Genomic DNA, 144,179 nt, shown 5'->3' with positions numbered 1-144,179 from the left:
ACAGCCAGAGCCCAGAAAAAGTCCAGATGTCCCACAACAGAAGAATGGATTCAGAAAATGTGGTTTAGTTACATGGAATACTATTCAGCTATTAAGAACAAGGACATGTGAGTTTTGCAGGCAAATGGATGGAACTGGAAAATATCATCCTGCGTGAGGTAACTCAGACCCAAAAGGAATACATGGTATGTACTCAGTAATAAATGGACATTAGCTAAAAAAAAAAAAAAATACAGATACAGTCCACAGAACTCAAGAAGGTTAACAAGCCAAAGGGCCCAAGTGAGGATGCCTCAATCCCACTTGGGAGGAGGAAGAAAGTAGATGGGAGGGGGAGGGACAGGGGAAGGGGGACATGATCAGGTATTGGGGTAGAGACCAGGAGTGGAGCCCCAAGGGCCAGAGGAATAAATGAAGATACACAACCTGGGGATGTTGGGTGACCCTCCAGAGTGCACCAGAGACCTGGGAAGGGAGAGGAACTCAAGACTCAAAGGGAGGGACCTTGGATGAAATGCCCAACAATGGGGAGAGAGAACTTGTAGAGTCCACCTCCAGTAGAAAGACAAGCATCGGGTGGAGGGATGGGGTTGCCATTTCAGTCAGGAATTCTGACCCAGTGCTGTTCCTGTCTGAGACAACTGCAGGAACAAAAATGGAGAATAGACTGGGGAAAGGAGGTCCAGTGACCAGCTCAAATTGGGACCCATCTCAGAGGAAGGCTCCAGGGCCTGACACTATTACCAATGCTATGGTGTGCTTACAGACAGGAGCCTAGCACGGCTGCCCTCCAAGAGGCCCAATAAGCAGCTGACTGAAAGGGAGGCAGATATTTGCACCCAACTAATGGTCTGAAGTGGGGAGCCCCTGTAGTTGAATTGGGGGAAGTCTGGAAGAGGTTGAGGAGGAAAACCAGCCTTCTTAACTAACCTGGACCCCTGAGATCTCTAGGACACTGAGCCACCAACCAGGCTGCACACACTGGCTGGTCCAAGCCCCCCCCCCAACATATATACAGCAAAGGACTGCCTTGTCTGGCCTCAGTGAGAGAAGACACACTTAGTCCTTGAGAGACTTGCAGCCCCAGGGAGAGGGGAGGTCTAGTGGGGTGTGGGGAGGAAGAGGAATGGTTTGGGGAACTGTGAGTGAGCAGAACAGGAGAGGGGGTTAGCAACTGGACTGTGAGGAAAGATTAAAGATAATAGTTTTTTTTTTTGAAAACTGATGCCAATTGAGCACATTAAATTCTATGTTTACTGTCCTAAAAAAAAAACATTCCTTTGAAAGTGAAAAAAACAAAACAAAACAAAAGTGCCACCTATGCTGAAATAGAAGATATGATGTGGGGAGCTAGAAGGAAACTGAGAAGGCCATGGCCGCTCACAACTCTCCAAACTTCCAGAAGACAACTTCCTAAACAGACCTAAGATGGGACGCTTCAGGCAATACCACAGTCAGATGGTCCCCTCCCAAGCATGTCATAGCATCTCCTCTAGAGATGAGCTGGAGACAACCTCCAGATTCCTGTCTGCTGGCAGAACAGCTGGAGTGTCAGAGCCTCACATGAATCAGACTCATTGGATTTAAAAAAAAAAAAAAAAAAAAAGCCCAAGGCATACAGATGACATGCCAACCGCTTATAACTTGTTATTTCCAGCCAGTGGCAGGCACCATGCTCATCCACAGATTACCAGAGTTACTTTCTCCTTACGCTCTAACACTCCTAAAATTATAGCCACTGACATTTGGACAGTCTCTTGTCATTCAGAGGGTTCAGTATCCCCAGACACATCCTCCACTCCCAACCACCCCTCTGCCAACGCAGGCCCTCGGTTCACTCAGCTCAGAGATAACAGGCAGGAAAGAGCTCCAGATGTCCTAAAAGCCTCTGAAAACCGTTGTCTGGCATCAGAGATATAGGAGGGTTCTTTTCTCACAGGGAAAACATGGCTTTTTTTTCCCTCAAAGGCAGTGCATTAGCCCTCAGTAAGACACTGGGTCATGCCCAAGCTTCCTGCAAATGTCATCTGTCACCGCAGTGGAAAGGTAAATCTAATGAAATTCCCCAGGACAGTACATGATCAAGGGATCTCAAAGAGGGTTAAACCAAAGGCATCCTGGACAGCCATTAGTACACAACCTGGTTCTTTTCTTTTTCTTGTCGTATTCAAACAACATGCCTCCCCATCTTTCATGTAGGTTCCCCATCCTACTACGCCACCCTGCTCCTCCAACATGCCAGGAACAATGATGGACATGTGGGATATTTTCTTCCAGACGTAAAGAAACACGTGAAGAAATAAGTGCAGGAGGAAAGTAAAGAAATGGCTAATGAAGAGGGGAGACGCACTTTCTGGCCAATCAGTATTTATTCTACGACTACAACTTTTACGATTATTTTGTGTATAGTCACATCTTGCATCTAAAAATGAACCTATGAAATTTGACTCTGTGCATTGACAGTGCCCTGGTACTCAGATGAATTTAAAAAGCTTCCATGCATATTAAAATATCTCTAAAAGGAAGGAAATGAAATGGCATGCTACTCCATCAGCAGGCTCCATACTTTTTGAATAGGGTTAGACCTAAACCAAACCAGGGGGACTACTGGAACATGTGTGTAGCTTCTTAATGTGCCCCTTTACCCTTACTCCCCAATTCAGCCTCTACTCTGCAGGAGTTAGACCCATAAGAAGCAGTTGTGAAACCATGAAAGAGGAGCATGGTGCCTGACACTGGCTGGAAATAACCGTGTCCCTTGCCCTGTTCAAGACTATGAATCATGCTTGTACCTGAGTGTACTAGGAAAATCTGAAGCAGAAGCTACAGAATCCATCTGCCAATAGAGACCAGGCTTTTAATTTCTCTTTGCTGTCACCCAGCTTTTCAGTAGTGAGGGACTGATAACTTCATTGTTGGCCTTTCCTTGTATTTCAGGATAACTTGATCATTATTGGCCCATAGTAGGGCAAGCAGATCCTTGACTTTCTCATGAATCTTGTACATTCATATTAATAAAAGAATAACTTACAATGTTTCTCAGAAAAAGAATTTCTAAGTTGTTCAAGATTTTTAAAAAGACATCAGGTTTTCAACTAAGAAATGTTGATAATGGGAAAATAGTCTTCCCCAGGGAAGGGCACACTCATTATCCGATAGCCAATTATTGGTTATGTAATACCACATGGTCAGCCCTGAAAACATACATACAAGTAATATTAATCAGGCTTAGCAGTTGTATTTATATATTTTGGAATTTATATGTACACATATATATGCATATATGTACACAAAGCGATGAATAAAAAAGATGAATTTGAGAAAGAGCAAGGAAAGGAGGCTTTGAAAGACAGAAAGGGGAAGGGGTAAATGATATAATTAATTATATTATAATCTGAAAAATATAAGAGCTAATTTTCCAATATTAGGTTTGTAGGAGGCACAAACAACTCATAATGAAAGACGAGAGATACTTTTGAAATGTTAAGAAAGAAGAGAGTTCCTGGGAAGTTAAAACACATATTAAAAAGTGCATAAATGAGCAAGAGAAAAAGCAAGGGTGGGGCTGGGGATTTAGCTCAGTGGTAGAGCGCTTACCTAGGAAGCGCAAGGCCCTGGGTTCGGTCCCCAGCTCCGGGGGAAAAAAAAAAAAAAAGCAAGGGTAGGTGAGGCTGGTATAAACTGCTGGGGCTGAACTAGAAAAGAGAAGTAAGGGGTCCGAACGATGAAGAACTCAATTAGTACTAGGAATGGTCGGAATGAGGGGCCTGAGCTGAAATGGCCTGCTCTTGATTGCAAGCGCTGAAAATAATGTAGCAATCAATCGGCACGTGTGCAGGAAGACAGGCACAGAGCAAAGAAAAAGAAAAGCCTTGAGGGGCCAGCAAAGCCAGCTGGGGATAACCCACAAAAGTAAGGGCAGTAGAGTAGGAAGGCAAATGCATGGAGACAGCCTGCACACAGAAAGCTGGCGCTGTGCGTCTGAAGCCTGGAAGGCCATTTGCGCTAAGCCATTCTAACAAATGTGTTAATCATTTCCTTATTTTCCCCTGCTTGGTTTTACCACCTCCTTGCATGCTGCTTGCTCACAGCAGGTAGCTGATTGAAAGAGGCGGGATGATAGAAACATTGACTGAGATATTTTGAGCAGCTTAGGTGAGAGATAACTCAGCCCCAGGACCCTAGGACGAGTCTTCTTTAAAGATCCCAGACCTGTGTATTGCTTTGAGCTCATTTTGCAGTAGCCCAAGCAAAGAGACTCAGTAAGAATGGCCTCCCAACCAGGACAAAGCTCACTGCTTATCTTTCTCTGCAACTACAGCTGGCTTAGAAGCAGATTGCCCTTTGCTGTGCTTCACGGTCTGCTGCACCGCAGAAGAAATGTCTAAGATTGCATTTCTGTTGTGACTCATCTCGACAGGGAACGGTGCAAGACACGGAAGGCAGACACCTCAAAATCCTCAGAAAAATAAACAAGGAGCCCATCAGCCCATGATACAGAGTCCCATCATGCAGGGCTGGCCATCATTCACAACGTGGCTGGCTTTTTAAAAAATTACTAAATGCGAAGGAAAGAGAAGGGAGAGAGAGAAGAGAGGAGGAGAAACATATTTCGCAATGTAGGAGAGGGGATGGTAAATGACAGGACAATGTGGGTCCATTTCACAGAACTTTTCACTTAAAAGACTGTTTATAATGGCAATGTATACAAATTCTTTTTATTTATTTGTTTTATTATTATTTTTCTTTTTGCTTTTTCCTGGAGCAAGTTAGAAAGGGGAGGTTCCAAACTCATCGTCCACCTGATGGCATGTTGATTGCCTCAAATTGAATTGAAAATGAATTACTCATTTATGTGGTGGCAGAAACATTCAGTTATTTATTGCTCAAACAAAAAGCTGCCTACTTTCCCCTCCCTCAAGCTCTGATGGGCTACGTCATAGGATGTCTGTAAACATTAAACAAGATTAGACAAGATTAATTTGATCAGAATCAGGACAGTATTCTTGCTACCTAAAGAAATGGAGATGTCCAGAGAAGGTCATCAAAAAAGAGAAGCTTTGTAGTGTGATTTTTTTCTATTGAAGATGAATGTGTATCTGAGAAGGCAGGAAAGTCAGGGAAATTCTCAGAGGCCAGAAGTGATGAGAAGTCAAATAACCACAGAGCCAAGCAAGGACCTGAGTCAGCATTTGCCTTGTGGGTCTTTGTGACTCAGGAGGACCAAGGACTCAGTGCTAATAAGTTGAAAAACAACATGAAAGCTGGGATTTCCAAAAGACAACGGTGTCAAGGCACACTGAGAAACTCTCCATACCACTCTTACAGTCAACGCGTGAGAAATTAAATCTGTATCAGAAACCTACAGGCAAAATTCTTTCAGCCAGAGAAATCAAAGGGCCCCTGATCACCAACCCTGTGAAAATCTAATAATGAAAATAAAGCCAGAGACACAGACTGAGAGATCCCCAGGTTTCTGATGCCGTCAAGCCCCTGACAGAAGTAAAATGACCAACTCAAAGCAGGTTCTTGCGTGGACTCCACAGCCCCTACACTTCATAGGATCTATATAACTGGGTAGGGAAATGTTATGTATGTTTTTATAACTGGTGTTTCATAACCTAGTATTTCTTACTACTACAAGCATAAAAAGCAGAAATCATGGTCTTGATAATAATAACTAGCATTTTCTCTAACATGTCAGGTATTTTCATGTCATGACAACTGTTCTAATGACCACTAAACACCATTTGTGCTTATTGGGATTCTATTACTCAATTTAATCAGCTTAGAGCCTCTTGTTATTTAATGTGTTTATTTTTGAATGGTTTTTTAAGTGTACATAGTCACCAGTCTTGATATCAGAGGCCTGATAGAGGCATAGAAGTGGAGGCAGGAACGGCAGGTTTGAGACTAACCTGAGCTACAGAATAAATTCAAGGCCAACCTGGGCATCTTAGTGAGACACTGTCTTAAAAAACAAAAGTAAAAACAGGCTTGAAGGTCTAGCTCAGTGGTGGAGTGCATAGCCAGTGTGAGGCTATAGGCTCAATGCCAAGTAATATAAAATATGTATATGCTAGTCTACCACAACAGGTTTTTACACACGTGTGTGTGCTTATGCCTATATTCCACCAGGATTGGCTTCTATCATTATTTATTATTATTTGAAGCATTCTTAGGGTATATCTAACAAAATCATGTGTTAAAAGCAATATTACAAAAGCAAATTCAGAAATATGTACCTGACCAAAATGTCACTCTGGACTCCAAAAGGACATACAATTATCAGTCCAGTAGAAGTTTATAGAACTAGGAAAGAAATGCAGGAGAAGGGAATGGAGGGATGGGTGGCTTCTTGAAAACATCAGTCAAATTTAACTTCTTCCCAGTTTTAAACGCTAAAGAAATTTAATTAAAATGTTTTTGTTGGGCGTTAATGTTCTATTACAGATATCGGTCACCAATTCAAAAAACGAAAGAAGAGTGGAAAGGGAAGAAGTTGGAGAGGGACTTTGCAGGTCATCCAGCTGTAGTCCCCGGGGGTGATTTAAACTGCCTTTAGATGCTCCTAGTTAATTCCATGTCACTGATGGAAGAATTTATGCTGCAAATTATTTTCACTCTCCTGAGAAAATAAACTGTTTACATTTATCACTTGGCATTTAAAGCATTTAAACTTAGTTTTCAGATGTTCCTAGGCAAGAGCCTGAGTTCAGGTGTTCCTCTGCAATTTGTAAAATGAGACTGAGTGGTCGCACTGGGTCTTCAGTCTCTTGGCCGAATCTAAGAGCAAAGTATCTACATGTTTGTGTTTGTGTTCAGGCTCCATGGACTCAGCTGACCCACCGAGTGCACTCTCTACCAGAACTTCAAAGGACACTCTGAGAGGAGGGGCTTGTTGCAGCTGGAGGATCTTCCCCTGTCCCTCGATGTTTACTCCTGCCGTGTTTGAAGCCCCTTTCATCTCCAGTTCTCAGACTCCAGAACAATAGCCCCACTCTGACATTTGCATCTAACCCTCTGGGTCTTATCTGTCACAGGAGCTTCACGCTTTGATGATTCTGTGGCTGCCCTCCGTTGGATAATTGCAGTGTACACTACCTGGCATGAGTAATGTCTAAAGTCAACGTTGCAGTCTCCAGAGAGCAGGTATTGAGACATTCACAGGCCTTCTTCTTGTGGAAGGGCAGACTTGGAAGGACTCTCTTCGGGTAGCCACACTTCAAAGCCGATTTCGCTAGGACTCATGCATGGTTTGAGATCTCCGATGCTGTCCTGTGACGCTGGTGAATCCAAATGTCTTGTTCTACTTTCAATCTCGTACTTCAGCAAGGAGGGCCGGCATGTCCAGTGAGACTGAAAAGCGGTGTTTTCTGAATGTTTCCTAAAAGGATACAATAAATTATACCTTACAAGCCAGAGAAAAATCTCCCTGAATATGTGGTTCACCAGCCTCCTCCTCTACATCCTCTCACTTTCCAGCAGAGACTCCCCTCTTTCTTGGTATTGTTAAATGACAAAAGGCCGGAGCAGAAGAACCGGCTGTCTATCACTTTTTGTATAAAATGGAGGGGGAGTGGAAAATTCACACCTACTCCTACATACTTTTGTAAAAGGGACACGCAAGTAGAAATCTGAACACTGTGCAGCTGGTTACCAAGAAGAGAGGAAGGGAAAGAAGTTAAAAGGGGGTTACAAGTTTATACTGAGTGTCAAGGTGTGCCATGACACTACCTCGGTATCAAATTACTGAAAAGATAGATCAAGCCGATAAGACAAAAACAAAGAGAAAAACTACAACAATGAAAAAAAAAGCCTACAACAATGAAGCCAATATTTATGGGAAAGAATATTTCCAACAGAACGGGTAAGGTGGGAATGATGTTATGAGTCCAGAGAACTCAGGGCCGGATAGTTCACTTGGCTTTGGCAAAGGGTGGGGGGGCAGATTGAAAGCAGCAAACAGGACCTGTCATCTTAATGGGTCTGCTGTTTAAGGGTACACGTAAAGCACTTCTGAAATAACTTAGACCTACCATAAGATGAGCAAACGAACGCATACAGAGGCATTCGCTTTACTATTATTGTCTATGTGTATAAATATATACACAGCCAGAACATGTGGGTGTCTGTCTGTATTATGCCTACCTATAATATTGTAGTGATGGCCACAGAAAGGCTAAACACAAGGTGCCCCAGCAGCAGTGAAGACACAAACTTTAGCTTCTAATGTCATGTCTCCTTCATGAGAACAAGGAACCCTAATTTCCATAGTCCTGGTCTTCACTCAACAGCTTTCAAACTAAGTTTTGAGTGACCTATAAGAACTGGATATTGTTAAGGGCTGGGTATAGCTGAGGGCTGGAAAGGTATCTTAGAGGTGATGAGCCTCAGGGGCCGTACCAAAGGACATAAGGTACATTCTCACCATCCACATGGGAGACAGCAACTGTGTGAAGTCAAATTCCAGGGGATGCAACACCCTCCTCTGGCTTCCATAGACACCAGACATACAAAAGTTGCACAGACATCCATCCAGGCAAAATATCCACACACATCCAATAGATCTTTTAACTTGAATAATGTTGTTATTCAGAAATCTCTGCTTCCTAACCTCTTTCCCTCACCTTGACATTTTTAGTCAAATCAAGTTCTTCAGGGGGTTTATCAAAAAACTTGTTAAAATCTTTAAAGAATCCTATTTATATCAAAACAAAAGTGAGCCATTGATAAGGGTTCACTGGGTTTTAGAATGTTTTCGAAAGAGATGAACACATTCAGATACACATAGCCCTACTTATGCTGATGTCACAAGAGGTAATATTTAGAAACTATCCTGTAGGCAATGGCCGTGTTACTGTGGAAAACCCATTTCTCTTTTTGCTTAATTGAACAGGCTTATAGGGAAGACTACAAGGAGTGGGCTGAACCAAACTTATGTCACTAGTCCTCTTTATGACCCCTTTGAAAATAACTCAATGGACTCCTTTTTAATAATGTATTTACTTTTATTCCATGTGCATTAGTGTTTTTCCTAAATGCATGTCTGTGTGAAGGTGTCAGATACCCTGGAACCAGGGTTACAGACAGTTTTGAGCTGCCATGTGGTTGCTGGGATTGGAACCTGGGTCCTCTGGAAGAGCAGCCAGTGCTTTTAACCCCTGACTCATCTCTCCAGCCCCTGAAATCCTTTTTTAATCACAAAAAAAGTTGATGGGTTCTCAGGCATACACTTTTTTGTTCTCTCTCTCTCTCTCTCTCTCTCTCTCTCTCTCTCTCTCTCACACACACACACACACACACACACACACACACACACACACACACACACACACACACCACACTTGGCATTGAGCTTATAGTTTCTTTACCAATGACAGCCAGCAACTTTCATAAAAGTAGACACTGTAAATAGCAGCTTAGTTATAAACAGAGATAAGTACATGGTTTAGTGTGCTTTTCTTACAATAGAACTGTCAGTGGCTTCCTCCTGGGACAGGCTTGGATGGGATCAGAAGGGAACCCTGTAAAATTCCTACACCACCAGTAAGGAGCTCAGCCTATTCACTACAAATAAGGCCAATGAAAAGAGGCTTGGCCAAAGCATAGGGGGAACTAATTGGTTAAGCCAATGCCGGAGCTAGGATCATACTGTACCAGTCTGTCAGTCAATAGGCACTGGTGTCATGAAACCTCAGAACAGAAAAAAAAAAAAAGACCTGGATTATTTGACTCTATTATTCCCTCTTCAAAAATAAAAGGGAAGATTAAAACAATGTTCAATGTAGAGTGTGACACACCTGGAGCTAAATTCATAATTTTTATCTCTATTCTAGAATCTCCAGAAGTGAATCTGTGTTGTGTCTATTTCTTATGTCAACTGACTCGATCACTAGTGGGTATAATGAAGTCAATATACAAAAAGCTTATTTTTGCCTCAGAGTCTCATTAATGACCAGCCTACTTGCACTGTATTCAACAAACCTGTCTTCTTAAAAACAAAATGGTAGGTTTATACTTAAAATATTGAAGTTCATTTCCTGGGTGGTGAATTATCTATATAGGTGAAAACTTACAGAATAGATCATTTCTATACATTGTGGACTGTTAGAAAACAGTAAATGGGGGTTGGGCAGGCATGGTGTATTAGTGTTGAAAGAACATTCAAAGATTATCAGCTTCGGTTCGTAAAACTAGAGGCTGGCCTAAGTAGTATTGCTTATTGTTTAAATTGCTTTTCTTTTCATTACTAAAGACTTGATCCCAGTTAGTGTGATGGTTAATTCAGATAGTGTGAAAATCACCCTATGCTCTGGACTCCCTGTTCCTTATTTAAACTTTTAAAGTTATATTATTTTACTACAAATATGTATAAGGACGAATATTAGAATATAATTTGAGAGTTTGCTGATTTATTAAAGTGGTGACTATAGGGTTTCCTTCAAGATCCGAAACTCATTAACCCTGGGTAGCTGGCTAGGTTCCAGTACCACGCATGGCTTCCTTCTTGCTGAGCAGGTCTGAAGGTCAATTAGAGAGCTATTGGTTTCAAACACTGTATGTGTGCCACTACTGCACCTCTAGGGTTATTTTGCCATGCTGGTAAACATTGTGATTCACAGGTATCATGGCTGGGTAGGACTATGGGTTGCTTACCTTCTCTTTAGAAGCTTGCACAGCACTGTCTGGTACCATGAAAGCTAGTCCTCAGGAAGGAGACTTTCCAGCACAAGCTCCTCTGAATTCTGTCTGAAGTGCCCCGTGTCTTCGGGAACAGGGTGTTAACTTCCACCTCTTGAGGGCAACTGAGGGCAATGGTCATACTCTGTAGTGTTTTGGGAATCTCTTGGACAATCAATTCAATTCAATGACAATTGAAAAGTAAGGACTTTTCATGCCTCATGGTGCAGATGTTGTTAGATGGTCTTTGACTCTTGAAGGAAGCATGTGGATTCCAGATGAGGACATTCCTTCTATCTAAACTCTCAGAAGCAAAGGGGAGAGGGAAGGGGCAGGAGGTGAAGAACTCTGGGAAGGAAGGACCAGGAAGGGAGGCAACATTCGGAATGTAAACAAATAAATAAAATAATTTTTAAAAAGACAATTACAAAGTTATAATAATAAGTGAGCTTCTTCTAATGATACACGATTTAACCAATTAAGAAAACAGGAAACACTCATACAATGATTGCAAGCAGAATATACGTATATTTATTTATACATCAGTATGTTTCATTGAATTTCAAATCCTACTAGTCTCTTATAAGTTTGAAGTCACACAGTAAACATGTAGAGGATCATACGTGTTTTGATGAAATTTAATCTTAATGAGTTTTAAAATAACAATTTCAATGAGACTAAGAAAGGAGGATTATTAGAATGTTTATGATTCTTCTTACTTCAAATCATCATAAGGAGGCCTTTAATGTTCTGATGTTAAGTAATGAGCCTTTTCTCCTAAGAGACTGGATTACCTGCTTGTCACTCTCACCTGACCATAACAGTTCTTGGATCGCTTCTGCTGCCGTGTGGATCACTGTTTCACTTTTTTGTTGCTTTGTTTTTCTGATATAGGGTTTCTACAGTAGCCCTGACTGTCCTTGGCAGACCACACTGGCCTTGAACTCAGAAATCTACCTCCATTTACCTCCTGAGAGCTGGGATTAAAGGCATGCCCCACCTCCTGGCTTCAGATACATTTTTTTGAAGTAGAAAATAGAAAAAAAAGAAAAAATGTTTTCTTCATTGCTAGCCACCTTACACCACACTGTCATGATTTAAGGCTTTAAACACAGCCATTAGAATTCTATAAATATCTCCTAAGAAAAAAGTTCACTCACTAGCAAAAAGGCATTCACTTTTGAAAAGTGACAAATTTTAGTGAATAAACAAGTCAGCAATTAGTAGGTTTTTCTATAGTGTAAATAAGGAAGTTAAAGAGGCATTAGTTCTTATCATGAAGTTGTCAATAAAGCGCTATGTGATGACAGTTGGGGTGGGGGTGGGGGTTCCAAGAAGGGTGTTTTCTTTATCAGGATGGATTTCCGCAGAGCTATAAAATGTCCTAGCAGCCTTGGGTCTCATTTTACAGTGTGAACCAGATAAGGACAGGAGACTTTTTCATTGATCATATCCATAAAGCAAAAAAAAGGGGGGGGGGGACAAAAAACCCAAAAACCAGGCTCTGAATTCTGAAGGCTAACAAAATCAACTCTGACAATGATAAGATCACAGGAACTTTATCCTCTACAGTGGTAGTGTGATGTGCCCATTTGGCTAAACTGCAGGGCAAAGCATTTGGTGAGACATCAGTCAAAATGTTGCCTTGAAGCTCTTTTATATGTAATTAATTTAATCAATACACTTTGAGCAGGAAAGACTTCCCAGAATGTGGGCAGGCCTCACCCAATCACATGAAGGCCACTGCTGCAAAGACAGGTTTCCTGAGTAGACAGAATTCTCCTCTAGACTACTACAGAAACATTGAAAATGAGTTTGTCAGCTGCTGCCCCAGGGGCACAATATATGTACCTTAGAGCTCTTGTTCTCTCCCTCCATTTGAATGTGAAATGTTTCCTGGAGAAAGCATCATATTCCTTAAATATTTGGCCATGTGGGTTATTTAATCTATCTAAACCCATCCAAAAATCCTTCAACTGTCAGTATCATTTCAAAAGTTTAGGTCATCTGTTCTTATTCTTCCCCAAGCAATACTTACCGGCTGAACCGGAGCAGTGACCTATCAAATTACAGAAGCAAATAACAGAAAGGTAAGAAGACGGAGGCCCAAAAAAAAAAAAAAAAAAAAAAAAAAAGAAGACGGAGGCCCTGGAAATGACAACCATCAAGTATACACACACACACACACACACACACACACAGAGAGAGAGAGAGAGAGAGAGAGAATATATATATACATATATATGTATATATAATTTAAAAATAAGAATAACTAAAAATTAACATATTTTTAAAAGACAGACAAATCCAGGAGAAGATCTAAAGTTCCAAAAGAAGTCAAAGCCAGTGTCTAAGTCGACAACTATAAGTCCTTCAGGTATAACTTGACCATAGACCGCTCTTTTAAACAAACATATATTGTTTTTACTTATAAAACCACTGTCATTTATGCAATGATCTATAAAAATAAAGATTAAAAATTGAAAGACACTTTCGCTGAATTATGAAAAGCATGACCATATCTATGCTGAGAGAATATTTTGCAATCCCTGTATTTTAGTTAATTTTCAGGCCACAATATGTATACATTTTTATTTGTTCCACCACTTGATATTTATTCATGAATATTTTTATTAAGTATTTGTCAAAGTCTAGAGGCTGTACAATATTTACAGTATAGATCTGCAGTACACATCTATCAAAACATATCTTCTATTGTTGGATATCAGTGTTGCTAACCAGTTTTCACAATTACAACTCAGTATAGAGATGGTGAAGGAGCACCCACGCCTTGCCATGAAAGGGAATACTGTTCAACTACTAAGAATAAGGGCATCATGAGTTTCACAGGCAAATGGATGGCACTAGAAAATACCTTCCTGAGTGAGGACATGCACGGTACGTACTCACTAATGAGTAGGATATTAGCCAAAGTACACAATACCATCCACAGAACTCAAGAAGGTTAACAAGCCAAGCCAAGCATCACAAGTGAGGATGCCTCAATTCCACTTGAGAGGGAGAAGAAAGTAATCATGGGAGAGGAAGCAGAAGGAGGGGGGCCTGAGTGGGAGAGGGGTCCGGGAGGGGAAAGAGGAGCATGATGAGGTATTAGGGGGTAACAGGAGTGAACCCCTGAGGGTCAACAGAATGAAGGGAAACAGGCAACCTTGGGAGGTGAGAGGTGAGGCGACCCTCTAGAATATACCAGAGACCTAGGTGATGAGAGACTCAGGACTCAGAGGGAGGGAGCTTAGATGAAATGCCTAATAGTGGGGAGAGGGAACTTATAAAGTCCACTTCCAGTAGAAGGATAGGGAATCAAGTAGAGGGATGGAATTGCCATCCTATGGTTAAAAACTCTGACCCATAATTGTTCCTGTCTAAAAGAACTGTGGGGACAAAAAGGGAGAAGAGACTGAGGGAAAGGTGGTCCAGTGACAGGGCCAACTTGGGACCCATCTCAATGGGAGGCTCCAAAGCCTGACATTATTACTGATACTATGGTGTGCTTACAGACAGGAGCCTAGCATAGTCATCTGAGAGGACCAACAAGCAGCTGACTGAGACAGAGGCAGATACAACCAACCAATGGACTGAAGTCATGGATCCCTGTGGTTGAATTAGGGAAAGGCTGGAAGAAGTTAAGGAGGAGGGAGACCCCATAGGAAGACCAGCAGTCTCAACTAACCTGGACCACCAAGAACTCTCAGACACTGAACCACCAACCAGGCAGCATACATCAGCTGATATGAGGCCCCTGACAGATATACAGCAGAGGACTGCCTGGTCTGGCCTCAGTGAGAGAAGATGCAACTAACCCTTGAGAGATGTGAAGCCCCAGGGACTGGGAAGACCTACTGAGGTGGCATGGGATGGGGGTTGGGGAGTGTGGGGATTAGGAGGGATATCCTCTTGGAGACAGGGGAGAAAGAATGGGATGAGGAACTGTCAGGGCACCAGGAGGGGGATAAAGACTGGACTATAAAAAAAATGATTAAAGATAATTTAAAAAAAACTGACAAATACACAGAAGCAAGTATGATGTGTAGCTACATTTCCAGCATGTGCAGTTTTAAAGTAATCGGATTATTAGAAACAATAAATTTAAATTTTCACTAGAAACCTATTTAATAAATTCTAATATATAGCAGATCAAAGCTATGATAAATATATTAACCTTTTAGTTTTATTTTATGTGTGTGTGCCTGAATGCATGTGTACCACATCTGTATATGAACTGGCAGACATTAGAAGACAGCATCAGATCCTTTGGAACTGGTAGTTTGGAGTTGCCATGTGGGTGATGGGAATTGAACCCATGACCTCTGCAAGAGCAGTAAGAGCATCTAGTTACTAAAGTAAGCCACCTCTCCAGTCTCACTAGCAAATGTATTAACTGACATGCCAAATGGCAATGAGGAAGTTGATTATGGAGGAGTGCTCATACACTATTAGCCAACTTCAGCACCATTAAAACTCAGGCAACCAGAAATAACATCATTCTGGTGTGTTGCAACGAGAACACATTACAAATACAGTCTTGCCAAGAGCAAGTCAAACCTCTCGTTTTAAGTACAGGAAATTAGTGGGAGAAAAAACTCTCTTGACATTACAAATCAATTATCAGCTAGACGTAGAATGTGATTCATCGAGGCAATGAACACTACTTATCAAACACAGAACAGGACAATGAGCAAAGCAAAGAATCTGGCAAGCTTCCCCTGGACTCTGATATGAAAAGAATATATAAAAATAAATTCTTTTTTTTGCTTTCTTTTTTTTCCCCATCTTTATTAAATTGGGTATTTCTTATTTACATTTCAATTGTTATTACCTTCCTGGTTTCCAGGCCAACATCCCCCTAACACCTCCCCCTCTCCTTCTATATGGGTGTTCCCCTCCCCATCCTCCCACCCATCATTGCCCTCCCCACAACAATCTAGTTCACTGGGGATTCAGTCTTAGCAGGACCCAGGGCTTCCCCTTCCACTGGTGCTCTTACTAGGATATTCATTGCTACCTATGAGGTCAGAGTCCAGGGTCAGTCCATGTATAGTCTTTAGGCAGTGGCTTAGTCCCTGGAAGCTCTGGTTGCTTGGCATTGTTGTACATATGGGGTCTCGAGCCCCTTCAAGCTCTTCCAGTTCTGTCTCTGATTCCTTCAACAGGGGTCCTATTTCAGTTCAGTGGTTTGCTGCTGGCATTCGCCTCTGTATTTGCTGTATTCTGACTGTGTCTCTCAGGAGAGATCTACATCCGGTTCCTGTCGGCCTGCACTTCTTTGCTTCATCCATCTTGTCTAATTGGGAGGCTGTATATGTATGGGCCACGTGTGGGGCAGGCTCTGAATGGGTGTTCCTTCAGTCTCTGTTCTAACTTTTCCTCCCTATTCCCTCCCAAGGGTATTCTTGTTCTCCTTTTAAAGAAGGAGTGAAGTCATTGTTATCTGGGCATGATGGGGCACACCCATACATGTCCACTAATGTACAGTTTCTTTTATGCCTTAGCTAACCAGTTTGCCATACCATCACCAAAACTAAATGTGCTTAGAAACATTTATTTCATTTCAACACATTTTTCTTGTTTAATATTCTTATACTTAATGATTTGAAATGTTTCTGAAATATTAGGGCATTTATATCTTTTCATGCTTGGACTGTCCAGCTGCAGTTTTAATCCTCTTAACAGGGCCAAGCATTTTGGTCTGAATTATAGGAGCTTCCATATATGTTGTAGGACAAAACTTTTCCTAGGGAGTCACTAGCAACTCTCCTTTATCTGATACCAAATACTTGCCATTTGTTATTTGATTTTTATTTTACTCCTATACTGAATATTTTATTGTGAATATTCTTTCATTATTCTGTTTATGCTTAGAAGTCGGTGCTCAGCAGGAGAGGAGGATGTAGACCCATAGGCCCAGGACTTGATTCTGAGGCAAAACAGTTGCCACAACTTCGAGACCAGCCTGTGCTACACAGCAAGACCTCAGATGAGCTCTAGGTGCACGCTGTTGACACTTCATGAAAAACTTCCATTTTATTTTGAAATCGTCTGAAATCTACTCTGTGACCTGGCTTGTGGTGACAGCTAGGATCTTCATTGCAAACAGTAAAATAATCATTCTAGTTTATTTTACTGAGATACCGCCTGGACAGAATCTCCATAAACTCAGTGTGTTTCTGACCTTTTCTCTTTCCCATTCCTTTGCTATTTGTAGGAGGAGAGTGAGCCTGCCACTGCATGTTTGTGGAGAGTAGAGGCCAGACATGGAATCATCTGCATGATGAGAACTTGCGAGTGACAGAAGCAAAACTGTCATCACGGTCAGAAGGATGTAGCAAGCACAGCGCTCAGTCAGGAGATTAGCACACATTCTTCTCTGTTCATCCCAACAAGTCTCAAGGAGCCAAACATGACGTATCAGAAGCTGTGATCTATGCCTTCTAAAAGATTAAATGAGCACACAGTAGGACAGCAAAGAACTATAAAGCACACAAGGGCCTAGGGTGGAAGCTGAATGGAGTTCCTCCTCTTGCTTTCACTATTTCTCCAACTTCTGACAACCCATAGTGCAGTATCTTTCCGTGGTAATTATCTATCTTTAATTTTGCCGCTGGTACTGGTTTCTCTGCTCTCCTATCTGCCCAAGCCCTGATGGTTTGCCAGTCAGTCCCAAACATTTGTGACCCTACTTTTTTTTATGTCAACAGGGATGCATGGAAATGACTAAAGGCAGACATATGCTCTGTGGATCTGCTTGAAAGGCAGATCTACATTTTGGATGGGTAACAGAAGGTGCTAGGGGAGAGTGGACTGCACCAGGCTCAGGTTGGGCTCGTGAAGCCACACTGTCCACTAGGTTCACATTTGCATTTTTCTCAGGTGGGAGAAATTGGCCCATGCTAAAATGTAGCACCCATAAATAACCTCTTGACCTACCGTGGCTTCTGTAGCTTTTAATAGTAGAGTTTTCTCATTGTTTCCAGGCTATTGTTCAGGTGTGAACTATGAAAGGAAAACTAAGTCTACATATCACCCCACACTTAACTTTAGTCCATTCAATGTACTCTCTTTATCGACACCCGCATTATGTTCACAAGACTGGACCATATATCAATAAAATGCAGTCATGATTGCCCCTCCTAAAATGACCAAGTACAAACCAGGGCCCCAAACTGACTACAGTCCAACAAAGTAAATAAGTCTAGATGTCCTTTTCTTCTCCAGTACTCAAGTGTTACAATTAAACCATGTAACCCTGGAAAGTCAGCTTTGTATTTAAAATTATGGAGCCTGGGCTGAGAGAGGTCAAGCAGCTACAATCAACATAACTGAAATTTTAACGGAGGCCTTCTAATATCATTGCATGGTATGGTCTTTCCCAGATTCCTTACAAATTTCAAGGGAGGGAGGGAGGAAAGGAAGGAGAGGGACAGGGAGGGAGGGAGGGAGGGGAAGGGAGGGAGGGAAGGAGAGATAGAGGGAGAGAGAGAATGAGAGAGAGAGAGAATGAGAGAGAGAGAGAATGAGAGAGAGAGAGTGAGAGAGGATAACAAAATACGCATAAGGCCAAACTATCCTTATATGACATGCTTTGACACAAGGTGCTGGGGGTTTTCACAATTCAAATGGAATCACTGATTTCAAACACGGAAGAGTCAAATCTAGCCAAGTCAAATCTAGCCATTCTCTATGCTAGCCATTCTGAGTCAATGCTGCTTCCTGCACTATGTACAAACTAAGTTAAAAAGAGGCACATGTGTTGATCTATTATGTGCTTGCTATGATGTTTGAGTTCACTTCCTTAATTTTCAGATAAATAACCAAGGCCAGGAGAAGTTAACTTGTATTCATCACAAAACCTTATCCTGGCCGTGCTTGGATTTTAATGCACTCAGTCTGATTGCAGACTTCTGAGTCCTTCCCATAGTCCTAAGTGGTCTCAGAAAAAGAAAGGAAAAAAAAAAGCTTTGTCCTAGTTAGCTTTCTGTTGCAGTGAAAAAGACCATGACGAAAAGCAACTCGGGAAAGAACAGGTTTATTTGGTTTAATGTCCCCATCATGAACCAGCGCTGAGGGACACCAAGGCAGTAACTAAAGCAAGGCAGGAACGTGGAAACAGAAACTGAAGGAGAGAAGCAGACGCTCTGGAGAGTATGTATGGTGTATGCATGCATGATGGGAAGTGACACGTGGACCCCATCACTTACAGAGGAAAACTGTCGGTTCGGGTCTGGGAATCGAATTCAAGTTGCCAGCTTGCTTGGCAAAGGCTTTACCCACGGACCCATCTCACTACCCGTCCCCCACACTTTTAAGTTTTAATAGCTATGACCACTAACACTACACAATCTTTTTGCCAATTACCTCTCTAGAAAAGTGTGGCTGTAGTATAAAGATCTTACAATGTAGCAAATGGAAATTCAACTAAATTGTTCAAAAATGCAAAAGTCTTGTTCCACTCTCCCTCCCTACATCTCCAAACTAAAACCTCCCAGTAATGAGGCAAACGGATAAAGACGCCCACGTCTGGGGCCTTGTGGTCATTCTTGCATATTTACTCTGGTTTCTTTCCATGCCAGCAATCTATATACCACAATCTATACCCGACATTTCTTTTATTTTGCAAAAACAACGCTATCTTCTGCAGATGATTCAGCAAGCCTCGTAATTCAGCAGCAGCTGTAAAACAGAGGGGAAAAAGTGAACGATTACGACACCTTTAAAAGTAAGCTTTAGAAAGATCTTTAAATTTAGTGAGCACTGTGTCACCTAATTTTGATGCAAAGGTTTGGTAAAAAGAGAATGTGTTTCTAATATGTACTACTGGACATCTATTTGGGACGCAAGTTATCAGTCCTGCACTGTGCTCCAGAGACAGCTCATAGATAATTTCATAGATGTTTCAAAAGTATCCATTCCCCTTTCTCCAGGCCCAGGAGAAACATGCAACCATCCTCCAAAGCCTTTAGTCTGACCCTTCATAAATCCAGAAAGTTCTTCTAATGGATTATATTGTACCTTTTTTTTTTAAACTAACTCAATGAAGATTTGTGCAAAGTCATATCCAAAGAAGAATAACACATAGACTAGTGGGGAGAGCCTTGAAAGTCAAACAGTTCTGGTCCCTCTCCTTATTCTAATAGTTACTATCAGACTAACTACACCAACAGTTACTATCAGTCTAACTCAGGATACTTTTATAAAAATCCTCTGATCTGACCAGCCTATAAAAGTGCATTAGCTTATATTTACCCATAAAGGCTAGCACAAGAATCAAGGAAAATAATACTGGTAAAACAAAAATCCTTGCCCCAGACTGGACTGTATATAAATGCCAGCTACAATTACAATCAAAACAGGGAGGTCCTGCTGCTGAAAGAGTGTTTATCTGTTTTGAATACATTTCTGTTTCTCCACTGTTGTTTTGTTTTTTACACTCAGCCACCACCTCTGTTTTGACCATCTAGAGACTCATGGGATTTTTCTTCAAGTTAATTATTAATTACTGGCACCTCTAGAGAATACATTGGTCTTCAGTTTGTGAAACATTAGGCTCACTCAGAGGAATATTTAAGGGATGTGGGGTGGCTGCAACCTGATGCGCCCGAGCAGGAGATTGCACAACCCGGTTTCACAGGCTCAAGCACACTCGCCCACACACCCAGGAAGCGCAGGGGTATGTGGAAGTCAGTTCTTTATCTATTATGTACACTCCGGAGCTGTAAACAAGGCCATGTGAGGACTCAGCTAGAATGCTTCCTCTGAGTCAGTATTAAACAAACTTCCGAACTGTTAGGGAAGGAAATAAAGCCACCATGCCCCCCAGTGACACCCACAACCGTGTGCCAGGAATTATAAGAGATGGATTCAACATTTTGTCAGAAGCTGATGCAATATTAAGCTGTGTTTTGTACCTTCTAATGTCGTTCAAGCACTAGTAACTGGCGTGGATTAGAATGGGCCATCACCTCCCTGCTATGAGAATGCTATGAGAAATGGCTTACCATGGGAAACGCCAGAGTATGTTGAAAACTTATGGTGTTTACTTCCTGTGTCTGGGCAACAACAAACACAACCTTCTGTTTAGTGGTAGAGACTTCAGTCCCATTGTATCCAACGTGACTTTGATGAGTAAGCCAAAGATCTCTTCAGTGGTGAACAGCATTACAAGTCACTCGAATATCACAGCATTATACAGTGGGAAAGACCCAGGCTCTGATGTCAAAAATGGTCCCCAGAATCTTGTACTTCCTGGGTACTTTATAGTTTCTAGTCTTGAGACCCTAAGCAAATCACATCCTCTTACAAGATCTCCGTCTTCATACCTACATGTTCATAACATTTACAAGCTTCTCCTTAGAATCATAACCACTTAGACAAGAGGTATGTGACAATGTGCTGTAACCATTAGGTGTCATTGGGTCACCTAAAACAGAGAGAAATCGTGTTTGCAACACACTAGAGCTGTTTGCTTAAAGTAGACAATAAGTTTAACAAGTGCTTCCTCTTTGGCCTGGAGCAAGCCTTGCTGTTTAAGAAGGAAGACAGGTTATATCACTTATAACTAGATGTGTACACTCAACTGAATCCAGAGAATGTAGAAAACTTCTTATGTGTGGAGAATAGAATTTATGAATTTTAGAAGGCTGGGTAAAGATCTCCAAGCTCATTTTTTAATAAGCAGGAAGGAAGCAGCTAAATCATTATAAGGCATTTGCATCCTTACCAATGTCCACAAAGTAGACTACCTCGCTGAGGGCTGTCTGGGTGCTCAGACAGTAAAGGACATTAACATTTCCGGCAACCCAAAGTTTGACCTTATATTTGGACTTTTGGAGGTAAACTTCCTGAGAGGAAATTAAGTACAGAGAACCTGGCCCAGCTTGGAACGCTAATCTTGCCAAAAACACTGTGAGAAAACTCTTGCACTAAATTAATCTTTTAGTTTCCCTTCAAAATATCAAAGCCAATAAAAAGGGCAATAATTTTCAATTTAGGATAGGAAGTGAAATCAAAGTCAAAGAGGTCCAAAATATCCTTTTCTCCTTGCTCATAGACCTATACGAATAAGCTCAAAACTAGTTCTGCCTTCTCTCCCTGTAAGAGTTTTACTTAGACTCTAATCTCCAGACATTAAAAATAAAAGCATTTCACCAAAAGGCATACTATGGCAGTTATAATTTGCATATGTGTCATGTGGAAATCAAATTAAATGTGAAAAATGTTCACAATATTTTCATCATTCCCCAAGATCACTCAGGTTCTCTTTCCTTTGGGAGGTAATCTTCTCCCCCTGGGCCCAGTAGACACTTCGGGGGTCAAATAGAGTCCATCCTTCAAGCAGATGAGATGCTGTCTATTTTTAAAAGGCCTTGAGAGTAGGAAATTCCATAAGCTTCCCCAGTTACACATTCCAGTGTCTATCAAACCTCACTGTCTGAAAATTTTTCCTTTTCGGTTATCTAAATCCCTCATGCTGGAACTTAAGCCTCTTGCCTCCCGTCTGGTCCCTAAGGAAGATCATCATTTTTCTTCCCACATCACGTTCCTGTACTGGCTCTCGGAGAGCTCTGCGAGCCAGGCCCATTGTGGTTTCTAACTCTTTTGGCCTGCTGCCTTTCAGTCATGATTGTGACTCACCGGTAGTTTCCTTTTAATTCTTCTTCATCCACTTTGTATTCAAATAACCTTTAAAATAGTTTTCTTTAAAAAGCAATAAAAAGATTTTCCATTGGGGTCTCCAAGCTCAGTCTGATGGTTGTCTGTGAGTGTCTGCATCTGTATTGGTCAGGTGCTGGTAGAACCTCTCAAGGGACAGCCATACCAGGTTCCTGTCAGCAAGCTCTTCTTGGCATCAGCAATAGTGTGGGGGTTTGGTGTCTGCAGATGGGATGGATCCCCAGGTGGGGCAGTCTCTGGATGGCCTTTCCTTCGGTCTCTGCTCCATTTTTTTGTTCCTGTCTTTCTGTTGGACAGGTACATTTCTGGATTAAAATTTTCGAGATGTGTGGTTGGCCCCATGCCTCAACTAGGGACCTTGCCTATCTATTGGACGTGGTCTCTACAGGTTCTCTCTCCCCTTTGTTGGGTATTTCAGTTGAAGTCATTGCCATTGGCTCCTGGGAGCCTCTCATTTCCCTGGAGTCTGGGGCTTTCTAATGTCTACTGCCAGTTGCCCATCCCTCACTGCTACATATTTCTATTCAATTTCCAGGGAAGGACTGAAGGAGCTGAAGGGGATTGCAACCCTACAGGAAGAACAATATTAGCTAACTGGACTACCCAGAGTTCCCAGGGACTAAACCATCAACCAAAGAGCATACATGGAGGGAGGCATGGCTCCAGATACACATGTGGCAGAGGATGGTCTTATCTGACAACAATGGGAGGGGAGGCCCTTGATCCTGTTAGAGGCTTGATGCCCCAGCATAGGGGAATGCTAGAGCAGTGAGGCAGAATGTGGGTGGAGGAGCACATTTAGAGTGGTAAAGGGGAGGGAGGGAGAGGGAGAAGGGATGGGGAAGTTGTGGAAGGAGGATATTATTTGAAATGTAAACAAATAAAATGATTAATTAAAGAAGCAGTGATAAGGAAAATTATTCCACATTTTTAAATTATCTTTAATCTTTTTTACAGTCTAGTCATTATCCCCCTCCCAGTCTGTCCTCCAACACTTCCTCAGCCCATTCCTCCATCCCCCCACCCCCACCCCCCCACCCTTCACTCCCACCCTGTCTCCAAGAGGATGTCCCCATCCCCTCAACTCCTCCCCACTCTCTGGGGCCTCAAGTCTCTGGGGGTGGGGCAGGTTAGGTGCTTCTTCTCTCACTGAGGCCAGACCATGCAGTCCTCTACTGTAAATGGGTGCGTGGGGGTGGGGGGTGGGGAGGGGCTCATGTCTGCTGCTGTATGCTGCCTGTATGTTGGTGGCTCAGTGTCTGAGAGATCTCAGGAGTCAAGGTTAGTTGAGACTGCTTGTCTTCCTGCGGGGTCACCCTCCTCCTCAGCTTCTTCCAGCCTTTCCCTAATTCAACCACAGGAGACTTCAGTCTATTGATTGGTTGTATCTGCCTCTGTCTCAGTCAGCTGTTTGTTGGATCTCTCAGAGGGCAGCCATGCTACGCTCCTGTCTGTAAACACACTATAGCATCAGTAATAGTGTCAGACCTTGGAGCCTCCCCTTGAGAAGGATCCCAATTTGGGCCAGTCACCGGACCACCTTTCCCTCAGTCTCCTCTCCATTTTTGGCCCTGCAGTTCTCTTAGACAGCTTATTCTGTATTTTTATGATGTTAAAACTACCTATATTCTTTGACACCTGCCCTCCTCCATACATATACATCCATCATTGGAACCAAAATTATAAGCTACTTTGTTGAACTTATTAAGTTTTTAAGATTCCTTTGATCATCATAATGCAAAACACACTCAGAATGTCATACTTTATCATTGAATAGGAATATCCAGTTCATGGTTTGAAGACTTTCTTCTTTTACTCAATAGAGTAAAATTATTAAGGAACACTAAAATAGCTAGATCCTAGGGATTTAATGCATGCAAAAAATAGATCATGGTTAACATATAAGAAAACATATAAAGATTATTTTAAAATACAGATGATGCTGGCATTTGCCTATGCTGTGGAACTTTTCTGGCGATCAGAAGGGCTAAGAAATTCCTACTGCCTCCCTAGAAGCCAGAGCAACTGAGGACAGATCAGTAAAAGACAAAGGTTAAGTAGGCCTCTGTGAAAGGATATTTCATGAAAGAGTGAACTCAGTACAGCTGCCTGAGAGCAACACAAACATTTGGGTATCAATATCAATATTCAGGGAGCACTTTGAGTGCATGACCAGTTAGATGCTTCCCAGAGCCCATGATTTCCCATCATGGGATTTTTATCAGCTCACGGTACCAACTAAGAAATCCCTCCTGTGGACCAGGCCTCACATCGAAACAGAAAGTGTCTAATTATTTTCAGCCATTATTAAAGGTGAAAAAAGAAGGTTTACTACTAGAATGAAACAAGATAATAGCATAAAGAATAAATTTGTGCAAGGAGATGCTGTTTCAGCTACTGCAGCCTTAAAACAAAGCCGCTGTCTCTTTGGACTTTAAAATTGTTCCTATGCAGCTTATTTTATTTTTGTTTAATCAAATAAACAGAGGGTTTTCCCACGGAAAAAAAAGAATAAATTTGTATTAATCACCTTTTTTTACTGTGATAAAATATCTAATACCGTTAATAAGGGGAAAGGTTATTTTATTCTATGGTTTTGATCCATGGACATGTATCCTTACTACAATAAGCCTGTGACAGTATAGTGTATCAGAGAGGGGACTGGGTGGCTATTAACCTGTAACAGTGTAGTATATCAGAGCCTGGCAGACAGATACCTCCCCCTGGTTGTGAATATATGTTAGTGAGCAAAAACTTTCCCAGAATGCCTAAAGCCCTGGAGTTAACCCCCAGCAGGACAAAGAAAGCATTATCCCTGATAGTATTCTCATTCAGGACTTGTATATAAAACCATCTGTAAAGGTAGGGATGGAGGCGGGAGTTATGTCACATACAGATTTCCCAGCACTTGGGAGGATCTGGAGTTCAGGGTCATGTCAGCTATGTGGCAACCTTGATGTCAGCTTTGGCTTCCTAAGACTCTGTCTCAAGAGTAAAATGAAAATAAAAAAGATGAGGACATCAGGACTCCTGGGAGAAGGAACGCAAATGTCAGGTCTTGATGAAGTGAGTTTTTGTGGGTGTGGAAGAAATGTATTTCATAGTCAACAAAAGGCCACTATCATTTTTCAGATGTTACACAACATTTTACATAGGATCTATCTAGTTTATAATCTAGTTTAAGAGCATTCAAAATAGAATGTGGCCTGTAGGTTGACATCTATGGTTTCATCCAGCACTAAACCCTGCATGCTACAATATGGACATGCATGTCAAGACTGCCCACAGAGTCATACTGGCATGGTAGTAATGAGGTGTTCCTGTAACCAACCACTTTCTGATTGAATATGAGGCCTGCCCTAGAAGAGGGATTTCATTCCTCATACTATAAACCTGCTCAAAAGTCCATGACCAGGAGATCATCCGCCATAGGTGAAAACCTATGTTTCCAAACAAAGCAACTGTTGCCACTTTGATAATGGTCACCCTGACAAACTGCCTTATAAACATTCACTTTTACACCCATAGATCTGTTTGGTCTCAGCTTTGGTCAGAGCAGCATTTTCTCCATATATTTCTCCCTGAGTCGGGTGGGCAGAACAGCATTTTTCTTTCATGCACTTCTCCACGAGTCAGCTTCAGGTAAGTGTGGGTGCTCAGCTGCAGGAGAATAATCTACAACAATCTCCCTCATCCTTGGCTAAGGGGACATCAGGAAAGAGGGGACAGAAAGAATGTCAGAGCTGCAGGATGGGAAGGAGATCTGTGACATGTTGACGTCTGATATGACACGGCTGTTCACACATGGATTCATGGTCATTTCGGTTAACTGAGCCAGAAAATGTCAGTCAGAGTTTCAGCATGAATTGGAACTGGAACCCAAAGACTCCATAGCAGAGATGTCTGCTGAGGGAGGGAGAGTCGCTCTCCTTTGGTGATTTAGCCACTGGTAGGTTGGCCATGTATTGCCATGGATGGGGTGTTGCCCATGTTCCATTGGATGGCCCAATATGCATGTGCACATGGACAGTACTAAGTGTTTAGGGGGTTAATGATAACAAAAAAGGATGGGGAGGAGATAGGATAAGGGTTTCAGGAAAAGCTGGAGAAGGGCAGTGGTGGATAAATATGACCAAAATATTTGTATCATATTTTGAATGTGTATGAACGTTTAAATTTTTCAAAACATAAGACATTTTTAAAATAAAATGACAAGACTCTTTCTTTGAAATAATACTCTTTATTCTAGATAATAATGATAATAACCCTGGATAAGTATTTAAAATAAATAAGAGAGGGGTAAGAAACAATGAGGGCAGCAGACAATAGGAGACGTATAAGTACTAAAGTAAAAACTAAAATCAAAATCACTCCTTGTGGCCACTGGTCGGTTTCCCACACTCCAGTATATGGCCCCACATGAAAGAACATGTCCACAGTACTAGTAGGACTTAGTGGGTTTTCAAAGAAAAGGGCATCATGTTAAGTGAGGACCAGGTTGGGGGAATCCATCCAAACAAAGATTATTCTAAAGAATAAAGAAAATTATTTTAAAAAAAATAAGAACAGATGTCCTTTAAAAAAAGAAGATATGAAGTTGAGAGAAAAATGGGTTGGAAGAATCAATTAAAGTATATTGTACTCATGTATAAAATTTTAAGAGATGGGGGAGGGGAGAAGGGAAGGGGGGATCAAGTGTTGAAGGAGACAGGAGAGAAGCCCAGAAGGCCAAGAGAGTGAGTAGAGATATGCAGCAGTGTGGGTTGGGGGACAGGGGTAAGCACCAGAAAATCCCAGATATCAGGGATGTGAGAGGCTCCCAGCACCCAGTGGGGATGACATTAGCCCAAATGCCCAACAGTGGGCAGATGGAACTGGAAGAGACCACGTCCAGTAGATAAACATGGCCCCATCTAAGGCATGGGACAACCCATCCATCTTCAAAATTCTTGACCCAGAATTGCTCCTGTCTAGAGGAGATTCAGGGGAAAATGGAGAAGAAACTGAAGGAAAGGCCATTCAAAGAACAGCCTAACCTGGGATCCATCCAATTGCACAGGGAACCAAACCTCAACACTATTACTGATGCTATGTTGTGCTTGCACACAGTAGCCTAGTATGGCTGTCCTCTGAGAGGCTCTACCAGCACCTGACTAAGACAGATACAGATACTCACAGCCAACCATTGGACTGAGCACAGGAACCCCTATGGAACAGTTAGGGGAAGGACCAAAGGGACATTGCAACACCATAGGAAGAACAACAGGCTCAACTAACCCAGATCCTTAAGAGCTCCCAGAGACTAAGCCACCAACCAAAGAGCATACATGGGCTGATCCATCCCCCTCCCCCCCACTACATATGTAGTAGAGGACTGCCTTGTCTGACCTCAGTGGTAAAGAATGCACTCGATCCTGTAGAGACTTGATTCCCTGGGGATGGGGGATACTACTGGGGTGAGGTGGGAGTGGGTGGTGGGTGGGGGAGCACCCTCTCAGAAGCAAAGGGTGAAGAACTTGTGGAGAAAGAACCAGGAAAGGTGGGAACATTGAATGAAATGATAAAAAAAATTAAGAGAATAAATAAAATGTTATTTTAAAAAGAATATTGGTATAAAATAGTCAGAGGGCTCTATCCAGTGAAAATACATTTAAAGAAAATAGTTTCCCAGATAAATGGAAACTCAGGAAACACACTGCCAGCAAGTCTGTTCTCAGCAAAGTTACTTAGGTTGAAGAAATGACAGAATGATAATGCAGACCTGGGAAAAGAACAAGAGACAATCAGTACAGACAGACCTTCCTGATGTTCTCATCTTATTTAAAATATAGCCAAAAACTGAAAGGTTGCTAAGGATTGATAAACATCTGTGGACATTGTTACATAGTAATCAGGAACCTTAACATCAGATCTTTATCAAAGCACAGAATTTGAAATTTCAGAAAGGTGGGGCTAAAGAACAATGGGTTTTTCCATGGAGGAAAAAAGGTCATATATGCAGGATTGTACAGGATTCTATCAGGGAATCTTTCCACAGCAAGACTAGAAACAAGACGGGATCCTCTTCAGACACGATACGGAAGTCATTGTTGACTTGTAAGTCCACGCTACTTCAGCTGTGAGAAAGGGGCAGAAACTTCTGGCTTTCAAAGTTTAAAGAGAAATTGCGTCTCTACAGCTATGAACCGGGTGCTTCAAAAAAGCAGGCACATAATGCAAAAAACGTCAGGGAACAAAATGGAGAGGCTTCAGGAGTGTAAGATGTTGAAACGAAAGCAGAATGTTTAGGGAGAAAATAGCTACAAGATGAACTACTACCATCAGACTACCTAGTGAGGGGACCCTTTGGCATTGCAAAAGCAGCTTTTAGAAATCCTGTTGGGTTACCTATTGACAATCCTATCTGCCTACTCTCCTTCTTGACACGGGTCAGGGGAACAGCAAGGGTGGTCACAAGATGGAGCAGAATGGAAAATAAAGGCATCGAGCTCTAAGGATTGTTGTTCCAGTTTAAGTTTTCACAAAAGCAGCGCCTGGGCAGGAAGAGGGCATATGAAAGAACCGGGCACGAGAGACTCGGGGAAAACTGAAAGAAAAGAAGCGCAACCGGTTAGGGCTTTATTATCACCATCACTGTGTGAAATGAGTCTGTGTGGAACCTTCTGAGGTATGTGTGGGACACCTTTTGAAACCAATTTCCAGAGGATCCACCATGTTTCATCTGTCAGTTTGCATCCCACATTTGTTGAGTCTTGCCTTGGGATAAAAACCCTGGTATACCTCCCCGCTGAGTGTAATCGCCTGAACAGAGGTCTCCCCAAGGGCAATTATGGCGCTGGAAACGTCTGAGGGCAAAAGTGTAAAATGTCTGGTGCTAGAGAAAAACATCATCATGACATAAGCCAAACTACCCGCTGAAGCTACACTGTAATCAAAGATGAGGCCAAGAGGATATGAGTCAGGGAGCCAGAGGCAGCCCGCACAGGCTAGCCTTTGTACCACTCTGCTACCCCGATGCCTTACAGTTAATTACCTCTTGGGCTTCAAGGCGGCCGGCAGTCAGCCAACCAGCCTCTACATGTGACCCGAGAGAACAAAACAGTCTTCCCTACTGAAGCTGGCCCTGCATGTACTTGATAGCCATCAACTCTTTCCACCACCCATATTAGATTTCTGTCACGATCATTCCGCACTCTTTCTAACCTAATAAGGTGACTCAAACCTTCCGCCCGGAGCAGGGTAAGACCATGGCTACCTTGCTGTCAGACCACATTTGCTGCAATCATTCTTCGTCTTTCTCACTGGATATGGGAATATAAAGAGAGTCTCACGATTATTTTTGTTAATAACGTATATTACTTGTGCAAATTAGTGGAACTCACTGTGATGTTTCTTACACGCATCTCTTACAGCATGTATGGATCTTGTGCATACGACTGCCCTTCTAACTTCAACCCCCTCCCAGCCAGCTCCTAGGAACCACTCTCTTACCTCCAGGTCTAATTCCTGATGTGGCTGATCTTCATTTGCACACTGGAAAGCAAACACAATACTTGCTCTTGCCCTTTGTTTGTGGTCTGTCTTGTTTTGCTTAGCATGACATTCATTTCTATCCACTCTGTTTCAAATAGCCAGTTCTCATTCTTCTTACGGCTGTATGATACTCCACATCTCCTTTTCTGTGTGTCTATGGACAGGAGCCTAGGGGGCATGTGCTTGTCTGTTGTGTTCTCTGCCCTCGTTTCCTTTAAACAGACAGGAGTTTGACAACTTGATCACATGCTAAGTCTACTAGTTCAGGAGGATCCTACCTACTGCTTTCCAAAATGAACCTACTGACTGCAATTCCCCACACAAAAATGTAAGGATACCTTCTCCATATCCTCACCAGCATTTATGTTATGGGTCTTTTTTTTTTTTTTTTTGATAGTAGCCATTCTAACTGTGATCTGATAGTATTTCACATAATTTTGATTATTATTTCTGTGGTGATTGATGATAGTGAATACTTTTTAGATATTCATTGAATAATTTTATTTTTTCTTTTAAAACATCTTTAAATTCCTATGTTTATCAATGTTTCAACTACCACAAATCGCCCAAAGATTAGTTTCTAAAGTCTTCTCATCATCATCTCCAGCAGTGAGAGTCGAACAGGGCTCTACCTGGAAGCCAAGCCTGAAGGAAAGCAACAAGATTATGGAGCACAAAGAGACTACAAAGGAATTCTCATCACCAGCTGACTATGTGTCTCAGGGTTTTACTGCTGTGAACAGACACCAGGATCAAGGCAACTCTTATAAGGACAACATTTAATTGGGGCTGGCTTACAGGTTCAGAGGTTCAGTCTATTACCATCAAGGCGAGAGCATGGCGGCATCCAGACAGACATGGTGCAGGTGGAGCTGAAGGCTGCTAGTGGAAGACTGACTTCCAGGCAGCCAGGACTAGCGGATTAAAGCCCATACCAACAGTGACCCACCTACTTCAACAAGGCCACACCTCCTAATAGTGTCACTCCCTAGGCCAAGCATATGCAAACCATCACAATAAGAATAGCTTCTTCTGTAGAGCCTTTTACTCCTCCAAATACATAACACCATGCCTTTTAGGTTTTCTTTTGGAAGTAATCTTGAATAAACAACTGCTATATAGTATATGTTAATATAGTCATTAGCATAATTAATCGAATGCATGTTCTGTTTACAAACTTGGTCTAGATTTGTGTTTCACTTTAATAAGTAATTAACATTCTAACTTCAAAGAATTCTCTTAACCTCTGGAACTTTCCATTTCATTTTCTTAAAGAGGAGAAAGCTATTAACAGGCGGCAGAACTGCCATAGGTATTTTTCCCATGTGTACTTATTAAGGCAACATTAAGAGTCTTCAATTCCTGTAAGTCCTGATGCCTTGCTCTGTAAAGATTACGTTCCAAAAATATTATCATTCTGTTGTTTGCACAATGGCCACTTGTCATTTGTTAGTTTCCTTTGGTGCATATATATATACATATATATATATATACATATATATATATATATACATATATATATATATATATATGGTGTTTGTTTGTGGTACTGGGGAATAAAATGAAAGTCCTGCACATCCTGAGCTAGCTCTCTTTCCCAGAACTATATCTCTATTTTTTAGATAATTTTTGTGTTTTTGAGACAATCTTTTTTTCTTTCTTGCTTACCTCTGCCTCTTCTTTTTTAAAAATGATTTATTTTTTATTTTATGTACATTGGTGTTTTGCCTGCATACCTATGTTGAAGGGTTGGATCCTTTGGTGCTGGAATCACAGACAGGTGAGACCTGCCATGTGGGTGCTTGAGAATTCCTTTGGAGGAGCAGCTAGTACCTTTAACTGCCAAGCCATCTCTCCAGCCCCCTGCCTCTACTTCTTTTTTTATTAATCATTTTATTCATTTACATTTCAAATGATCCCCCTTGCCGGTTACCCCTCCACAAATCCCCCTTCCCATCTCCCCTCTCCCCCTCCCCTTTGCCTCTAGGAGGGTGAGCCTCCACCCACTCATGACTCACCACTTGAGCATCCCCCTACGTTGGGGCATCAAGCCTTCCTCCCTTCCCATTGATGTCAGATAAGGCTATCCTCTGCTACATATGGATCTGGAGCCATGGCTCCTCCATGTATACTCTTTGGATGGTAGCTTAGTCCCTGGGAGCTCTGGGTGGCCCAGTTTTTTGATAGTGTTCTTCTTAAGGGGTTGCAATCCCCTTCAGCATCTTCAGTCCTTCCCCTAGCTCTTCCACTGGGATCCCCAGGCTCAGTCTGATGGTTGTCTGTGAGTATCTGCATCTGTTTTGGTCAGGTGCCGGTAGAACCTCTCAAAAGACAGCCATACCAGGCTCCTGTCAGCAAGTACTTCTCGGCATCAGCAGTAGCATTGGGGTTTGGTGTCTGCAGATGGGATGGATCCTTAGGTGGGGAGATCTCTGGATGGTCTTTCCTTCAGTCTCTGTTACTTTTTTTGTCCCTGTTCTTACTTTGGACAGGTACATTTCTGGGTTAAAAATTTTGAGATAGGTGGGTGGCCTCATCCCTCAACTGGGGGGGGGCATGCCTATCTACTGGAGGCGGTGTCTACAGGTTGTATCTCCCCTTTGTTGGGTATTTCAACTAAAGTCATTGCCATCGGCTCCGGGGAGCCTCTGTCTTCCCTGGAGTCTGGGACTTTCTAGTGGCTACCCCCAGTTCCCCATCCCCCACTGTTAAATGTTTTTATTCAATTCTCTGACCTCTGTACTTCTCTCCTATCTCTTCCAATCCCTGTTCCTTCCTCCCTCCCCCCACCCAGATCCCTCCCTCCCTCCACTTCCTGTGATTAATTTGTTCCCTATTCTATGTAGGACTGAAGCATACACTTTGGTCTTCCTCCTTCTTAAGCTGCATATGGTTTGTGGGTCTGAGTTTTTGAGCTAAAATCCACTTATTAGTGAGTACATATACCATGCGTGTTCTTTTGTGTCTGGGCTACCTCACTCAGGATGATATTTTCTATTCATTTGCCTGTGAATTTCATGAAGTCATTGTTTTTGATAGCTGAGTAATATTCCATTGTGAAGATGTACCAGATTTTCTGTATCCATTCTTCTGTTGAAGGATATCTGGGTTCTTTCCAGCTCCTGGCTATTATAAATAAGGCTGCTCTGAACATAGTAGAGCATGTGTCCTTGTTACATGTTGGAGCACCTTTTGGGTATATGCCCAGGAATGGTATAGCTGGGTCCTCAGGCAGAATTATTTCCAATTTTCTGAGTAATCTCCAGATTGTTTTCCAAAGGCGTTTTGCCAGCTTGCAGTCCCACCAGCAATAGAGGAGTATTTCTCTTTTTCCACATTCTTGCCAGTATCTGCTGTCGCCTGAGTTTTTGATCTTAGCCATTCTGTTTGGTGTGAGGTGAAATCTCAGGTTTGTTTTGATTTACATTTCCCTGATGATAAGGATGTTAAACATTACTTTTTTTTTATTTTATTGGTTATTTTTCCTCTTTTTTATTGGATAGTTTATGTATTTACATTTCAAATGTTATCCCCTTTCCCAGTTTCCCCTCCAGACCCCCTATCCCATGGCCCTTCCCACCTCCGCACCCTGGCATTCCCCTACACAAGGGCATTGAGCCTTCATAGGACCAAGGGCCTCTCTTCCCATTGGTGCCCAACAAGGCCCATCCTCTGTTATATATGTGGCTGGAGCCATGGGTTCTTCCATGTGTACTCTTTGGTTGGTGGTTTAGTCCCTGGGAGCTCTGGGGGCGGGGGGTCTGGTTAGTTGATATTGTTGTTCTTATGGGGCTGCAAAACCCTTCAGCTCCTTCAGTCCTTTCTCCATTTGAGACCCCTCAGCTGAGAATTCTTTGTTTACCCCCCCCATTTTTAATAGGGTTATTAGGTTCTCAGGAGTCTAATTTCTTGAGTTCTTTGTGTATTTTGGATATTAGACCTCAAGATAACCTTATTAAGTTGCCAAGACTAGCCATGAACTCCCTTTATATTCCAGGCAGGATTTGAACATGTAATCTTCCTGCCTCAGACTCCGAAGTACCTGGGATGGCAAGTCTTCACTGTTGGGCCTGTCCTTTTATTTGTTTTAAAATGTTTTTCGTCATTATATTACATATGGGAAGTCCAGCATCAAAATATTTTTTGAACCTTGGAGACAGCACTCACACATGTATATACATATATGCATACCTACACACACACTTGAACACATAGAAATAAATTCACCTTCAAATACAGCACAGATTTCAATAGCAAAACTCAACAGATAACTTGTGAGCTTGATATAGAAGATTATATTTTACCTCTAAAATTGTAAACAGATACCCATCAAGAAAACTAGAAACTAAACTGAGGAAAGTAATTTATAAAGGAGGCAGAAAGTAAAGCGGGGAATGGTGGAGAAAGAGAGATTACCAGAATCCCCCTTTTATTATTTATTCATTTTTCTACTCCACATTTTTATTCCCCTCCCAGTCCACTCCCTAACTGTTCCACATCCAAACCTCCTCCCCGCACTCCCAGTCTCCAGAAGGATGTCCCCACCCCTCCAGACTTCTAAACTTCCTGGGGCCTCCAGTCTCTTGAGGGTTAGATGCATCTTCTCTGACTGCACCCAGACCTGGGAGTCCTCTGCTGTATATGTGTTGGAGGTCTCATCTCAGCTGGTGTATGCTGCCTGGTTGGTGATCCAGTGTCTGAGAGATCTCAGGGGTCCAGATTAATTGAGATTTCTGGTCCTCCTACAGGGTTGCCCTCCTCCTCAGCTTCCTCCAGCTTTTCCCTAATTCAACCACAGCATCTTCTGTTCATTGCTTGAATGCAAATATCTGCATTTGGCTCTTTCAGCTGCTTGTTGGGTCTTTTGGGAGGGCAGACATGATAGGTCCCTTTTTGTGAATGCCCCATAGCCTCAGTAATGGTGTCAGGTCTTGGGGCCTCCCCTTGAGCTGGATCCCACTTTGGGCCTGTCACTGGACCTCCTTTTCCTCAGGCTTTTCCCCATTTTTGTCCCTGCAGTTCTTTCAGACAGAAAAAATTATGGGTCAGAGCTTTGACTGTGGGATAGCAACCCCATCCCTCACTTGATGCCCTTTCTTTTTGTTAGAGGTGGGTTCAATAAATTTCCTTTCCCCATTGTAGAGCATTTCATCTAGGGTCATCCCCTTTGAGCCTGAGGGTTTCTCACTTCCCAGGTCTCTGGTACATTCTAGAGCATCCTCCCAACCTCCTTCCTCCCAAGGTGGCCTGTTTCCATTCTTTGGGCTGGCTCTCAGGGCTTTAGTCCTTTCCCCCCTCCCTCATCCCCTTTCCCTCCCTCTCCCCTTTCCCTCCCTCTTGTGGTTGAGTCCCTAATGATATAGTTACATATATTCTACCTATACTGTTCCTCTAGAGAAGTCTGCCTAATGCAGCATATTTCATTGGTATCATAAATTTTTATCTAATAAAATGTATTTCATTGGTATTATAAATTTTTATTAAAGTCAATTAACCAATGTTGATTTATAATTATTAAATGAAGCCCCTACTTTATTGGAATTGCCTTAGTTAATATCTAATAATATCATCTTTCTGTTCTGGATCCCATCTAGGGTACCACACTAGGCTTAGTAGCCATGTTTAAGTTCTTCTTGGTAGTGACAGGTTCTTTGGCTTCTTTTGTTTTTGATAAGCTTGACAGTTTACATAGTATTCACAAGCATTCTAAGAAATGCTTATCTGTTAAAACTGGCTTGGTGTTTTTCTCATGGGGTTTTGAGCAACTAAGAGAACGACCACAGAGGTGAAGGGTCATTGCTGTGATCTCAAATCAAGGGTGCATACTATCAGGATGATTTATCACCGCCGATGTTGACCTTGCCCTTTTGTCTGGGCCAGTGTTTACCAGGTTTCTCCATGATAAATCTACTGTTTTCCCCCCTTTGCCTACTGACTATTTGAAGAAGGCTTCTGCAAGAGTTCATATTTGGGGAATGAAGATTTATGTGCCTCCTTCTCAAAGGAGGAGGGCTTATATAAATTATTTGAAAGTTTTCTGCATGAGAGATTTTTCTCCACCTTATACAGAAAGTTGTATCAGAATGTGGCATATTTACTGTGATATATCTCACCATGGAGAGGATAATGTGAATGAAGAGTTGAGAGAGATACAAACACATATACACACACAAATTTTAAATTTAAATTTAAAAAGTTTTGAAGGATACCTCTTTCATCACTGAACAACTGGGAATTTTACTGATGTAGAAACCCACTTTTTAAATTTTTTCATTGTAGGATTCATTTCCTGTTCTCACAAACATTTCATCAACAAGTCCAGAGTGTTGGTTCAACAGCATAATATTATCAATGTAACAGACAAGTGTGAACCATTAGGAAGCAGACATGTGATTAATATTCCTCAGAACTAACTTAGGGCTCAGGGCTAGACAGTTGAAATAGCCTTGGGGTACAAAAGCAATGTTGTTCTTCTGCCCTTGCCAGGGGAAAGCAGACTGCTCCCTGCAGGACTTGTTGACATAGATGGAACAGGGAATTGTTTGCTAAAGTAATAGCTGCATATCAGGCACCAGGAACTGGTTTAATTTGTCAAAAACAAAACAAAACAAAAACAAAAACAAAAAAACTAAACTTTTCCCCTCATCCTGACAAAATGGCTACAACAAAGGAAGTCATGGTCAAAGAACTTACCTGAGCTCACATTTCAGGACTACACCCATCACTTGGAGTACACATGGTGACACTAACTTCCAGCTGTGTCAGATGAGCAAGTGGAAGCTGTTAAATCATACTAGAGGAATGGACCGTCTGTTGCAGTCACAGGCCACAGGGGCTCAGCTCGCCAATACTTGTAGAACCATGATAACCATGATATCTTGGGGGCCAGGAACTAGAGCCTCTCTGTTACTGCAAGGACATCCTGGGAGATGTCACTTGGGGCAGGTGCCCAGCAGGTTCTTAGACAGGTGGAAGCCTTCCTGTGAACCCTGCAGCCTCCTGCTTGTGAGACCTGAAAAGCTGTAGAAAAGATAAACAAATAAAACAACATGGCAGGAAACAGAATCAATGGGCAGAAATCGATACTTGTATATACACTAACAGAGAGAGAGAAAGAGAGAGAGAGAGAGAGAGAGAGAGAGAGAGAGAGAGAGAGAGCGCACTATTATGAACACACTCCTACTCATAATAGCCTCAAAATATTTAGGAATAAATCAAACCAATACAGTGAATCACTTTAAACTTTTCTGAAAGAGATTGAGAAAGAAACTAGAAACTAGAAAGACATCCTAATCAATCATGGATTGTTAGCATTGACATTGTGAAAATGGCCATTTTACCAAAAGTTATTTACAGATTCAATCCAACCCCAAATAAAATGTCCACCTCATTCCTTGCAGAAAAATGTTAAAAACTATCCAAAAATTCATAGAGAAGCATAAAAGATTCAGCTAGCTAAAAGAGCCATAAATAAATAAATATCTAGAGATATTACTATTTCAGATCCTACTATATATTTTAGAGCCACATCAATAAAAAAAATTGTACGGTACTTGTACAAAAATAGACATGCAGACCAAGAGAACAAAATCAAAGATCCAAACATGAATATGCAGAACTTCACCAACTTAATATTTAATAAAGATACCACCAAAATATACTGTAGAAAAGAAAGTATCTTTAATAGATGGTTCTGGGAAAACTGGATATTCACAAGCAAAAGAATGAAATTAGACTTGTATCTATCACCTTGCATTAAAAAAAAAAAACTACAGACAACAAAACAATGCTGAGATTACTAGAAACAATCTTCCCCAGACAGGAGGATACCAACTGGTCATCCAATACCTAATAGTTAGCCCTGAAAACATACATATAAGTGACATTATACAGAGTGAGCACCAATGCATATATAAATATATATATCTATATTAAAAACATGTGTCACAATGACAAGTCATAGGTGTGATTCACTAATACCTATGTGTTTCTTAATCTAGTTAAATTGGTAACCGAATGTAACCATCACAGTTTTACACTTTGTCAACGTGGCATTCAAATACATCAACTGAAGTCACACTGTTTACCCCTGGCCTCACAAAAACCTATGTCTCTCTCACAATGCAATGTGACTTAATTCCATCTGTCAGCCCCCAAAGTCCGCAATAGTTCCAATGTTGTTCTAAAACCCAAAGTGTAAAGTGTCTTAACTGTGAGCTATTATAAAATCAAAATGCAAATTATAAACTTTCAGTGTTCAATGACAAAGAGGAAACCTTTACCAAAAAAAAAAAAAAAAAAAAAAAAAAAAAAAAAAAAAAAGGCATAGCATAGCAAGAACAATAGAATGAAATCAAGACAACCCTCAGCAGAACAAACACCAAATTCTGTTGATAGATGTCTAGTCTTCTGTGGTCCATGGATATATCATGTGGGATCCGAGAGACTTGGATAGCTCCACTTTTCCAGATCTATAGGGAGAGACCATAAAGCCCTTTTCTTGGGCTAGCTCCATTCCGCTTGGTGGAGCTGAAGCTTTCTTTGGTGGGCATAACATTTTGTGACAACTCCAACGGCTTGAGAACACCATCCTGACTTGGGCTTCCTCTTCAGAGTGTCACAGAGAGCCCACCCGAGGCTTTCATGCTGCATATGTGGCCCTGCTCTATGTTATCTAGCCTCTGAAGCTCTCGGGAACGTTGCTGACAACTTTATAAACCCTAATTTGTACATCTTGCATATTTGCAAAGTCAGCAAAATGTGGATGGTGTCAACAAATTCTGCAGGCTTCTTAGGATGAAGCCTAACCCACTTCACCCACAGTTTCGGTGCTTTTTGCATACTTTTGTGCATAGAAGCACTGCTTTAAGTAGTCTTGCTTTGGCAAGATGCCCTGGAGACTGTCTTCTCGGGTGTTTTCTCTGACATGAATTTGAATTCTTAAATGCTGAATAGGGTTAGTGGATGGGATCGTACCTACAAACAACTTTTCCTATTGTACTAGTGCCAAGGCCTACTTTCTCTTGAATGGTGCTAATTTCAGAAATTATAGATACTTTGCCTGTTTTAGCCCTCAGCCCATAATTTTAACTGCATTCACTCTCCTTTCCTCAATACACAGAACACTTTCCTATCTTTCTTCTCCTTTCCTGCTCTGACTCTTGCTATAATGTTTTACTAAATGCACTGATCAATAAGAATATCATGTCTTAAATACTATGCTGTCATAAAATTTCCTCCATCAAATTAGTCTATCTTTCTTTTTAAAGACTTATTTATTTTATGTATATTTGAGAATACTGTAGCTGTCTTCAGTCACACCAGAAGAGGGCACCGGATCCCATTGCAAATGGTTGTGAGCCACTATGTGGTTGCTGGGGGTTGAATTCAGTACCTCTGGAAGAGCAATCAGTGCTGTTAACCACTGAGCCATCTCTCCAGCCCAGTCTATCAACTTTGAATAAAGCCTCACATGGATTTTTACGAACTGGGCTGAATGCAGCCAGAGCCTTTGAGAGAATATAGCATTAATGGCCTCTGTCTCTGTTTGTGATAGAGCCTGTGTTACTCTCTGAAGGCTCATGAACAGTTTTCATTACTCCACTTCAATTGGCATTCCCGTCTTCCAAAACTCACCAGACTTACCAATTAACCTCTAGACTTACAGGAGTAAGTTTCTACACTATCATTCCAAAGCTTTCCCTATTCCCTCTGCAAACCCGCATAGTTCCAAAAGCCTATGAAGTCCTGCTCCTGGTACCAATTCTGGTAGTTACTTTTTGCTGTGACCAGTACATAACAATAAACAGTTTAAGGAAGAAAGGTTTTCCTTTGCTCATGGTTTGAGGGTGGGTAGTCCATCATCGTAGAGTCGATATAGAAGCATATAGGAGCATCTAACTGCTTACACATATCTTGACAGATCTGGATGCACAGGTGGGATGAGAAGTGGGGTAGGCTATAAACTTCAAAGCCTACCCTTACTGCACAAACCTATTTTCTCCAGTTAGGCCCCACTTACCAAATTTTCTACAACCTCCTAAAATGAGGCAGCCATCTGAGGACCAACTGTTCTAACAGAGAGCCTGTCGAGTACATTTTGCATCCAAATAATAACAGATATTAATATAATAATATCTAAGTGTGGGTTTTTTTAGAATTCTATATACTATCTTTTTCAATTTTTTATTTTAGGTTCACACCATTCTTTAAATTTTTTTTCTAGAAGAATCAGGAGATGCCTAAGAGATATTCGGAAAATAACAATTTCTATACATTTTTTTCAAACTAAAAATAGGATATTCTCTAGGCATCTTATTAGGAACTTCCTAAACTTTGAAAAGAATCAAGGCGTTTTGCAGGGTGTTTCCACCGTCATTTGGTTTGTTTTGCTTGGAGCTTGTTTGTTTGTTGAGACAGGAGCTTACCATGCAGCTCTTGATAATTTAGAATTTACTATGTAGACCAGGTTGGCCTTGAATTCATAAAGATCTTCTTGCCTTTACTTTCCAAAATTAAACCTGTGTGCTACCTCCTGCCTTAAAAAAACAAGAAAGTTTTATATAAACTAAACAATGCTAAGTTGTTTGTCTTTAATCTCAAACTAAACTGAAAGGGGGGGGCGTGCTCAACGTAAAGCAATTATGAGTTCATGCTCTTTAGAGAAATAGAAGGTGGGGAGATGTGAGAGACAGAATATAAAGAATGCTGCCTTCTGGAAAAATCATGAATTTAGTGTGACTTTCCTTCCCTACAATATGCCTGAATAAGAGTAGGACTATCAACAGCAAACCGCAGGAGGAGAGAGCACAAGGCCCTTAACTCTCCATGCGGAAGTAGTGGCCACTAGATTCTGGGAACTGAGTGTCACTGTGTGACCACTAGTGAGCTCACCAGGCTCTAATGCCTGTTACTGTAAACCTGCTCAGGAGATGGGGGCTGGGCAGATCATAGACCTCTGGGGGAAACCTGCCACTATTGTTTTGCTAAGTGGACATGTGAACAAACTGTCTTCTAAATACTCCTGTTTAAATCCAAAGATTGGTGTTTATCTTGGTGTTTGTCCGAAATTTGGTATCGCACTAGATGGTGGTTAATCCAGATGCTCTAACCAGTCAAAGTTAGAATAAGAACAGTGGTATGCTCAGTTCTGATTGAATCAGCTATATCAGCCTCTCTAGGGTTTGGGGAGCATCAAAAAAGAAGAGATAGACACCCTCGGATCCCGGCCCGCAGCAGCTCTCTGCTCCCAGACCCCGTGGGAAAGAGACCTCACCGCCTGGTCAGGTGGACACTCCTGAGGCTGCAGAGCGGAAGAGACCACCAACACTGCTCACCCCTGCCCACATCCCTGGCCCAAGAGGAAACTGTATAAGGCCTCTGGGCTCCCGTGGGGGAGGGCCCAGGAGCGGCAGGACCCCTGCCTGAGACACCGCCGGAACCTGAAAAAACAGACCGGATAAACAGTTCTCTGCACCCAAATCCCGTGGGAGGGAGAGCTAAACCTTCAGAGAGGCAGACAAGCCTGGGAAACCAGAAGAGACTGCTCTCTGCACACACATCTCAGATGCCAGAGGAAAACACCATAGGCCATCTAGAACCCTGATGCACTGAGGCTTCTGGAGGGGGCGGCGCAGATCTTCTTGGTTGCTGCCACAGCAGAGAGCCCGTGGGCAGCACCCCGAGAGCGAACTTGAGCCTCGGGACCACAGGTAAGACCAACTTGTCTGCTGCAAGTGAAATGCCTGGTGAACTCAAGACACAGGCCCACAGGAACAGCTGAAGACCTGTACAGAGGAAAAACCACACGCACGAAAGCAGAACACTCTGTCCCCATAACTGGCTGAAAGAAAACAGTAAAACAGGTCTACAGCACTCCTGACACACAGGCTTATAGGACAGTCTAGCCACTGTCAGAAATAGCAGAACAAAGTAGCACTAGAGATAATCTGATGGCGAGAGGCAAGCACAGGAACCCAAGCAACAGAAACCAAGACTACATGCCATCATCGGAGCCCAATTCTCCCACCAAAACAAACATGGAATGTCCAAACACACCAGAAAAGCAAGATCTAGTTTCAAAATCATATTTGATCATGATGCTGGAGGACTTCAAGAAAGACGTGAAGAACTCCCTTAGAGAAACACAGGAAAACATTAATAAACAAGTAGAAGCCTACAGAGAGGAATCACAAAAATGCCTGAAAGAATTCCAGGAAAACATAAATAAACAAGTAGAAGCCCATAGAGAGGAGACGAAAAAATCCCTGAAAGAATATCAGGAAATCATAAATAAACAAGTAGAAGCCCATAGAGAGGAGTCACAAAAATCCCTGAAAGAATTCCAGGAAAACACAATCAAACAGTTGAAGGAATTAAAAATGGAAATAGAAGCAATCAAGAAAGAACACATGGAAACAACCCTGGATATAGAAAACCAAAAGAAGAGACAAGGAGCTGTAGATACAAGCTTCACCAACAGAATACAAGAGATGGAAGAGAGAATCTCAGGAGCAGAAGATTCCATAGAAATCATTGACTCAACTGTCAAAGATAATGTAAAGCTGAAAAAGCTACTGGTCCAAAACATACAGAAAATCCAGGACTCAATGAGAAGATCAAACCTAAGGATAATAGGTATAGAAGAGAGTGAAGACTCCCAGCTCAAAGGACCAGTAAATATCTTCAACAAAATCATAGAAGAAAACTTCCCTAACCTAAAAAAAGAGATACCCATAGGCATACAAGAAGCCTACAGAACTCCAAATAGATTGGACCAGAAAAGAAACACCTCCCGTCACATAATTGTCAAAACACCAAACGCACAAAATAAAGAAAGAATATTAAAAGCAGTAAGGGAAAAAGGTCAAGTAACATATAAAGGCAGACCTATCAGAATCACACCAGACTGCTCACCAGAAACTATGAAGGCCAGAAGATCCTGGACTGATGTCATACAGACCCTAAGAGAACACAAATGCCAGCCCAGGTTACTGTATCCTGCAAAACTCTCAATTAACATAGATGGAGAAACCAAGATATTCCATGACAAAACCAAATTTACACAATATCTTTCTACAAATCCAGCACTACAAAGGATAATAAATGGTAAAGCCCAACATAAGAAGGCGAGCTATACCCTAGAAGAAGCAAGAAACTAATCGTCTTGGCAACAAAACAAAGAGAATGAAAGCACACAAACATAACCTCACATCCAAATATGAATATAACGGGAAGCAATAATCACTATTCCTTAATATCTCTCAACATCAATGGCCTCAACTCCCCAATAAAAAGACATAGATTAACAAACTGCATACGCAACGAGGACCCTGCATTCTGCTGCCTACAGGAAACACACCTCAGAGACAAAGACAGACATTACCTCAGAGTGAAAGGCTGGAAAACAATTTTCCAAGCAAATGGTCAGAAGAAGCAAGCTGGAGTAGCCATTCTAATATCAGATAAAATCAATTTTCAACTAAAAGTCATCAAAAAAGATAAGGAAGGACACTTCATATTCATCAAAGGAAAAATCCACCAAGATGAACTCTCAATCCTAAATATCTATGCCCAAATACAAGGGCACCTACATATGTAAAAGAAACCTTACTAAAGCTCAAAACACACATTGCACCTCACACAATAATAGTAGGAGATTTCAACATCCCACTCTCATCAATGGACAGATCATGGAAACAGAAATTAAACAGAGATGTAGACAGACTAAGAGAAGTCATAAGCCAAATGGACTTAACGGATATTTATAGAACATTCTATCCTAAAGCAAAAGGATATACCTTCTTCTCAGCTCCTCATGGTACTTTCTCCAAAATTGACCATATAATTGGTCAAAAAATGGGCCTCAACAGGTACAGAAAGATAGAAATAATCCCATGCGTACTATTGGACCACCACGGCCTAAAACTGGTCTTCAATAACAATCAAGGAAGAATGTCCACATATACTTGGAAATTGAACAATGCTCTACTCAATGATAACCTGGTCAAGGAAGAAATAAAGAAAGAAATTAAAAACTTTTTAGAATTTAATGAAAATGAAGGTACAACATACCCAAACTTATGGGACACAATGAAAGCTGTGCTAAGAGGAAAACTCATAGCGCTGAGTGCCTGCAGAAAGAAATAGGAAAGAGCATATGTCAGCAGCTTGACAGCACACCTAAAAGCTCTAGAACAAAAAGAAGCAAATACACCCAGGAGGAGTAGAAGGCAGGAAATAATCAAACTCAGAGCTGAAATCAACCAAGTAGAAACAAAAAGGACCATAGAAAGAATCAACAGAACCAAAAGTTGGTTCTTTGAGAAAATCAACAAGATGGATAAACCCTTAGTCAGACTAACGAGAGGACACAGAGAGTGCGTCCAAATTAACAAAATCAGAAATGAAAAGGGAGACATAACTACAGATTCAGAGGAAATTCAAAAAATCATCAGATCTTACTATAAAAACCTATATTCAATAAAACTTGAAAATCTTCAGGAAATGGACAATTTCCTAGACAGATACCAGGTACCGAAGTTAAATCAGGAACAGATAAACCAGTTAAACAACCCCATAACTCCTAAGGAAATAGAAGCAGTCATTAAAGGTCTCCCAACCAAAAAGAGCCCAGGTCCAGACAGGTTTAGAGCAGAATTCTATCAAACCTTCATAGAAGACCTCATACCAATATTATCCAAACTATTCCACAAAATTGAAACAGATGGATCACTACCGAATACCTTCTATGAAGCCACAATTACTCTTATACCTAAACCACACAAAGACACAACAAAGAAAGAGAACTTCAGACCAATTTCTCTTATGAATATCGACGCAAAAATACTCAACAAAATTCTGGCAAACCGAATTCAAGAGCACATCAAAACAATCATCCACCATGATCAAGTAGGCTTCATCCCAGGCATGCAGGGATGGTTTAATATACGGAAAACCATCAACGTGATCCATTATATAAACAAACTGAAAGAACAAAACCACATGATCATTTCATTAGAAGCTGAGAAAGCATTTGACAAAATTCAACACCCCTTCATGATAAAAGTCCTGGAAAGAACTACTAAAGCTGATAAACAACTTCAGCAAAGTGGCTGGGTATAAAATTAACTCAAATAAATCAGTTGCCTTCCTCTATACAAAAGAGAAACAAGCCGAGAAAGAAATTAGGGAAATGACACCCTTCATAATAGACCCAAATAATATAAAGTACCTCGGTGTGACTTTAACCAAGCAAGTAAAAGATCTGTACAATAAGAACTTCAAGACACTGAAGAAAGAAATTGAAGAAGACCTCAGAAGATAGAATGATCTCCCATGCTCATGGATTGGCAGGATTAATATAGTAAAAATGGCCATTTTACCAAAAGCAATCTACAGATTCAATGCAATCCCCATCAAAATACCAATCCAATTCTTCAAAGAGTTAGACAGAACAATTTGCAAATTCATCTGGAATAACAAAAAACCCAGGATAGCTAAAGCTATCCTCAACAATAAAAGAACTTCAGGGGGAATCACTATCCCTGAACTCAAGCAGTATTACAGAGCAATAGTGATAAAAACTGCATGGTATTGGTACAGAGACAGACAGATAGACCAATGGAATAGAATTGAAGACCCAGAAATGAACCCACACACCTATATGGTCACTTGATTTTTGACAAAGGAGCCAAAACCATCCAATGGAAAAAAGATAGCATTTTCAGCAAATGGTGCTGGTTCAACTGGAGGTCAACATGTAGAAGAATGCAGATTGATCCATGCTTATCACCCTGTACAAAGCTTAAGTCCAAGTGGATCAAGGACCTCCACATCAAACCAGACACACTCAAACTAATAGAAGAAAAACTAGGGAAGCATCTGGAACACATGGGCACTGGAAAAAATTTCCTAAACAAAACACCAATGGCTTACGCTCTAAAATCAAGAATCGACAAATGGGATCTCATAAAACTACAAAGCTTCTGTAAGGCAAAGGACACTGTGTTTAGGACAAAACGGCAACCAACAGATTGGGAAAAGATCTTTACCAATCCTACAACAGATAGAGGCCTTATATCCAAAATATACAAAGAACTCAAGAAGTTAGACCGCAGGGAAACAAATAACCCTATTAAAAAATGGGGTTCAGAGCTAAACAAAGAATTCACAGTTGAGGAATGCCGAATGGCTGAGAAACACCTAAAGAAATGTTCAACATCTTTAGTCATAAGGGAAATGCAAATCAAAACAACCCTGAGATTTCACCTCACACCAGTGCGATTGGCTAAGATCAAAAACTCAGGTGACAGCAGATGCTGGCGAGGATGTGGAGAAAGAGGAACACTCCTCCATTGTTGGTGGGATTGCAGACTGGTAAAACCATTCTGGAAATCAGTCTGGAGGTTCCTCAGAAAATTGGACATTGAACTGCCTGAGGATCCAGCTATACCTCTCTTGGGCATATACCCAAAAGATGCCTCAACATATAAAAGAGACACGTGCTCCACTATGTTCATCGCAGCCTTATTTATAATAGCCAGAAAATGGAAAGAACCCAGATGCCCTTCAACAGAGGAATGGATACAGAAAATGTGGTACATCTACACAATGGAATATTACTCAGCTATCAAAAACAACGAGTTTATGAAATTCGTAGGCAAATGGTTGGAACTGGAAAATATCATCCTGAGTGAGGTAACCCAATCACAGAAAGACATACATGGTATGCACTCATTGATAAGTGGCTATTAGCCCAAATGCTTGAGTTACCCTAGATGCCTAGAACAAATGAAACTCAAGACGGATGATCAAAATGTGAATGCTTCACTCCTTTAAATGAGGAAAAAGAATACCCTTGGCAGGGAAGAGAGAGGCAAAGATTAAAACAGAGACTGAAGGAACACCCATTCAGAGCCTGCCCCACATGTGGCCCATACATAGACAGCCACCCAATTAGACAAGATGGATGAAGCAAAGAAGTGCAGACTGACAGGAGCCGGAAGTAGATCGCTCCTGAGAGACACAGCCAGAATACAGCAAATACAGAGGCGAATGCCAGCAGCAAACCACTGAACTGAGAATAGGACCCCCGTTGAAGGAATCAGAGAAAGAACTGGAAGAGCTTGAAGGGGCTCGAGACCCCATATGTACTACAATGCCAAGCAACCAGAGCTTCCAGGGACTAAGCCACTACCTAAAGACTATACATGGACTGACCCTGGACTCTGACCTCATAGGTAGCAATGCATATCCTAGTAAGATCACCAGTGGAAGGGGAAGCCCTGGGTCCTGCTAAGACTGAACCCCCAGTGAACTAGACTGGTGGGGGAGGGCGGCAATGGGGGGAGGGTTGGGAGGGGAACACCCATAAGGAAGGGGAGGGGGGAGGGGGATATTTGCCCGGAAACCGGGAAAGGGAATAACACCCGAAAGGTATATAAGAAATACTCAAGTTAATAAAAATAAATAAATAAATAAATAAATAAATAAATAAATAAATAAAGATGGAAAAAAAGAAAAAAAAAGAAGAGATAGAAAAAAATGGGAAGGCCATTGGGTGGAGAAGCTTATTGTAAAACTACTTATAAACTCACTACAATGTGGCCACCAGCATTAGACCTGCACAAGATTGGGCCTGCCAACATTTCATCATGGATAGGAATAAGGATCCACCCCTCCCTGAGGGGACTAGGGATAGTTATGGTTGCTGAGGGAAGAGGTGTCACTTTTCTCCTGTGCTACACCCACTGGTAAGTTGCCTGTGCTCTAGTAAAATACATCCCATATGTTATGCCAGTAACCAGAACTGAATTTAGTGGGAGACTCACACTGTATATATTTATTTTATGTGAGTACACTATTGCTATCTTCAGACATACTAGAAGAGGATTCCATTACAGATGGTCATGAGCCACCATGTGGATGCAGGGAATGGAACTCAGAACCTCTGGAAGAGCAGTCATATACATGTGATTTATATGTAGATGATCTTACGTGTGTGGTTACTTGATACACATACATATACATCTGGCTCTACTCAATAAAGTACCTAATTAGTTTCAGAAGGCAGTGCTAGTGCGTGACAGATACACAAACATCTAGTGTAAGTATATGAGAGGCTTTAAAGTCCTATTGACAATGGGACTCTAACAGCCTATTATATTGACAAACTTTTTGTGTAAAAGGCCAGAGAATAAATATTTTAATTTGTGAGGCCATGTAGGCTCTGTTGAAACTGCCCGTCCAGCTGAATGTGTGAATACTTAAGGATAGCTGTGTTCCAGCACACAAGCAAGAGGCCGAGTTTAGGCAATGAGCCACCTCGGAATCAATGACCAGCCTCTGAATAAAGTCCCAAAAACCTAAGAGAGTGAATAACACAGAGTTACACATACTGTAAGGTCTTAACTACACAAAAAGTATTGTAAAAATGCTACAGAGAAGAGCTTTAAATAACATTATCTTTTTATTCAGGGTGAGTAAAGACGTTTTAATCGCCATTTTCTTACACTTTCACTTTTGAATGTATTAAAATTGAGGAAATAGTCACAGCTGCCTGGGGAGCTGACTCACCCGGAGGGGAGTTCGGAGTCAGCCTGAACAATGCGAAGAGGGCTGTCAATAACAACAATAACACAGATAATTTAAAAGAAAAAGAGGAAAAAAAAGAGAAGAGGGAGGGTGGGAGTAAGGAGAAGAAATGGAAAAGGAAAAGAAACAACACCTGTGCTGTTGTTAGGAAAGCAGAGATTCCCAGGCCATTAAGGTTTGAAAATCATCTTTTCGCCATATTGATGTCAATTCGGGAGAACGTTTGTTACCTCTGCTTCAATTCTCATTAAAACAAAAAAAACAAAAAAACAAACCTAGGCATGTTTTAAGCTTCAGAAATGACAATTTGGATTATTCTTCTCTCTCTCTCTCTCTCTCTCTCTCTCTCTCTCTCTCTCACACACACACACACACACACACACACACACACACACACACACACACACACACACATCAATTCAGATTGTTGGTGATTAGAGAAATGCTTCCGTTTGTCCAGAGTCTGAGGCGTCATGGAGCTCCCCCAAAGCCACAGTGCTGGAAAATGCTGCCTGCTTTCCTAAAGCTCTTTTTAATGACTCATGTTCTTAATCACCTCTGTTCAAGTGACAAAGGAACCACTGTTGTTAGGCGGGATGTGCAGCGCATTACACAAGTTTACCCTGGCAAGCCACTGGGCCGATCTGCAAGCCTGTGTCAGCACTTTTAGGTCCCACTAATAGGAATACAGATGAACGTGTGAGCAGTTGGGACCTCTCACAGGGCCAATCAAAACATGGAAAACAAAGGCTTTTATCAGATCCATGCTAACCACAGTTCCCTTCGGTATTGCTAAAGCCACATTCCTCTCTTAACTTTTCATATACAAAATGGCTCTCACCTGAGAGAAACCAGATTTCACTGACAGCCTAGGGCCCAAGTTTGTTGTTCTGCCCGGTATGTAATTACCCCCTTAGGAAATGGGAAAATGGAGCCTTTTTGGTCTTTCTCTGGGAACCCAATAGCTTTGAACACACAAGTTGTGAATGAAAGACAGTGGCCACAGTTGGGCTAATACTGAGCAAGTATGGAAAAATGAAGGCATTATCAGAGACTCTTGCAAAGAGAGAAACTTCTTTTCCTAAAGCATCTCATGTTTTGCTGTCCACAAGCAAGCCTTCCTCACTCGCAATAGTCACACTATCTCCCTCATAAGGACACACTCTTCTAAGAGGATGTCATTCCCTCCACGATTTAACTTATTTTGTCGGTAATAGACATAGTCTCCTACTGAGGAAGAGTCCTGTGTGTGTGAGTGGGTGGGTGGGAGGTCTGTGGAATATTTACTAAAAAAAAAAAAAATAACAATTTAGTTGAAAACTGGATGACCAGTCCAACTGTTAATGCTATAGTTCTGACTTTAACGAACTAGTGAGGTTTTTCTTGCCTTAAGTGTGTGTAACAATCACCCCAAGTCTCAACTGATGTGAGGAAGCGGTCATTTTTTCCCACAATCTACAGGCCTATGTTGACTGTAAGTCTTGGCATCAATCAGACTTTAGACTCGGTTCACTGGGTCCTGCATCTACTGGGCACTAACAGTGGAGCATAGAAAGGAGATCAGGTATATGTTGGTGTCAAGGCAATAATACATGATTTGACAGTAGACAGTGGGGTGGGGACAAAGTGTTTGTAAGGCAGGAGAGAGGACGAAGGAGGGAGGTCAAGATGGAGTCTACAGAGAAGGATGGATCAGATTTAGGTGAACTCGATCGACTTTTATCTTGTCTGGGTGGGCAGTTTATATCTTTACCAATTGGCAGTGAATTTTTGTGTGGATGAATTGTGGATTGAGAACTTAACATGTAAATTTAATTGCTAAATTAAAAGTTTCTGGAACTTGACTTTTACGGCGCTAAAGAGGACAGTGTGTGAAAGAAATGGCACATAGGCAGTTGGAGAGAGAGAGAGAGAGAGAGAGAGAGAGAGAGAGTGTGTGTGTGTGTCAGGCGTGGTAACTACCAGCTAAGGGACTGTGCGGAGAGGGCAGCTAAAAGGGAGATGGCCAGCCAGGAGTGGGCAGCTTGTGGACCATGGGGCAAAGTAGCAACTGGATCTGGCTCGTGGGAACTGATAAAAAATGTTCATTTTTTAATTTTTACCACAACAATCAGGGACATGGGAGATTAAAGAGTCAGATGGGAACTAGCATGAATTTGCTTCTGCTGCTTTTCACTGGTCTAAGAAAACCCAAGATCAAGCCCAAGATCAAGAGTACAGGAAAATAGAGTATTAACAATATACCAAGATGAAGAAGAAAGGAAGGTTTGTAGGAAAATGATAATTCCACTATGTTAAATAAGTATAATCATAAAGTTTCAGCTTCTAGAGAGAGAGAAAGATAACCCTAGCTTGTCCAGTATTAAGGCCCTTGGGACAAGTAATGGCTTTAACATTTTCTACTACATGTATTAAGTTAAGGGGTGGGAGGGGTGTTTCACATACCATAGTATGCATATGAAGTTCAGAGGCTGACATACAAGATTTGATGCTCTCCTACCAGGTAGGTCCCAGGGATTGAACTTGGGTCCTTGGACTTGGCAGCCAACATTTTTCCCCACTGAGTCATTTCACTTTGACCAAGGGATCGACATGCATAGGTACCAGACAGAGGCTTAAAATCAAGTCATATTTTTCCTCCTAGATGGAGACTACAGTTAAAGTACAATGTGATCAGTGCCGTGAGATCTGCACAAAGCATCATAGGGGCAGGTAATGAGGTGAGTTATCCTGTTGCTCTGGACACATCTTTACAAACATAAGAATTAGAGAGGAGAATGGATGTGGAAAAGGTGGGAAATGGAAGATGTCATCTGCTACGTTTCCTTCTGAGAGTGAAAAAAAAAGAACTGGAATAAATATGGGAGAAAAGTTGTCATCTGATGAATCTAGACACTGGAAGGGCTGAAGTCTGTTATGCTTTGAAAGATTTCAATATTAAAATATTTTAATTTTTTAAAAATAATTTCTAAAAGGGGTTAGGAAATATTGAGAAGCAAATCACCATGGTGTGCGAGAGAAAAGACTGGAAGAGAGAAACCGTGAGATTCTGGGGCCGCTGATACGGGATTGCTAAAATCCCAGAAGCTTCCTGTCCCTGAGGTGGGAATAGAGACACTGGGTCTTTCTGAGGGGGAATCTTTTCACAGCCTCTCTCTCAGTTCCCATGGTGACCATCAATCCTTGACATTCTCTGGTTAATGAGTACAGCACGCCCATCTCTGCCTTCTCTTTGTGTGTCCATGCACATTCACGTGGCCATCTTCCCTGCGTCTCTGTGTCCGAGCTTCCTCTACCTGCATGGAAATGTCCCTCACTAGGAAAGGGCCCCAGGATACGTGAGTATGAAGTCATCTTAATTTGACTAGCAACGTTTGAAACTCTTTTTTCCAACTAAAGGCATTTTTTTTTTGAGGTACTAGGAATTAGAACATCAATGGATGTTTCCAGAAAATACAAATCAGCCTGTAGGAGGAGCCAAGGGACTGCTATTGTCATTTGCTTATTATCACGCGTTCACGTTTGCTTAAATCCATAGGGAGAGTATCACCCTGCTAACCTCCTAACTTGTTCCTAGGGGATAACCAGAGGCTTTCCTCTCTTAGAGAGGGACAGACTTTCTGCTTCCTCCATCTTGCCTCTCAGACACACCCTCACCTTACTCATCTCAAACCAGCCCACGCTGGGTGACTCACCGTCATGCTTCTCTGCCCATTACTGCACCATAACCCAGAGAGAAAATCCTTCCGGGTATGGCCACAAATTCCCAGGTCAAATGCTTTGCCCTGGGGCTACTTCCTAATCCTGAGCTCTTCCAAAATGTATTTGAACAACACAATCTGGCAGCAGTGGTCTGCTTCATGGTTCCTAATTTGTTTTCCAGACTTTAACACTAATCTGGTGTTAGAACCAAGCAGTTAGCCAATTCTTTACTCTGGTCAAGTAGCTTTTTGTCTCTCAAACTACACAGTCTGGTTCTTGCCAACTTCCCTATTCTTCACTGGATACCCTCCACTGCTACATAGCCTCTACACGCACTGAAACTTGAACTAAACCAAGCCCTTTCTAACCTATAGTTTTTTGAAGTTGGTCCTTGACAGAGGCTCTAAGGTATTCTTGCAAGTACTTGAATATCTGTCCATTCTAGGAACTGAAGTAGAAACTTTAGGGTTCTTTGGAAAGTTGGTTGAATGGTGTTTTACTGGGGCAAACATGTGAAAGTACGTTTAGTTAGTTAAAGTGGACACAGATGTGAAAGGCTAAGGCCGACTCATGAAGAAACATTTTGCTGAAGCAGACACAGGGGAGAGGATGTTCTTCTAAAGCATGTGAAAGGACACATGATGAAGGATTCTTCGCTAAAGACACGAATGTATTAGTCTGCCTTACACTGCATAGGTGAGCTGCATTTGTCTGGACTCCATAGAGAGAAACACAGCAGAAACCTTTTGTTGGTATGCTGCAGTTTCTTGCCACTTCCGTGGGCTCAGGCTAATTGAATGCACTTGCTGAAGCAAGAGCTGTGCCCTGGCAAGGCACGTGAAAGACGTGTGATGTGAAGGGGGTATAAATAGGACTCTATGGAGTGACAGAGGCAGAGCTTAGATTACTGGTACAGCTAGCTGTGCAATGCTTGTGGGTCTCAAGTCTTTGCTGATCTTCACTTCCCTGAGAGAGGCACAGCTGAGAACTTCTCCTGGTGCTCCTGCTGGTCCCTCCTGCTGAGTTGAGCCAAGGCTGAGGCCTAGCTGTCTCTGCTAGGTCTTGATATCGCTGTTGCTAATCTGACTCTACTGAACTGGACTGCTGGTATATCCATGAGGTGTTTGCAAATGGATCGAGCTTCCACTGCCTGCTAACCTATGAGCTGAACTGCCCATTTCCAGACAACACAGGAATTGCTCCAAAGAACCTTTCTGAACAGGTCCATTTCCCTGTATCCTTTCTTTTCCACTACCTCTGGTGGGTGGTGGGCTACAAGGGAGGTTAATGTGCTCAAGAACCATCATTAAAAATAAAGTTTGAAAAATTAAAGTTACAAATAACTTACATCTTTAAACATCACTTCCTTGTAGAGGTTTTCTTTGATCCCCCCAACACACACACAAACATCACCTCTAGATGTATTTCTCTTTAGAGCTATTCCATTCTCTGTGTGCTAGTTTATGTCTCCTTTGTAAAAATATATGTGCTGTCAGTTTGTCTATCTGCACCCTTTCTATCTGACACCTTTTTGACTATTTTGTGGTTACCTTCTTTAATAAATTTGACTCATTTACTGTCATGTGTGGGGTGCTGTGTGTGTGTGTGTGTGTGTGTGTGTGTGCGTGTGTGTGTTTTAGTTCATTAGAAACTTTTCTTCCACCTAGTACAATGTCTGGCACATAATAGATGTCTAATAAATGTGGATAAAGTTAAAAAGAAATAGCTTTGCCTTCCAAAATCCTTCACCCTTTTGGACACAAATCAGAAAGCATAGAATAGCTACCTTGGTCACTTATTTGCAGTGGTGTCTAGATTCTGGTAGCCAAATATCCGTCCTAAATTACTGTCACTGCATTTTGCAGACTCTTATATTGATCTCTTTAGCTTCAAATTTCCAGCTTCTTCGATTAGTTTATGAAACAAGAGCCTAGAATGTCAACTGTTCTCCCTGGATCCTCCTGGACTTTGACTCAGCACGTGGAGAGTAACACAGCATCTTGTGCTCCTTTGTGCCTTAGATAAGAGATACAGCATGGACCACAGCTGTCTCCGAATCCTGCCTGTGAGACTTAATTCTGTTCTGTTGTGTCTTATCTATGCCACCCCTCCCCCTCTCCATCTTCCTTATGCTTTTAACCCTTTCTTGCTTGGCAGAGCTGTGAGCTTGAAAGGGGATTCAGGGTGAACTAACACCTGGAGCCTATGTTTCATTTGTTAGCCTAGAACATTAATCTGTGTGATCTCCTATTGGAAACTGTAAAATCGAAGGATGTTTGTCTCGTGAAGAGCAGAGACCTTCCTCACCAACCACTGAGATCTGTGTCTTCACCAGCTCCAGTGTGGATACAGACAGCATCATTTAGCTCTGTGAACTTTTTAAATAACAATTTTAGGCAGAAATGAGATCATTTATACAATTAACGGTGCTTATGCCTTGAAAACACATCATGTTAACCTAGTGTCGGTGTCCACAGGGCTCTTAAAAGCTACTGAGGGTGGCCTAGATTTTTCCCATGCTCTGGATACCATAGTCTCTCAGAATGTAGGTCAGGCTAGAGACATTTTGGAACCGTGATTGTTAAACTGGTGTAAAAGTTTGACCCAATCTCTTAAATAATCATTATTTGTTTAACAAGTTCCTGTGAAGAAAGTTATGCCGCTATCTTGTGAAGTGACTTCTAAAGAGCTTTTATTTTGTCTAGCCATGATAAGAATCATTACATGGTGTGTCTAACTGATGGCTTGGAGCTCATGTGCTACCCAGCAATGTCTATGAGAAAAAGAATTCGACAGTAAATACCAATGACTTAATACAGACTATGTTTCCAATTCAATTTGCTTTGATAAAAATCAAATAATCCCCAGGAACACAAATATTTGTCTACGGTGATTGGATAGTCCTCTAAAATTGGCCTTCTCAGTGCCTCAGAAAGTCATTTGTCCTTTGTACAACCCACACGTTGTCAGGAGGTGAACAATGCTGAGAAATTCCTGTGGTGTTCTAAGTCTCTGTGCTATCTAAGCAGGGAAACATCAGGATCCCTGCGCTTCTTTTAAATGTAGCGTGCCTTTTACTCGCTGCCTCTGTCCTAATAATAAAACAAAACAGATTCTTGAACCTTAAAAGAACTGTAAATTCATAACATTTTTCCTTTGAAGTAAAAATGTCTTACACGACTGCAGTGAAATATGAAAACAATTCATACAACCAGGAGGCTTGATAATCACAAATGTAAAACTTTTCCCCAGTAAAAAAGGCTAAAATTTTCAAAGAAAATGTGTATTGTTTAAAAGTTTTGTAATGTGATTTTATTTTAATGTAGTGTTTTTATATTTTAGGATATATTTCAAGACATGAATCAATTCTAAGTGCGTGTATTATCCCTATTTAGATTTTTAAAATATCCCATTTTATCTTTGTATTAAGCTTCCTAACATTAGGAAATAATGCCCTTTTAAGAAACGTTATCTACTCCAATAAAGTCATAGCAGGTAAATCATTTATCAAAAGTGCCACATATATGATAAATTATAAAACATCACAACATTAAATACAGATGGGTCCTGTACCCTTTAAAGGTTAAATCAAACACACCTGATTCATTCATCTAAGATTTCAGGAAAAGATGGCTAACAACAAGAGACAGAAATTAACATTCATCCCCCAAATCAAAAGCATAGATGGCTTCCCTCAACCAGCCTCGGGTGTTCAGAGAGAACAATGAAGTGAGTGAAAAGAAGCATCACACTGTGGAAGGGACCCAAGTATTTAAAGTATTTGGAAGATGAGACTCTCAAAGTCTGTGAATTATACAGACCCCATTAGTCACCACAACAAGCCTATGGCTACCAAAGGGCTCTGTGTTGAACTGCCACCTGTCTTAAGGTCTGGAGTAGGTATTCCTCTCCTCATCCGACATCTTCCAGATGTACTTGAATTTCCCCCACTACCTTTATCTACCTGACTACCACTGACCATGCTTCCTCCCCCTTCTATGAGCCATGTTCCCTGCCCCTCCATCTTCTCCCCGATCTTGCTCAAGAGTCTGTGCTAATCCCCACCTTGTCCATACTTCCCACCTCAGCTCTGCTCTCACAGCCAGAGCTCCACAGGTTGCTGTGAACAGCAGCAGGTCTCTCTGTTTAAGAGCCTTGCTTCTGAGACACTAATCCTCTGCTCCAGTCACAACTCATTTCTTACTATCCTGAAGCAGGTTAACTAACCCCACTAAAAGTCTATGACTGCCCCATCAGTACATTGAGACTTTAGAACTTTCCTAAAAGATAGGATAGGATGAGGGGATCCAGAAAAAAAAACAACTCACTACAATGATGGTAGAGAATAAATACACAATAAATGTTAGGTTTTGCTTGCATTTATAATTCTCACTTCACCAACACAGAAGTTCCACTCCGTGCAAAAGTATTTCTATCATTTTATGTCACCAAGTAACTACTATGAGTTTCATGCTTGATCTAAAATCAGTACAAGTCATCCAGCAACTCACATACACTTGCCAAAGAACAGAAGCACTGAATAGAAATGGTTCCAGGCGATTCCACATGAGGAGGTCGCTGTGCCAGCCCTACCTCTTGCTTGCCAAGTAGAGCACATACAAGGTCTGTACAAATTATATAAAGGAATGATTTGTTTAGGACAAGAGTGGATTCAAAGGCCGGTTTAAAGTCTGGATTTTTCCTCTTACATGAGATACATAAATGCAGAAACCCCCACACAGAGTTCTAAGATAGCTCAAGAAAAACTCCTCTTCTCCCATTACTTCTTCTGAGGAATATGAACCAGGGAAATATGCTCAGCTCCAAGGTAAGAGGGGTTAACAAAATGATCATGAGAAAATAGACTCGTGCCCATGTGAAAACCAGAATGAAGGTTGCGTGTCCATAGCGGAAGCTCTCTACCTTCATAAAACAGATGGGACAGAAGCACTGTGCTGTCTAAGTCTCAAATGACCATATTACAAGACAGATTTGATCAAGCTTCCCCGGTCTATTAACAAAACTATCTTAGAAAATTCTAATTTTTACACTCGTGTCTGCTTGTTTGCAAGCCTGTCAATATTTTTAAAATATATATATATAATTCCTAATAGTGCTGGAGATTGAACCCAGGGTCTTGGGCATGCTAGACAAGCACTCTGGGGCTCTCGTGTCTGCTTGTTTGCAAGCCTGTCAATATATATATATATATAATTCCTAATAGTGCTGGAGATTGTACCCAGGGTCTTGGGCATGCTAGACAAGCACTCTGGGGCTCTCTGAGCCATAACCCAAGCCCATATGTGTCTATATCAAAATACCATTTTAAATCTGTTAAGGAAGGGAGACATATTGTCCCTTTAGGGCTTGTTCAAAACAGACAACCCCCTAAAAGAAACATCCGAAGTAAACCCACATCCCATACACATTGAAGTACAATACATTGCAAATTTTAATGCAGATATTTCGTTACGTTCTATCTTTTATAAGTTTGGGTCTGTTTACCAAACACATGACCTTCACAGTTTCACATTCATCTGCTTTATTTCCAAGGTGAACCTCTAATATCTCTGCTTTATCTTATTTCGATAGCTAATTTGCCATGATCTCAGCTATTGTACTTTTTAAAATATGACCACTGATAACCTGCTAAGACTTTGCAATAGAAGATAAAACATGTTATGATTTGGACCTGTTCTTTGATGTCTGTGTCCTTCAGAAAATGAGCTATGCTAACCTGGGCAGACACTATGTGTCAAAGGACAGTTCTCACTGTGATGGCTTTGCCCTCGCCAGTCTTAGCTAAAGCCAGTCATGTACACACATAGGAACCACATGACTCCCAATAGTCTTTTGATTTTATCCTCTTGACCTTCACAGTTAGTATATAGGTTATAGACAGGTCATAATTTATGTTTATATCTTACACAGCATAAAATTAGGTCAAGTTTAGGGTAACTAGCTTTTCTTTATACAAATTTCTGTACCTAGAAAATGCTTGCATGTGTTTTTACCATTAAAATGTGTTGAAATTTGTGTTTGATCAATAAACACTCTCAGAGAAGAGGGACCCTAATATTCCTTGGTTTCTGCCTATTACTGGTAGTATTCTAGGCACACTGGAGCCCCAGATTCCTCTCCTCAACTTTAGGCAGATCAGGTCAGGAATAAAATGTGAACAAGGTAAGACATGCAGTGTGTGTGTGTGTGTGTGTGTGTGTGTGTGTGTGTGTACACTTGTGCTGTGGTTTGGAGACCAAGGAAGCCAGAAGAGGGTCCTGGAGCTCTTGAAGCTGTAGTTACATGTGGTTGTAAGTTGCCTGATATAGGTGCTTGGAATCAAACTCCGGTCTTCTAGAAGAGCAGGAAGCACTCTTAACACCTTAACCTTATAAAGTAATTCAGAGTTTAAGGCATGGGACTCTATATACTTGATTCTTCAAACTAAAGGGTAGGACATGGAAATTTATGAGCTATATAGAGAAGTTTCAAATTCTGCTGGTTCTACAAGAGTGGTGGAAATAATTTTTCTGACCTTAGGTCTCTTGCAAAGTGAAACTTACATAAGCTTCACAGAGCTTTTGTGTGTTAAGTACCTAAAGATGTGTCTGAGGAATAATAGGTTCTCAGTACAGGTATATGCTCTCCCTTTCTTTCATAACTTATGTTGCTAATTTTACATTATGTTTGCAAGCCTTCAAAGACATTCTAGATGTTTATCTGGAAATGTTCGATTGTTCAAAATACTAGTAAGCTTGGCATATTGAAAGCCACTATGCATTATTAGTAGAAAGGATAATTTTGTTAATTTTTATTGGATATTTTCTTTATTTACATTTCAAATGTAAACCCTTTCCCTGGTTTCCCCTCCAGAAACCCCCATCCCCTCCCCTTACCCCTGAGTCTATGAGGGTGCTCCCCACCCACCCACTCCCTCCCACCTTCCTGCCCTGGTATTCCCCTATACTCAGACATCAAGCCTTCACAGGACAAAGGGCCTCTCCTCCCACTGATGCCCGGCAAGGCCATCCTCTGCTACATATGCAGCTGGAGCCATGGGTTCCTCCACGTGTACTCTTTGGTTGGTGTTTTAGTCCCTGGGAGCTGTGGGGTGTCTGGTTGGTTGATATTATTCTTCCTATAGGCTATTAATAGACAAGGAACTCATGCTTTAGACAAATTAGGCACTGGATGGTGTATCGTACCAGAAAGGACAATGAACTCCTTGTTAAGAAAACATAAATGCTCATCTCACTCTTTCATTGTGAAGCTCTGGCCCTGAAAAAGACGACTGATAAAGTCATAGTCCTTTGTGAAGGAATTATTTATATTTATATTTTTAAATTAAATTATAATTTTATCATTTCCCCCTTTCCTTTCCCCTTCCTCCCTCCAATATCTCACATGCATGACCCTGTGCACCCCCTCTCTTTCTCTCTGTGTCTCTGTCTCTCTCTCTCTCTCACTCTCTCTCTCTCATTCTCTCTCTCTCTCTTTCTTTCTCTCTCTCTCTCTCTCTCTCTCTCTCTCTCTCTCTCTCTGTCACTCTGGCTCTCTCTTGGCAGCTATGATAACGAGGCTTCATGGGTGTAGCTTCTCTGATATTTATATGAGACACAATCTCACTTCACTGTGGCTTTAGCAAGGGATTTCACATTTTTGAGCCTTGCTTTCCTATTCTCTAACATGAAGTACCTCTTCCTTAAAGATCTGGCTTTAAAAAATTAAATGCTGGTTAAAATGCTTCTGGCATTTATTAAGGGCTTATGAATCAATCTTCTTCATGTTTATCCTCCAGTTAAAATTCAAATTGTCACTCTTTGTGTTTGCAAGTTGTAAATGGTATTTGCATGCATATGCTCGGTCACACACTTATACTGGCATTTAAAATATCAGCCAATTTCACTAAACTGCAAGAGGACAGTATTCAGGATAGCTTACTACTGCTGGAGGCAACATGGTGGAACGGAACTGCAAGGTTAAGTGACTCCTAAAAGGAAACTGATCTCTTCATCAACAGTCACTGGTGTCTCTAAAGCCCTTCCCACTGCAGCTCAAGCCACTTACAAAGAGACACCAGTCAGGGCAATGGACAAAGCATCCTTGAATTGTAGGGGAATCACAGCATATCACATGATCTGGAAAATTGACAGCTGTAAAAAGAAACTTGATCACATGGTGAGCAAATATATTGTGGAGTCTACATAGACTGTCAACGTTGCAGGGGACAGCATGTCATTTGAGAGAAAATCAGCTTTGACTCAAGAGAGTGTCTGGAAAAACTTGCACAGCACAGGATGGCACGTGGCTCTCTGACATGCACAGATCAGCAGGTCTCTCAAAGCTAAAAGACAAGAAGAAGTACACAAAAGCAGAACAATGCAGACCAAGAAATGCTCAAATGACTCTTACCATAATCTATGCATTGGATTAGACACAGTACTCCATGATCTTGGTATCCAGTTCTCTCCATGCTATGTGCTATAGGTAGATTAAATGTGAATATGCATTTTACCTTGTTGTTTACACTGAGTTGATCTCATAAGTGATACACAGATCTATTAAGAAAAATAAAACAAATTGGCTTAACATCAAACATTTACAGAGAAACAGGACCCAGAACAGCAGGTGGCCAGAAGAGGCCCTAATCTTATTTGAGGGCACTGCCTCCTATGCATACATTGTGGGTTTTTATTCTGGCTACGGTGCTTTTCAAGTTGCTTACCGCAAGATGAGGTTGTTAATGCTATGAAAACTGGCTTTCTCCATACCAGAGCTCAGTATGCTTGGTGACTCCCAGAGCAAAACAAAAACCGGTTTTATTGATTTAGTGGGACGAGACTCACTATCATTCTTTCTGTTTCCATGACAACTCAAAATGAATAGATCTGCCCGAACTTCACTGTTCTCAGAGACTTTTCTGTGACCAGTTCCTTATCTTCCTTATTTTTTAATGGTTACAGCGTTTTCCCCCCAAACCTTATTGCTATTTTCCTCACTTTATAGTAACAGAAATCATTTTCTTATTGAGAATAGTTACAGTCATTCTGGTTTTTTAAATTTTATTTTACTATTTTATAGAAGACAGACCTTCCTCCCACAATAAAGTCCCTGCCAGAAAGAAAACACCACAACCACCACTCATCAGCCCACTTCCCCTACTCTTCTCACCCTAGGAGTAAGAAAACCCAGACATTTATCTGGATATAAAACTGGCCTTGCCTGAGAAAGCATGAAACTCTGAGACACGAGAGGAAATGCTTCAGACAATAGCAGAAGCTACACAGTTCATAAACTCTCGACTTCAAGCCACACCCATTGGCGGAATCTTGCGCCAGTAAACACACTGTGCTCTTACACCGTGACTTACAGGAGACAGAAAGAGAAAAGTCATCTGTCTTAGAAGCTCAACTCCAGATATGATGCATACAAACGTGGGACACTCACTTTTAGGGGCCAGACACTGCACAAGGAAGTCCTTTGCTTCCTAACAATTGTGCTTTCATGGACCATGAAGGAGCAAAACAGCTCTGTGGAGCCTACAATATGATCAGGACTTCCATATGGAATCGTAAAAAAAAGAGGCTGAGGGCAAGGACCATCTAGCTGGAAACTTTAACCAACTGGCCATGACAATTTGCAAATAACTCTTGAAGGTCAGTGGAAGCATACTCCAGCACATCACACATCTGGAGAATTCAAAGCTAAGAAAAGAAAGCACTATCAGGAAACATTAAGTCATCTCTATAAATTATATTTACAAATGAAATCTTAGTGTTTAGTCCTATAACTATAAAAGAAAGCCTGACTAAGCAGGAAGAAATGTTCAACATGTAACATAAAATAACATTGAAAAGTATTATGATGAATAAAGAAAAGGCATCGTGATAATGCGGACATACTCAAGTGGTCCCTCTTCCCCAACCCTAGCAGCTTCCCCTAACTGATGCTCTAAGAACTTCCAGAAATCTTTCAGTCTCCTTCCTTCCTCTATTGTGTCTCAAGACCAAGTTCAGAAGACATGTGTCTGCCTCTCTCTACCTCCTTCTAATGAGACAGCCTGCTCAGGAACTCACCACTAGCATTTACAGAGGATCTCCTATTTCCATGCTTCCTACTGGTCATGCTAATGTCCTTCTGTGTCACCTTGGACTGAGTCATAGCCTTTCTTCTAGTCAGTTAAATGCTTCCAGTATAAAGGGATAGCTTGATAAACAACTTCAGCAAAGTGGCTGGGTATAAAATTAACTCAAATAAATCAGTAGCCTTCCTCTACACAAAAGAGAAACAAGCCGAGAAAGAAATTAGGGAAACGACACCCTTCATAATAGACCCAAATAATATAAAGTACCTCGGTGTGACTCTAACCAAGCAAGTAAAAGATCTGTACAATAAGAACTTCAAGACACTGAAGAAAGAAATTGAAGAAGACCTCAGAAGATGGAAAGATCTCCCATGCTCATGGATTGGCAGGATTAATATAGTAAAAATGGCCATTTTACCAAAAGCGATCTACAGATTCAATGCAATCCCCATCAAAATACCAATCCAATTCTTCAAAGAGTTAGACAGAACAATTTGCAAATTCATCTGGAATAACAAAAAACCCAGGATAGCTAAAACTATCCTCAACAATAAAAGGACTTCAGGGGGAATCACTATCCCTGAACTCAAGCAGTATTACAGAGCAATAGTGATAAAAACTGCATGGTATTGGTACAGAGACAGACAGATAGACCAATGGAATAGAATTGAAGGCCCAGAAATGAACCCACACACCTATGTTCACTTGATTTTTGACAAAGGAGCCAAAACGATCCAATGGAAAAAAGATAGCATTTTCAGCAAATGGTGCTGGTTCAACTGGAGGGCAACATGTAGAAGAATGCAGATCGATCCATGCTTATCACCCTGTACAAAGCTTAAGTCCAAGTGGATCAAGGACCTCCACATCAAACCAGACACACTCAAACTAATAGAAGAAAAACTAGGGAAGCATCTGGAACACATGGGCACTGGAAAAAATTTCCTAAACAAAACACCAATGGCTTACGCTCTAAAATCAAGAATCAACAAATGGGATCTCATAAAACTACAAAGCTTCTGTAAGGCAAAGGACACTGTGTTTAGGACAAAACGGCAACCAACAGATTGGGAAAAGATCTTTACCAATCCTACAACAGATAGAGGCCTTATATCCAAAATATACAAAGAACTCAAGAAGTTAGACCGCAGGGAAACAAATAACCCTATTAAAAAATGGGGTTCAGAGCTAAACAAAGAATTCACAGCTGAGGAATGCCGAATGGCTGAGAAACACCTAAAGAAATGTTCAACATCTTTAGTCATAAGGGAAATGCAAATCAAAACAACCCTGAGATTTCACCTCACACCAGTGAGAATGGCTAAGATCAAAAACTCAGGTGACAGCAGATGCTGGCGAGGATGTGGAGAAAGAGGAACACTCCTCCATTGTTGGTGGGATTGCAGACTGGTACAACCATTGTGGAAATCAGTCTGGAGGATCCTCAGAAAATTGGACATTGAACTGCCTGAGGATCCAGCTATACCTCTCTTGGGCATATACCCAAAAGATGCCCCAACATATAAAAAAGACACGTGCTCCACTATGTTCATCGCAGACTTATTTATAACAGCGAGAAGCTGGAAAGAACCCAGATGCCCTTCAACAGAGGAATGGATACAGAAAATGTGGTACATCTACACAATGGAATATTACTCAGCTATCAAAAACAACGACTTTATGAAATTCGTAGGCAAATGGTTGGACCTGGAAAATATCATCCTGAGTGAGGTAACCCAATCACAGAAAGACATACATGGTATGCACTCATTGATAAGTGGCTATTAGCCCAAATGCTTGAAATACCCTAGATGCCTAGAACAAATGAAACTCAAGACGGATGATCAAAATGTGATTGCTGCACTCCTTCTTTAAAAGGGGAACAAGAATACCCTTGGCAGGGAAGAGAGAGGCAAAGATTAAAACAGAGACTGAAGGAACACCCATTCACAGCCTGCCCCACATGTGGCCCATACATATACAGCCACCCAATTAGACAAGATGGATAAAGCAAAGAAGTGCAGACCGACAGGAGCCAGATGTAGATCGCTCCTGAGAGACACAGCCAGAATACAGCAAATACAGAGGCGAATGCCAGCAGCAAACCACTGAACTGAGAATAGGACCCCCGTTGAAGGAATCAGAGAAAGAACTGGAAGAGCTTGAAGGGGCTCGAGACCCCATATGTACAACAATGCCAAGCAACCAGAGCTTCCAGGGACTAAGCCACTACCTAAAGACTATACATGGACTGACCCTGGACTCTGACCTCATAGGTAGCAATGAATATCCTAGTAAGAGCACCAGTGGAAGGGGAAGCCCTGGGTCCTGCTAAGACTGAACCCCCAGTATACTAGACTGGTGGGGGGAGGGCGGCAATGGGGGGAGGGTTGGGAGGGGAACACCCATAAGGAAGGGGAGGGGGGAGGGGGATGTTTGCCCGGAAACCGGGAAAGGGAATAACACTCGAAATGTATATAAGAAATACTCAAGTTAATAATAAATAAATAAATAAATAAATAAATAAATAAATAAATAAAGGGATAGTTTACAGGTGACCTCTCATGTCATCTAATTTGAGTGTTTTTAATAATCCCCAGCACTCGGTGTCTTTATCACCATTCAGGTATACCAACAGGCCAAGAATCAGTATTTAGCTCTTCTCTTTTGAAAAAAGAAAAAAAAAGGAGAAAAGGTCAGAGCCAGGATTGCAGATGAGACTCCCAAAACATACAGCCTGTTGCCATTACCCTTGGTTGCCCTCCACAGGTAGACAGTAAGTCCCTATTACTGAGGAGATCAGAAACATGACCTAGAGAACCCTGAGCTAGACCTGGCTTGAATGCTTCCTCCCTGAGGACTAGTTTTCATGGTACCAGAAGAATCCATGCAATCTTCTAAAGAAGGAAAGAAATCAACAGTCTTGCATGGCAATGATGCCCATGAACCACGACACTGACTAGCATAGCATGATATCCCTAAGGGTTCAGGGATGGCACACATATGTTGTCAGTAATCAGAACTCTCAAATTGGTATTAAGATCCATGCAACAAAAGGGAACCCATGGCTAGTATTAGAAACCTAGCTAATGACTCAATGCTAGTGAAATCAGGGTATTGGAGAAGAATCTACAACTACTAACTTACTATAACAGCATAATCCTTAACAGCCACGTATTAACATTTGTTCTTATACCCACAGGTAAGTGTAGTCTTCATGCTCATCAAGAAAATGCCTCTTTGCAACAGATGAAGACAAATACAGGAATCTACAACTAATCAAAAGGGAAAGTTGTGGAACCGGTTCTGATAGATAAATTTACAAAACACTCCCAGGCTAAGGCTCAGAGAATATTGGAAAAAGAGGTGTCAGACAGAATCTAAGAGCCAAAGGATCAGGGAGTATGTGTTTCCAAGTAATATCAGAAGCTACACTCATAAAGTCTCACCAACAGTGACTATCCAAACCTGAGCTGAAAAAGAACATCAATGGACATGTCAAACTGGATTGAGGTAGGGAGGGCAGGCTGCCTCAACATTACACAAAGGTTATAGGCAACTGAGGAAAGGTAGGAGCAGGAGAGGTGGTCTTTCTCAGGGAAGAGCACACTACAGATAAGAAGTTTCTGGTCAGGTGGGATTGTAGAATCAGCTGCCACGAGGTAAGAGGCTTAAAATAATAGCCATGTGGGTTGGCTAATTGGAGTTAATTGTAGCCTAGACCTAACATGGCAAATTATATAATGGGATTATTGGCTGGGAAATAGACATAATAGCATAGAGGGTAGATATCTCCCCAGCTCTTGTGTTGACTAATTCTTATTATAAATATAAAGGTTGCATGTGTCTTTTCTCCAGGAACTAAATGGTCAAAGGCAAGGTAGAAAGTCTGGATTGGAATTAAATATTTTCAACAACAGTGGGTAGTATCTCCTGGGCAGGTGGCCCTACATTGTAAAAGAAAGCAGATTCATCACACTGTGAGCAAGCAAGAAAGTAAGCAGCATTCCTCCATGCCTCTGCTACAGTATAGTCCTGCTTTGGCTACTCTCAGTGTACCATGACTGGAGATAAGTAAGTCAAACTCTTTCTTCCCCAGGTTGTTTTTGATCATGGTGTTTTATCACAGCAATGAAGCAAACTAGGGGGAAGTCATTAATTCAGAACAAAAAGTAAACAAAAGAAGCAACACACACACACACAAGATGGGATATGAAGTAGATTTGGTTAATTTTCACTTTATAAACATTATAGTATTCAAACATCTAAAGGCACCCGTTAGCATAACATTTTGCTATATGTCTCTGTCTCTTTCATATATACACAAAGACAGAACTTATTAGCCACAATTTTCATATTGCTTGATAACACGCTAAGGAATTGCCAAAATCCCACTTATTTTTATAACTCTTCTTTGAATGTAGAATGAGAATCAGCTGCCTTTCTGCATACTTCTTTGGTTGTAATGTCTTCATTGTAACTTCTTCAGTTATAAGAATGGGTTTACCCTTCCACCCAGTCCTTTCTGCTGGGACAGATGACTAGCTAGTCTGCTCCCTAGAAGACACTATATCCTGAGGCATTCCAGAAGTTCTGCTGCACTCAGAGAATTTGGTAGAACCCTCCCAAGGTCCCACAGAGTCCACTGGGAGCCCAGTGGACTCTGTGACCCACCATTCCCCAAAAACCCTTGCCTGCCAATTACCACTCCCCTTCTGCCCAGTCCTTTCTGCTGGGACAGATGACTAGCTAGTCTGCTCCCTGGAAGACACCATATCCTGAGGCATTCCAGAAGATCCACTGCACTCAGATCCTTTGGGAAGAACCCTCCTGAAGTCCCATAGCTGCCACTGGGAGCCCAGACACCATATAGTGAGGCATCCCAGGATATCTGCTACACTCAGGACTTCTGATACCACAGCCAGAGACATCACATCGCAGGAGATCCACTGCACTCAGACACCACAGCTTAAAGGCATCCCAGGAGTCCCGCTGTATATGGGGCAACTGGGCAACTGACAGCACGGTCTGAAGACCTCCCCAGGACTCTGGCATGCAGGGAAACCCAAAAGACTGAAAGCCTCTCTGAGTTCTGCTGCACACAGGGAAACAGAAACCACAGTCCATAGGCCCTCTTGGAGAACGGCTTCTCACAGGACAAGAGTGTGACTGCTCCTCTAAGACTCAACAGTCTGAAGACCTCCCAGGAGACCTGCTGCAGCCAGGGCAACAGGTCAGCAGCTTCTCTGCCCCTCTAAAGGCCCTCCAATTGGAAGGCCCTACCCAGGTCTGCTACAACCAGAGCCACAGGCCTACAAGGAGACCTGAAGCAACACAGGGACAAAAGAGGCAGACTCCGGACAGAGTTACTCACACGAGTTAACACCATAGATAACCAGATGGCAAGAGGCAAACGTAAGACCATAAGCAAGAGAAGCCAAAATACATGGGCATCATCAGAAACCAGTTCTCCCAACTCAGCAAACCCTGAATACACCAACACACCTGAAGATCAGGAAGCTGACCTAAAATCCAATCTCATGAAGATAATAGAGTCCTTTAAGGAGGATTTAAATAATTCACTGAAAGAAATACAGGAAAACACAGGTAAACAGGTAGAAGCCCTTAAAGAGGAAACACATCCCTTAAAGAAATATAAGAAAACACAATCAAATAGGTGAAGGAATTGCATAAAGTGATCCAAGACATAAAGTAGAAGTAGAAACAATAAAGAAAACACAAATGGAGGCAAACCAGGAAATGGAAAACCTAGGAAAGAGTTCGGGAATTACAGAAGTAAGTATTACAAACAGAATACAAGAGATAGAAGAGAGATTCTCAGGGGTAGAAGGTACCTTAGAAGAGATTGATACAACTGTCAAAGAAAATTTAAAACATAAAAAACTCCTAACCCAAACATATAGGAAATTCAAGACCAAATCTAAGAATAATTGGAATAGAGGAGAACAAAGATTCAATTCCCAGCTCAAAGGACCTGAAAATGTCTTCAACAAAATAATAGAAGAAAACTTCCCCAACCTAAAGAAGAGATGGCCATAAAGGTACATGAAGCCTATAGAACATCAAATAAGGGACCAGAAAAGAAAATCCTCTCATCACATAATAAAACACTAAATGCACAGAACAAAGAATGAGTATTAAAAGCTGCAACACAAAAGGGCCACATAATGTACATAGGTAGACCTATCAGAATTACACCAGACTTCTCAACAGAAAGACAGAAGAGCCTGGTCAGAGGTCATGTAAACTGTAAAAGAACACAAATGCCAGCACAGACTACTATACCCAGCAAAACTCTCAATCAACATAGATGGATAAACCAAAATATTCCAGGACACAACCAAATTCAAACTGTATCTCTCTACCATTCCAGCCCTACAGCAGATCTTAGAAGGAAATCTCCAACACAAGGAAGGTAAAACAAGAAAACAAGATAGTAAGCATCTCACAACAAAGCAAAAAGGAGAGGACCACAGCACATAAAGCCACCTACAAAAACAAATATAACAGGAACCAATAGTCATCTGTCTTTGATATCTCTCAAAATTGATGGACTCAACTCACCTATAAAAAGTCATAAGCTAACAGACTGGATATGCAAACAAGATCCAGCATTTTGCTACATACAGGAAATACACTGCAATAACAAAGACAGTCACTATCTCAGAGTAAAAGGATGGATAAAGGTCTTCCAAGTAAATTGTCCCAAAAAACAAGCTGGATTGCCATCCTAATATCCAATAAAATAGACTTTCAACCAAAAGTTATCAAGCATGATGAGGAAGGACACTTCATATTCATCACAAGGAAAATACACCAAGAGAAAGTCTCAATTCTGAACATCTGTGCCCCAAATGCAAGGGCACCCACATTGATAAAAGAAACTTTTCTAAAGCTCAAAACACACATTGAGTTCCACACAATAATAGGGGGAGACTTCAACACCTCATTCTCATCAATGGACAGATCATGGAAACAGAAACTAAATGGAGACACAGTGAAACTAATAGAGATTATGAACCAAATGGATTTAACAGACATCTACACAGCATGTCACCCTAAAACAAAAGAATATACCTTTTTTCTCAGCACCTCGTGCTACCTTCTCCAAAATCGACCATATGTTGACACATCATACCCAAACTTATGGGACACAATGAAACATTACTAAGAGGAAAATTTCATAGCATTAGTGCCCGTAAAGATACTGGAGAGATCTTACACTAGCAACTTACCAGCACACCTGAGAGCTTTAGATCAAAAAGAAGCAAACTCACCCAAGAGGAGTAGACTGCAGGAAATAATCAAACTCAGGACAGAAATCAGGCAAATAGAAGCAAAGAGAACAATACAAAGAATCAACAAAACCAAAAGTTGTTCTTTGAAAGAATCAACAAGATAGATTAAACCCCTAGCCAAACTAACTAAAGGGCCAGAGACAATATCCAAATTAACAAAATCAGAAATGAAAAGGGAGACATAACAACAGAAACTGGGGAAATTCAAAAAATCATCAGATCCTACTACAAAAGCCTATACTCAACAAAACTGGAAAATCTAGATAAAATGGATGGTTTTCTAGATAGACACCACATACCAAAGTTAAATCAAGAGCAGGTAAACTATCTAAACAGACCATTATCCCCATAAGGAAATAGAAGAAGTCATTAAAAACTTCCCAACCAAAATAAATAAAGAAAGAAAGAGAGAGAGAGAGAGAGAGAGAGAGAGAGAGAGAGAGAGAGAGAAAGCAAGCAAGCAAGCAAGCCCAGGGCCAGAAGGATTTAGTTCAGAATTCCACCAGACCTTCAAAGAAGACCTGATATCAATTTTCCTCAAACTATTCCATAATATAGAAACAGAAGGAAAACTACCTAATTCATCCTATGAAGCCACAATTACACTGATACCTAAACCACACAAAGACCCTACCAAAAAAGAGAACTGCAGACCAATCTCACTAATGAATATCGATGCAAAAATACTCAATAAAATTCTTGTGCAAACCAAATACAAGATCACAACAAAACCATCATTCACCAAGATCAAGTATGTTTCATCCCAGGGAGGCAAGGCTGGTTCAATATATAAAAATCCATCAATGTAATCTACTATATAAACAAACTCAAAGAAAAAAATCACATGATCATCTCCTTAGATGCAGAAAAAGCATTTGACAAAATAGAATACCCCTTCATGTTAAAAGTATTGGAGAGATCAGGAATTCAAGGCCCATACCTAAATATAATAAAAGAAACTTACTGCAAACTAACAGCCAATAACAAATTAAATGGAGAGATATTTGAAGCAATCCCAATAAATTGGGGACAAGACAAGGATGCCCACTCTGCCCATACTATTCAATATAGTACTGGAAGTGCTAGCTAGAACAATAAACAACAAAAAGAGATCAAGGGAATACAAATTGGCAAGGAAGAAATAAAGGTATCACTATTTGCAGATGATATGATAGTGCACATAACTGACCCCAAAAATTATACTTCTCCAGCTGATAAACAACTTCAGCAAAGTGGCTGGGTATAAAATTAACTCAAATAAATCAGTAGCCTCCCTTTATACAAATGATAAACAGACTGAGAAAAAAATTAGGGAAACAACTCCCTTCACAATAGTCACGAAAAAATACAAAATATCTTGGGTAACTCTAACTAAACAGGTGAAAGATCTGTATGACAACAACTTCAAGTCTCTCAAGAAAGAAATCAAAGATCTCAGAAAATGGAGAAATCTCTCATGCTCATGGATTAACAGAATTAACATAATAAAAACGTCCATCTTACCAAAGGCACTCTACAGATTCAATGCAATCCCCATCAAAATCTAATACAATTCTTCAAAGACATGGACAAAGTAATTCTCAAATTCATGTGGAAAGGCAAAAAACAAGAATAGTAAAAACAATTCTTAACAATAAAAGAATGGCTGGGGGAATCACCATCCCTGACCTCAAGCTCTACTACAAAGCAGTAGTGATAAAAAAAAAAACTGTATAGTATTGGTACAGAGACGGACAGGTTGATCAGTGGAATAGAATTGAAGACCCAGAAATAAAACCACACACTTCTGCACACTTGATCTTTGACAAAGAAGCCAAAAATGTAAAATGGAAAACAGAAAGTATCTTCAATAAATGGTGTTGGTCTAACTTGCTGTCTGTATGTAGAAAAACTCAAAATAGACCCATATTTGTCACCTTGCACAAAGCTCAAGTCCAAGTGGATCAAGGACCTCAACATAAAGCCAGATACACTCAATCTAATAGAAGAGTAAGTGGGAAAGAGCCTTGAACTCATTGGCACAAGGGAAGATTTCCTAAACAGAACTCCAGTTCTCATGCTCTAAGATCAAGAATTGATAAATGGAACCTCATGGAACTGGAAAGCTTCTGTAAGGCAAAGAACATAGTCAATAAGACAAGTCAGCAACCTACAGATTGGAAAAAGAATCTTCACTAATGCCAGATTTGATAGAGGGCTAATATCCAAAATATTTAAAGGACTCAAGAAGTTTACAACCAAAAAACCCAAATAACCCAATCAAAAAATGGGGTATAGAACTAAACCGAAAATTCAAATAGAGGAATCTCAAATGGCTGAGAAACACCTAAAGAAATGTTCAAAGTCCTTAGTGATTAGAGAAATGCAAATCAAAATGACCCTGAGTTTCTACTTTATACCAGTTAGAATGAGTAAGATCAAACCTCAGGTGAAAACACATGTTGGAGAGGATGTGGAGAAAGAGGAACACTCCTCCATTACTGGTGGGATTGCAAATTGGTACAACCACTCTAGATATCAATCTGGAGGTTCCTCAGAAAATTTGGTGTAATTCAGTGAGGTAACTCAGACCCAAAAGGACATACACAATATGTTCTCACTAATAAGTGGATATTAACAAAAAGAAAAAAAGGTAGAGAATTCCCAAGATATAGTTCATAGCACTCAAAAAGGTCAACAAGCTGAAGGGCCCTCAGTTCCACTTGGGACGGAGAAGTAAGCAACCACAGGGGGAGTGGGGGAGATACCTGGGAGGGAAAGTGGGAAAGGGAATGGAGGGGCTGGGAGAACATGATCTAGTATTGGATGTGGGAAAAGAACTGAAGGCCAGCAGAAAGAATGAAAACAGGCAACCTTTGGAGGTATAAGGGTGGGAGGACCCTCCACAATGTACCAGACACCTGGGAGGTGAGAGACTCCAGGACTCAAAAGGGGGACCTTAGATGAAATGCCCTACAATGGGGAGAGGAAACTTGTAGAGCCCACCTCCAGAAGAAAGACAGGGCATCAAGTAAGGGATGGGGTTGCTATACCACAGTCAAAATTCTGACCCATAATTGTTCCTGTCTGAAAGAACTGTAGGGATGGAAATGGAGAAGAGCCTGAGGAAAAGAAGGTCCAGTGAAAGGCCCAAATCGGGATCCAGCTCAAGGGGAGGCCCCAAGGCCTGACACTACTACTGATGCTATGATGTGCTCACAAAAAGGGACCCATCGTGTTTGCCCTCTGAAAGACCCAACAAGCAGCTGAAAGAGTCAGATGCAGATATGTGCATCCAGCCAATGGACAGAAGCTGGTGATTCCTGGGGTTAAATTAGGGGAAAGCTGGAAGAAGCTGAGGAGGAGGGTGACCCTATAGGAGGACCAGCAGTCTCAATTTTACCTGGAACCCCGAGATCTCTCATACACTGGATCACCAACCAGGAAGCAAACACCAGCTGATATGAAGCCCCCAACACATGTACAGCAGAGGACTGCCTGGTCTGGGCTCAATCAGAGAAGATGCTCCTAACACTCAAGAGACTGGAGGCCCCAGAGGGTGGGGAGGTCTAGTGGGATGGAGGGATAGGGACATCCTCATGGAGACAGGGGGCAATGGTGATGAGGTATGGGATGTGGTACAGTTGGAGGATGGACCAGGAGGGTAATAAAATCTGGAACGTATAAAAAGGGGGGGGGGTAATCTTGGTAAAAGGCAGTATAGTATAGTGTATGGACATAAGACCTCTTGAAGGCATTCATGTCAGTTTTATACCAAGATGGAAAATGTAGTTTCCTGAACTCCATTTATTGAGGCCTCTTTAAGAAACCAACATGGAAACTCAATCTGTATTTTACCTTTTGGATTAATAAGAGCATTGAAAATAATAATAATAATAATAAATAATGATGATGATGATGATGAAAGAATGGGTTTAACTGGACAGTGGAGTTACTTGCTTTTAATCTCAGCAGTAGGAAGGTAGAGGCAAGGAGATCTCTGACTTTGAGGTCAGCTTCATCTGCAGAGTGAGTTCCAGGACAGCATGGCTATACAGAGAAACTCTGTTTCCAAAAACAAAGCAACAACAACACAACAGCGCACGAAGAATGAATTTAACTTTTCAAGTAACCAAGATAATCATAGCCAGATACCATAAAAAATAAAACTGAGCTAGAGGTACGGCTCAGTGGATGAAATATTTGCCATGGAACCATGAAGACTGAAGTTTGGGTCTTCTCTAACTGCATAAAAGCCAACTGGGCAAGCCTGGTGATGAGGAGGTGGAGACAAGGGATCTCTGGGGAGATTAGGTAGTGAGCTTAGCCAAATCTGCATGCTCCAGGCTCATCAAGACACAGCCTCAGTACATAAATCGAAGAGCAATTAAGGAACAGACGCCAAGTCAACCTCTGCATGCACACATACAAACCAACACGCCTGTAAACATGTATTAAGTATATACATGCAAAAAACAGCAAATAAGATGAAATTAGTTATCAAACAGTATAAAATTGGTGGCTAATAATTTCTGTCTTTGTGTATATATGGAAGAGACAGAGAAAGAGACAGGCAAACAGAAAGAGGTGGTGCCACCGTGAAAGACAGGGTTTTGATGGATGTTTCTGGGAAAGGATTTAAGCATGTTTTACGCCAGCATGTCTGAATTTCCCAAGGTCATGGCTCTGAAGGACAATTCCCATTTGGATGCAGACATTGTGTTTGCTTTGAAAGATTGATGATTTTACAGCTACGACTCATAAAGCTGGTGGTCATAAAGCACCTAGCTCTCTCCTGGAGGCCTACCACGCTGACTATGTAAATACTGCTATCAACTTCTAACTTAGCCAAAAACACCTTGGGCTGTGACACGGGGAGAGATGCCCCATAGCCATGATCCTCTCTCAGCTCACATGACAGATATAACATCTAGAGACTTGAAAGAGGAAATTCAGTTTGGAAAAAGGAAAAAAAATACACACACACACACACACACACACACACACACACACACACACACACACACCTGTATAATTAAATGACAAGAAAGGACTGAAATATAAAAATACTTTCCAATAGGGAAGAGAACATAGTATTTTCGGGACATTTTTGTTTATTAAAAAGAGCCTTAAAATCAGAGCGAAAAAGAGAAGACTAATCTATCTTGGTTTTCCATCTGGGATTTACACAATGACTACACCCTTCTTGGCTGCCCATTTTCTGACAGACCTGTTCTTGTGACAACTCAGTCTCTTAGCTTTCCCCTCTTTCACTTCCCAGTGGGGCTTCACAATAGGTTGTTTGCTTATGAAGGCTCTTAACCTAAACCTCATTTCCGACCCCCATTATCTCCACACTTCATTTTCCCATTTCCATCCCAGTTCCCTGACGTGTGAGTTAAACTTTTCCTGAACAAGGTTGAGGCTTTAAGTCACACATGTTGATTCAAATCTTGGTCCTTAATAATGATCTCAGAAAATAAAATTAAGCTTTCATGTATTAAAAAAAATGTTGTTTAAAATTTTTCCAAATTATTTTAGCAATATATACCTAGAAAAACTGGGGTAAATTATGGCACAAGGCAAGTAAACATCAGCTTGTGTGTCTGCATGTGCAAATGCTATAGTCATAGGTCTTAGAAAGGAAACTAATGTAATACTTGCTATTCTACAGCTTTTGTTCTTTACATCATTTCAAGTAAGTAACTGTCCACCTTAACATTTCTATTAATAGTGACCAAGAGATGCTTTACTGCAGAACAGTCAATGTACTGTCATTATGAGTTGACACTGAGAGGGTCCCCATTTGGTTTAAATCTTTCTCTAGTTGCAGCCATCTGTCCTCATTCTGTCCTGCAGTGACACAGATAAATCCTTACTCCTTGCCACACAATAGGCTTTTAAATACTAATAACAGTCTCCCCTCTCTGACCCTTTTTCCTCACAGCTGTACTACCTATGATTTTTCTGTCTTTGTAAGTTTATTTTCTCAGTGCCATCATGTCTGGGCCCGGGACTATCATAGGAGCAGCATCTGCCAACCCACTTCTCTGCCCCGGAGGCTTCTTCAAAGACATCTCTCTCTCTCTCTCTCTCTCTCTCTCTCTCTCTCTCTCTCTCTCTCTCTCTCTCTCTCTCCTTCTGCTGAACTGCTACTTGTTGTTCTTTCTTTCATCAGCTTGGTGATAGAAGACACAGCTTATGTGTTTTAGTGGAGACTTACACTACTTACCTCCTAGTCCTGCTGTCTGTCATAAAACTCATGGAGAGTTCCCCACACCCATGTCCACACTTCTTTGGTTGTCAAATTCAGATAAACACACACACACACACAGAGTACAGACCAATCTGCTTGATAAACATAGATAAAAAAAATGTCAATAAATACTGGTACACTGAATTCAAGATCACATCAGAAAGAGCATTCATCATGACCGAGTTGGCATCATCCACAGTTAAACAGATAAATCCATTAATTTTTATCTATCACATACATAGATAGACTCAAAAATAGAATCACATGATTATCTCAATAGATACATACAAAAGCGTTTGACAAAATTCAACATCCCTTCAGGAAAAAAAGTCATGGACTGGGTAGGGATGGAGGGAGCATACATCAACATAACAAAGGCTGTATACAACAGGCCTAAAGCCAACGTCACACTACACAGAGACACACTCAAAGCATTCCTGATAGAGCAAGACACATATGTCCATTGTCTACACTCCTACTCAAGATAGTGTCTGAACTCTTAGCTAGTGCAGTGAGAAGAGAGAAGAATATAAAAGTGATATAAATGGTAAAAGGCAAAGCCGAACTATGAAGATTTAAAGATGATATGTATTCTATACATAAGGCATTAAAGAATCCATCAAAAAAAACTCTAAGAACTGATGAACCCTTTCAGCAAAGTAACAGGATCCAAAACTGAATGATTTCAGCACTATTTTCTCCTGTACAATCAGTACATTGAATGTGCAAGGGTAATGTGCATTATTAATCTCAAGGGCTTAATTTAAGAATTAAGAAAAAGTGTCGTTGTACTGCAACGAAAAAAGAGAGTTGTGCTCAATTAAGGGGTGTGTTTGTCCTTATAAGGCTGTAAGTTTCTTTTTATTTATTTTTTAAGTATTTGTATTCTTTTTTGTGGAACCAAGAAATATCATATTGACTGAGGTAACCCAGATGCAGAAAGACCAACACTTCAAATTCTCTCTCAGCGGTGGTTCCTCCCTCCACATCTTTAGAGGTGAGTATATAACCTGGAGGAACCACAGACACCAGAGAAGTAAGAGACTGTACATCAGGAGTGTGGCTCTAGAGAAGGAAATCACAGGATTAAAGTGATATAAACGGGAAATGATAAAAACAGGAAATGGGGCTTAAGTGAGGAGGAAGGAGGGAGGCAATACAAAGAGAAAGTAAGGATGGATAACTAACACTAAGGAAGCTTGAAAAAGCCCTAGGGAACCATATTCTTGTATAGTTATCTAAAATTACATATAAGTAGGTACATGTGTCTATATATAGGTACATAAATAAAGTTTTACCTCTTTGAGTAATAATTCTCCCCCACGGAAGCCATAGCCAGATTATCAAACAAAAACTGCAGGACCAGGTATGAGAAACCTCCTTTCAAGTTGTTCATCAGAGCAGTCCAAAATACTCCCCAAATAATCTCGGCTATAGCTTTTCAACCCAAAACTGACAGTAAGTCCCTGATGCTAAGGGCACCACAAGCTTCAAACACAGAACTGAGAGCAGGTAAGCTGGAAATTACCTGAAAGCCTCCTCCCCGAGGACTAGCATTCAAGTAGCAGAAGATGCCATGTAAGCTGCCAAAGGAACAAAAGCAAGTAATTGTATTTATTTTTAGGTAACTGTATTCTTTCTGTGCAGCCAGGAAATATCATATTGAGTGAGGCAATTAAAAGTCTCACCCCACTGTGGCACCTCTGATCTCCAACAATGACCAGTCCAGCAAAATATTCCTACGTGAGTAGTAGTGGTGATTGTGCCTTGGCAGTAACTGACAGCTATATGCCCCATTGAACAGGAAAGAAATCATGCCTGGTGCTTTAACCCTGGTCAGCTTTATTTTTTAATATGTCTCTGTATTAGATATGTTGATTTTTTTTCTAGAACCAAAGTCTTTAGGTTGAATTTTAGCCACTTCAGAGAATCACTACACCTCCATGCTTCAGTTTCTTCACTGGTGGATTAAGGGTGATAGTTACTGCCATCTAAGGTTGCTATTAAGATGGCCAGTAATGCATGGACAATATCTACGTCAGCTTCTGCACCATGTTGAGACTATGCTTTTGCCTATGGAAATGGAATAAAAATGGTAATAACAAGGACAAGAGCATAGAGGAAACCCCAAAAGAGGTGTATGGGAACCTAACATTGTAGAGTTAAGTTTTGTTTCCTTTATTCTGTTAGTCTACATATCAACCATTATTCGAACACAATTTTGATATTTTTAAATATTAATGATACTTTTTAGGCAAGAAATTAAGCTTGGGAAGATTCTACTCTGGCTCTGCCCTACCCTTGATTTATATGCTTGGGAAAAATCACCTTTCGCCTTCCTGTGTTTCATTTCTCTAGTCTGCAAAATGGGAAGATAGGCCTAAGTATCACGGTATAATCACAGAGCCTTCAACATGCTAAAAAGCACCTGACGGGCAGTGACTCATTGGGAAACACTTATGATTTCCCGTGTTCTCTAGTTATCTAAATATCTGCTACAGATGATCAGCATCAGGCAAAATATAAGTGCAGAGCCCTTTGACTCCCAAGGTAGCATATGCCTATGCCTGAGGCTGACTTGCTTTTTATAGAATGGCTTAGCAGGACCCCCATGTGACTCTAAGAAACCGAGAGAAGAAATAGGAAACTGATAAAACAAGGGCATCCATGTGTGTGTAACATATCTATAATAGAGATTGTTGTAATATAAATCTTATTGAGGCCTCACAATAACCTAGGTGAAAGATTTTATTGCCCATATTGCAGAGATGAATTCCCCAGAAAGGTCGAAGTTAGTGCCCAAGACCATAAGCTATTAACTTCAAAAGCAGGATTTGAGAAAGGCTAGCTAAGCACAGTTTCAAGTTCCAGGTAAGATCTGAGCTCTACTGGATCTGGAACATTTGAACTTGGCCACTCAACCTTAAACCTGAGTGGTGTTACCAAGGCCATGTGTGGTGAGAGAATTCACTTTATTATGGACAACTAGCCCATAGAGGGCAATGTCCTTCAATCATGACTGACTCAGTCTGGCAAATATCTTCCAAAGCCTATTTTTTCCCCAAGGTGCCCTGCTGTGAACATACTTGGTGAGTCTACCTGGGAATTGACTGAAACAGCTCAGTAGCAATGATAGTTTTTCCACAGCCACAGAACAGCAGACAGAAGGATCTGGGAAGTGGTCACTGTTCTCAGAAGACATTTGAGAAGTGACTGTGACATATTTTCCCTTCTTCCTGCTCCCCCTTTTCATCAACTTGATGGACCACAGACCACGGGCACGTGAAACCAAAATTAGCATGGTATTCATTGCCATAAAGTTTTCAGCCACTGGACTGGAACATACATGCCTCTTCAAAGGAAGTGGCATAAAAAGGAGGGAGCAATTGAGCCACAGCCTTGAAATTCAGGACCCTTTACAGTGTTTGGACAACCTCATTAAACTAGAATACTTGACCTTGAATAAGCAAAATCATAGTTAAATGCTAAAGATACACATCTATTCTCTTCACTGCCGTCAGAATAGACACTTTCTATATGTCACGTAAAGAATAAGATACATTATTGTCATAGGGCCTCACGATTTTATGAGGTAAGCACAATCATTATACCCATATTCAATGAGGGAGTTGAAGCGCAGAAATGTTGGGTAACTTTCCAAATGTCACAGAGCGGGGAATGGTGCCGGGCTAAGAATTCTCACTATCCCAGTGGCTACACTCCAATGCTGGCACTTCCTCGGAGTTTCTGACTGCCTCTGGAAAGCAGCCACGGTCTCGGTAAGTGCCAATAAATGAGAATTGTTTAAACAAATCGTTTTCATGAATTCCCTGACCCATTTAAGAAGTTCTGTATTAATCAGCAGCTGTAATGAAGACAGACACAAGGACTGCTGAGCACACGGGTTAATTCCAAGGACAGTTGCTTGCTGTTGGATCACGGACCACACAGGTGGAACTGTACTGACCTAAGAAGATGCACGGATTTAGGGGATTAAGTTTCACTGCTCTGATACAAGGCTCTGACTGTGATGTGTGTAGCTATTAAGAAGGAAAGCCGGAGAAACAGCCTAAGCAAGAACTCGTACCAATTCATTTCAGGGGCTGCAGTTCACAAATCTGCCCTCCTCTTGAAACCATGAAATTCTTCTTCCCGAGCATTCTTCCTCTGCAAACCAAGGACTGATAAGAAATGAGAACAGAAAGGCAGGAGCCTTACTGTCTCAAGTGGCTTATTGGCATCTCTGAGATTTTCACACAGGGTGGCACCGGTTGGGCTGGGTTATACCCTTCAGAGCAATAAAATTTTTTGTATCCCTCCTCCCTATTGGGTGAGGCAGGGAACATACCATAAATATTTGAAAAGAAATCTCCCTCACTCACTGTCTCTCTCTGTCTCTGTTTGTCTCTGTCTCTCTCTCTATTCCCTTCTCTCTGACTCTATTTCTCTCTGTTTCTGTCTCGTCCTCTCTCTTTCTACACACACACACACACACACACACACACACACACACACACACACGCACAACTGTCTCATTCTTTTTCTCTTTACTTCCTCTCTGCTCTCCTTTCTCCCCTCACCTCTTAAGCACATAAGGTGTGACTCATTACCAGAGCTGGTAAGATATACATATATGATTGTGCTAGAAGATAAAAATGGGAGGAAAGACTGTTGATAAGAGAGCTGAGGAGCCCACTTGGGCAGCTAACCCTGCTATTACAGCCATCTGCCATGGAAACACAACCCTGAGAGACAACTCAGGATCCAGCCATTGCTCCTCCATCAACTTGGGCAAAGCCCCTTGGGAATTATGGTCCTGGTGACCTGTGACAAGCCTGGGGCTGGCCTGGAGGAATAGATGAGATCACACCCAGCAGACCTTCTGTCAAGACTTAAAAAAAAAAAAAAAAAAAAAAAGGCAGTGTGTTCTCTAAGGTTTGTTCTTGCCTCATACTAACTGGGAGCTGCCCTTGATCTTTGGACCTCTTCCCAGGCCCAGGAGAGGTAAAACTCTGATATTGCTTTGGGTGTGACCCCAGCCAGCCTTGTTAATAAACATTCCTTCCTGTTTCTCCACAATGACAGAGGAGGAGGGAAGCAAGGTCCGAGGACAACAGCAGAGGTCATGCCAGGCACAGGAGCAGCGGGAGCAGCCGGAGCTGAGTCACTCCCTGGGTTTTTTTCCTATTTGTGTGGTTCATCCACTAAGACCAATCATCCTGAGGTGTGAGCTGCTACAAACTGTAAGCTGCCTCTCCCTGCAACTTGCAAATGGGCGAGCAATCTCCATGTTGTCTTCCCTATTTTACTTCTTTTCTTATGGTACCAAGAACTTAGTCTTCATTTTCCAGGTCAAGTCTCCTACCCCACTGTTAATTCCCACATCAAAGGAACACTGTGCTGTTATACTTAACTTTGTGTCTACTTAAATGCCATTTTAATGGGCTGTTCAAACTCTGAATACTTCCCTATGTTTCAGACTCAAGTGGATTACCTTATAAATGAGCAGAATGCCATAATATATAATACCAGAGAAGCTTGAGCTCTATATGTGCTTAGCATGCATGAGGTTCAGCCTCCAACATACAAAACACAAGTTTAGTCCTCACTGGCAGCTGACAGCCCGCCTCACCATGTACGCTCCCACCACTGCCTCTCAGAAGTGCTTTGACTACTCACTGTTCTTTATCAGATGAGACCAGTGTCCTGGGCACCTGACGCTTCATCTCACTCCTGCCTATGCCAAAGACGTAAAATTTGGTGTGCATGCCAGAGCCTTAATGCTTAATGTAGACTTTTCAGCAGATAATCTAGCTGTTACCATGGGGCCAAAGGGAAGAACAGTGATTATTGAAGGGCCAATCCAGTGGAAATTCAGAGAGGTGTGATGTTGGCTGTTAGATGCTGTAATTGCTGAGCTTATAAAACAATCTAAACCTGTGACAGCCCCTGAAGAAATTGCTCAGGTTGCTTCAATTTCTACAAACGGAGACAAAGACATTGGGAACATCATTTCTGATGCAATTGAAAAGGTTGGAAGAAAGGGTGTCATCACAGTGAAGGATGAACAAACCCTGATGGATAAGCTAGAAATTATTGAAGTTTGATAGAGGATATATTTCCCCGTATTTCATTAACACATCAAAAATGCAAAATCTGAGATGCCTGCATTCTGTTGAGTGAACATTTCTAGTGTCTAGGCCATTGTACCTGCTCTTGAAGTTGCCAATACTCGTCGGAAGCCCTTGCTCATCATGGTTGAAGATGTTGATGGAGAAACTCTAAGCACACTGGTTTTGAACAGGCTTGAAGTTGGTCTTCAGGTTGTATCAGTCAAAGCTCTAGGGTTTAGGGACAATAGAAAGAACCAGCTTAAAGGTGTGTCTATTGCTACTGGTGGTGAAGTGTTTGGAGAAGGGAGGTTAAATCTAAATCTTGAAGAAGTTCAAGCTCATGACTTAGGAAAAGTTGGATCAGTCACTGTTAACAGAGATGGTACCATGTTTTTGAAAGGAAAAGGTGACAAAGCTCACATTGAAAAATGTATTCAAGGCATCACTGAGCAGCTAGACATCACAACTAGTGAATACGAAAAGGGAAAGCTGAACAAGCTACTCGCTAAACTTTCAGATAGAGTAGCTGTGTGGAAGGACAAGTGGTATGGAAGTGAATGAGAAGAAAGACAGAGCTTCTGATGCTCTCAGTGCTTCAAGAGCTGCTGTTGAAGAAAGCATTATTCTCACAGAAGGCTGGGTTCTCCTTCAGTGCATCCCAGTCTTGCGTTCATTAAAGCCTGCTAATGGAGATCAGAAAACAGGTATAGAAATTATTAAAAGAGCACTCAAAATTCCTGCAATGACTATGCTAAGGATGTAGGGTAGCAAAGGATCTTTGATAGCTGAGAAAATAATTCTGCAGAGTTCCTCAGAAGCTGGTTATGATGCTCTATTCAGATTTTGTTTGAACATGGCAGAAAAGGAAATCAATCAATGATCCAACAAGACTGTAAGAGCTGCTTTACTGGATGCTGCCGGGGTGGCCTCCTTTCTATCTACAGCTGAAGCTGTAAGGACAGAAATCCCTAAAGAAGAGAATGACCCTAGAATAGGTGCAATGGATGGAAAAGCAGTGGGTATGGGAGGTGGCCTAGAATAATGCTTTGCCCTTTTCAATGAACTGTGGCAGGAAATTCAAGGAAGGTGGGGGAATGGGGGAGGATGGGGAGGTGCCAATCTCTAAGACATGCTAGAGACCTGGGATGGGGGAGGCTCCCATTGAGTCTATGGGGGTGACTCTAGATTAGCCTCCTAGCGGTAGAGGATACGGAGCCTGAAGTGGCCACCTCCTGCAATGACTTGATGTGCCAGGGTAGGTTGGTCCCCAAGGGGGCCTCCCCCTTCTCAGAGGAGAAGCAGAGGGGGAGAAGAAGGGGAAGGAGCTTGTGAGGTGGATGCTAGGAGAAAAGAGATGTAAAGTGAATGAATGGATGGATGAATTAATTAAATGGAGAAAAATAATGAAAAGGGAAAAGAACAATGCATTGTGCTGGGCATGGTGGTACATGCCTTTAACCCTAGCATTCTGGAGGCAAAACCAGGTGGATCTCTGTGAGTTGGAGGTTAGCCTGGCCTACATAGTGAGTTCCAGGCTAGCCAGAGCTAGTAAAGCCCTATCTCAAAAAGAAGAAAGAGAAGAATACATTGTGTTCATATTTGTCCTTTCCAACCCTCTTTCCCCTTCCATTTCCTGGTGACCCAGAGGCAATTTTTCTATTCACCGCTGCATCATATTTCCAGAACAACATCTACTTCATAGCAGGCACTCAATAAAGTGTCCAAGAAACAGTCCATGATCATCATACCTACATGAAGCTTTTCATCTTGAGAAATTCTGATTGCCTTTAGTCTGTATACTTCATTAAGTATTCTCATAGAATTATCCTTTTCTCTGATACCCTCGAATAGCTGTAAAATAGTAAACATGACAATCTCCTGTACAGTCCAGTTTTAGAAAGAGACCAAAAGGTAAGAGAATGTCGTATGCACTCTAATGCCTTGGATAATCCTTTGCCCACTGCATAATTGAAAAGTAATAATAGTACTCAGTAGGGAATGAGAACAGGAATCTAAAATGCCTGGATCTCTGAAGTCTTGAGTTTTATTTCCAAAGTTCCAATGACTTTTGTGTAACAACGCATGAAGCATCTTGGTTTGATTTCATTTACAAGAACTTTCATTGTTTCAGATGGTTGGAGAAACAAATGAGCCCTCCAGGAAGATGTACCCTGTTTATCTTGGAAAATCACCAAGAATTCCAAGTGCATGTGGCATGATGATAACCATCTAGAAATGGCTCTAGAAGGACCTTAACGAGTGCAGCCCCTCCCGGCTCTCAGTTGTCCTTGCCCTCACTACAGAAAGACGACTTGGCAAAGTGGGAACAAAAGTAAACTCAGAGGGAGACATGTGTGGGAGGTTTAGAGGAAAATAGCTCAAAGTTCTCTTTCTGCATTATTATCTCTTCACAACATTCTCCCCTTTAAATTACTGGCTTGCTTTCAGTGGCTGCTGTTGTTGTTTTCCTGTCAGTATGCTAGATTTAAAACAGACAAAAAAAACAGTGTAACTCTCCCTCACTCTCAGGATAAGGCACAAGAGAGTGACCATACGATCCAGTATTCCAGGACCATTCTAGCTCTTTGATATTGTAGCTTAAACGTTTCAGAGTTCTCATCTGACAATCCGTGTCTCATCCGGACAATCTGTGGCCATTCTAAGGAATGTGTTGGCCATTCTAAGGAATGTGTTCTCCACATCCCTCCCCTTAAATGAACTAGCAGGAACCAACCCAAACAAGTCACAGGCAATTAATATAAATCTTCTAGCTTAGCTCCAAGCTGCCAGGGAAAGTGTCCTTGTGACTCAGAATAGTTAGCGTCCAATTCGTCCATTAGGAAATCACAAGCTCTGATACATCCTAAGGAGATCATTTGTTCACTGTATTTCTACGGTCTGGAACTCATGATCACCATTTGTTGGACATTGAAAATTAGAGGTTTGGAATCCAGATCAATATATACACATATTTGTGATTTTCTTGGTGAATTCCCAAGGTAAATAGTAAATAGAGCACATCTTCCTGGAGGGTTCATTGTTTCTCCAACAATCTGGGGTGTGTGTGTGTGTGTGTGTGTGTGTTGGACCCTTCTGATATATCACTTTGCTCCAAGGACTTCAGTCATCATTGCCAAACTTCCTTGGAATTTAAATATTATGATTTTTTTTTGCTTTCCTGTCATCTCAGTCCTGCAGGAATATATTTAAGGCACACTCAGATTAGATTATTTAATACATTTAAGATAATTTGTCCAAGACTAAAAAGAAGTATGTCATGGGTGAACATAAGAGAATTTTGACCCAAGTATGATAGAAGTTTATAATAATTTCCCTGGTGTCAGAAATGGCTGTTAGTGGAGGGGATGGAGGTGACAGTAATCAATGTCTAAAGTTGTTTGCTTTTTTTCTTTTTTTCATACCTAATGCTACATTCACTCCAAATCTTTTTTAGGGAATGAAAGTATTCCCCTGGGGTGGGTCAACAGTGATACTTTGATTCACACACACACACACACACACACACACACACACACACGCGCGCGCGCGCGTGTGTGTGTGTGTGTGTGTGTGTGTGTGTGTGTGTGTGTGTGTGTGTGTTCAGAAGTCTTTTGTATTCTTTCTTTCCAGTGTTTAATTACCCAGAAGTCAACAATAGCTGAGGTGGCCTTCATCCCATCCCAAAGCACAGTAAACGACATTTTCTGCAGGTCTTAAGTCATTCAGAAACTACATAGGCTACCATTCCATGTGCTAATGGAATCAACTTCCTCCTCCTTCCATCTGTTCTCCCTACCAGTTTCCCCTCCCTTTAATCCTATGGGCTGTGCTTCATGTTCGATTAGGTTCAGAGGGTGAAGGTCTAATTATGCAAGCTTCCTCTCTGGTAGAAGAATATCAGCAAATCATATCCTGTTCTGACAACTCTTCCAGGAAAGGCTGTGTGGTGTAGAGCAAGGAGCAGTTAAGTGGAAACACAGGAGGCAATGTGTGTGTCTTAGCTTGTGTATTGGCCCCACTGTCATGCTTGGGTTTCCTCCCTCATGGATGTTCAGGATCTTTTTAAGGGGACTCTATTTTTATTTTTAACTCAACAGAACAAGTGAAAAAGAAGATGATTTTTTTATCCAACATTATTTATTTTCAACCAATAGAAATGCATTCATTGTAAAAGCAGTAATTTAGATTTTACTATTCCTTCAGCATCCTCCAGTGTGTGAAATTCTGTAGCTCTCCAAAAATATGTTTGTGTAAATAAATTAAATACGTGGTATATTATTACATTTAAATCTAAACAAAGGCCCGGTGAAGTATTTATTATTTTCTACATATGTATGTTTTGCATGCATGTATGCAAGTCTATACAGCACATGTATTCCTGGTGCCTGTGGATGCCGGAAGAAGGCATCTGATTCCCCTGAGCCTAGAGTTACAAACAGATGAGATCTGCCATGTAGGTGCTGGGACTTGTGGTCCTCTAGATCTTCTGGCCAGTGCTTTGAAGAACAGCCAGTGTTCTTGACAGCTGAGCCATCTCTCCACCCCCAGGCCCAGTGTATTAATGCAGGTAGATGCTACATACCACAGCTGACCTTTCAACGAGAATATCCCTTGGATGTATCCAAATCACATAGTCTTACGGTGTCTTTTGCTGGTAGAAGAAGAAAAAGAGAGAGAAGTAAGAGAGATTCATGGTACCAAGGAGGGACAGAAGGAGGAAATCACAAGAAGGATTTGAAGGTTGGAGGCCACTTCTGTCTTATAAAGAACGCTGCTAGCCTGGGAACTTTGAATAGGAACTAAGGTCAAGTCCAGGAAGTAGCTGGAAATCCTACCCATGCATACTCTGTGCCCGATCTTCCAGCCCAAAGATAGGCAAGATAAGCTTGGTTCTGGGCCACTAAGTCTGTGATTGTTACACAGCAACAGAAAACAAATACATTGATTTTTGTTTTATTCTAACGTGATTATCACCGTACCATCATTATGGTATGCTGATCCTAATCATCTGAGACTTAATCAATGGGAATAAATAGCAGCAAAATGATACTAGAAAATTACTTACCATCTAATTTTTCTTATCCAATTTTGATTGGAGTTTTCATTTTCTTAAGGTGATTTTTCTTTTTTTTTTTTTTTTTTTTTGGTTTTTTTTTTTTTTTTTTGGAGCTGGGGACCGAACCCAGGGCCTTGCGCTTCCTAGGTAAGCGCTCTACCACTGAGCTAAATCCCCAGACCCTTAAGGTGATTTTTCTAACCTTACCCATTTCCTTTGGTTTTTGAGGCTGTGGAGTTGAGCCCAGGATTTAAAAAACCAGACTTCTCAATTTCTGACGCATACTGTTTATTCTAAAGGATTTCAGGTGAATTATAAAGTATTGTCAGACTCACTTTGCTAAAAAAGACCAGGGATATTCTCAAACCATGTCAATAATGAGCTGACAGTGTTGTGTGGATTATTTAAGCAATCCAGTGAACAGATGTTGTTTATCTGTCTACTCTTCGCCCTCTAGTACACTGCACAGTCTTTCTTTCGAGAATTCTTCCTTCTCTGGGAATTCAAGAGCTTCCAAGGAAATAGTCATGAATTTGTAAAGCTTTATCATCCTCAGAGAATATTAGATTGGCCCAGAGACTGGTGATGTATTCGGTCTGAGAGGATCCAATCCTCTACTGGAAATGTCTAACTTTTCTCCAGAGAAAGCATTAATAAACTCATGACTGGTGGGGAAGGATGTAGGAGGCAGAATTCGGAGAGTGTTGGGAGTGATGTTTCTTGCCTTGCCTAAGGAGCCAATCCACAATGAAAGAGAAAAGAGGTCAACCAGGCGGAAAAGCAGAAAAGAGTTGAAGACAAACCACTATGCAGCTGCCCCTCACCCTGCCTATGGCTTTATTATTCCCAGTCCTTCCTGACATTCCAGGGACCAACATGTTTCTCCTTTGTCATAGACCAGCTAGCTCGAGATGGATTTGGTCTCTTCTAACCAACAGAGACTCGACTCACACAACAGAAAATGTTTATTTTGATTCAGTCCAGGCAGGGAACAAGCCTGAAACAAGTCCAGTGCCACAGGGTCTGGGCAGACAGACCATGCCTGAGACAACCTCCAGCCCTGCACCACATAGCCCCATATGAGGAGCAAGCCTACGATAACTTCTGTCTGGTACCACATGGCAAGGATGGGGCACGTAGCACTCCTGAGACAACCCCAGACACCCAGAGGCCCTGGGTACTGCTAAGATGAGCAAGTAAGTGATGGAGAGATAGAGAAACAAAGAGAATGATGTGTGCACAATGAACTGGTGACTCAAGGGTAGTCAGCCTGATATGAAGAGCAGTGATGCCACCTAAGGTCATGGTGAGGTCCTGTCCTATGCTGTCACTAAAAGCCATGTCTGGGTCTGTGGCCTTGTAGCAGTGTGAGTCTGTTACCACCAAAGGTCAAGTGGACATGCCTGGTCTGGGCTGCTTCCTAGAGCCATGTTGATGTCTGAAGGCTAGGCAGAACTGGCCCCACCCTCACCTGGGCATCCTGGGAGAGCTGTCTCTGAAGCATGAGAGTGGGCTCTACACCTTGCCCACACACTACAGTAGAGCTGGCCCTGGTTGCACGAGTTGTGGCTGAGCTGGCCTGAGGGACTGATCATGGGAAAGCTTGTCCTGTCATTCCTCTGCCATGTGGAGGTATGAGTAAGGGAGAGATGCCCCTGCCTCTCCTGCCACCTGAGCAAGTGGGAGAGCTGGCCCTGTGGTCTTGAGAGTGGGAGAACTGGTCCTTCCTGCCCCTCACTGGCTACAGCATTCAGGAGAGCTCCTGTCCCTTGCCTGAGCAGCACAGTAGAAATGACCCTTGTGCAGGATGGATGAGGTGGGAAGAGGAGAGAGGTGAATCAGCCCTGAGGGTATGAGAGGAAGAGGGATGGCTCTGCCTCCTTGTAGGCTTTGGCAGTAGATGAGCAAGCCAGGATAGTGCTGGAGAGCTCTCCCTAGTGGTGCAGGCCCAGGAGAGCTGGCAGGAGAGCTGGCAGGCTCACCAGTTCAGATACCATCCACCCGGGGCCCAGATCTAGGACCTTGAGGTTCGTGCAACCCCGCCCCCAACATCTACCCCATCTATGAACTTCTGGAACCGTGAAGATCCAAAGCTTCAGGCTCTCCATGACACAGGGCAACAACAGGATATCCAAGCGGAGTCCTGATGAAACTACTGTATGATAGTATAGCAGAAGTCAGAGGCCTTGAACCAGACCAATGACTCATTGCAATAAACATTTGCAAGCAAAAAAGTGGACAAAAGAGCATACCATGGGGCACACTACAGTTTCCACAGTGAGATGTTTTTCTTTATGGGGGGAGGTTGCAAGGGGTGGAGGGCGGGTAAGAAGGGACAGGGAGATGAGTGGGGTTGGGTGCATGATATGAAATTCACAAAGAATCAGTAAAAAGTTAATATTTTAAAATAAATTTTTTTTCTTGAAAATGTCATCATGGGGCGGGGCGGGGGGGGGGGGAATCATCTAGCCACAAAACTCATCCGAGGTTTTCCAGGACACTGTTCATCCATCTGGCTTCCATTTTTTTATTTTTCAGGTCAAAACCTGGGCTGCCATGCCAAATGCTAAGCTCAAGGACTGCCTTTTGTGCATGACCAGACAAAACACTCTTTTCTACTTTGGACATCGATGCATGAAGCCTCTAAAGCTATGCTGAATCCATCGGCCTATAAAGTGCCAGCTGGACATGATATCTGCTACCATATCGATGGCTGAGTATGATAATTAGTAACTGAAATTAAATCGTTCTACAAGCATTGCATATTTCTGACCATATTTAGCAGGCTTAAACAAAATAGCAAGACAGAAAAAGATCTATTTTACTGTGAACGCCCGTTGCTTTTCTTTCCTGTCTATTCATAGCCTTAGAGGAAAAAAACTACTACAAATTTTAAATCAACTACAAATGAAAAGCAAAAATGGAGAGAGCAATTTTTACATTTCGGCAGCTGATAACTTGTAAGGAAAAGATAATAGCGTTAAGTGTGAACTTGCTTGTCTATGATTAACACTTCACAGGTGAAACTATAAGATATTAAGCTTATAATAAAATAAATGGCATTAGTAATCCGATCTTGGTTGAATCTCTGCTTCTGTCAAAACCTTTCTTTAAAATGAAGGTGCAATGAGTACTGTGCTTAAGGGCGGAGTAGTCTGAAAACAGATGTCTGAGTTCAGACTCGACTCTACCACAAGCTCATTTCGAGCTTAAGCAAGTTGTTCCTAACATTGGTCCTCACTTTTCCCATGCATACTAAGATAAGCAGATAGATAGACATGTGAGTGTGTGTGTGTGTGTGTGTGTGTGTGCATGTATGTGCATACATGTACACATGGACCTGCACCAGAAGTCATGGTTTAGATATAAGTATGTCCCCCAAATCTCATGTGTTACAGCTATAATCCTCAGATGATCAAAATGAGGATTCTAGCATAAGCAGCGTTTAACCCATTGGTGGATTCATAAGTTGACAACATTTCAAGTTCAGAAACTTTCAGAGATGGTGCCTACATGGAAAAAGGAAGTCACCAAGGAACTTGTCTAAAGTTTTCTCCTTCTCCCTCCCTTGCTCTCTCCAACAACCTCCCCCAATCCCTCTCCCCCTCCCTCTCTCTCTTCTCTTTGGATCTCTCTCTCTCTCTCTCTCTCTCTCTCTCTCTCTCTCTCTCTCTCTCTCTCTCTCTCTCTCTCTCTCTCTCTCTCTCAGAAGTTAAGCTTTTCTGCAGGGCCAGTCTTCCCCAACATGATACTCTGCCTTGCAAGTGCCCCAGAAGCAGAGATACCAGACCAAGCATCACCTGAGCCTCTAAGTTTGTAAGCCAGAGACTAATTCTTCCCTTTGTAACAGCCTTTTATTCTCCCTGTTCCAAGTTCCCCAGAATAATGACTCAGACTCAAACTATATTTACAAATACCTAAGCCATATAGCTAGGCTCATTCCCTGACCTAGTTTAAAATAACCATTTATACTAATCTACATTCTGCCTCTACTCAGGTGCCATAAGTCTGTCCTCTTCACGTCTTCCCTGACCACTCTTCCCATGCCTCCTTCTATCCCACAATTCTTTCTGCCTACTAGATGCCCCACCTTCTATTCTTCCATTTCCTGTAGGCCATACGTTTTTTTCATTGACCTGTGATGCATCCATACAATACACAACACATTCTCTCTACATCCCTTCTTTAAACCTTCCTTCTCAGGTACTTGTCACTGCAATGAGAAACCTGACTAACACACCACCATGCATAGGACTGACCAAGGCCACATGCCCTCTAACAGCAAAGAACATAACACAATGGAACCAAACCAATCAAGGTAATAGACTGCCTTAAAATCACCCAGCTGGGTATTACTCAGTGACAGCAATGAACTAAGTTGTATACATGAAAACTGGTGACTCTCAGAGTAAATTTTCAATAAATTAAGTTTGAGAAGGACTTATGCTATAGGGTTACATCAGCCTCAAAAAGAAGCACAGTTCAAGAGCTTATCTTGGAACAACACAGATGGAAAACTAAGGCTAACAAGGTAACAGTTTGAACAAAACTCAAGACAGATGTTGGTTCCAGAGCTAGAGAGAGAATAGGGTTACATAGAAAGCACATAGAGGTATTGAAGCACTGATAAAAATGTTTTTTTTCTCTATCTTTATTAAATTGGGTATTTTTTATTCACATTTCAAATGTTATTCCCTTTCCCGGTTTCCAGGCCAACATCCCCCTAGCCTCCCCTCCCCTTCTATATGGTTGTTCCCCTCCCCATCCTTCCCCCATTACCACCCTCCACCCAACAATCACATTCACTGAGGGTCCAGCCTTGGCAGGACCAAGGGCTCCCCCTTCACTGGTGCTCTTACTAGGCTATTCATTGCTACCTATGCAGTTGAAGCCCAGGGTCAGTCCATGTATAGTCTTTAGGTAGTGGCTTAGTCCCTGGAAGCTCTGGTTGCTTGGCATTGTTGTTCATATGGGGTCTCAAGCCCCTTCAAGGTCTTCCAGTCCTTTCTCTGATTCCTTCAACGGGGGTCCCTTTCTCAGTTCAGTGGTTTGCTGCTGGCATTCACCTATGTATTTGCCATATTCTGGCTGTGTCTCTCAGGAGAGATCTACATCTGGTTCCTGTCAGCCTGCACTTCTTTGCTTCATCCATCTCTGATAAAAATGTTTTAAATTAGAGCTATGAGTGTAGTGTTTGTTTTCTATTTTTCCTATAAAATATACATGTATGATATGTTCCTATACTAATTAATATTTATGATAACTAAAGGCCATATTTTAAGAAAGCAAGATTGACAACAGTGTTTAGCATATTCTAAGCTCTTGATTAAAGATGAAGGACAAATGAGGACATCATGACATGCAAACATTAGGAGAAGAAAGTACCACGCCCATCTCTGTCTGTTTATTCCATTGTGTTCTGAGACTTCTTGGGAGTGTATATAAAATCTACAGTCTCATCACAGAATCCATCCTGGTGTGTTTCATGCTTTATTCAGTACAAGAAAAGATACTTGGACCCTCAGTCAGAGCTAGGATTCTATTGATCATGTACCAGTGCAAAGCCATTCCAAAGAATAATGTGTTCTGTTGCCTAATATCAGAATTAAAGAAATCCTCTAAGGAAAGAGTGATTGCCTCATAGCTACAGCTCAGTACATAAAATAACAAACCAGAGCAAATGTCTACTTCGACAGATCCTGAAAGTACAAGAATGTAGAATTTATGAAGTACCATAATGTCATGTCACTTAATGATTGACTTAGAGGGGAAGAGGCAGATTTAGAGAAGTCAATAAGTTTACTTATCATAGGAAAGAAGGGAGTTGGCAGAGTCCGCAGTGAACTGAAAGGTTAAGTACAGAAGCTATAGAAACTGTTCAACAATTGGCATCGACCCAATAGAGTAGAAGGGGCAATGGATGGGAGTGGAAGGGAAGTGGGTAAGATAAGCATGGGCGTGGGTGTGGGCATAGGCGTGGGCATGGGCACTCCACTCTAGCTACACTTTCAATGCACGGGAGTTCTCCAAGAACAAAGGCCTAACAAACCACTTCTGGAGTGGTCTTTAAATGAATACCTTTTAGTCCAAGATCCTGGGAAGAACAGAAATCTTGTAAATACTGAATAGAAAATAATAGTCCCACTCTCACTTCCATCTAACATATTGGGTGGATATATAGTTCTTTCTCTTAATTGCTCTATTCTTGAACCATATTATCCCTAGACAATCTAAGGCCGAATATACAATATCTCATACTCAAGAGAAAACTTTTTAGAAACAAAGTTGTTGGGAAACTGGTGGAAGAGATTTAAACAACTCTATTTATTCTGTCAAACTGAGATAGACAATTATTCAAAAGAAAAATAGACCAATCAGAAACGTCTCTATACAGACTAATGCCTACAACCCTTATGTCACCAGGACAATTAAATAAAAGCTTGGAAAGAACCTTTATTTCAGGTTCTTATCAGCTTGAGCCAGCTGATAGAGAAAGTAGGTCTTATGGGTGTACTCTTGAACCAGGAAAGACTCTGTGCAAAGTTTCTGTCTGGTGCCATGAGCTAAAAACATGTTTCCATTCCTTGCATTATCTTTATGGCTGACAAATGATTGCCTTGCACTTGCTCTGTATGCTTGGAAACTAGTTATATATTGCTGAGACTGTCACAAACAAGAGATTTCCTTCCTGGGGAAAAAGGAAAATTGATCTCCTGGGTACAGGGTTTAATAAAATGAAGAGAAATTTAGGTTGTCAAACTTTTTTTCCTTTAGTCTAACTTTCAGAAAGTCTGGAACCCTATTTAACAACTAGAAGGCCTTCTGAGGGCCACCATGGTGGGACATGCCTTTAATCCCAGCACTTGGGAGGCAAAGACAGGCAGCTCTCTCTGAATTTAGCTCAAGTCCGATCTACATAATGAGTTCCAGATCTGCTGGGGCTACACAGTGAGACCCTGTTCTAAAAGGAGAAAGAGGAGAAGGAGAGGAAGAAAAGGAGGAAGATAAAGAGGGAAAGGAAGACAAGGAGGAGGAGGAGGAGGAAGAGGAGGAGGAGGAAAATACGGAAGAAAGAAAAGTGGGAAGGAGAAGAGGAGGAAGAGGGAGAGACGGACAGTTCTGAATAAAACCTAGATTTTTCTTCTAGCATCTGTACCCTAGTCTACTGCTGTTCTATAGCACTGGTGGTGACAAGAAGCAGTAACCTCATAAGTCAGTCACTTGTCTCTATTCACGAAGTCAGTAGGCCTTGTTAGAAATGTCCAACTAGAACTTCTGTGAATTTCTAAATCTTAAATATGTACAGTTATTTTTTTCTCCTTTGGACATGGAAAAGGTAATAGTATATTATTTCTCTAAAAGTATGATTCAATGTGCAAAGCCAAGTTCAAACTTCTGAAACTTTGAATATTGCAGGCCTGTGACCAAGCTGTAGATTATGCCTTGCTATAGCTGGACTAGATCATAATTGCAGACACTGTTACTGTGAAAGGCTAACACAATACCTATAACAAATAAGTAATATGCATGAACAAATAATAGAACAATTGTCATAAAACTACATGCTCATGATTTATTTTCAGAAATACTGGATGAAGCACCAACTATACCTAGAGGAGATATTTAATAAACAAAACACTCAGCTCCATAGCATAGTGGGAAAGAGTGGTTTATTTAAAATGTGGTATTAAAAGAAAGCAAAATTACTTTTAGATTAATTATACTCAGGCAATGGTAGTGTAGATCTTTAGTCCTAACACTCAAGATGCAGAGACTGGCATATAGACCAGTCTGGCCTGGTCTACAGAACAAGTTTCAGGACAGTCAAAACTACACAGAAAACCCTGTCTTGAAAATGAACAAAAAAGGAAAGGGAAGAAGGGAGCGAGGGAGAAATGGAGAAAGAGGGAGGGAGAGAGGGAGAGAAAGAGGAAGAGAAAGAATGAGAGAGAGGGAGAGAGAGAAAGAGAGAATATGAGAGAGGGAGAGAGAATGTGTGGAGAGAGAGAGAATGTGAGAGAAGGGAGAGAGAGAAAGAATGAGAGAGAGGAGGAGAGAGGGATGAAGAGAATGTGTATGAGAGAGAGAATGTGTGAGAGAGAGAATGAGAGAGAGAATGAGAGAGAGGGGGAGAGAAGGAGGGAGAGAGGGAGGGAGGGGCAGAGAGAGAGAGAGAGAGAGAGAGAGAGAGAGATCAGGTTAAGGATAAAGGACAGAAGTGCATAACAGGGATCATGTGTCTCAGACAAAGTTCCAGCAGCCTTTTTATAACCATCTGAAATTACTTTAGTTGAATTAATTTGAAAAGATATACCATCCAAGTCAGAAAACCTAGGCACCCCAGGTTTTTGGTTGAGTTGTTTGCATGTTTTATTTAACTTTCTCATTAAGTTAAGCCTTCAGGTTGCTTTGTTCCTTTTTTAGGATGTTTTCTTTTATTAAAAATAATTATCATTTATAGGGTGGATTAAAGTGAGCACTTTCCATGAAAGGTTTTATGTTATAAATTATGCTCTGTGAACTTAAAAAAGCCTAACAACCAATTCATAATTATCTTGAGAGTACAAGTTTTGTTTCTTGGACACTGACCTATCAGTAAATAGATTCCTCCATCTGAGATATAAATTCCTTACCCAACAGCACACATTCCTTCCCTAGCTTACCAAGTGCATATTACAGTCCAAAAGAAGGTCACCATGAAACTAAATGACAAGGTCAACAGAGATGCCATGAGGAAATTGTTCCTGGATACCATAGCACGGTACCAAGCTCTGGTATTATTTCCAGACTGGAGTACCCAGCCATTTATCTGCTACAAACTGCAGGTGTAACTGGAGCAGTGGGTGGAGGATGTCAGACAGGAGAAAGCTGTGCTACGTCATCCTCCAAGGCCCTTGATGTGGAAGGAACAATCACCACACACACACACACACACACACACACACACACACACACACACACACACACAGAGAGAGATGATCGTTGTGATCCCCACTACAAGGACCTGGGGTGTGGGAAAGGAAGTTCAGCATGGAATTTGAAAGCTAGATTTACAAGGTAAGAGATCTGAGAGCTTCAAGTCAGGGAGGGTTTCCAGCATTTCAGAGAAATCTGTTTTGTTTGTTTTCAGTCTAGACTCAGAGTACAAATGCCTAGGAAATATGCTGGAGGCCAGAAGACACCCTAGGGTTGTTTTCTTGTTCCACACAGAGCCCTGCTGTGATGTATATGGGTTGTGATGTATATGGCGGTGCCTACACTCAGAGTTTACCTGTAACTCCAATGATGCCTCGTGTGCTCCACATGTCCAATTGGCACTCTACACGACTGCCACCAATTTCCTTCAATGGTCTCCTTTATTTTTTCTTTCTTTTCTTCCGTAGTTGAGGGCCGAACCCAGGGTCTTGCGCTTTCTAGGCAAGCGCTCTACCACTGAGTTCAATCCCCACCCCCTTCAATGGTCTCCTTATCTGTACTGGTTCCTCACTATTAGGTATTTTCACTTAGACTAGAGTGATTGCTGCTGGCAATGAGCTGCTGGCAATCTCTGAGCTATATTCAGGATGACTTTCTGGAGGGCAAGTTTAAGCCTACCCTGCTGAAAGAAAAAAAAAAATGCTAGTGTTCACTTTAAATGTATGCTATTCTTGTAATGTTCTGATTTTTAAAAAATCATTACCTAGATTTGAGCCCTGCCTTTGAACAATAAATTATGTCATTTTGCAATTGGAAGTCATCATCCTACAGGAAACATCCAGACCCAGAAACACAAATATCACATGTTCTCTCATATGTGGAACATAGATTTTTATATACAATTTTAAAGCTTTCTGTCATTACTACCTGAAAACTAAGGAAATTTTCTTGTCCTTTTTGTTCCTGTAGCTCCTTATCTAACAGAGGGAATGACAACAACCCTTCATGCACTTACTGTTAAGATTCCATGGAAGGTTCTAGATAATTGAGAACTATGCCTACGTCACAATAAACTTGAGATATTGTTGTTTGACCAACTCTAGCTATCCTGGTTTTTTTGTTATTCCAGATGAATTTGCAAATTGTTCTGTCTAACTCTTTGAAGAATTGGATTGGTATTTTGATGGGGATTGCATTGAATCTGTAGATCGCTTTTGGTAAAATGTCCATTTTTACTATATTAATCCTGCCAATCCATGAGCATGGGAGATCTTTCCATCTTCTGAGGTCTTCTTCAATTTCTTTCTTCAGTGTCTTGAAGTTCTTATCGTACAGATCTTTTACTTGCTTGGTTAAAGTCACACCAAGGTACTTTATATTATTTGGGTCTATTATGAAGGGTGTCGTTTCCCTAATTTCTTTCTTGGCTTGTTTCTCTTTTGTGTAGAGGAAGGCTACTGATTTATTGGAGTTAATTTTATACCCAGCCACTTTGCTGAAGTTGTTTATCAGCTTTAGTAGTTCTCTGGTGGAAATTTTGGGATCACTTAAATATACTATCATGTCATCTGCAGACAGTGATATTTTGACTTCTTCTTTTCCGATCTGTATCCCCTTGACCTCCTTTTGTTGTCTGATTGCTCTGGCTAGAACTTCAAGAACTATATTGAATAAGTAGGGAGAGAGTGGGCAGCCTTGTCTAGTCCCTGATTTTAGTGGGATTGCTTCAAGTTTCTCTCCATTTAGTTTAATGTTAGCAACTGGTTTGCTGTATATGGCTTTTACTATGTTTCGGTATGGGCCTTGAATTCCTATTCTTTCCAGGACTTTTATCATGAAGGGGTGTTGAATTTTGTCAAATGCTTTCTCAGCATCTAATGAAATGATCATGTGGTTTTGTTCTTTCAGTTTGTTTATATAATGGATCACGTTGATGGTTTTCTGTATATTAAACCATCCCTGCATGCCTGGGATGAAGCCTACTTGATCATGGTGGGTGATTGTTTTGATGTGCTCTTGGATTCGGTTTGCCAGAATTTTATTGAGTATTTTTGCGTCGATATTCATAAGGGAAATTGGTCTGAAGTTCTCTTTCTTTGTTGTGACCAACTCATCATTGGCTACAAAAGCATATCACAATCTACCCTTCACACTCTCCAGCTGTCTGCCTTCCTTCTGGCGCATCAGGAACCTCAGTTCTTGTATATTAGTTGAGATTTGTACCAGCCTCATATACCAAGAGATTCATATACTTTACTTAATCTTTAACAACTCTAAAATATCAGTCCTGGTGTCCTCATTTTCTTGATTGGGAAACTGAGACTCAAAAAGGTTAAGTAACCTGGTTTAAGGAACTGAGCTTATATATAAGAGAGCACAGAGCTGAACCCAATGTCTGATACTACAACTGTATTCTTACAACAATGTTACTTTTATTCCAATCAATTTCCTAAATTTCCTTTAATAGTATTTTAGTCTCACAAGCTTTTCTTGAACCTTGGAATGTCTACATTCAGAGGAAGAATCTATGCCCCTCCTGAACCTAGACAGGACTTTACAACCACTTCAGCTAATTGATTCTAGCACTCACAAGGTTATACAACAGTTTATACAACAATGTAGGTTACAAATGGTAACACAGCTCTGACTAGCTCACTCTTTTGAAACTACACTCTAGGCAATCTACATTGCCATATAATTAGTAATGCTACCTGAAGGGGCTATGCTTGAAGGACCAGTAAAGAGATCACATCAAGATACAGAGGAATGAAGAGGCCCAGCTTCTCAGATGTCCTTTAAGCAACACCAACAGGCACTTCATGGGACAGAGAGGAGTTATCTCAACCAAGCCATGCCCACACTGCAAAATGCATGAGATATTCAAATTATCTTGTTATTTAAGTCAGGAAATGTTGAGCATTTTGTTTCTCAATAATAAAATCCAGAAAGGCTATAGAAACCTCTAATATAAATTACTGACTTTCATTTCCCTTGATGGTAAACCTTCAGTCTTTACATGTACAGCCACCTCTACCTACAAGTCATCACCAACTAGCACACCCCAAATTCCTCATTTAAAGAGCCATGAACTGATTTACCTCACTGTGGATGCTGCAGAGTCAAATAGATTTTCTTGAGTCTATAACTAGGTACTTAAAGACTCAAATATGAAGTAAAAATGTCTAGATTCATTCTTTGTCTCCTACTAAGTGCTGCTATTTCATCTGTCTAGACTTCCGTTTCTACCAAATGGAGTTACAGTGAAAATTCCATTTCAACCACAATGCAGAAATGTATATACACAATCTATGAAAGCTCTTAGTTTTAAATTAACCACTTTTACATTGATGTTATAAAACAGTAACAGAAATAACATGAAGGAGAAGGATTTGTTTCAGCTCATGGTTTCAGAGGTTTCAGTCCATTGCGGTGGAGACAGAACCACTCAGCTCATACCATGACAGGCAGAGACGGTGGCAGAAGACTATCACGGAGATGACGTACCTCAGTGACCCACTTTCTCGAGCTAAGTTCCATTCCCAAAACCTACAGAAACTCTCCAAGTATTGTCAGCAGTTGGAGACTAAATGTTCAAAACATGAGCCTATTGGTACATTTAAGATTCAAATTTTAACATTACTTGACAGGAGTTTTGATTGTATATATTAGAATATTGATTATACTGCATAGAAAATAGTTCTGTTTCCTCGTGTGAACTATTAGTCTTTTGGGGGGAAATAGCAGAATACCTTTAACACCTGATGTGAAAAAATATATAATTTTGAATGAATAAACTAATAGGTAAAGAGTGCTGAATAAACAAGTCACACTTGTAGGAGACATCGCATGGAAGAGACTCAGGCTCATGAGAAGTTGGTTGCATGCTGTTGTCCCCATCCTATCCAACTCTTCTCTCTTTCTTAGTGGTGCTACCATACCATGGACACAGATTTGAGACCACACAGCTTGGTTGGACACCTTCAAGTGGGCAATGGACAGTCCAAATCACATGGCAGGGCTGTGAAGAAAGCCACTGCCAAAAATTTCATATAGATCCCATTTCTCCTTCTAGCCATTTTACAGCATGTTATCTGGATGATTGACCTTGCCAAGCAAAATCTAGTTAATATTTACAGTGCCATTCCCCTTTATGGCCTCTACGATATGGTAGTGCCATATGGTGGCAGTGCTGTGGAAAGGACTCTGCTCTTACCTGCTGAGCAGGCTTGCATTGCACTAAGCAAATAACCTGCCTCTTGCATCACCCATCATATTTCCCCAGTGTTCTCTGCTCAGTGGAAAGCACATCCAAAGAAATGACTGAACAGCAATGTCACCCTGTTAATGGCATGAGAGAACAAGCTCTGCAATGAGTTTTTACCTCAGTATCAAATGTACACATGTGTGTATGGATGAATGGCTTCTCACGGTAAGAGATGGCAGTCTATGGGTTTTGCTGCTGAGTTGCAATTCCTGTCAGTGAAGCCCATCGCTATTGAAGCACAGCAGTATGACTCAAGGACATCTTGATCTCAATATACAGAAAAACTGCAGTGCACTGATCAGTTCTTCAATATGTTCTCTTGATTAAAACCCAACAGGTTGGCCTTAGAAGCAAACGTGGGGTTTATCTCATTGGTGCCGTGATTACAGGTTGTGTGTTTATTATAGCTTTAATCATGTCTGCATTCTTTCTCAGAAGGAGCTGTTTGAAGCCTGCAGAATGCTGAGGTTTGGACACATTTCTGAGGTATGCCACCACAGCTTCTGATTGGACAGACACTCTCGGACCATGGAGGCCTTTTGCTGTTGACTCACCAGAGGGCAGCAACTTGGAAGCTTGATGTCAGCATGCAAGAATGTCAGGCTGCTCTCTCTGGCAACCACCCTCCTGCCGCCAATAACCCCACACTCAACCAAGAGCTGAGTGAGGCTGCCTAGGTTTACACTCTGGCAAGCCTTCTGCCTGGGTTTTTCACTGCCCTGGTTATCATGCTACAGCAAAAAGAGAAGCAAAAGCAAAGGGACGAACAAACAAAAAGCCTACGTCTTAGTTGACATCACGAAACCCTCGTTGTGATGGGAATATGTAGGAGACTGGGTATGGTTGTCTGTGTAGCTCTCTACAAAACACACACACACACACACACACACACACACACACACACAAACACTTCACACACATTTTTCTCAGCAGGAAACACTAAAATGCAGGATGTAATCTGTCAGGGGGCATAAGTAAGATTTCTAAATTACTGGGCATATAAAATATATGCTGCTACTACACTTCTGGTTATTTGATTTGCCTCAAATCCCTCATAGCTCTGACTGCTCTGACTGAAGCCTTCAACTGGACTTAGGACTGTCTCTGAAGTGTTTTATAATCCTATGATCTGAAATAATTACTAGATTTCTTTTAGGGGAGCGGCTGCCTGGTGCTCACATGGCATGACGGAGGTGCCAGACAGCATGCAGCCTGGCTGTGTCTCCTTCTGAACATTACCTAGTGTCGTATCTCCTCAGATCTTACTAGCATCCCCTCCTTCAGCCAAAAAGAGTCCTGTGTCTAAATTCATTAAAACGCCCATGCTCACAGAGTCTTTTCCATGGTTGTGGTTTTAGGCAACTGAAAGCAGTAAACCTATTAAGAGATACGTGGATTCATGGCCAAGGCCAAGCAAACGTTATACAGTAAACCAAGGTAGAGTTGCTGGTTCACGGGTGTTAAGCATTCCCTAATGCAATTTGCTAATGTTTGGAAGTGCAAAGATGAAGGTTATTTGATTCCTAGAGCAAATTGAAATAAAATTTCCCTCTTTGATCTAGTCTTCATTTCATTTCTTTACCCTGAGGAACGGCTACAGCTTCAACTCTTCCATTCTTTCCGTGTTTTCCAAGAGTGCCCAGTCTGGCTAATGAAGAAAAATATTTCCATGTAATCACTCTGGAAATCAATCTGGAAGTTCCTCACAAAATTGGAAATAGGCCTACCTGAAGATCCAGCTAGACTACTCGTGGGCATATACTCAAAAGATGCCCACCATGCCACAGGGGCAGGTAAATGGATGGAACTAGAAAATATCATCCTGAGTGAGGTAACTCAGACCTAAAAGAACACGCACAGTATGTACTCACTGATAAGTGGATATTATCAAAAAAAAAAAAAGAGTACAGAATACCCAAGATACAGTACACAGAACTCAAAAAGATTAATAAGCAGAAGTGCCCAATTGAGGATGCCTCAATCCTACTTGGGAGGGAGAAGACAGCAATCACAGGAGGAGGGAGGGGGAGGGTCCTGGGTGGGAAAAAGGACAGGAAACAGAAGAGGGAACATGATCTGGTACTGGGTCGGGGAAGAGGGCTAAAGCCCTGAGGGCCAGCAGAAAGAATGGAAACAGGCAACCTCTGGAGGCAGGAGGTGGGGGGACCCTCTAGAATATCCCAAAGACCTGATTCTCAGGACTCAAAGGGAGGGACCTTAGATGAAATGTCCTACAGTGGGGAGAGGGAACTTAAAGAGTCTACCTTCAGCAGAAAGACAGGGCATCAAGTGAGGGATAGGGTTGCTATTCCACAGTCAAAAACTCTCACCCAGAATTGTTTCTGTCTGAAAGAACTGCAGGGACAAAAATAGAGAAGAGCCTGAGGAAAAGGAGGTCTAGTGACAGGCCCAAAGTGGGATCCAGCCCAAGGGGAGTCCACAAAGCCTGACACCATTACTGAGGCTATGGAGTACTCATAAAAAAGGGGCCTATCATGAATGCCATCCAAAAGACCCAACAAGCAGCTACAAGAGTCAGATGCAGATATGTGCATCCAACCAGAAGCTGGTGACCTCTGGGGTTGAATTAGGGAAAAGCTGGAAGAACTGAGGAGGAAGACAACCCTGTAAGAGGACAGCAGTCTCAATTAACCTGGTCCCCTGAGATCTCTCAGACACTGGACCACCAGCCAGGCAGCATGTAACAGCTGAGATGAGGCCCCCAACACATATACAGCAGAAGACTGCTGGGTCTGGGTTCAGTCAGAGAAGATGCACCTAACACTCAAGAGACTGGAGGCCCAGGGAGTGGGGGAGGGGTAGGGACATCATCGTGGAGGGATGAGGTATGGGATGTGGAACAGTCGGAAGGTGGACCAGGAGGGGAATAAAATCTGGAGTGTAAAAAAAAAATTAAATAAAATTAAAAATAAATATTTCTGTATCCTAATCCTCCAAGTTTGCTAATATGATTTTTATGGGAAAATTTAAAAGTTAACTTAAGATGAATTAACTCAGTGATTCAGGTAGGCAAGAAATCCAATAATAAATGTCCTTATAGAAGCACAGAAGGAAGAAGCTAGGGGGGAAGAAGAGAGAGCAGGCACAACAGGAAGGTAATTTCCAGACAAAGACTTTCTGAGGACACTGGAAGTTCAGGAAATTCTCCCATATAACCTGTGTGGGTGCCAAGATCCTGCTGATGCACTGACTGAATTTACCACTCATAGAACTATGCGTTAATTTCCATTGCCTTAAAGCCATGTAGTTTGTAGCCACTGGATGATAAATATAGAGAAATAATCCATTATAAACTCTATGTCATAATGCAGGCAATGCAGGTCTGGGCAGGGAAATATTGGTTTTAATATCATGTATAAATGTTCATGAATCAGCAAGTCATGGTACACGACTCTATGAAGCCTGACATCCTAGAATTCAGGAGGTGTGGGCAAGACAGCCATTAATTTCAAGGCCAGTCTGAAGTAACTAGTCAGTTCTGGTCATCATGTACTACATAGAAGGTCCTTCTCCCAAAAATAGAGAAAGAAAGAAAGAAAGAAAGAAAGAAAGAAAGAAAGAAAGAAAGAAAGAAAGAAAGAAAGAAAGAAAGAGGGAAGGGAGGGAGGGAGGGAGGAAGAAAACTAATTAATTAATTTTCAGTATGACAACTGACAAACTGAAAGTCAAACAAATTCAAAATAATACTGGCAGTTGAGCAAAAGCTACAAAGTACATCCTGTTAGAAAGCAGTACCCATCCATCATTCCTATTGACAACATGGCTCAGTCTGGATAAATCCTGCCTGTTTAACTGAATTGTTACTTTAAATTTCTTGGATTGTAAGTGTTGGTTTCAAACTCCAAACAGGCAAATGGCATTTTGTGGTTCCGGCCAAACATATTTAAGAGCTGAGATGTAACCACAGTGGCCAGCTGTGGTTCCTGAACCAACTGACCCTTTAAAAATACTGATGGTGTGCATGACAGTCAGGAGTCAAGGTCTGCTCCCTCCCCCTGAGCTTCTAACCCACCCCCTGTCATTTTCACTTTCCCCTACTTACCCTGTGGGCAGAGAGAAGGGCTCTGTTGAAGCCTTTCTTGGTATCGCCTCTTTCTTTTTCTGTGATGACTTAGTTTGTATAGTATCCATTTAAAAATACAGTCTTCTATGTGTAGTGGGGAGAGGGAGGGAAAGGGAGAGGGACAGAGAAAGTGAGAGAGGTGGGGAGGAGAGAGAGATTGCTTTAGAAGAAATCCAAAGTCCTATTTTCTGACCTATTGTAAGCATTTACACAAGTTTACCAAAAAAGCCCAGGAAATATAAGGGTATGTTAGGGGAAATAGAAGCTATAAACTGAGACAAGACATTAAAACAGACCCTGCCTTCTCCAGCTTTCAATTTCAGTGTGAGTATCTGGAGGTGATTTTAGAGTAACATTGGACTCATGGAGATACATGGGTTTTTTTTTTTTGTCTGCTCATGATGGTGGCCGGGAAGAATATGAAGAAAATTCTATGAAAGCCAGGATTCCTAAGGCAGGTCTTAGGGAAGACCACACTGGGGAGGGAACACACCAACTTTCATAATACAAATTTTTTGTCATTGGAACAGTCTGCAAAAAGAAATACCCTGAAGGCTCCCTCTAAAAGCTGGAGGGATTTAAAAATACTCTCAGGAAAAGAAGGAATGAAGAGAGAAGTATGTCTCCTTCCTATTATCCTCAAATGAAAATTAAGAATACAAAAACCCTAAGTCAATAACAAAATGGCAGGCAACTCAATTTTTATAATAGGCAAAAGATTTAAAAAGACATTTCAGCAATGCACTGGATATAAATAATCATCAGGACACTGCCCATAAAACCATTAGGCTTAAGTCGGTCAAAGGCAAAAACCACAAACAAAAACCAAGACACTTGTTGGCAGTGAGAAGTGGGGTGGGGGACCCTCACACATTTTCTCATCTGAGTACAAATTGATATAGTGGCTTTGAAAGTTTGCATAACAGTTCCACAAAGAGTGAAATAGTGGCTATCCATATAACCGTCTACTCTATGAGGTCCACCTAAAAGGGAAAAAATACATTCAAACAAAGGACAGAAACAGGAATGATTAACAGAATTACTCACCACCAGCAAGTGATAAGGAAAACTAAAGTATCCTTCCGTCACTGGATGGAAAACCAAAAGTTAGCATATGGCACATCCACACACGGCTTATCTTCTGCAGAGCTGATACCATTTACAAGCTTGAAAAGAGCACCAAAGGAGGAACGATTCCTTAGTAAAGGTTCCATGTGAAATTCCTTCCATATAAAATATAAAGACAGGTACAAAAGACAAGTTAGTGGTTGCATGGGGTTGGGGGTAAAAGCAGGCACAAATATCATTAGGTTGATGAAATTGTTCCCAAATGATGGTGAGGCTCCGTTACACTCTGTGTATATTTCCTGAGACTCACTGCCGTGAGCCCTTAAAGCAGTACTGCTCAACCTCCCTGATGCTGTGACACTTTAATACAGTTCCACGTGCTGGGGTGACCCCAAGCATAAAATTACTTCATTGCCATTTCATTATTGTAATTTTGCTATGGGTATGAATTGTAATGCAAATATTTTTGGAGACAGAGGTTTGCCAAAGGGGTTGCAGACCACAGCTTCCTTAAAAATGTGTGAAATTATAAATTATAGCTGAATAAAGGGATATTTCAAAATGGCAGGTATCTGTCAGAGATGGAGAGAGGAATCTGTCGGAGGTGGATGGGGAAGGGGGTGCAGAAGGGAACAGGAATGAGGACTAGGTGTAGGGAGACAGGTGTTGGTGAGAACTGCATTTAATGCCAGACATCTCTGGCAGTAACGAGAGACCTGGGGACCAGGAGGTTCCGGAGAGTGTATGGGGTCACCCTAGCTGAGACTTCTACCAGCAGGGGATTTGGCGGCTAAAGTAGTCATCTCCTGTAGCCAGTGGAAGGAGGGGGACATCAAACCATACACAAAATCTTCAACCCAAAATTTTTCCTTCCTACAAGATGCACATGGATAAAGGTGGAACAGAGAGTGAGGGAACAGCCAACCAATGACTGACCCAGCTTGAGACACACCCCATGGGCAAGAACCAATGCCTGGCACTGTTGATGATACTCTGCTATGCTTGCAGACAGGAGCCTAGCATAACTGTCTCCCCGGAGGCTTTATCCAACATCAGGTGACCCACAGTCAAACACAGAGCAGAGCTAAGGGAGTCTTGTGGAAAAGTGGGAGATAGAATTGAGCAAGCTGGAGGGGTCAAGGTCATGACAAGAACATAGGATCAACTAACCTGGGCCCATGGGGATTCAGAGACTGAACCACCCACCAAGGAGTGTACGAGGGCTGGACCTAAGGCTCCTTCCACACTGCCACATTTGTAGCAGATGTGCTGCTTGGTCTTATGTAGCCCCCTAACAACTGGAGCAAACCCTGTGCTTGACTCAGTTGCCTGTCATTGGATCCCCTCTCCTAACTGGACTGCCTGGCTGGGCCTCAGTAGGAAAGGATTCGCTTAGACCTACTGTGACTGGATGTCCCAGGACAGGGTGGTACCCAAGGCGGGCTTCCCCTTCTCCTTGGAGAGGGTAATGGAGAGAGAGATTCGTAAGGGTGGGACTGAGAGGAGAGGGGTATGATGGAGATGTAAAGTGAATAAGTGAAATAATTAATTAAAAACTATAAGAAAATTAACAGTAAAATATGGTCTATGACACACTTTCACACCAATCTGCCAGCAGTCTCCCTGTTATCCTTAGAAAGTGCCTCAATTTTCTTTTTATATTGGAGTTATGTGACTCAGTTCAAAATATGAAATAGCATAATCCTGCTACACCTCAGACACACACACACACACACACACACACACACACACAGACGCACACACACAGAGACACAGACATACACACATACAGACACACAGACATACACACAGAGACACAAACACGCACAGACACACACACAGACACACAGAGAGAGAGAGAGAGACACACACACACAGAGACACAGACACACACAGACACACACACAGACACAGAGAGAGAGAGAGACACAGACACACACAGACACACAGACACAGAGAGAGAGACACACACACAAAGAGACACAGACATACACACACAGAGACACAGACACACAGACACACACAGACACACACAGACACAGAGAGAGACACACACACACATAGACACACAGACACACACAGACACACACACATAGACATACACACACACACATACACTTTTTGCAAAGTTGTACTATACAAGTGCAAGAATGTATGAGGGTCTTCTCTACTTTTAAAAAAAATAACTATCACTACTATATCAGATCTAAATGTAGTTGAAATCTTTTCCTTCTTTTACTACCCTCCTGCAAGGGCACCAGGTCAGAACTTGAATAACTCTTGGTCACTGAATCTCTTTTAATTTCAGATGATATCAACTATTTGAAATGGTGGGGCTTTGGGGGATATGATTAATTGGCTTTATGATGGACTTCAAGTTTAAAAGTGTTTAAAAGTATGTATCATGTGTCTGCACATATGTTTGTGTGTTCTGCTAAAACTGTAAAATGAGAGCCAGCATGGTGACACACACCTTTCATCCCTGTATTCAGGAAGCAGAGACAGGTAGATCTCCATGAGGTCGAAGCCAGTGTGGTCTCAGTAGCAAGTTCCAGGACATTCAGAGCTACATGATAAAGATCCTATCTCAAAACACAAAATAAATAAGTAAATAATATAATATAATATAATATAATATAATATAATATAATATAATATAATACAGCAGTCTTTCAGTCAATCTCCAACATCAAACATGGCTTTATCCAGAGCCATCGATCCTGCCAATCTCTCAGAGTTCCAGATTTTCGTTCCCTTTCTTCATCTGCTTAAACTCCTTCCCAATCTTACATTGCTCCAGGGTAAAGTCTAAGTTTCACAAGCCCCTTTCCCATGCTTGCCTCATTCCTCTCCACGACTCCGTGCTCTAAACATGCCAGACTCCTGGCTAGCCCTCAGATGTGGAGGGCTCTCTTAGAACCTTGTGCTTTTGAACATGCTGTTCCTGCTGCTAGGAGCGCACTTAACCCCCTTTTTCTGCTAGCTAAATACTATTTGTCCTCAGGGACCCATCTCTGGGAAAGCTGCCATGAACTTCCCAGTTCAAAGAAATGTCCTTTCTGAATGCCAAGCTGTTTGTGCTTAAGTTCCACCAAAAGTAGTTCTTGCTGATAGCTGGCCTCTTTGCCTCCTGGTCTGTCTTCACTACTCTTACCCTTCTCACGTGAGAGACATTGTCACACTGCCTGGAACATGAGAAGCATTCAGCTCAGGGAATCAAATCAAGATGTCCTTTGGTCTCTGGGTGTAATCAACACATCTTGGTATAAAAGGTGCGGTCAGGACAATTCAGGAGAAAGGACACTTGCTGGGAAGTGAGAAGATGCCAGTCAAGAGCTCTTGATATGCCTGCCTCTTGGATCTCGGCTCAGTCAGTTTCCAATATTTGGTTCCTCTTGTAGAACCATGATCACTACTGCCCATTTGGAATGGCCATTAAGGAGAGAGCATCTGAAGTAACTGACAGGGCTGGCACAGTGAGCATGGCAGCTTTATCAGTGTCTGGAACATCTGCTGAGGAAAGAAATGTATGTCTCCTGGAAGCAAACACACTACTGACTGTGTAGCAATATCAAGTGGACTTTTTGTTGTTGTTGTTTTCATTTTTGCCTAATTGTTGAAAAGGTATGATGTATTGTGTTTCAAAAATCAAGGGTCAAAACATACACACAGCTAATTCTCACATTTGTCCTCCCCAGCCTCCTTCTACTGTTTCAGTTTTAAGTAATAGCACTCATAAAGACATTGTTTAGCATAAAATGTCCATGCTATGTCTAAATTGTTGGGAATGTTGCTATTGTTGCTGCTTTGGCATAGTATTTAAATAGACTCTGGAACTCCCTAAGTTTGTCTGAACCAAGGACAAGAGTGCGTGGGAAGGGGCTTTTATTCTCTGCTTTACGAATCCACTTTGAACTGTAAGTGAGAGGTAAGTGCCTGACTCACAGCCTCAGCTCTTTCTAAGGGAACCACAGAAAGGCTACATGACTAAAACGGTGAAAGACAGTCTGACTGCTACCTCAGGCCACAGTCAAACCAGCGGCAAGCATTGTGAAAAGGTCCATTCCCCTGACTGAAACCAGTGTGCTGCGCAGAGCAGCAAGAAGTAGACAAGGAGTCCTCAGAGCTGCTGCTTCCGACCTTTGTTCATCAGAAGACCAGCATTTTCGCAAAGAGCCGTCAGCATAAAAGAACTGTGCTTAGAACTGTAATCAAGTTCCATTTGAGGGCTGCATTTCATTAATGCGCTCCTTCCTTCATTTATAGTCAATGTCTACATAGAAATCTAGCATTGGTGTTGGAATGAGGTTGTTTGGGCTTGGTAAATAGTTGTTTTTCTTTCAGTTTGTCTAACAGTAAATTTGTTAAAGTTTGGCAATATGTGGGCATTAGAGTTGCAGACCTATATTCTGTGGGCAAGTATGACTGTGGTCCAGGCTGCTTTTGGCTGTGCTCCTTCGCTTTGAGCTTTTTCCCTTCAGACAGCCCTGAGTCAGTCACCCAAAGCCCTCGAACCTTTGTGTATGTGGCCTCAGTTGATTGCCACCCTCCACTCACAAACCTCTGCCATTGATTTTACTAAAGATCTCCGGGTATGGGCCAGGAATAGCCTCCAGGGAGAAATCCAACACGCTGGCCAAGCAGAGGCAACAGACTCACTACCTCACACCCAGAAAACTACCATCACCCCAACTCCATTGCCGTGCATACCTATGTCAGAGGGAAGAGAGGTGTGCAGTTCTGGACTTTGAGCCTCTTGAGGAAGACCGTCCCATTTTGCTTCCTTAAACATCCAGCCCAGGCCTAGAGAATAAGAGACACTCAAATGACCTCCTTGAGAAGTCTGTTTCTTGAAAGTATTTGTATTTTATCATCTCTGGCGTTAATTCACTCTCTGGTTTTCTTTAAGCAGTTTTTCTTTCTGTATTCTAGTCATTTCAAGCTACTTTTAACATGTACTTTTAACATAATTCTATGTTCATATAACCAATTGCCTCTGTGGTTTCTCTTCTGTCCCTTTAATTTTCCTGTATATAACTGAACTGTCCTGAGTCTATTAAGGTAGCATCTAAATCTTTCTTTAATTGCCCTTCAGACCTTTATCCAAACTATCTCGTAGGAATCTTGCAGATGTCAAAACCACACAGACATACATTTCCTATTATGCTAATAAACATAACAATTTCTAGTGATAATCATTATTTATCTTTTAATTAGAAGTGGTGTTTTAAGTCTCTGCAGTGACCTCTTGGCCTTCTTTTGGTAAACAAGAGTTCACTGGCGGTGCAATGACCTCTTTTTCTCTAGGTTTCTCCCCTCCCCGGGTGTAATCCTGAGCATTCCCCACAATCTACAAAGGCTTCTTCCGATCCTGGCTCCCAGCATCCCACCTTACAGGACAGGGCACCACATTGCTTCCAACAAGGATGTTATTAAACCTAGAAGCTGTTATCTTTCAATCTTCCCTAAAATTAATACTTGAATGTTTTGCATCTAATTTCTACCCTTTGGTTTTAACGTTATTTGCAGACTGCTTAGGTCTGGGAAGCAATGTTTTAAGTGAATTACACTAGTCAAAGTCATATAACCCTCACAAAATCCCTTTGACACCCACACTACATTGTTTTTATCTTACATTTGTATTTATTAATCATTTTATTTGTTTACATTTCAAATGTTATCCCCCCCTCCTGGTCTCCTTCCCATGAACTCCTTTCCCCTCCCCCTCCCCTTTGCCTCTACAAATTAATAAATGGTGCCACAGTGCAATTTATTTGCCATAAGTCATAAAAGTAGCTCTGCATAAAATTTAGGTTCAGTGGAGAAGAAAAGTAATCTCCTTCAAAGTTACCCTAGCTTGAGCTAGGAGCCTACCCTAATCAGAGCTTTGTCGGACAATCGAGCTCCTGAAGCCCATCTTTAAATAGCTACACTGTGAAGGTAGAAACATGGCTTCTTGCATGACGCAAATGCAGCCATGAATGGGAAGGATCTGGATGACTGACTGTATAACTGTTCCCTCTCCACCCAGCTAGCTCTCTGCTGTCAGGTCACCTCAGCTATGAAAGAGGCACCGCTGCAAGCTTAGCTGTGCTTTCCAGCTTGGTCCTGTGGCAGCTGTAGGAACTGGGGCTCCTGTTCCCTAGCACCCATAGAACCCACTGTTCGGATTGAAGGAGGTCATGTTTGAAAGGCAATCAGCACAGCATCCGGCATATAGTATATGCTCAATACATGACAGCAACTATGACAATGTTGGTAAAAAGGAAGAAGAGGGTGAGTCCTGGAGAGATTATAATATTTCAATATTATAATTCTCACTTCCCTGTTCAAAAGGAAAAGAAGGAGCTGGAGAGGTGGCTCAGGGGTTGTTGGTACTGATTGCTCTTCCAGAGGGCCTGGGTTCAAATCCCAACACCCACATGTAAGTTCATGACTGTCTGTAATGCAAGATCTGACACCTTCACACAGACATGCATGCAACCAAAATGCACATAAAATGAAAATAAATAAATTAAAGAAACAAAGAAAAAGAAATGATCTGCTTCCCAGGAAGAGATTGGAAAGCCATTTGCTACTTCCTCAACTGAGAGGAATGATTAAGTCTTCAGACTCTATCTGAAGGACAATGGTTGCAATCTTCTAATGCGTCAGACAATCTCGAACCTGTTGAAATTTCAGATAGCAGGGAAAGGGACATAGCTCAGAAACTCAGAAGCCTAGACCCTAAACTGTTTCTTAGGTAAGTTTAAATGGTAGCCCCGGGGTCACACTAAGACAACAATGTGTTTACTGAGTTGAACCAACATGATTTCTAAACATAGAAGTTGGAAGTGTTAGGAAAATTTAAGGTTGACTTTTACTTTAAGGATATTATTTGGTAGGAAATATTTCAAATTGCTCACCAACACAAAGCATTACATAAATGGCACAGTCTAATCATTGAGAATAAAATCAACAATAAAAGTTATGTGCATATATATATATGAATATTAGTCTCAGTGATTAATTTTCCTTAAGAGTTTTCTTAAGGAAAATTTCCTGTATATTCTAGTATTTCATATTAAACTCCAACCCCTGAAACACTCTGCATACATGGTAACATCAAAAAAATTGACCACTATATTAGAGCAAGTGAATTCGTGTTTTCTATAAGTCAGAATGAGTTCATCTTGTTTTGTTAAAAACTACACCCCCAAACATTCATCGAGAATGCTATAGTGCATATCACAAAGTTCAACTAATTAATATCTCCATCATTAGTAGAGAAAATGTATGCGCTCCTTAAGTTAAGCAGCTGAAAGCCTTCACGTTGACATCAATCTAAATTATGTGCTCAAATCACTATAACATGCCCAATATTGCCTAAATCCAGTCAATTTTTGTTTGCTTTAGATAAAGCAATTTTCAAATATAAAAAATGACATCTACATATCTCATTTGTGGCTACTATGAATTCATGGTATCACTAAGAGATCAAATCTAAAAACCCTTCCAGAGACTCAGTGAAGCTCAAAACCCAGTAAAGCACATAAATTCATTCTATTAATAGTAGAAATCATTTCTGAGGCACTTAGTAATTATGGGATGTCTCTCACCAAGTCATGAGTAAAGAAGAAACTGAAGAAAAATGGTAGGTGGTTCTTAATATAAAACGAGGCCTTCACTGAGGAGAATGAGGTTTTCTAGTACTTTTCTAAAATCTGATGTGTAAAAATTCATATTGTATTTACATAATCTGTGTGATATTTTCAACTACTCACTCTTGTTTCAGAACTTCATACATCCATATAGTGTGTTTGTCAACTACTTTTAACTCAAATGTTCCTTTTTTTTCTTTTTTTTAAATGTTCCTTTCAAGTTTGAATCTAGACAGCTATAAATGTTTGAAATTAACTGCTGTCTTAATATAACAATAATTTTAAGTTGAAAACTTGAGAAATTCATTATTTATGTTTTTGGCTCCATAAGCCAACTTAAATTTCTTCTGAACACTGTAGTGTGTCTCAGATTTACAGCTGAATTTTAAAATATCATCTTTTGAAGTTAGAGATTAAAATGGTCTGCTTTGAGTTGTTCTCCATCCCATGCCTTTTTTTTTTTTTTTTTTTTTTTTTGTGGTTCTTTTTTTTCCGGAGCTGGAGACCGAACCCAGGGCCTTGCGCTTCCTAGGTAAGCGCTCCACCACTGAGCTAAATCCCCAGCCCCCATCCCATGCCTTTTAAAGGAAGAATTGTCTGGCTGGAAAATGTGCGAGGTGCTTTTTAGAACAAATGGGCTACCACAAATTATGATCATGTGATTACTTTGGTTCACTTGTAAGAAACGCATGCCTATTTGGTTTCCCTTTGGTTTGACAAACAGGTATGTTGTACACTACTGTCTCTGATCCATCCAGACACTCAAGTTCACACAAAGGCAATCCAAAGTTCTCAGTCATTTTTGTTTATTTTAGCAAAACAGCCCATGTGAACTCCACCCAAGCCTGGGAGTCTGTGTGCCCAGGGACAATTTTACTAGGTACATTCAGTGGTGTTTAAAGTTCACAAGGATGGCTTCAAGGGTTGGTCAATTTTCTTTTTATAGAATTTAACCTCATTCTTGGAGCCTCTTGGAAGGCAGTATTAGGGAAACACGTCTATTCAAAAGAGCCACAGAGAGGGAAGTAATGTTCCAACTTAGCCCATTTCAATTAACACACTACTCTTATTCATTGACAGATATATTCAAAAACCATGTTTCACACTCAACCACAGAACTCAGTGAACTGAATCACACTGTATAAGTGTAGGAGAACACATGTGAGATACACAGAGTACTGTCTAATATCCTAAACTTCTGAGCTGTAAAAACTCTGTGTAGGTACATGTATGATCTTCTCTCTGTGTGTGGTGTATGTGTAATCACATGTATGTGAATGAACTAATGCTTTTGTGTAAGCAAAGGAATTATAGCTTATCAGAAAGTCTCATGGGGCACATAGGTCCACAAAGTTCAACACGTCTAAAATGAAGGGAATTAGAAATGGTTCTCGTCCTTGCACGTATGTGTGTATATGTATTTGTTGTTTGTGTGTATACGTGTGTGTGGGGGGGGGTGTTGGGGAGGAGACTGCAATACTGCTCCCACAATCTTCCACAATCTGATGGATTAAGGGCTGCTTCCTAGGCTGCCTCTTCTCCCAGGGGTTCCTTTGAGCTTCACTAGCTGGTGCTGCTTGGAACAAGAGGCTATGCAGAGGAGTCTGTGTCAGACAGTTATTACCACAGCAGGAGAGTGCTGGTGTCTGGCAGGCGGTTTTAGATGACATGGATGATGTTAAATGCATTCATATAGTAAAGGACTCCATTTGGACATTTTCTTTTCATTCTTCTGATCATGGAAAGCAAACAGACTTAATTGCTGGTGAAATAATTTTACCACTTCTTAATAATTTTACCAATTCTTAATTTTACAACCCTCTCAATAGAAAGAATTGACTCAAACCACCCTCACAGATAATTTTATCTGACGAGTGTGTGATAATGTCGATTTGTCCATGGCATTTCTTTTGATGATAATCTTCCTCTAAAGGCAAATGATACTGGTTTTCAACGTATAGTAAAGTAGAAAGTTCCTTTCTAAATATGTAATATATAACATATATATGTGTGTGTATATATATATGTATATATATATGTGTATATATATATATATATATATATATATATATATATATATATATATAAAGGGAATGACAAACTATGGAAACTGCCTGAAAGTGTAGGAGCTATTGGTGCTTAACAGCTGCCAGGAGAGGAAGAGTTAGCTTTGTTTAAGCCTGCGGCCCCTCGGAGGTCTAGCATGCGCCAGTGGATGGCCTCACACCTAAGACTGCAAGTGGGTAGCACCACTGGGACTGAATGGGTTTTTAGAAAATGAGGACATGTACTGGGGCAGGTACAGAATGTGTGCGTGGATCTGAAGGAGACGAGAAGTTAATATGATCAAAACACAATGTATGGAGTTTTCAAAAGCTTAATACCAAAGTGACATTTGCAGGAAAATAGATGAACCTAGAAATGATTATGTTAACTGAAAGAACCAGTTCAGAAAGAGAAGCACTAAATGTTTTATCTTACTTTCTTATTTCAAATTTGAAGTATTATATGTGAGCTAAAAGTCACATGTACAAACATACAATTAAAATTTAGAAACTATAATTACATTATTAAAATTTGCAAAATCATGATGCAAAAACAAGTGGTACATTTTATTGTTACAAAGTATCAAGATATGGAATTATGAAATAAAAATTTAAATTTACATGTGTGGTGTTTGCTCACTTGTCTGTTTTGTTATTAAAGAATAGTATTCATTTCAAAATCCTGACAAAATTAATGTTAACAAAAGGAAAAAAAGGGGGATACTTTCAGTACAGATGGTACAAGGTCATGATAAGATCACAAAGTCATAGGCAAGTGACATAAACTTGATGAATGCAAACATAAGCAATTTGCTCATGAGGAGAGTTAAAGTATTTGGGGGAAATTCAATTTATTGGAGACAAATAGCACTAGGAGTCCCTACAAAGCATTTCTAAAAGAAAGAATTCACAAACTGTGCATGCTGTTCCTGATGTTGACTGTTTAGTGTGCTTTCAGATGCTTGTTACAGAAAGCAGCTAAGAGCATCTCAGACTATAAGGACCACCTCTGTGGCTCCAGCATGGAGTCAGCTGCTCCATGATCTCACCAAGGACCCAAGGATTCTTGTCTGCCATCCACAGCCTGTCAGCAAACCATCAGGCTTTGGACCTGCAGGATCTCATGATATCTTCCATGATATTAACTTCTAACTCCATGACAACCAAAAATTAAAAAAAAAACTATAAGTCGTTATGTTTTGTTTTGTTTCAAGAACAAAGGAAACTGCCTTCTCCCAGTGAGGTAAGGTTCCCTTACTCACAGTTGTATATGCTGGAGGCAAGCCAGTTGCCCAACTCTTACTTAACCAATAGACGTCTTTGTGCTTGAATATACCTCGAATATTTTAAACACCGATTGAAGTTACTTTTCTCATGAATGTTAGTAAGCACTGTTTATTGGGGATTATTAAAGGGATAGTAGTCTTACCATCTTGACTTGGGGAAAACCCTTGCTGTATCAGCATGTCCATTACCTCAAGTTAGAGTGCTGAGGTGGTACAGCCTGAGCTGTCCTCTGGGTTAGCATTATCTTAGATATCTGTCACTAGTGGAGATTAAGTGTGAGTGCTATGGTTGTTGGCCCAGATGGTGCCACTCGGTTTCAACTGCATGATTCATCATCCGGAAAAGAATGCAATTTCTTTTAGCACATCGACTTAAACAACCAGCTTTCATAATGACTGTGTGTTTCTTACTATAACATCCCACACTTGCCAGTGCTGCCAAGAAAAGATAGCAGGTGTTTTGTAATGGTCAACCAAGAAAGTCAGCACTGGAGTTGAAACTTCCTTTCTATCTGGGTTTACCAACATCTCCTTTATAATCAGTGCCAAAATGCCAAAATGAGTATGTCTCCACAGCATACCGAAAGAAACTGGGAAGATGGCTCCATTGCTGGCTGAACTACCAAGAGAACCAGAGTATGTATTTCCTCTAGAGCTAGTCTGGTAGCACACATTTGTAATCCCATTTGTAATCTGGGGAGAGACAGAGAGATACCTAGAGCACCCTGTCCAGCCAGCCTAACGTCATCAGTGAGTTCTGGTTCGACCAGAGACCCTACCTCACAAATTAAGATAACAAAGAGCCACTAAAGGAAATACCCAGCTTAGACCTCTGTTCACCTTAACACATACACACACACACACACACACACACGAACAAAAACACGTGCATGCACAACTGTACACACCTATGTGCACACATACAAATGCATATATTCAAATGCATACATAGACAGAGAGTATAGGCAAAACATACAGAGACAAAATAGTGTCACATCCTCTCTGGTCCCTGTTTTGAGAGGACAAAAAAAAAGGTAGATGACCCATGTGGTGCTGGACAAAGGAGGAAAGGCACTTAGATCAGCTAAATCATACTGTGGAAAGCCAAAGAAGTCCATTTACTAAGCATGACTGAGACACTACATGCTTCTCAAAAAGACCCTGAACTCATTTGTTTTCCTCCATCTTTAGTAAATTGGGTATTTCTTATTTACATTTCAATTGTTATTCCTTTTCCCAGTTTCCAGGCCAACATCCCCCAGCCCCTCCCCCTCCCCTTCTACATGGGTGTTCCCCTCCCTATCCTCCCCCAATTACCACCCTCCCCCCAACAATCACATTCACCGGGGGTTCAGTCTTAGCAGGACCAAGGGATTCCCCTTCCACTGGTGCCCTTACTAGGCTATTCATTCCTACCTATGCAGTTGGAGCCCAGATCGGTCCATGTATAGTCTTGGGTAGTGGCTTAGACCCTGGAAGCTCTGGTAAGTTGACATTATTGTTCATATGGGGTCTCGAACCCCTTCAAGCTCTTTCAGTCCTTTCTCTGATTCCTTCAATGTGGATCCTGTTCTCAGTTCAGTGGATTACTGCTGGCATTCGTCTATGTATTTGCCATATTCTGGTTGTGTCTCTCATGAGAGATCTACATCCGGCTCCTGTCGTCTGCACTTCTTTGCTTCATCCATCTTGTCTAATTGGGTGACTGTATATGTATGGGCCACATGTACGGCAGGCTCTGAATGGGTGTTCCTTCTGCCTCTGTTCTAAACTTTGTCTCCCTATTCCCTACCAAGGGTTTTCGTGTTCCCCCTTTTAAAAAAGGAGTGAAGCATTCGCATTTTGGTCATCCTTCTTGAGTTTTATGTGTTCTGTGCATCTAGGGTAATTCAAGCATTTGGGCTAATAGCCACTTATCAATGAGTGCATACCATGAGTGCATTTCTGTGATTGGGTTACCTTACTCAGGGTGATATTTTCCACTTCCATCCATTTGCCTATGAATTTCATAAAGTCATTGTTTTTGATAGCTGAGTAATATTCCATTGCGTAGATGTACCACATTTTCTGTATCCATTCCTCTCCTGAAGGGCATCGGGGTACTTTCCAGCTTTTGGCTATTATAAATAAGTCTGCTATGAACATACTGGAGTATGTGACTTTGTTACATGTTGGGTCATCTCTTGGGTATATGCCCAAGAGAGTTATAGCTGGGTCCTCAGGTAGTTCAATGTCCAATTTTCTGAGGAACCTCCAGAGTGATTTCCAGAATGTACCACATTGTACCAGTTTGAAGTCCCACCAGCAGTGGAGGAGTGTTCCTCTTTCTCCACATCCTCGCCAGCATTTGCTGTCACCTGAGTTTTTGATCTTAGCCATTCTCACTGCTGTAAGGTGAAATCTCAGGGTTGTTTTGATTTGCATTTCCCTTATGACTAAAGATGTTGAACATTTCTTTAGGTGTTTCTCAGCCATTCAGCATTCCTCAGCTGTGAATTCTTTGTTTAGCTCAGAACCACATTTTTTTTCTTGCACTTACTTTTTTTTTTATTAACTTGAGAATTTCTTATTTACATTTCGAGTGTTATTCCCTGTCCTGGTTTCCCGGCAAACATCCCCCTAATCCCTCCCCCTCCACTTCTTTATGGGTGTTCCCCTCCTCATCCTCCCCCCATTGCCGCACTCCCCCCAACAATCTAGTTCACTGGGGGTTCAGTCTTTTTTTTTTTTACATTTTATGTTTTTTTTATTAACTTGAGTATTTCTTATATACATTTCGAGTGTTATTCCCTTTCCCGGTATCCGGGCAAACATCCCCCTCCCCTCTCCCCTTCCTTATGGGTGTTCCCCTCCCAACCCTCCCCCCATTGCCGCCCTCCCCCCCCCCCGAGTCTAGTTCACTGGGGGTTCAGTCTTAGCAGGACCTAGGGCTTCCCCTTCCACTGGTGCTCTTACTAGGATATTCATTGCTACCTATGGGGTCAGAGTCCAGGGTCAGTCCAGTCAGTGGCTTAGTCCCTGGAAGCTCTGGTTGCTTGGCATTGTTGTCCATATGGGGTCTTGAGCCCCTTCAAGCTCTTCCAGTTCTTTCTCTGATTCCTTCAACAGGGGTCCCATTCTCAGTTCAGTGGTTTGCTGCTGGAATTCGCCTCTGTGTTTGCTGTATTCTGGCTGTGTCTCTCAGGAGCAATTTACATCCAGCTCCTGTCGGCCTGCACTTCTTTGCTTCATCCATCTTGTCTAATTGGATGGCTGTATATGTATGGGCCACATTTGGGGCAGGCTCTGAATGGGTGTTCCTTCTGTGTCTGTTTTAATCTTTGCCTCTCTATTCCCTGCCAAGGGTATTCTTGTTCCCCTTTTAAAGAAGGAGTGAAGCATTCACATTTTGATCATCCGTCTTGAGTTTCATGTGTTCTAGGCATCTAGGGTAATTCAAGCAATTGGGCTAATAGCCACTTATCAATGAGTGCATACCATGTGTCTTTTTCTGTGATTGGGTTACCTCACTCAGGATGATATTTTCCACTTCCAACCATTTGCCTAAGAATTTCATAAAGTCGTTGTTTTTGATAGCTGAGTAATATTCCATTGTATAGATGTACCACATTTTCTGTATCCATTCCTCTCTTGAAGGGCATCTGGGTTCTTTCCAGCTTCTGGCTATTATAAATAAGGCAACGATGAACATAGTGGAGCACGTCTCTTTTTTATATGTTGGGGCATCTTTTGGGTATATGCCCAAGAGAGGTATAGCTGGATCCTCAGGCAGTTCAATGTCCAATTTTCTGAGGAACCTCCAGACTGATTTCCAGAATGGTTGTACCAGTCTGCAATCCCACCAACAATGGAGGAGTGCAGAACCCCATTTTTAATAGGGTTATTTGTCTCCCTGCGGTCTAACTTCTTGAATTCTTTGTATATTTTGGATATAAGCCCTCTATCTGTTATGGGATTGGTAAACATCTTTTCCCAATCTGTTGGTTGCCGTGTTGTCCTAAACACACTGTCCTTTGCCTTACAGAGGCTTTGCAGTTTTATGAGATCCCATTTGTCAATTCTTGATCTTAGAGCATAAGCCATTGGTGTTGTGTTCAGGAAATTTTTTCCAGTGCCCATGTGTTCGAGATGCTTCCACACTTTTTCTTCTATTAGTTTGAGTGTATCTGGTTTGATGTGGAGGTCCTTGATCGACTTGGACTTAAGCTTTGTACAGGGTGATAAGCATGGATCGATCTGCATTCTTCTACATGCTGACCTCCAGTTGAACCAGCACCATTTGCTGAAAATGCTATCTTTTTCCATTGGATTGTTTTGGCTCCTTTGTCAAAAATCAAGTGACCATAGGTGTGTGGGTTCATTTCTGGGGCTTCAATTCTATTCCACTGGTCTATCTGTCTGTCTCTGTACCAATACCATGTAGTTTGTTTTGTTTTTTTTTTATCACTATTGCTCTGTAATACTGCTTGAGTTCAGGGATAGTGATTCCCCCTGAAGTCCTTTTATTGTTGAGGATAGTTTTAGCTATCCTGGGTTTTTTGTTATTCCAGATGAATTTGCAAAATTTTCTGTCTAACTCTTTGAAGAATTGGATTGGTATTTTGATGGGGATTGCATTGAATCTGTACATCGATTTTGGTAAAATGTCCATTTTTACTATGTTAATGCTGCCAATCCATGAGCATGGGAGATCTTTCCATCTTCTGAGGTCTTCCTCAATTTCTTTCTTCAGAGTCTTGAAGTTCTTATTGTACAGATCTTTTACTTGCTTGGTTAGAGTCACACTGAGGTATTTTACATTTTTTGGGACTATTATGAAGGGTGTCATTTCCCTAATTTCTTTCTCGGCATGTTTCTCTTTTGTGTAGAGGAAGGCTACTGATTTATTTGAGTTAATTTTATACCCAGCCACTTTGCTGAAGTTGTTTATCAGCTTTAGTAGTTCTCTGGTGGAAATTTTGGGATCACTTAAATATACTATCATGTCGTCTGCAAACAGTGATATTTTGACTTCTTCTTTTCCGATCTGTATCCCCTTGACCTCCTTTTGTTGTCTGATTGCTCTGGCTAGAACTTCAAGAACTATATTGAATAAGTAGGGAGAGAGTGGGCAGCCTTGTCTAGTCCCTGATTTTAGTGGGATTGCTTCAAGTTTCTCTCCATTTAGTTTAATGTTAGCAACTGGTTTGCTGTATATGGCTTTTACTATGTTTAGGTATGGGCCTTGAATTCCTATTCTTTCCAGGACTTTTATCATGAAGGGGTGTTGAATTTTGTCAAATGCTTTCTCAGCATCTAATGAAATGATCATGTGGTTTTGTTCTTTCAGTTTGTTTATATAATGGATCATGTTGATGGTTTTCCGTATATTAAACCATCCCTGCATGCCTGGGATGAAGCCTACTTGATCATGGTGGATGATTGTTTTGATGTTCTCTTGGATTCGGTTTGCCAGAATTTTATTGAGTATTTTTGCGTCGATATTCATAAGGGAAATTGGTCTGAAGTTCTCTTTCTTTGTTGGGTCTTTGTGTGGTTTAGGTATAAGAGTAATTGTGGCTTCATAGAAGGAATTCGGTAGTGCTCCATCTGTTTCAGTTTTGTGGAATAGTTTGGATAATATTGGTATGAGGTCTTCTATGAAGGTCTGATAGAATTCTGCACTAAACCCGTCTGGACCTGGGCTCTTTTTGGTTGGGAGACCTTTAATGACTGCTTCTATTTCTTTAGGAGTTATCGGGTTGTTTAAATGGTGTATCTGTCCTGATTTAACTTCAGTACCTGGTATCTGTCTAGGAAATTGTCCATTTCTTCCAGATTTTCAAGTTTTCTTGAATATACTCTTTTGTAGTAGGAACTGATGATTTTTTGATGTTCCTCTGATTCTGTTGTTATGTCTCCCTTTTCATTTCTGATTTTTTTTTAATTTGGACACACTCTCTGTGTCCTCTTGTTAGTCTGGCTAAGGGTTTATCTATCTTGTTGATTTTATCAGAGAACCAACTTTTGGTTCTGTTGATTCTTTCTATGGTCCTTTTGGTTTCTACTTGGTTGATTTCAGCTCTGAGTTTGATTATTTCCTGCCTTCTACTCCTCCTGGGTGTATTTGCTTCTTTTTGTTCTAGAGCTTTTAGGTGTGCTGTCAAGCTGCTGACATATGCTCTCTCCTGTTTCTTTCTGCAGGTACTCAGAGCTATGAGTTTTCCTCTTAGCACAGCTTTCATTGTGTCCCATAAGTTTGGGTATGTTGTACCTTCATTTTCATTAAATTCTAAGAAGTCTTTAATTTCTTTCTTTATTTCTTCCTTGACCAGGTTATCATTGAGTAGACCATTGTTCAACTTCCATGTATATGTCAGTGTTCTTTCTTTATTGTTATTGAAGACCAGCTTTAGCCCGTGGTGCTCTGATAGGACACATGGGATTATTTCTGTCTTTCTGTATCTCCTGAGGCCTGTTTTGTGAATGATTATATGGTCAATTTTGGAGAAAGTAACATGAAGTGGTGAGACGAATGTATATCCTTTTGTTTTAGGATAGAATGTTCTATAAATATCTGTTAAGTCCATTTGGTTCATGACTTGTCTTAGTCTATGTCTCTGTTTAATTTCTGTTTCCATGATCTGTCCATTGATGAGCGTGGGGTGTTGAAATCTCCTACTATCATTGTGTGAGGTGCAATGTGTGCTTTGAGCTTTAGTAAGGTTTCTTTTATCTATGTAGGTGCCCTTGTATTTGGAGCATAGGTATTTAGGATTGAGAGTTCATCTTGGTGGATTTTTCCTTTGATGAATATGAAGTGCCCTTCCTTATCTTTTTTGATGACTTTTCATTGAAAATCGATATTATTCAATATTAGAATGGCTACTGCAGCTTGCTTCTTCAGACCATTTGCTTGGAAAGTTGTTTTACAGCCTTTTACTCTGAGGTAGTGTCTGTCTTTGTCTCTGAGGTGTGTTTCCTGTAGGCAGCAAAGTGCTGGGTCCTCATTGCATATCCAGTTTGTTAATCTGTGTCTTTTTATTGAGGAATTGAGACCATTGATGTTGAGAGATATTAAAGTGTAGTGATTGTTGCTTCCTGTTATATTCGTGTTTGGATGTGAGATTATGTTTGTGCTTATCTTCTCTTTGTTTTGTTGCAAAACAATTAGTTTCTTTCTTTGTCCAGGGTGTAGCTTGACTCCTTGTCTTGGGCTTTACCATTTATTATCCTTTGAAGGGCTGGATTTGTAGAAAGATATTGTGTAAATTTGGTTTTGTCATGTAATATCTAGTTTCTTCATCTATGTTAATTGAATGTTTTGCTGGATACAGTAACCTGGGATGGCATTTGTGTTCTCTTAGGGTCTGTATGACATCTGTCCAGGATCTTCTGGGTTTCATAGTCTCTGGTGAGAAGTCTGGTGTGATTCTGATAGGTCTGCCTCTATATGTTACTTGACCTTTTTCCCTTACTGCTTTTAATATTCTTTCTTTATTTTGTGCATTTGCTCTTTTGACTATTATGTGTCGGGAGGTGTTTCTTTTCTGGTCCAATCTATTTGGAGTTCTGTAGGCTTCTTGTATGTCTATGGGTATCTCTTTTTTTAGGTTGGGGAAGTTTTCTTCTATGATTTTGTTGAAGATATTTACTGGTCCTTTGAGGTGGGAGTCTTCACTCTCTTCTATACCTATTATCCTTAGGTTTGATCTTCTCATTGAGACCTGGATTTCCTGTATGTTTTGGACCAGTAGCTTTTTCCGTTTTACCTTATCTTTGACAGTTGAGTTGATGATTTCTATGGAATCTTCTGCTCCTGAGATTCTCTCTTTCATCTCTTGTATTCTTTGGTGATGCTCGTATCTACAGCTCCTTGTCTCTTCCTTTGGTTTTCTATATCCAGGGTTGTCTCCCTGTGTCCTTTCTTTATTGCTTCTGTTTCCATTTTTAATTCCTTCAACTGTTTGATTGTGTTTTCCTGGAATTCTTTCAGGGATTTTTGTGATTCCGCTCTATAGGCTTCTACTTGTTTATTTATGTTTTCCTGCATTTCTCTAAGGGAGTTCTTCATGTCTTTCTTGAAGTCCTCCAGCATCATGATCAAATATATTTAAATCTAGATCTTGACTTTCTGGTGTTTTTGGATATTCAGTGTTTGGTTTGGTGGGAGAATTGGGCTCTGATGATGCCATGTAGTCTTGGTTTCTGTTGCTTGGGTTCCTACTCTTGCTTCTCACCATCAGGTTGTTTCTGGTGTTACCTTGTTCTGCTATTTCTGACAGTACCTAGACTGTCCTATAGCTCTGTGTGTCAGGAGTGCTGTAGACCTGTTTTCCTGTTTTCTTTCAGCCAGTTATGGGAACAGAGTGTTCTGCTTCCAGGCGTGTAGTCGTTCCTGTCTTCAGCTGTTCCTGTGGGCGTGTGTCCTGAGTCCACCAGGCAGGTCACTTGGAGCAAAAAAGTTGGTCTTACTTCTGATCTTGGGCCTGAAGTCACTCCTCGGAGCTGGGTTTTAGCTGTCCATGAGGGCAGCAACCAAAAGGGCCTGCCCCGCCTTCTCCCGTGTCCCTGTGCACAGTGGGCACAGATGGCGCTAGGTGTTTTCCTCTAGAGTCAGAAATGAGGGCAGAGAGTAGTCTCCTCTGGCTTCCCAGGTGTGTCTGCCCCCTCTGAAGGTCTAGCTCTCCCTCCCATGGGACTTGGGTGCAGGGAGCTGTTTGACCGGGTCCCTTCAGATCCCCTGAACTCATTTTCAAAATGAATTTTTCTATATTTAGACAGAATCTGAAATTATTCTGCAGAAAATGTACTAATCACACATCATACTGATTCCTTTATAGTAGTGTATAAAAGTTCACTGCCTGACCCAAGCGACACTTACAATGAATGTTCAAAATCTCTGAGCTTAGAGTTAAAAAGACATTTGGATCCAACTTTTTGGCTCAAAGGCTAGCAATGTAGTTTAGTGGTAAGGCTTTTTCCTACCACATGCAACTTGATCAAAATGAAAAAACATACAACACAACTTAATGTTTGGGCACTACTTTGGGCAACTTGTATACCCTCCCAAAACCTCTTCATCTAGAGTAGTGGTTATTAACCTGTGAGTTGCGGCCCCTGGGGCTTACACAATTCTTTTTTTTTTCCACAGGGGTCAATATAAGATATGTTGCATAACATATATTTACATTATGATTCATAACAGTAGCAAAATTACAGTTATGAAGTAGTGCTGAAATAATTTTATGGTTGAGGGTCACCACAACATGAGGAACTGTGTTAAAGGGCCACTTAAGGTTGAGAACCACTGCTCTAAAGCATAAAGGTAATACATTTTAGCTTAGCATGTTGCTTGTTTGAATCCATGAACTGATCTAAATAAGTATTGATAATAGTGTATGACTCTTTTATTGTTTGAGAACTTCGTATGGCATATAAATATGCTTTAATCAAACATGCCAACCTCATTTCTTCCCTTCCAAATCCTCTTCTACCACTTTCCCTCCTAACTTCATGTGTTCTGTTTTTAAAAAGCATTTAGCACAGGTAGTCTCTTAACTGAGTCCATGAACAACACAGAGTCTCCTCCCACAGCGCCATTACCTGCCATTAGCGTCTCCGCTAGTGAGGAGAATTCATGGGGTCTCTCTCCAATCCATGCTGGCATTCCTGCTGGCAGTCACAGCCACTGTGAGTTCATGTGTGTAATACTCCTGCCATGCCCAGCAAATCCTGTTTCACCGCAGACATCCACTAGCTTTGTCTCTTATGATCATGCTGCTCCCGTCCCTTTTGGTATTACTGAGAGTTGAGTAGAAAGTGTGTGATACAGGCAGCTCATTGAGAGCTGGCCACTGAAGTCTCTTACTCTCTACACATTGGCAAGTGGTGGATCTTTGTATTAATTACCATCAATACATGATGAATTGATGAGAAGAAGCTCTTCTGCTGAGAATACAGTACTGATCTTAGTATAACTAGGAGATCTTAGTGGCAATTTAATATTATCTCTATTTAGCAGAATAACAATATTGTATTCTCCCACAGCACTATGACATAGCCAGTTACATTTGGCCCAGTTAAGAGTAGCAGGCACAGGTTTTGTCTCCTGAAGTGAACGTTAAATATAACTAGGAAGTTATTGGCTGCTCTTACATGTGCCATTGTCACACCAGGGGCAATATCTTGCCAGGCTAGTCATTATCGAATCTCATGGAATTCACAGCTAAGTACAACTGTCCAGTACTTTTCTCCCCCCAGGAATAGAAACAAAACCTTCTAGCACTATGAAAAGAAGCCAGGAAAGATGAAGCTTCCGAGTTAGTCCCAGCTTGATGTATTCATGTTCTATGACCTAAGAATATGATGTCTTCATACAGCCATCCAATTAGACAAGATGGATGAAGCAAAGAAGTGCAGGCCGACAGGAGCTAGATGTAGATCGCTCCTGAGAGACACAGCCAGAATACAGCAAACACAGAGGCGAATTCCAGCAGCAAACCACTGAACTGAGAATAGGACCCCCGTTGAAGGAATCAGAGAAAGAACTGGAAGAGCTTGAAGGGGCTCGAGACCCCTTATGAACAACAATGCCAAGCAACCAGAGCTTCCAGGGACTAAGCCACTACCTAAAGACTATACATGGACTGACCCTGGACTCTGACCTCATAGGTAGCATTGAATATCCTAGTAAGAGCACCAGTGGAAGGGGAAGCCCTGGGTCCTGCTAAGACTGAACCCCCAGTGAACTAGATTGTTGGGGGGAGGGCGGCAATGGGGGGAGGATGGGGAGGGGAACACTGATAAGAAAGGGGAGGGGGAGGGGATATTTGCCCGGAAACTGGGAAAGGGAATAACACTCGAAATGTATATAAGAAATACTCAAGTTAATAAAAAAAAAAAAAAAGAATATGATGTCTTCAGCAATACGATCTTACTTTTAAAATCTGGAGAGTAACCAACATGTATTTCATGTTTCTGGGATCTAAAGGACTATAAATAAATGGAAATTTAAGGTTTTGGGGGCTTGGGTTTTGGAATTTTTTTGTTTGTTTGTTTTTTAAATTGTGTCTCTCTATGTAGCTCTAGATGTCCTGGATCTTGATAATGAAGACCATGATGGCCTTGAACTCACAGATCTCTTCCTACCTTTCTGTCCTGGGTGCTGGGATTAAAGGTGTGTGTTATCACACAGCCACAAGTTAAAAGCAATAACTAAGTGAAGGACTATAAAGATTATAAAAGATTACTTAAGAGCCAGTATTTGACAGTTGATAGAAATGAGAAGATTTGGGTTCTTAGAATTTTCTGTAACATACAGAGTACAATCTAGTGCCGTGTGTGTGTGTGTGTGTGTGTATGTGTGTGTGTGTGTGTGTGTGATTTCCAAGCTGAATACTTGGTATTGGATAACCAATTGGATGGCTATTTTTCGTGGTTTCAGCATTCCTTATCTGCCTGTTGTTCTTTGTGTAAAGTTGAGGCACTGTAAATTTTCCCCTTCCATGTTTCCTTGTCTATACATTATACAAACTAGTAGGTTGTAATTATATATTGAGAAATATACACATATGTGTACCAACAATTAGAAAAAAAGAGGCCGCAAACTTAAAAGAGAAAATAATCAGGAAATGGGGGCAGTAAACGGAAGGGGAAAATGATATAAATATATTTTAATTCCTAAAGATAAGAAATTAAAATAATTAAATAAACTACAGGCAACTATCCCCAAAACACTATTCCTCCATATTGGTAGTGTCAATACTCACTAAAAAGCTTTAAATATTGATATCCAACTACCAACAGGACCAGGCCATCTTAATTAACATCCCAAAACTGAACTCAGCACCTTACCCTCCAAATCCATTGCTATGTTGTAGCTTACTGAAGGATGGCTTGCTTTTCCTCAGTCACAACAGTCAGAAAGCAAGCGGTCATCCTAAACTTCTCCTTGTCTATCATGGTACACCCCAAACATCCAAATCAAGTTGAACAAAGCTGTAGTTCTTGATCTGACTCAACAGCAGTGTCATTTAGAATGTCCTAAAAACATCAAACCCCACCCAAGATTCAAATAGACTGAAGTACTCCATAAGAAACCGAGTTAAAATAAACTAGAGATCTTGTCTCAAGGGAGCAATCAATAGAGCAGGTTATCTGATATCCTCCTCTGTCTTCCACATGCTCATGGACAGTTACACCTGCACATTTGTGAGCATATACCACACAGACACACACACAAACACATACACACACACACACACACACACAAACACACACACACACACACACACACACACACACACACACACAAAAAATATTAATTAAGCCAACCTCATGGGAACTTGATACTAAGATCTGAGAGCTACTTTGCTAGCGTGCCTCCTTAGTTACTGTAATTTACTTCATGCCTGCCCTCCATCCACCATGTCCACTGCAGCACCCTTACCCTGAGGCCCTCTTGTCTCACTTGAATGCTGACATGGCTCTATATATACACATCCTGCATCTGCTATATCCATTATTAATTATCCCTTTTTATAGAATCAAATATTTTTCTTCCTGACTTCTTTATGACATGATCCACCAGACTTAGCAGCCCATGAAAATGGCATTTGTTTAGTCTCCAGTTTTCTTTTCCTCTACTACTAATCTCTTTTTCTAAGGGCTTACGGATGAACTAATCTGAACCCAAACCTTGCCTGACATTGTTATGCAATCACATGACTCTGTTTGCTTCCTCCATTATGGTGAGCAGCACCCACGGTTAGAACTCACTGGATCCATCTCCTTTTTCAGCCTGGGTCCCAGTGGTGAGACAGCCTCTGGAAACTGCTCTCAGTTCAGGGCTCTCAGTTCAGGTTCATTTGCATGACTCACATCCAAGATCTGTCAAGGTTAATACACACACACACACACACACACACACACACACACACACACACACACATATATGTACACACACACATATATATATGTATATATATTTGAGCAAAGTAGCTCTCAAATCTTAGTATATATACACACACACACACACACACACACACACACACACACACACACACGAATGCCTTGGCCAAATGGGAACACTTATTTTTGATCTGTCTCATCCTCTGTCTTGATAGAATTTACTCAAATGTCAATTAAATAGTCACTTACCCTTAGCCTTGGAGAAGTGGGCAAGTAATAGTTCTGTGTTTTATACACAGCCCAATTTACCAGCTGTTTAATATACAATACACTCCTTCCTGAAGTTCTGAGTCTTTATACCTAAAGATAAGATCAGACAGAAATAGGAATTTAGAAGTTTATCATCCATTCCTCCATCTTGATGCAAGGCCTGAAGATCCAGCTTCATCTGTGCTTTTGCATGTTGCTTGATGTCTATGAGCCACACTGTGATGCGGCATAGGAGAAGAAATTAACATTGCCCAGCGAGGCTTGTGTATCTCGCACAAATGAGGTGTTCAGTCAACAGCTGTCTCTGCTGTTTTTAGAAATGAGCAATGGCTTCAAGACAGATCGTTGCTGCCCAGGCATGCTATGATGAGCAGGTCGTCATAGCATGGAGTGAAAGGCACAAGTACACCAAGAGGACCAGGATTGAAGAAATGAAACCTGAAGTAAGGCTCACCGTTTGTAAAGTGCCCAGGAAGAAAAAGAGGACAGGAGGACTGACTAAAGAGAGGTCATTTTTGATGGGCTGATAAGTCTGGTGGATCATGTCATGATATCAGGAAATAAACTATTTGATTCTTTAAATAAAACATTGTTACCCCTCTTTTATAAATTGTATAGTCAATACAAACAATTTTATAAATTGCTTAGTCTGCTTCTCATAGGCCTAACCCAATGCTCACTGAAATTGTGTGAGCCGCATTCTAGGAATGACAAAGTGCTTTCTCTTGATTGATATGACAATGTGGGTAGCTATCAGTTAAATCTGCCAAGCAAAGGTGCCATAATTGGCCTGTACACTTGAATCAATGTCTTGTATCTAGATATAACAAATTCTCGGATTCTCAGATGAGAATTAAACTTGTCAGACAGGATCTGTCAAGTTCAGGTACACAACTGACTGAATCCTTGGTGGCTTATTTATATAAACTGGTGTGTAAGTATTTCCCATCTGTTTTGTCTCCCCATAGCTTTGTGAGTTCTCAGAATCTTCATGCTGTTTTTTTATTATTAAAGATTTAATGTATATGTGTAGAATAAATAAAAATATAATGGTCCAGGAAAAAAAAAAAAAACATTGTGTTTGAAGCAGGGCCCCAACCAATAGCTAAGAGTGTTTAGAGGACAGAGGGAGGTAGAGTAAAAGCCATGAGAGACAGATTATCAGGACAGATATAGCCGCAGCAGTGATGTGGTGGTGGTGGTGGTGGTGGTGGTGGTGGTGGTGGTGGTGGTGGTGGTGGTGGTGGTGGTGGTGGTGGTGGTTGTGATTTCCATTTAGAAGTTCACTATGAATTGAGCACTCTCTGTTCTTTTACATTTTCTCCTACAGACATCACAATACTGCAGAAGGTTGCCTGGGTTCCAGAGGAGCAAACTGAGCTATGGAGTTGACTGAACACCTATGGGACAACAGATGTGCCTGGGTGAGTGTGCCACCAAGCAGTAGTATGGCTGTGGATCACTGAGCAAGATGGGAGTTTCAGGTTGATGAACATGGGTCTTTCTCAGAATTCTCTTGAGTTCGTTTGCATAGGGCATTCATAGTGAAACTAATACACATTTCTTCCCCTGGCCCTACTAGGAGCACTGGGTAGCAAACGCTGGGCCTCACACATGCCAAGTAAGCTTGGCTAGCCTTGACCTAGATCCCATCCACACTTATTATTTCATTATACTCTAAGATTCTTTTTCTCAGACCTGATCAGGACTGATCTTGTAGGTACCTGGATGCCTAATGCCAAGAACTCGGGTGTTTCAAGTGTCAACTAAAGGCTGGCTACACCATTTCAAATATTTCTCATAGCTCTATCTTTTCAACTCACATGTGAGTTCTCTCACAATTCCACTAGATTTGTCACCTGGAGAACCTTCCAGAGACACAGGTCTAGATAATTAATCCAAAAATGTCAAGACATACTGCATCATAGTGTCATTCTCTCGTTCTTTGTAAGGTACAATAAAACCCAACAAGATGTGGAATAACAGTAATAACACAGAAGTGAGTATAGGCACAACTCACAAAAGTAGACAGTACAGCTCACATGGCAGTTCTCCATCAGGTGTGTGTCAAATACCTGTCATACTAGCACTCAAGAAGTGGAGACGGAAATTATCCAATGAAAAGGAGGAGGAGGAGGAAGTGGAAAGAAAGGAAGGGAGGGAGGGAGGAAGAGAAAAGTTACATACATGACAAAATATAAATCTTGAAAAAATATGGTTTTAGCTTAAATATAAAGGGTTCCAGGCATGGTGGCACATCTCCAGCACTTAGGAGGCAGAGGCAGGGGTATCTATGAATTCAAGACCAGTCTGGTCTACTTAGTGAGTTCTAGGCCAACCAAGGGATACACAGTGAGAGCCAATCTCAAGAGAAAGAAAAACAGACAGAGAAATACAACAGAGAGTGACAGATGTACGTACGTACATACATACATACATACATACATACTACATACATACATAGGGAAAACCTAAAAGGAAAAAAGAATACACACTATAAACATGGATTGATTCTGAGTGGTGGAAATTTCCCTGCTTATTAAACATTTAATAACATTTCATATATGTATTTGTTGCTTTGGTATGGTTTTTAAAATTATTTTTTTGTGTAGGTGTCTGTAGGTGCTTTTAGATGCCCTGGAGCTGGAATTATAGCAGTTATGATCTGCCCAACATGAGTTCTGGGAATAAAACTCAGGTCTTCTGCAAGAGTAGTCCATACCCTTAACCATCCAGCCATCTCTCCAGCGTCATCTACATTTTGCATTTTAAAGAGAAGGAAGGGATTATAAAACAACACGATTTGTATATCATAGACTCATAGATTGAATGACAAAATGTGGGGTTTGTTTTGTAAAAATTAGTATTTTCTGATAATGAAAACTTTAATTAATGAATAAAAGGTGCTGGCTCCCTGGAAAATCATAGCACATTTTTGGGATGTTTCTGGGTTGGGCTTAGCCAACCCTTCTATTTTCTCAGTCATGGAACCATAATGTTATGGCCCAGGAGTCTGGTGGCCCGTGGCCATCATAGCTATTTAACAACTTCCTTGACAGTCTGAACATGTCGTATTCTTGCCTACCTGATAGACTATGCTTAACAGGTCTTCAGCTCTGTCATCTGCCATTTTCTTCCCAGCTGTCCACCTCCATGAAGTGATGTGGTAAAGCACAGAACCACACAGCAAGGGCTGGATTTAACTGTTAAACATTTCCCATCGTGTTTGGGATCCTCCTCCTCCTCCCTGGTGGACTCCATGAGAACTCCTCTGAAAAGAGCTGCTCCAGGTCTTCTGATCCAAATAGGAGCCAACTCCTTCAGCAGATCCCTCAAGGAAACAGGTCACAAGCCAGTACTGGCCTATGACATCTTAGAACCTCAGAGGAAAACAGAGGACAGCTTGACCACAGAGAACATAGAAAATATCAAAGGACCCTTGTTACTGTCTCACAGTGGCCAAAACATTCTTAAGTTTCTGTTCCAAAATACCTTGGCAGCCATTTTACCCCAGGGATCCAGGGAGGGGAAAGTTTGTTCTTGCAACATTACCACCAAGCGATGGGGGAAAACCCCACTCTTACACACACACAAACAGGACGCTACCTCGGACTGCGTGCAGCCAGGCAAACGGACATTTCCCAACATTTCACGACTTCTGCTGCAGCCGCTCAGCACCACTTTGGGACACTGAGAGCACAAGGTTCCCCAAAGGGATCTTTGCAGAGCTGTGACGTGGGCACCTGGCCATTTCCCCTGCTGTCGGCTTTACTTTAGTGAGTAGGCGGTTTCAGTCAGATCGGTTTCTGGTAAAGCAATGCTGCCCTAGATGACTGTACTGAAACCCTATCAAAGATGCTGGGTGAGGGGGTGTCTGGATTCCTAGAAAGACATTTTGACAGTTTTCAGTCTGATGAATGCCAGATAAGGCTATATGAACACAACATTAAGAAGTGGGATAGATTCATAGGGGAGGGGATAGGGGGATTGTGGAGGGGGAAACTGGGAAGGGGGATAATATTTGAAATGTAAATAAATAAAATAAACAAAAAAATGAAAAAGTGAATAAACAAGTAAATTAAGGAAAAAAAGAAGCAGGATGGATGGGTGGATGGACGGACGGACAGATGGATGGACAGATAGATGCGGGGGAGGTAGTTGGATGGATGGATGGATGGACACACTGATGCTGTGACAATGAAGAAGAGATCAGGCTGTCTAAGAGGAATACTGACCTGGGCAAGGGAAAGAAACAAAGAGTAAAAGAATCTGGAGCATATTTCAGTTCTATAAAAACAAATGCACTTTGACCTCACTTTGGGTCAATATCTGAGGATGTGAAGCCTTCCGAAAACTCCTCTCCCTGTCTAAAACAGGAGCAATCCCACTCTCTTTCAGCTCTCCTCTTTTTTCAGAAATTTAAATTCTGAAATTGAATGATCTCTAATACTTATGTTATTCGTTGACTTCATTTGATGTTGGCAAAGTGAAAGAATCAGTGCTTAAAAAAAAACTACAGACACACACAAAAATCTGATAAAAAAAAATCTGATAGAAGGCCAACTGGAAAAGTTTTCTGGTGACAGTCCAGAGCTTTGGCATTTGTGTTGCTGCTTCCCCAAGAAGGCTTCCACACTGTGGTTTTCCCCAGGTCTCTGTGAAATCCAAACAATCTTAGGAAAAATCTACATCAATCATTAGCACTTTTCATTTTACCAGGTTATGGGGAAATCCCAAGATTATACACATATTCTTCTTCCCTGACGGAAATGGGAACCCTGAAACACTGAGTAAATCTGTGGGCAGTACTCCTTTAATGCCAATACTTGGGAGGCAGAGGTAGGCAGATCCCTGAGTTCAAGATCAGCCTGGTCTCAGGACAGCCAGAGCTATACAGAGAAACCCTGCATCAGAAAATAAACAAACCTCTGTGTAAGAAAGCCTCAGCTAAAAAAAACAAAACAAAACAAAACAAAAAAAAAACAAAAAAAAATAAAAAATAAAAAATAAATTAAAAAAAAGAAAGCCTCAGCTAAGATTGTAAAGACTTTTAGAACAGACTTACAGAGAAGGGAAATGCACACTCATCCTTCAGGGGGGAAATGTGCAAGGGGAAATCATTAAAAGAAAAAAGAGCATGTGGAACACACCGAGTCGGTTACTTAATCTGTGATGTATGTGGGTTAGGGAGATGAGATGACTTGGCAATCTAAAGCACCAGCTGCTCCTCCAGAGGACCTGGATTCCGTTTCCAGCCCCTACGTGGCTGCTCGCAGCTGCGTGCAGCTCCAGTTCCAGGAAATTTAGTGTCCTTTCCTGGCACCAGGCACAAATGCTACATACACACAGTATATAGGCCAAAAAACCCTATGTATAAAAATATTACAGTGATAAAATATTTTAAATTTGGGGGTTGGGGATTTAGCTCAGTGGTAGAGCGCTTGCCTAGCAAGCACAAGGCCCTGGGTTCGGTCCTCAGCTCCGGAAAAAAAAATTTTAAATTCATATGTAATCTATAAGGGTTTATTAAAATGGAAAGCCCTGGACTTTCTCCTGAACTGACTGAGTTAACGAGGTCTGCTGCGGTCTGCTGCTCATTGGATTTTGAGACACACCTCCAGATTCCTCGTGCCCCTTATCTCTCCTACCCTGAATGAATGCATCTCAGCGCTACCTGCTCAGTCAGGAAAGGGCAGGCCCTGACTGCTTCAAATGGCCTCCAGTTGGGAAGAGCTTTTTTGTTGTTGTTTGTTTTTGATTATTTCTTAAGTGAAGTGTTTCAGAAAGCATTATGAAATTACTCAAACATGTATAGGAAGAGGCAAATGCAGATTTCAGTTACTGGTAAGTTTTATATGAGTCAAATGACTAACAGCTACCAAACACTGGGTTTCACAAAACCTGAAAGTGAAAAAGTTAACACAGTATCAAGAGAAACATTGTGTCAGTCAAGTGCTGTATTTTATGCACAACCAGTCTAAGACAGCACAATTAAAACTTGAAAAACAGTACAAATAAGAACATGGTCCATGAAGAGGGACTGGAATATTAAGGCACACATTAAATAAAGTCTCATTGAACAAGATGTCTGAGACCCGTAAGGTCTAGGAATCCATTATGTAGCGGTTCGGTTGGATCTTCAAAGCATCTTCTGCAAGACCCAACAGGGCAGAGAAACAAGCCTCATTCTTCTTAGAAACAAAACATCAGATAGCTAATTAGTGGTGGGGTATGTAATAGGTTAAAGTGCTCTGTACCTATGCCCAGAACTTTACAGCCCAGCTTCCTGTGAAATCCCTGCTTCATAAACAGCTCAGAAGAAAAGGGCCAAGAATGATCAAAACATGATGTTGACTGGTTTTCTTCTATTGTTGTAGCCAAATATAGTTTCAACAAAGGCCCCTTTATGGAATCATGGCTAAGAGAAGTGAGAAATTGAATTTTTATTTCCACTAATCTAATTATTTGTATTAAACTGACATTAAGTTCAGCTACTGAAAAACTTTTTGGTTTGTTGAAAACAATTTAAACACATGAACCAATTTTTTTCCAGGTGTTGTAAAAATCTAAAAATTATTTCTAATAGCAATCTGATGTTCTGACTGTAAGTGAATGATGTAGTCCAGATATTAAATGTTTATGTAAAAAGAATGCAAAATACATCAATATTTTTATTTACTATATGTCAAATTGGTATCATAAACTTGTTGATATATGTGAACTATATTAAAAGTATGCTAAATTAAATCAGTCCAACAAAAAAGGTAGTACATGGTTTCACTTAATGTGGAATCTAAAAATTTTATTTCTACTTCTGTCTACAAAGGTGGAAATATTTCAATGGACAGAACAAAAAATGGTTACAGGCAGAGTAAGAGAAGGAAATGGAGTGACTAGGGTCAAAAGAACCAAATCAGCACATCTAATAGCATCAGCTCTGAACGCTAACACATACTGTGATATGAATACTGCTGTATTCAGGGTGTCTATTAAATGAATTGTCACCACAAGGACAAAAGGTGGGTGACTATGTGATGTGTTGACTTGTTTCACTCTGTTAACCATTTTACTATATCCATGAATCGTATAATACCATGGCTACATCTTAAATATGTACAATAATCTTTTACGGACATGAGTGTCTCTGTGTATAAGGAAGCCAGGGAGCAACCTTAGATGTCATCTTCAGAAACCTCACTGGCCTTCTTTGAGACAAGGTCTCTCTCAAACTCATCTAATAGGCTAGACTGCCTGGTCAGGGAAGCTGAGGATCCCCCTGTCTCTGCCTCCACAGTGCTGGAACTACTTGTATGCACCACCATACCTGGCTGGCTTTTTTTTTTTTTTTTTTTTGGTGGGCGCTGGGACCAATTGGGGGGGGGGGTGACCATTGTTCTTTGAGGAAGTACATAGCAAATACACACCCAAGGCTTACTGTGAAAATGGGAGGGGACTGCTGCCAACTCTTTGTAGTTCCCAGAAAGGGCACTAGATTTTCTTAGAATTAGAAATATTTTACACAGGTAAATGGTTTGGCAATGCCCACATGATTTTTATATAAATTATTTTTTTGAGATTGTGATTATATCCTTTCCCCCTTCCCTTTCCTTCCCAACTGTCCTATCTGTCCTTACTCTTTTTTCAAATTCATGGCCTCTTGTTTCATTAATTGTTCTTATACACACACACACACACACACACACACACACACACACACACACACACACACTCTCGTGGACCTTAGAACTCTTTCAGCAAAACCATTGTTAGAGGAAACCTCCTGATCTTGGACCTTAAAAATAAATCTGTTATAATGCTACCTACCCATATGTATTCTGTTACATTAACATTATAAAAATTACAAGCTTGATGGTATTAAATTTGGCTTACTATTTGTGATTTGAGAAAACCAAGTCATAAATTGTGGATCCTTATTTACTAATAGAGCCCATACAGCATTGTAATGAAGTTATTACCATTGCAAGTCCACTAGGAGTCCAACAGTTAGGCCTCTAGAGACAAGCTCAGCACAGGTCTCTACAGAACAATATCCTTACTCTGCAGCCTTGGAAAGTGCACTTTTTGATTACTTTAGTGAACCATGCTCTCTCAAGCCAAAGCTTTGAACATTATTCAGAGTTCTCTAGAGGAAATGTGTGTGTCTGTGTGTGTGTGTGTGTGTGTGTGTGTGTGTGTGTGTGTGTGTGTACATATACTCCACTCAGGAAGAAACAAGACTCCACAAACTTGCTGGCTCTCTCTTCCTTATACTTTTGTTCTGTCCCAGCTTCCCTCATACCTTAACTACTGTCCCTCATGCCAGCTGTCTCTGGAAATGCCTTCACTGGCACACCCAGAAGTGTGCTTTCATAACCTCCGAGGCCTTTCTCAGTTAAGTTGGCAGTCAAGACCAACTAATCATCTCAGTGCATGCTGTCTCACCTGCCCAGGAGACCTTGTCCCACTGCTCTGCTGACACCCGAGCTGTACCTAGTCACAGCTCCCCACAGAGGCATTTCATGATTTTCTACATCGATTACGTGCCCTTGAACCATGGCTTTTCCCACACATTTAATGTTTCCCTCTCCTGGTTGATTACCAACTCCAGGAGGATCAGGGTCCTTTCTACCCTGTTCACTGTTGAAACAGGAAGTGCAGGTATGGAATAGTCTTAGTTCCCTTATTATGCCAGGGGAGAGAAAGGGTGCTGGGGGCAAGGGGATGTGAGAATAAGATTAACAGTTAATGTACATTAAGTAATTTCTGTGTCAGGCTCTAGGCTCAGAAGATTGGCTCTGCAAATCATAGCAGGCCACAGCTGCTATTCAAAAACTTACTTATTATCTTATTTGAGCCGGAACACAAATCGTTGGTAAAGCATATCTACATTCTGAAAATAGAAATGAGGAAATGAGAGAAAAGAACAATTGGAGACAAAATTGGAGACAGAGGAAACCTTAAAGATGTGGCATTTCTTCTTTACCTTGTTCATCACGATGCTAATTCAACTGTAAGCCTTCAGCTGTGTTTTACACCTGAATGTCAAATATAAAGACCTAGGGTTTGGGGGTTTTTTGGAAATACTGAGATAATTGGGACTCTTTCTACTACTTCCAAAAGGAGTGCAATAAACAGGTCCAGCTAGAAGCTCCTGTGCTAACCACTGTGAGCTGCATCCATTATCACAAATAATGTGTGGTACCTTCAAGTCTCCAGCCCTCCAAAACTCTCGGAAACTTAACTGCTTACATATGCTCCTATCTTTTCCCTTTTAAATCAGCAAATGCCTGGCAGTGCTGGTGCATGCCTTTAATACTAGCACTCAGAGACAGAACTCTGTGAGTTCCGGGCCAGTCTGGTATACAGAGTGAGATCCAGAAAACCAAACCAAAACAAAACAAAACCTAAGTACCTAAATACTCTCATTACTCAAAGTAATGAGCCTAACATATTTTTGGGCTGTGTGAGGTAAGAGAAACTGAGATAAGTGTTTCCAAATGACTTTTGCTCACACTTTCTGAAGCTTCATTGTTTGACAGCCCACCCCCATTCTAACACCATCTTGGCCATAGCACTGAGCCCTGAGATAACAATGATTAAGCCCAGATTCCTGAGTAAGAGATGAAATATTCTAGATTTGTTTTGTTATGGTAGAAAGAAAAGTTTGTCCCTGACTCTACAAATAAGACTGAGCAACAAACATAAAAGGAGGATGATTTTTTTAAAGTGTGTTCACTTTTGGCCCTTTTAAAAATATTTTTCAGTTTTTGAAATTAAAATATAAGTACATCATTCCCCTTTCAAACCCTTCCTTTTTCAAACCCTTCCAGGTACCTCCCCTTGTTCTCTTTCAAATCCATGGCCTTTTTATTTTATTTTTTGTTCAGAGTTCTTATCACTCAACACATCACAGTTCTTAACTCATTAATACAGAAATTAGCTGTATAGAGGAGACCCCTTGTCCCTTGGAAGCAACAAGTGGCAATGATGCCTGGCAAGTAAGAAGACCTAGCCATTCCATCTGGCCACCTGTCTGGGGAGAAAGGAACAGAAGCATGTCTTTTTCTATGTCCTAAAGGTCTTATTAGACAAGTCTTCTTTGCTTGGTTAGAGCTATCCTAGGATATTTTCCAAGGTTATGAAAGGTACTAGTTCCCTGATTTTTTTTTCCTCAGGCTGTCATTTGTACATGGAAAGGCTATTGATTTTTGTGTGTTGATTTTGTATCCTGCTATTTTGCTGAAAGTGTTTATCAGCTGTAGAAGTTTCCTGATAGAATTTTTAAGGTTCATTTATGTACACCATCATATCAGCTGCAAATAAACACACTTTGACTTCTTCCTTTCCCATTCACACTCCCCTAGATCTACTTCAGTTGTCTTATTGTCCAAGTTAAGACTTCAAGGACTATATAGAATAGATATAAAGAGGGTGGAAGTCCTTGTCTTGTTCCTGATTTCAGCCTAAATATTTTGAGTTCCTCTCTGTTTAGGTTAATGTTGGCTGTGGGCTTACAGTAAATTGCCTTTATAATGTCAAGGATATCCCTTGTTTCCCTAATCTAGTCTCTAGACTTTTATTATGAAAGGAATTTGAATTTTATCAAAGTTTTTTTTCTGCATAGAGTGTGTGTGTGTGTGTATGTGTGTGTGTGTTCCTAAATATATAAATACAATCTGCTCAATCTGTATAATGTATATGTCTCCAGGGGTAACCATTTACTATGTTAACATAGACAACATAGAGAGAGGGGGGAGGGAGGGAAGGAGGAAGAGAGAGAAGGAGAGAGGGGGAGAGAAGGAAGGAGAGAGAGCAAGAGGGGGAGGGAGGGAAGGTAGAGAGAAAGAGAGAGAGAGAGAGAGAGAGAGAGAGAGAGAGAGAGAGAGAGAACAGAGGAACATAGAACATGGGATTATTATGGGTTATTTCCGAGCTAGGAAATAACCTATCTACTATTAAGCAATTCCAAATGGTCAGTTCTATGTTTCTGAGACAGGGTCTTATTATATAGCAACAACCTATGCCCTTAATCCCACAATCCTGCTTCAAGCTCTCAAGTGTTAGGATGACAGGTGTGTGCCATTGCACACAGACTCAACAGAGGGTTTTTTCTAACAGAAGCTGGTCCTAGATGGGGAGTGCGACACAGCTTCCACCTCTCTATTTTATAAGGACACCTTGTGGAGTGATGAGAGACACCATAAAGCATGAGCAGGGAGCTTGGGAAATTCTCAGGAAGCCACAGAAGTAAGTGTAAGTAGAGCATAAATTCTAAACCAGCTGGTGTTCCCATGGTGTGCGAGCCCTTCATCGCCACATGGTAATAACTTCAGGCATGTAAATGAACAAAGAGAATTTGAATGGAAGAAATCAGAGAGCTACACTGAATTCATATGACCCACTGAAGAAAGATGGTTGTGGATCCGGATAATCTGTCTTCCAGGGTGATGTTTGAAGCCTCTGACAAAGTCAGTGATAGGTTACGGAACTTGCATGTCCATGGCATATTCCTGGGGCCCAGTTTCTACCTGGAGGCAAAAAAATATTCCTGTGTCCAGAATAAGACACGGAGAGTAAAAATGTTGAGTAGAAGGTGTATGCATCATGGAGTGTTATAAACCAAGTAAGTGAAGAGAACACACAGACAGGTCAATCACCCCAATAAATAAAAATATGTTCATGCCTTAACAGCTGATGAGGTGTCTTGTACAAAATGATTCAGATGGTATATGCCCAATGACTCCAATAGAAATACACACAACTGATGACAACTGAAACCCTGAAGAAGATACTGGAATTCCTTGGGATGGGAGGAGAAGGAGTCACCAAGGAATCCATCACTAAACCTTTTGTCCCCTTTCAAGAAAATTTAATATCTAAGACTTCAAGCATGGTCTGTTCAACTTCTAAGGGAGTAGAGAGTGCTGGCTAAATGAATACTCCTTGGATAAGGTCATATTTGCCTCTCTTTAGGAAAATCTGGAAGACTTTAGGTAATGTAGAATTGCAATTCCCAGAGTCCAGTGGATACATTCCTGTTGACTCACCAGGGAAACCTAGAAAACTAGACCACACTGGCCAGCTGCTCGGGGCTGTCATCCAGCTCAGTCATTCTGTAAAGCAATCAACAGACAAATGTATCCTTGGGGCTGGAATGTGGAACCTGGTGGGTGGCCTGGATGGGAATGTGGTCTTTGCAACAGAAAGACAAGAGATGAAGTTTTGGCTATGAGAAGCTTCTGAAAGAGGTACTCAAACTCCAGGGGGAAAGGCCAGTCCACATCAAGACTTCATAATCAACAAAGAGCATCTACCTAGGTGCCAGCCTTGGCTTTGTTAATGGAAGCACTAATTACTATAGGCAATGTGTTATGGTACCCTGAAAAATACAAAGGGAAATAAATACTTCAAAGGTGTGAGTAACAAAACCTGCACAAGTAGTGACTTAAGCTTGTTAAAGTATTTTCACACAAATGATTGTGTCGAATCATCATAGCTCCAAGGATAAAAGTAGACATCCTGTCATTACTGTTGTGCCCACCTTCCAGGCTTATTGTGAGACTAGACATGAGAAATGAAAATATCCTTCCACACCAGAGAGAACCGCCCTGGCCCCTCTGCTCTACACAAAGAGGTGCATTCACAAGGAGCCCCCCACCACACACACACACACACACACACACACACACACACACACACACGATTAGACGGTTGCCACCTCAGACCATCTTTGTTACCAAATGACTCATTCCATCTTTGTAATATTTGTGGTCATCTATTCCAATTAAAGTTTGCATTTCTGGGATGCTCATTTGCCACAAGAAAGCTGGTTTGCTTCCTCTGTCCTTAGTCCTATCTTTCCTGTCTGATTGCTCTCCTGAAACAGCTGCACTTTAGTCTCGCTGCTCGATCCTCTGGTATTTATTTGCCTTCACACTGTCAGGGAGCAATCACCGAGTTTTTCATTACCAAGAATGGCTTCACACTATCCCAACTGATTCTATAACTCTTGCGACTAAGACACGGGGATGAATTCAGAAGAAGGAACAGAAATGCTACAGAAGAGTAGGAAGTCTGCTGTGAGATTGTCTCTTAGAGAAATGTCAAAAGCTCCATCCATGAAGTCTCACCAACATGGCTGCCTAGCAACAACTGAAGAAAAAAGGGCCATGGATTTGAAAGAAAGCAAGGCAGGATATGTGGGAAAGTTGGGGGAGAGAAAAGAGGGAGGGAAATTATGTAATTATATTATAACCTCAAAATTATAATTTAAAATTTTAAATTATGAATTTAAAAAATATAAAGAATGGCTCGACACCCAAAATCACAAGTACAAATTACCTAATTCTTTGCTACAGTTCTCTCCTGACTGCCCATGCCCACACTCACTCTTAACACTCATGGGATCCCCCCAACTTCCTCTTTTCATTTGCTGAATCTATGTCATTCGAAAAGTCATTGGATATCTGAAATAGTCACTTCCCAACACTTTCAAATCCACTTGTGTATCTCAATATTGCATTTATGTAGCAAACTCTCACCACAAGAACAAAGGTATTTTGGAAACTAGAATGGTGAGCACTGAGCCAAATGTTATCCATCCAGATAAGAACAAAATCTGGTGTCTTACCTCAGGACTTGGTACTTTACCAATTCTATTCTCTACTCCCCTAGTTAAGTGTTGTAAACTTACTGGTTTGAATAGGCTAAGAATAGATGTCTATCTCTACTGAGGAACCTTATGAAGGTTTGTCCCTTTGTTTTACATAGACAACATAATTTCTTCATTTCAAGAGCTGATGTTTCAAGAAGAGGAAAAGGAGAGGCTGACGATGTCTTAACAGTGATCTCTCAAGATTTCCCCATTCCCATGAGATCAGTAACTTGAGACATTCTCAAGGCTTATCCAGCATTATATTAGTTACAGAGGTTCACCTACCTTAGATGACTATTTAAGCAAGGAATTTAGATCCTTGCACAAGCCAGAGTTCTCCTCTAAGCATCATGAAAACTTCTTGTCAATATTTCCACACTGTCTAAAAAGTACCTCAAAATCACATGCTCAGCTGGAGAGATAAGTATTTGGTGCACAAGCATGAGCACCTGAGTTCAAATTCCCAGGACCATGAAAACCCTGACGCAGTAATCTCAATGCAACTGTAATTGCAATGTTCTTAAAATGATATGGAAGGGGAAAAAGAAAAAGAAAAAGAATTGACATGAAGGGATGCAGTCAACAGTTCTCTGCACCCAAATCCTGTGGGAGGGAGAGCTAAACCTTGAGAGGGGCAGAAACGCCTAGGAAGCCAGAAGAGACTACACTCTGCCCATATTTCTGACTCCGGAGGAAAACACCTAACGCCATCTGGGACCCCAGTGCACGGGGGCTCCGGGAAAGGGCAGCACAGGCCCTCCTGGTTGCCGCCCTCACAGAGAGCTCAAAAGCAGCCCCCCACCAGCAACTTCAGCTGCAGGACCACAGGTGAGACCAACATTTCTGCTCCAAGCGATCTGCTTGGTGGACTCAGGACACAGGCCCACAGGAACAGCTGAAGACCAGTAGACAGGAAAGACTACACGCCTGGAAGCAGAACACTCTGTTCCCATAACTGGCTGAAAGAAAACAGGAAAACAGGTCTACAGCACCCCTGACACACAGACCTATAGGATGGTCTACCCACTGTCAAAAATAGCAGAAGAAGGAAGCA

General features: G+C 41.3%; 4 long non-coding RNA genes and 1 pseudogene across 10 annotated transcripts; 3 read left to right on the top strand and 2 right to left on the bottom strand.

Annotated features, from left to right (window-relative positions):
* Positions 1-18,711: 18,711 nt before the first annotated feature.
* LOC148005907 (uncharacterized) lies at positions 18,712-23,449 on the bottom strand. Its single transcript, XR_015620307.1, has 3 exons — positions 22,333-23,449; positions 20,697-21,118; positions 18,712-19,371 (listed from the first exon to the last, which is right to left on the bottom strand). It is a non-coding gene; the product is annotated as an uncharacterized LOC148005907 (long non-coding RNA).
* A 6,930-nt stretch (positions 23,450-30,379) lies between these two features.
* LOC120102910 (uncharacterized) lies at positions 30,380-96,894 on the bottom strand. 4 transcript variants are annotated; one of them, XR_015620311.1, is made up of 5 exons: positions 79,926-80,092; positions 77,367-77,421; positions 60,613-60,758; positions 36,598-36,924; positions 34,182-34,925 (listed from the first exon to the last, which is right to left on the bottom strand). It is a non-coding gene; the product is annotated as an uncharacterized LOC120102910 (long non-coding RNA). The 4 variants fall into 4 exon arrangements; XR_015620310.1 differs by lacking the exons at positions 34,182-34,925; positions 60,613-60,758; positions 77,367-77,421; positions 79,926-80,092 and adding exons at positions 30,380-30,549; positions 86,534-86,602; positions 96,851-96,894; XR_015620308.1 differs by lacking the exons at positions 34,182-34,925; positions 60,613-60,758 and adding an exon at positions 30,380-30,549 and having other exon boundaries at positions 79,926-80,062.
* On the top strand, positions 79,470-90,080 carry LOC148005906 (uncharacterized). 4 transcript variants are annotated; one of them, XR_015620306.1, is made up of 3 exons: positions 79,470-79,617; positions 87,987-88,203; positions 89,546-90,080. It is a non-coding gene; the product is annotated as an uncharacterized LOC148005906 (long non-coding RNA). The 4 variants fall into 4 exon arrangements; XR_015620305.1 differs by having other exon boundaries at positions 79,472-79,617; positions 87,904-88,203; XR_015620304.1 differs by lacking the exon at positions 79,470-79,617 and adding an exon at positions 80,924-81,081 and having other exon boundaries at positions 87,904-88,203.
* Positions 81,403-83,056, top strand: Hspd1-ps14 (heat shock protein family D (Hsp60) member 1, pseudogene 14; annotated as a pseudogene).
* A 3,309-nt stretch (positions 96,895-100,203) lies between the features above and the next one.
* On the top strand, positions 100,204-101,744 carry LOC148005905 (uncharacterized). The gene is made up of 2 exons (XR_015620312.1): positions 100,204-100,352; positions 100,623-101,744. It is a non-coding gene; the product is annotated as an uncharacterized LOC148005905 (long non-coding RNA).
* Positions 101,745-144,179: the final 42,435 nt, after the last annotated feature.

This window comes from Rattus norvegicus, chromosome 5 (genome assembly GCF_021556685.1).
Source record: "Rattus norvegicus strain SHRSP/BbbUtx chromosome 5, alternate assembly SHRSP_T2T, whole genome shotgun sequence".
Classification (NCBI taxonomy): domain Eukaryota; kingdom Metazoa; phylum Chordata; class Mammalia; order Rodentia; family Muridae; genus Rattus; species Rattus norvegicus.
The sequence above is the reverse complement of the archived record's forward strand: the minus strand, read 5'-3'. Positions and strand labels throughout refer to the sequence as shown.